Genomic DNA, 144,179 nt, shown 5'->3' with positions numbered 1-144,179 from the left:
CCACAATACTCAGTTCCAGGATTTATTACCATCTTCTTGTTTCCTAGGTTAGGTCGAGAATGAGAGCTTTGAAAACTAGGGACTGTTTGTTGTTTTACTCTGATTGGAAGTACCTTGGATTCTATTTAAGAGTATCCTCCCCCTAACGTGGCATCTGGGCATTAGGAGAAGCTGGGATTGAATGCCATCACCGACTCACTACCAGCACTGCCCCTACTCCCTGCCAAGCCCAACACTTATTTCCTAGAATCAGCAGATGGAAGTCCTTACAGGTCTCATCTGGACAAGATGCAATTTAGGGACCCTCTTCAATTTTGTTGCCAGAGTGGTGCCAGCCCCATCATCCCCAGAGGTAGCACATCCATGCCCTCAGTGGCTGCTGTGATCTAAATATGAAGGAAGAAGAGAAGATGGCCCCCGAGGTCACACCAGCTCCACACATCTTCTAATAAACAGCTGCAACCATGTTAAAATGCCTGCTGGTAACATGGCTCTGAAGGATCCTGTCCACAAGGTGAGGGATCTGAGAAGCAGGGCGGTCATTTCTAACACTGTGTAATAATGTTCACAATACTGAGCCCCCATTCCACATCCTATGTGGAGGCCCAAATTACTCAGAGTCCGAGAATCTGACCTTGCTTTACCCAGCAGGGCTGCATAAGGGGATGATTTGACCACAGGCGTGGTTACCAGGTGTTTGGAAGGGTCTACACTTGGCTGTGCAGTGTGCTTTGATCTAGCAAGGGGAAAGTCTTTTGCCCCACACCTTGGCGTGTTAGAAAAAGCCTTTTGAATAAACCTTCAAGACTGGTGGGTGTTGATCCAGGCCCTCCCGAAGCTATCCTGTGTTTCTGTCTTTCTTCTCGTCAGCTAGGTCTTTCTACCTAGTATTTCTTATCCTTCTCTCCTCCTCCTAAGAACCCTAGAAAAGGTGGGAAGGGTGGGAGCTGGACTCCCACAGTCTCCCACAATCCTATTCCCTGACCACTTGTTCCTTAACTTCCTGCCGGACCAGTCTGCTATAGAGAATGCCACACAGCCCCGAGGGAGCTGCCCCGTGCCCACTATTACAAACTGTGTTCCCGGTGAGTCACCACTATCACAGTCAACCCTCCATCCTCATCTGTCTCTAGAATAGCCACTGTTGACCCTTCCCAGCGTTCCCTAGGGAGATGTTCCCTCCTCTGCCTTTCATCACTGATTTTATTCCTTCTCCACGCCCACGGGTGTTTAACCATTCTGTGGGACCCCTTATCTTCTCCAGGGAGCACGCTGAGCCTGGGGTTTCTTCTGCCCCTGTCAATCAGTCACTGTTTGGCCATACACGACCCATGATTCTCTCTGAGCCTCCTTCACTCAAACCCTTGTGAGCTGAAGTGCTGCGCTAGTTCATCCTAACCTGTTAGTGCGATGCCAACCCATCCTAGCCCCATCCCTAGATTCCCTCGGTATATGGTACAGGTTAAAGGCCAGCGTGACTCTGGAGCTGGCAGCTGGAGCGGCCAGAAAACCAGATTCTAATACGGGAAGGAACCTGAAGCATCAATTGGTCTGAACCCTCCATTTTAGTGCCAGAGAGGTGCATGATTATCTCCTAGCAGATGTGGGAATCATCAGGTCTCCCAGGTATTCACTTGTCCTAAAACTAGAATTTCAGTGTCTTCCAAACCTGGCTGGAATGCGAGATATCAGAGCAAACTGTGATACAGAGAGGAAAAAAATCTGGCTAGAATATATTAAAGCTGTTTTCTCCCTCTTAAAAAAAAAATAAAGTCCCTATTGTAATAAGAATAATTTTGAAGAGATACTGTGTACACCATGTAACGGTGCTTTACACAAGCAGTACCATCTAGTCACAGAAAACATCTGAGACGGCATTTGTAAACAGGCAACCGAAACACCAAGTCACAGAGCACATGTATTTACACTGATTTAAATGTCTCAAGCACAGCACACATTTGGGTCCACTTGGTGGTTCATATAACTTAAGATTTTACAGATAGACAAGCAAAGGGACAAACGAGTCTGCGACAACAAAGGCTTGGAGAGTTGCTCAGACATTTTGGTATCGACACATACTCTTGGCAACAAATAATGACACCTTTAAATTTTTTTTCAGTGAGAGCTTCTGTACCCGGATACAGCGTAAAGAACACGGAGAAGGGAGAGAACCCACAAGTACACCTCCCACTCCCCACTCCACAAGACGTGGCACAATCCCGTGGATGTTATCAGTTCATCCACTCTGGTCTGAAATGATGATTTTGGGCTGAAAAACCTCTAAACTAACATTATGCTTTATACATAACCGATTCTTCCTGTGACATCTTTTAAAAATGAAAGAAGTGGCTAATCTTTTTTCTTAGAGAGAGAGAGAGAGAGAGAGAGAGAGAGAGAGGAAGAAAAGCTCAACTTTGGTTCTAGTAAGTGAACAGTCTATTTAAAGAATGCTGATGCATTTTATTCCTTTTTTTAACTCCTTTTTCCTTTAAGATAGCCAAATAGAAGGAGAGTGGCCAGTCACACTGCCTTCAGACCAGCTTTGCAACCATCCATGCTGCTGAAGGCTAAGACGCTGTCATCCAGAACTTAAACTCTCAAAACCGACCTCCTCTTTCCCCAGCACAGCGAGCAAACAGTGTGCTCGGCCTCACTTCCTAGCAACCATCTTAAGACACCATTTGGTTCTATCTCAAAAGACAAAACAATCTCTGCCCTGCTATTGATTTTTGTGGACCACACAAGGTTAAATAGGGAGAGATTAAATCACGACAGCAGACAAACACAGGCACACAGCTAAGCGGATGCCACAAAGGGTGTGTCCGAGAACACGGAGTTGACGGAATCTGAGTCAGACTTCACCCTCGTGGACTTTAAGATGCCCTCGGCTATAACGGTCTCACTGGGGAAAAGCTTGACTTTCCCGTTCTGTCCCGCCGCCGCAGCGTCCTTCAGGGGCTCCAAGAACACCACTCTTTTACCTGCCCTCCGATCATCAGCGGAGGCGTCACCAGAGGGGCCGGGGCTGAGAATGGAAGAGTGGGCACTGCTTTGGTTCAGCACATCTTTCTGTCTCTTGGGCTTACATTTGCATGGGCACGGCGTCAGGTACAGATAGAGCAGTACCAGGACTATGCTGGCCACGCAGGCGGCCAGAGTGGTAAAAGCCGTGTTAAATGCTTCATGAGCATGGGATCTGTTTATAGTGAAATTGCTCACATTTATCATGATATCCACAGTTTCATTTAACAGACGTTGCCTATTCATTGCAATACAAGAATAAACTCCGGCATCCTCAAAGCCAGGGTTCTCTATCACCAGACTGCCGTTGTAGAACACACGGAAGTTTCCCATGTCTTTATCGGGCTCCAGCAGTCTGTTATCGGGACCAACCCAGATGAAATCAGTATTTCCATTACCCGTCTTGCTGTCACAGTGGACCACCAGCCTTTCCCCGACCTGTGCCTGGTGAATAAAGCCAAGTGCGTGGAAAGAGCTGTTGATGACACTCTCGGAACAGTTCAGAAAGCTATCCTGCAGCAGGGACAGCGGATGGGAGCGCCTGGAGTCCGACCGCAGGCGACAGGTGTAGTCGTTCTTAAAATCCATCACCGAGCTAAAGTGCCTACGATACCAAAAGATCAGCAATGAGTACAAGGAACAGTCACAGACAAACGGATTGCCATGAAGGTAGATGCCTCTCAGCTGTTTTCCGGGCACTAAATTTATATGGTGCATTGGTATGGAAGGGATTCGGTTATAAGACACATCTAAAAATGTCAGATCGGCCAGCCTGAACCTCCCGACATACAAATCCATAGGAAACTGTGTGAGGAGGTTCCCACTCAAGTAGAGTTTCTGCAGGTGGGAGAGTCCCCCGAAAGCTGCCGGGTCCAGATAGGAAATGTGGTTGTTGTAAAGTAAGAGGACCTCCAGAACCTTCAGCTCCTGGAACGTGGCACTCTTCACCGACTTCAGCCTATTGGATGATAAGTCAAGACACTTTAAATTGGGAGTTGTGGAGAAACTGCCCGTGGAGACGCTGGTGATGTTGTTGTGACGAACAATCAGAGTGCTCAGCTTGACAAGCGACAGGGGAATCCAGTCGGCATCCAGAAGTCCAATTCTGTTGTAGCTCAGATCCAGTCTTTTAATCAGTCTGAAAAAGTTCCCAGGCACCCTCGACAGGTTCTTGTTGGTGCAGCTGACAATGTCAGTGGCGCAGATGCAAGCTGTGGGGCACACTCCTGAGGCTCCGGGGCTCACCATCACCGTGAGGACCAACACACACAGCAGCTCTCTGCAACCCGGTTTGACAGCTCCAGGCAGGGTGGGCAGTGTGTGGAGCCTTAACGACATTATGGTCGCCTCTCAGTCTCTTCCAGGCGCTTCTCACCAGCTCAGCCTCCCACCAATCTGGTAACAATATTTAAAAAGGAAGGAAAGTACAAGTTAACTGCCACTAGTTAACCCCTCAGTTATCCCGTGTTTACTTTCGTTCCAATTAACTTTGGAAATGGCTTTCATTTCCAACAGGGGAAAGAGGAAAAAAAAAAACCTGTTAAACATATTTTTCCTGGCTTCCTCCAACTCAGTAAGATTTCCAGGTACCTTCTCTCAATGCAACCGTCTCACTATCAGAAACTCAGTTTCTAAAAAGGACGCATTCTGCCTTAACTCCCTCCACCGACACAAAAATACACAATCGCATCCCATAAACAATTGAACGGAAATACTTAGCCAGCCGTCGGTCTAGCCGACCACTCACAGCGCTGGGAAGCCGCAGCGGCTCGGGAGAGGCCGCCGACGGCCGTGCGCTCGGAAGGTCTGCGCGTCGCTCGCTCGGCTCGGGCCCCGCGCGCTCGCACCTTCCCTCCTGCTCCCGGTGGGCGGCAGCCTCTCAACTTTGGCGACTTTGGAGGCGGCGGCGGTGGCGCGGTGTCCCCGAGCTCTTCCTCGGCTGCAGGTACCGCCCGGGGCTCGGCCGTGCCGGGAGCGGGGGTGGGGTGGGCGGCGGGTGAACCCGGCCCGCCGGTGGCGCTCGCAGGCTGCAGGGCCCGGGCTCCCGCGCCCGCCGCCCGCCTTTTATCCCGCGCGCCCGGGGTCGGGAGCGGGCGGGAGGCGGGTCCCCGCGTCCTCGCTCCTCGGGCGCCGCGGCGGGCGGAGCGGGGGGGGGAGGCGCAGCCAATCGCCGAGGCGGCCCCGTGCGGGCTCCGCGCCGCCTCTCGGCCGGGTGGGACCGCAGCGCGGCCTGCGACTCTGCACCCCCAGGCCCCGCGCCCCTCGCCCCGCACCCGCGGGGGAGCCGCCCAGCCCGGTAGGGAGCCGCCCAGTCTGCTCGGGAGCCGCGCACCGGAGCCCGCGCGTGGCGGCCCGCAGGTGGCACCCCACCCCGACCTCCGAGCCCGGCTTAGGGGCTGGGGCGAGCGAGGGGCCTGGCGGGCGCTGTGCACCGGGTGCTTGCTGGGGTCCCCGCCCGGGTTTGGAGGAGGAGGAGGAGGAGGACAGGAGCGAGGGCCGCAGCGCATTCCCTCCGGCGCCACCGGGGCTTTGCGGGGAGGGAGGAGGGGGGGGATGCTAAGGCGCTGCGGGGACGCCCCTCGGTTCCCTGGGAAAGTTCGAGCCCTTTTCCTAACTCGGAGAAGGCGGCCCGAGGCACCGGGCCCAATTTTAGAAGCCAAGGGGCAGGAAAGAAGGCTCAACAGACCTTCCGGCTGGAGTGCAAAGATAAGGGCATTAGCCTTTAAAAAAAAAATAATAATAAACAAACAAAAATCCAGAGTCTTGCTGGCGGCTCCGAGACTAGGATTAATCCGGGAGGGGTGGCTACGCAGAAGGACTTGTCCCCTAGAGGCCATGCTGCCACCAGGCTCCAGTAGACTGAGCTAGCGTGCCGGGAAGGCGTAAGCTGTAAGCTGGACAAGGCCATGTGAAAATGAGGTAGAGCTTGAGGCTGGTGAGCTTTTCGATTCAAAATCCATTTTTGTTTAAGGCTTAAACGATGAGATTTTTGACTGAGCCAAATGATCCATTTGGCCGTTGTACACGGATTAAAAGGAATAAATTACTGTCCCTGCAAAACATGCTAACTGCGGTAGAAGGGATAGGGAGCCAATGAAAGGCCGACAAAATTAGGGAGACAGTGGGGGGCAGAGCATGTGGCTGGTAATACTACTTAAAAACTAAAATGATTACCTCACCCCCTATCTCCACCCCCCAGCCGCCACCCCATTCCAGGCAACCTTAAATTTAGTGAAAACTCCCCGAGTGAGTTTTTGGCATGGCTCTGGTGGACCCGTACAAGTGTGCTGTGTTAACCTGTTGGTGGACTGGCTCCGAAGTAGCATTGTGTATCCAAGTGTTTTCAAGGGAGAGCAACCTGATTGGTGGTGTTTTCACTTTCACCGAGGGTCGCCTGTAAACCGTCAGTACCCAGCCCCAGGGCACTCCAAGCGCATTCGTTCTTCCCTTCCCCAGAGACTTAGGTGAAGCTTTTCTGTTAGACCTCACCCCTGGCTTCTCAGAAAGCTTGGGTTTGAGCCCTTCGTGGTCACAAAGTTGAATAGAGCCTAGAAGTGGAACCAGGTCATTGAAGGCGTAGATGACCAGTATGTGGCAGGGCTTTGCAGGATTTTACTAGCATCCTATTGGAAGGAAACCAGGAAGGCTGTTAGCCCGTGCTTAGCACAACATGATCTAAAATGGGTGTTTTTAAGAAATGGAGAGCAGAAGTTATGTTAGAGTTGGAGGCCACTGGCAGAAGTATCATGCCGTCCATCTGCAGCATAAACTAGCTGTACCCAAACTCATAGGCAAATCTATGTGAGACCCGATCTTTGCTGCCCTCCCCCGCCCCACATATGTCAAAGGCAAGAGAAATGTGACAGGGGTGTGTGTCCTAGCATGGAGACGAGAAAGCTGATTTTAGTGACAGCAGAAGGCATGGCCTTGTTTTGTGGAAGATGGACATTTTTTATTTTTCAGCCTTCCTTTAGCCTTTATCTTCTAATGGGTCCCCGGATTAGTCCATTTTCTGTTGCTCTGACAGTACCAAAAACAGGGCGCTTCTTCCGAAGCATGTGATTGAGCTCACAGTTACAGAGACCGGACGGCCCAGGTCATCCCTCAGTTCTGCCTGTGTGTGGGCCCCCAATGGTCCTCACCGCATGGTAGATGGAATGGTAATGAGGTGAGAGGAGAAGTGGAACAGCATTCCGTTCCGGAGAGGCTCAGGAGCCAAGATGTTCTTTTTCTAACACCTTCAGCACCTGTGGTCCCTTGAGACTGGCATGAATCCCTTCCAAGGGTGAGCCTCCAGGAATGAATGACTTGGCATGAGGCTCCACCCCCTAAAAGTCCCAGCACCCTAACACTGCCACACATGGTCAGGCTTCTATTGCATGAATTTGGGCGGGGACATATTCAAATTGTATTCAAACCATAGCACCCCCTCTCCGATGTAAGGAAAACTCTGTGGAGGCCACAGTTTTCCCTGTCACGGTCACTGTTGGTTGGTCACTGTTGGTCACACTTGGTTGGCATTAGGTAAGATCCGGATGAACTGACTAACGAGGAGCCCATCTAGATGGTGGATGGTGGTCTCGGTCTCCCGGTGTCTGAAAGCAGAGGGAGAAACGAAGAGGAGCCTGACAAACATTTGAATCCTGGATCCAGCCACACCTGAAAGCCACCGAATATTTTCATGTCTTGTTTAACTATATTCTCTACCGGCCCCTCTTTGTTTTGCGTGAACGATTGATTCTGCCTTGTGCTTGTTTCCCTTGTGGCTGACCTAGTCCTAAGGCACCCAGTGAAGGTGTACGCCTGCGCTTATGTGCCAGACTGAGCGGCGTTTGCATACGTTGTTTCACTCACTGTTCACCTCCACCCCACAGCATGATAATACCGTCCCATAACCCAGATGATAAATAGCGGTACTCCAAATTGTTTGAAAATGGAATGTGTTGAAATGGTCTTGAGGCTCCACTTGAAGAGTTTAAATTGAACAGAACAGAGAAGTTTCTTCCTCCAGCTTGGAATGAGTACCAAGACAGATGGCTGAGTGCCGTCTCGGGGCTTTAAAATGGGACAGACGGATATTCCTCTGGTCTCGTCCACTCGGTATCGTCTACTGGTGGTTTTTGGCTGTTTGATAATGACTCCAGTGAATAGTAGGAAGTGTCTTTGACACGTGGCTTGATTTTTGAACCTAGTGTGCCGAGATGGGTGTGATGGTGGAGCGTCTTCCTGGCTTTGGAAGCCGATCCTAGATGGAAGCGGTGATTGAGAGGAGGTCTGTGGTTTCCAATTTCTCAGGTTATATTAAAAAACTTAAAGAATCAGAGATCAAAGGCAAGAAATTAGTATAGCAGGAATATATTAGTCAGACTTCCCTGGGGGACCAGAACAGATACAATGAATACATATATTAAGAGGGGATTCACTGCCATGCCTTACACCGCTGTCGGGGTAGTTCATCATTGGCCGTCTTCACACTGGGGAGGCTGAGAACCTGGTAGCCATGCAGCAGTCTGTGAGGCTGGGCCTGAGGTTTAGAGGATCCCCTGTTCCACTCTTGGATGGATTCTTCAGTCCGCATTGGAAGCCTGAAGAAGTTGCGTTCTGGTATTAGCAACGGAATAGGAGAGTAGCGGTGGCAGCCGTGGAGTAGATGACCTTGCCAGCAGGAGCAAGCACCAGCAGGCAAAAAGCCATGCAGGCCTTTTGGCCTCTAGACCTCCTTCATCTGAGCCGCCGTGAGGAGGTACTGTCCACGGTTAGGCTGCGTCTTCTCACCTCAGAAACCTAACTGAGAAAATCCCTCCAGGTTTCCCCATCCAGCTTGCCTTTTAGTTGAGTCCAGATCTAGTGAAGTTGACAAGCAAGATTAACTGTCACAACTGGTCATTTTCACTAATAACTAACATTCAGTAGGGCTTTCTCTCCTGTTCGAGGGTTTCCCCATCCTTTATTTCCTTTGGATTCTAGCAAGTTTTCTGTGATCCAGTGAAATCCCTCTTTCTCTCCCTCTCTCCCCCTCCCTCCTGTCTCTGTCTCTCTCTCATTCTCTCGTGTGTCTGTTTCTCTCTCTCTCTCTCTCTCTCTCTCTCTCTCTCTCTCTCTCTCTCTCTCTCGTGTGTGTGTGTGTGCATGTGTGTGTGTGTACACATGTGTGCTCGCTAACTCCCGCCCCTGTGGCACTCTGTTCTTTAGAAAGTCTGCTCATGGAGTCCTCCCTACCAGGTAGTACTCATAATAGCGGAACAGGAGAGGGCGTGTCCTTGAGAGCGAGGGTTTTCATATTAGGTGAGCGCACCGGACAGTAGGGTCACCCAGAACTTCACGTGAGTCAGCGGTTGTCCTTTGGGTCCTTGTCTCACAAACTGGGGAGAGAAATTTACAGACAAGAAGGGTGTGTGTGTGGAAGGGAGCTTTTTATTATAGAGCTTAAAGAGAAGATTAAAGATCGTTGCAGAAAGCAGAGCTCGGGAGAGGATCCAAGAGAGGGAGAAACCCACTGAACTGTTTGTCTAGGGGCTTTTTATAGGATGGCAGAAACTAAAGAAAGACGGAGACATTTCTGTTCTGATTGGTTCATTCACTGAGCATATCGCAAGTTGAGCCAATGGCGCCGGCCCACACTCTGTGCTTGTCCCTTGGCGTGTCCCCTGGCCCAGTGAGGGAGATGGCCACAGGCTGCTCACCTGATGCTGTCTCAGGGGGAGTGGTCAAGCTTTGAAGCCTCTTGTGTATCTTCGGCTTGTTTGTTCACTGTTGACCTTGACTGTTGGCGGCTCGCCCTGGCCATGGTTGCTGGTGGAGACCTTGCCCGTGTGGCTGGCCTTGGACCCTGGTGGTGTCTGCTTGCCTTTACTTTGTTCTCACGCTTACATGATCGGCTTGCAGCTTTGCCGTGGTGGGAGCTGACTGCTCTCATGGCTACAGAGATGCAACTGCTGTTTTCCTTGGTTACTTCTCTAGCTCCCTGTCTTCGGGTGGGCCCTTTTCTGGAACAGGGGGAGGCTTTTTAGAAATCATTTTTACCCATAGTGAAGCCTGTTGTAATTGGCTGCATTAGAAATAGGAATATGTGAACGCAACAGTGCCTCTCACACATTCCTCCAGGAAAAGGGTCTTTGGGAGAGCCGGCTGGTCCTGCCTCAACTTCCTCTCATCTGCTCAGCTTGCTTCTCTAATACTCTAGTATCCCTTTATCTCCCTAACCTCTATTTCGCCGCTACGAAAGGAGTTTTACTCAAGTGTTGACCCGTAGGAAATACATGGTTTTGCCTACCAACTCCAGAAGTACACCCACCCTTAGCCTTTCCTGGTTTTGGCTGGTCCCTGCTGGTTTGTGTAAGTTGCCCAACATCTGCAAGAGAGGCAGCGCCCTGCCCCGATCGCTATTGGAGATGTATATTCAGGGCAGACTCAGACTCCAGCTCAGATGCTGTATGGATTCCAGGAGGCATGTGTCAACCTACAGCTTGCTTTTCTGGAAGCACCTCTAGTTGACTGGAAATGGTTCAGAGACCACATCCCCTCCCCAGGGAGAGCCTGGGGTGGACAGCTCTGAAGCAGTATCCACTCACTGGGCTTCATCTTCGTTCCACGTTGTTGTTACTAATCAATGGAGGGAAGAGTCACCCTTTTAAACATTTTAACTATACAATTTAGCCTATCCTAAATCGTAAGTCCCCTTTTCAGTATGCTTACAGTTATATGCATAGAGCATCACCATCTAAGCCAATACCCATTAAGAAGTCATACCTGGTCTTCTCTGTTGAAGTTTAAATGTGAAATATCCCCCAAAGGCTCACATGTTTGAACAGCTGATCCCCTGCTGGGTGCAGGCCTGGAAGTGGGGCTTAGCTGGAGGAAGTGGTTTACTGGAGGCAGACCTGATGCTTTCACAGCTCGGCCTCCTGTCTGCCTGCTGTCTGCTTCCTGTCTGTGTGTCTGTACTATGACTAGACACCTCACACTCCTGCTGTGGTGCCTCCCCAACACAATGGACTGTGCAGCCTTGTACTGTAAGCCAAGGAACCCTCCCTTAAGTTACTTCCTGTGAGGGATTTTTCATAACAATAGGAAAAGTAGCTGCTATACCCTTCCCAGCCCTTTCAAGCACTGTCCTCCTTTCCATCTCTGGGGATTGGCCTGTTCTGGCTAAGTGCATAAATGGGATGCTGCAGAAGGTAGCCTTCCGTGTATGACATCACTCATTGACCCCTTTCAAGGTTTGAGTGGCATTGGAACCAGCCTGTTGGAATCCCTGCATAATTGGTTTAGCTCTACTTGAACATAAAAAGGGGAGGGGGCACAGTCCCATTTGTTCAGAGTCTTGAACTCTAAAAGTATTAGAGCACTGTGTGATGACAGAACTCTCCTAGTGCTATGAGGTTGAGGACTCCATCAAGTCTTCAGCAAAGTTCCCATAACTTACCCTAAATCCCAAGGATTGATTAATTAATATGACAAATACTGTTCTCTAAAGGTGCTTCCAACTTCCAAACTTTATCCTGAGTTTTGGGCAACAGTTTGACCTCTATTGTTCAAGTCGGGGGCATTGACTAGCAAACAGCAGCTCCTGACTAACTGGGACAGGTCCAGGCATAATTTGTCATATGGGTCAGCGACTATTTATTGTACTGAGCACACAGCCTTCTCAGGCTCTGAAGAAGTTGGTGTCTGTCTCTTGCTTCTTCTGTAAAAGCCACATAAGGACCATCCTTTACAGATGACAGCTTGCTTTATCAAGTATTTGATTTTTTAATTATTTATTTGGTGAGTTAGTTGAGGGTTTTTGGTTTTTCTTTCTTTCTTTTTTTTTTTTTTTTTTTTTTAAATAAGGTCTAGGCATGTAGCTCATGCTGGTGGGATCTCACTATGTAACCCACACAGGCTTCAAACTCTAGATCCTCCTGCCTCAGCCTTCTGAGTGTTGGGATTACAGGTGTGTCACCAGATTTGACTTAGGTATTCAGTTATGGTTGCATATCACATGTTCATTACAGCATCTTTTCTAGCAGAAGAAAAAGGGGGGCACATTCTTAATGTGGCAGGCGTGTGGGTAAACAAATTAGTATGCATACATCTGGTGTCACACTATATTTATTGCCTCTTCTGCTGTGGGTTGTGACTGAGGGTGAGTAACTGAATGTCAGGCTTGGGGAAAAGAAATTGGCAACAGCAAGAGTTTCTGAACACTTAACAACCAAAAATTAATTCAGCGTTAACTACACAGCGCATCTAAGGGATCCCTGACAATGCCTACCTGTGTTGCATTATGTGATGTCACTGCAGCCTTGGTTCTGAATATACGCCACGCACACCTTGTGCCGTCATGCCGTGCAGCGCTGACGAATGCTGCCTGAAACACCCCAGCTCGGGTTCAGTGCTGCTGTACGCTATGAGTTGCAGTGTTTTTACTGCATATACAAGGGTTTCTGCTCCTAGAGAAACTTAACAGTCTAACTCTGGAAAATGAAAAGTTAATATTCTTCCACCATCGCTCCTCAGCTTACAAATACTGAATTAGTATGTTTGGATTATGTTGTGTTAGTTTGTCCTTAAATATTACTGTTTGAACTGCTGACTAGTGTTTCATTAAAAAAAAATCATTAAGCAAAAAACTGACTTAGGATTAGGATAGAATTTCTGAAATAGCCTAAACATACATCTGCTATTTTGTGTGTTACGTATTTATGCAAAGTAGTTTATCATCATTGATGATTATAAAAACCAAACTATCAATCCACTCAGGAAAAAAAAAAAAAAACATTGACAATGCTGTGTCCTTCAGCATCAACTACTTGCCATGATTTGAAGATTCAATTTTTCTTTCTTTCTTTCTCTCTTTCTTTCTTTCTTTCTTTATTTATTTTATTTTATTTTATTTTATTTTATTTTATTTTATTTTTTGGTTTTTCGAGACAGGGTTTCTCTGTGTAGCTTTGCGCCTTTCCCGGAACTCACTTGGTAGCCCGGGCTAGCCTCGAACTCACAGAGATCCACCTGGCTCTGCCTCCCGAGTGCTGGGATTAAAGGTGTGTGCCACCACTGCCCGGCTCAATTATTTTTTTAAAGTGTGTGTGTGTGTGTGTGTGCGCGCGCTCCAGGAAGAGCATTTGTATATGTGAGAGCAAGTACCCTTGGTGGCCAGAAGAGGGCATTGAATCCCTGTTGATAGAGTTACAGGCAGTTGTGAGCCATCCAGCCTGGGTACTGAGAACTGATCACTGGTCTGGTCCCTCTGCAAGAGCATCACATCCTGTTTACCAATGAGCCATCCCTCCAGCCCCAAGATTTAATGCTTTCTGTGAAAATGAACCATGTTCATCTTATTGCAATGAATGTTTGCTTTCATCTCCAACATTTAGTAAAATTATATACCAAAAATTGTTTTAAAATAAAAATTTTATTCCAGCACATTTTCAGTTAGTTTGCATACCTATCTTACACACACACACACACACACACACACACACACACACCCCTGTCATCTTGTAAAAATGTATAGGGCAAAAATGGGTCACTAGTGGGAAAGTTTAAGCCCTGCTTTATTGCTATTTAAGATCCTGTGGAAGGGTAATATTTGATGACATCAAAACTACAAGATGGAAAAATTCTGATTCTTGTTAAAAGAAATATATGTAGGCATATTTATGAATTGTAGATTATGTGAACAAGTTATATTCCTATATCACCAGTGGTTTTTAAAATACACCTTTTCTTTCCTTATCTGTATGTTTTATTATTGTATAAAATACTTTTTTAAAAAGATTTATTTATTTATTATGTACACAGAAGAAGGAACCAGATCTTATTACAGATGGTTGTGAGCCACCATGTGGGTGCTGGGAATTGAACTCAGGACCTCTGGAAGAATAGTTGGTGCTCTTAACCTCTGAGCCATCTCTCCAGCCCTGTATAATACTTTTATGACAAGGAAAATACCGAGTTCTAGCTGGCTGGAGTTTCTGGTTAGTGGTGATTTGCGACTAATCACGAATTAGTCACCTCTTCGGTTTCTGGGCTCCAGACCCTTCTGTACTTCTCAAGCGGGCAGTGAAGTAGCCCGTCTTGGGGGAGGGCAACGCTGTCACCTATGTTGGCACTACAGTTGTTTCTTTGGCAGATATACGCTAAGCACCTACAGTGTGAGGGACCGTGGGTGTGAGGATTCTAGTGAGGTATGAATGGCCTGACGCCACACCAGTGTGACGGAAGGGAGGCACACCAAAACTGGTTCCTTACTGATCATTAGTCTGCATTCTCAGGTCCAGGTCAGGACTCCACATCCTTCGCTGAATTTCACTGCAAAAAGCTGTGAGTCCCCTCCCAAGGCACGACTGTCATCCAGCCTTTGGGAAGGTCACATGCTCCCCTGCCCCACACCACCCTTGGCTTTTCAATGAAAAATGAAAATAATAATAAAGACCTTTTCCCTAATCATGAAAATACTGTGTGCTTACTGTGGAAAGATTGGAAGGCAGAGGAGAATCAGGGAATGCCATTCATAATCTCCCTCATAAATTAAAGTTTCTGCTCAAAGAATAAATTTGCTGGAGTGAGGAACCTGAAGTCTGTAAAATGATTTTCTTCTTGGTCACAGTTCTGCATTGATAGAAAGAGACCTCCTGCTCCCCTTCCTCTTCCTCCTCCTGCTCCCCTTCCTCTTCCTCCACTTGCTCCTCTTCCTCTTCCTCCTCCTCCTCCTTCCTCTTCCTCCTCTTGCTCCTTCTTCCTCTTCCTCCTCCTGCTCCCCTTCCTCTTCCTCCTCCTGCTCCCCTTCCTCTTCCTCCTGCTCCCCTTCCTCTTCCTCCTGCTCCCCTTCCTCTTCCTCCTGCTCCCCTTCCTCTTCCTCCTGCTCCCCTTCCTCTTCCTCCTGCTCCCCTTCCTCTTCCTCCTGCTCCCCTTCCTCCTCCTCCTGCTCCCCTTCCTCTTCCTCCTGCTCCCCTTCCTCCTCCTCCTGCTCCCCTTCCTCCTCCTCCTGCTCCCCTTCCTCTTCCTCCTGCTCCCCTTCCTCTTCCTCCTGCTCCCCTTCCTCCTCCTCCTGCTCCCCTTCCTCTTCCTCCTGCTCCCCTTCCTCCTCCTCCTGCTCCCCTTCCTCTTCCTCCTGCTCCCCTTCCTCTTCCTCCTGCTCCCCTTCCTCTTCCTCCTGCTCCCCTTCCTCTTCCTCCTGCTCCCCTTCCTCCTCCTCCTGCTCCCCTTCCTCTTCCTCCTGCTCCCCTTCCTCTTCCTCCTGCTCCCCTTCCTCTTCCTCCTGCTCCCCTTCCTCCTCCTCCTGCTCCCCTTCCTCCTCCTCCTGCTCCCCTTCCTCTTCCTCCTGCTCCCCTTCCTCTTCCTCCTGCTCCCCTTCCTCTTCCTCCTGCTCCCCTTCCTCCTCCTCCTGCTCCCCTTCCTCTTCCTCCTCCTGCTCCCCTTCCTCTTCCTCCACTTGCTCCTCTTCCTCTTCCTCCTCCTGCTCCTCCTCCCCTTCCTCCTCCTGCTCCCCTTCCTCTTCCTCCTCCTGCTCCCCTTCCTCTTCTTCCTCCTGCTCCCCTTCCTCCTCCTCCTGCTCCCCTTCCTCCTCCTGCTCCCCTTCCTCTTCCTCCTGCTCCCCTTCCTCTTCCTCCTGCTCCCCTTCCTCCTCCTCCTGCTCCCCTTCCTCCTCCTCCTGCTCCCCTTCCTCTTCCTCCTGCTCCCCTTCCTCTTCCTCCTGCTCCCCTTCCTCTTCCTCCTGCTCCCCTTCCTCTTCCTCCTGCTCCCCTTCCTCCTCCTCCTGCTCCCCTTCCTCCTCCTCCTGCTCCTCTCCCCTCTTCTCCCTGTGTTGCTATGGAACCAAGGCTGGCCTCCAACTGTCCAATCGCTGAGTTTCTAGGAGTGCATCACCATGCCCTTTCTCTTTCGTTTTCCAAATTCAGCCTTAGGGATGAAATACACAGGTAAGAATTTGCTTCTAAAAACTTGTGGGGCTGGGGAGACGGCTCAGTGGAGGAAGTGTTCACTGCTCAGGCATGAGGACATGAATTCAAATGTGCACAACCCACCTACAAAACCAGAGCCATATGCCTGTAACCCCAGCACTCCCCAGACATAGGTGGATCCCAGGGGTCTCACTGACCAGCCAGTCTAGGTGAAACTGCAAGCTCTGGGCTCAGTCTCAAAGAATAATGCGGAGAGCTTTTGAGAAGACATTCAGTATCCACCTCTGGTCCCCACAAGTGTATGCATGGGTAAACACACTGCAAGCATATGCACACACACAAACACAGCATGCACACACCAAAAATTCACATTTTTGGAAATCTCGGTGTGCTAAAACGGTGTTCGGAAGTATTTTGATTATCTAGGGTCTGGGGCATAAATGGCAGGGGTCTAATTTTCATTTTGCTCATCACTACCCTGAAGGGATCATCTCATTGAATTCCTAAATGATATTATATCCTCAAAACTGGAGTCCTCATTCTCATTCCGATACATACTGGTAACATTTAAAGCTCCCAGTTTTGAGAATTTCCTGTAGCATTAATTGTCATCGCTTTATAAAGGCTGGTGTGATTATACAAAGTACCATCTAATTTGAAGCAAACATCATTCACCAGCTCACATTACCACAAATGAAATAAGATAGCACTGAGAGAGGAAAAGGGACCTCACTGTTCCACAGCCAGCATGACCACAATGCTCCATCAGTTATTTGCAGCAAACAGGCTTTTGTGGTCGATGCTCCGTGGATAATTTGCCGTGGAACTCTGACCTTTCAATTTGTAGTGGTGAAATGTAGCATCACATTCCCTGGGAGAAGGGGGCTTCTGGAAAGATCACAGGAAGTGGTCATAGCAAGCGCACGCCGTCTGGACAACACTTCATTCACACTCTGTACTATGCTTCTCATTGAACTGCTACAAGGACCCTAGGAAGTGGCTATTAAAACCCCCATTTTCTAACAAGAGTTGTGGGGCTTAAGTTGGTGAACTGAACCAAGATCACAGGTAGAGCCCTGCTCTCTTACCCTGGTATTTCTTACTCGAGTTTCAAGCTTAACCATTAATGCTAATGTTTCCCATTTAGGGAGTAGCAGGGCCAACCATGATTTAAATTCCATTCAGCAAATATTGTTAGTCTTGGCCACACTCCCAGAACTATAATGTGGTTGCTCTCTTCTAGGAATCTGTAGTGTGATTGGAAGTAAATATCGGCAGTGACGCAGTATAGAGAATGCATCTCTAAGCTGGAGGTGACCAAGAGCCGAAATGCTTGCCCCAGAAAAAATGCAGAACTTCGATTCTTACTCATTTTGTTGACAAAATATCTGATTCGACAAAATGAACTGTATGTAAGTAAAAATATAATGCGGGAGAAGCTATTAAGTAATCAGGAGTGAAAAACTATTTCAGAATTAAGAGACCGATGATGCAGGGCATAGTGGTAAGTGCTTGTAATCCCAGTTCTCGGGAGATGGACAGAAGAGGATCTGTTGTTCAGGACTAGCCTCAGCTATGTGGCAAGTTTGAGGTTAGCCTGGGCTACGTGAGATCCTGTCTCAGAAACAAATGACAAGAAAAGGAATTAAGCAACCTCTGTGACGTTAACAAAGAATTATAAGCAAGGTCAGAAAACACCCCGTAATTAATGCCAAAAAAGCAGTGTAGAAAAATAGGGTGATGTGGTAAAATGGACCGTTAAATAATCAGATCCCTGGATTTTGCTCCCAAATGCTCTGTTTCTTGACTGTGTGGTCTTTAGCCAGTAACTCAGCCTTTCAGAGTCCAGCCTTCCAGGTGATATATTGGAGATGCAGTTTGATTCTGCAAGGCTGCCTCAGGTGAGACAGGTGAATAGCGCTTTGGAAATTATAAAGCTGTGAAAAGAGTGTTTTGTCTTAGTGCCCTTGGCCTCAGCTATGGTTTGGTATAGCACAGATGTTCAATAAACGCTTGTTGAACCTCATGGCCAGGTGTATGTACAGAATAAACAGAGCTGGAGAGGTGGTTGCCACCGTACGTTTGTGCCAGGGATGTGGCTCCCCCAACCCTGCTCTGCCACCGTGTAGTGGGTCCCGTTTGCTCAGCTGGCTTCGCTTTCTCTCTGCAGCTGCAGGTGACAGCTGGTGTACCCACCTGGGCTTCTCAGAGCCCCCGGGGAATGATGAAGGCGACTTCTTTGGTGGAGGCCTTTAGTTAGGAGTGAAGATGAGCTGTCTCAGTGTTGAATGGAAAATGCCCAAAGGGTCCTATAGAAAAAGCAGAATAAAAGCAAACAAACAAAAAAGGGTCACTTCAGAGAACAGTTTTGACCTGTCGCCCTTTGCCCTCTGCGCTGTGGTAGACAGCCGTGGTGGAAGGTGCGGCTTTCCTTGGCCCCTATTGCGCAGAAGCGAACAGAAAACGAGAGCGTGATGAGAGCCCGCTTATCTGCGGGAGTTGCCCATATTTGCCTCAAAATAAAATTCTCCACGTACTCAGTTATAGGTATTAAAACGACTGGACGGCTATTTGCTGGGGGAAACTTGGCTTCTTGGCTGTTGAATCAGTGTTAAAATGTTGGCCGGCTTTTCAGGGTGGTCCAGGTGGGGCCAAAGCAGGCGCGGCCCCGTCGCTCCTACCTGCAAATCTAGAAGCTTGATATTTTTGGCATCTTTCATACATGGAGAATGATGTGAAATAGAAACCGAAAGAATGTCTCCCTATCAATTTAAAGTAAGGGTTTGGTGGATCAGAACTCCATGGGGGCCCCTCTATGCCTGAAAGAAATCCTGGAGAAGCCAAAGCTGTAGACATGAATATGTTTGGTGAGTATGAAATAAGAGTAAACGAGAGTATTTGATAAGCTTAATATTTAGTGGTGTATCAAGCTATTATAGGCTGATGGCACACGAGAGATCCCAAGTCATCATTGAAATCTTTTGTGTTCGTTTTTGAGACAGAGTCTGGTTTTAAACTTGCGATCCTCCAGCTCAATCCTCCCATGTGCTAGGGATTACAAGCATACACCAACTCCTATTTCTCAGTGAATTAGGGTTTTTGTTTGTTTGAGGCGGGGGTCTTGTGTATTCCTAGCCTGGCCTCGAACTCAGTATGTCAGCAAAGATGATGTTGAACTTCTGACCTCCTGCTCATACTTCTCAAGTGTTGAGATGACAGGAGTAAACCACCACGCCCCGTTTATTCGGGGCTTCATGCATGCATGCATACATGCTGGGCAAGGACTCTACCAATGGAGCTCCATCCTCAGCTCCAGCGAACCTTGTTATGCCAGAAATACAATGGCCTCTGATTCTGCCCCAGTGGGAAGAAAAATGCTGGTCCTATTTGGACTGATCCTTCCTCTTTCCCTTTATCTGGACGTTAGCAGGGTAGAGAGAGGCAGCACATCGCTGTAAATAAGGTAGAATATTGATGAGGAGAGAGGCATGTGGATAAAGAGCACAGAATTTGTGCCAGGAAAACTTATCAGAAAGCTAGGGAGCTACCTGGAGAGATAAAGGCTCCGAAGTCGGTCAGCAGAAGCAGGTATTTGCAGAGCCTCAGTAAAATACAGCTGTAAATACGCGTATTGAAAGGAAAGAGGACCATTACATAGGCAGAAATTGCATTCTGTCCAGCTAATTTGATGAGGAAGAATGCCAGCGAGGATAGGCAGGAGACCAGACTCAGAGAAGGGGGTGAGCAGAACTGCGTGCCCTGGAAGGCAACGGACATACAGGACTCCTGCCAGCACAAATGTCCACCAGCCTCCCAGTGGCAGAGACTTACAACAACACAGATCGTTTTTATACTTTATATTAACAGAGTCTGTTCACTTTGGGCTAAACTTATTTTGAGAGATTCAGCAGTAGTTTTGGCTTTGGGGTTAGCTGTAGATCTGTATGATATTCCGCTGTGTGTCAATATTGAAATTTCTTTAGCCATTTCATTAAGAGAGTCATTTGGGTAGCTTCTAACCCTCTTAGTCCGTCCCCCTCACCCGTGTGTGTGTGTGTGTGTGTGTGTGTGTGTGTGTGTGTGTGTGTGTGTGTGTGTGTATATACCTGTATATGGAGCCCAAAGAGCAATGCAATGCCAGGTGTCTTTCTCAGTTCCTCCCCACTTTAGTTTTAGGGACAGAATTGCTTGCTGAGCCTAGAGCTAGCCAGTCTGCCAGCAAGCCCCAGAGATGTTCCTGTCTCCACTTCGGCAGTGCTGGCATGATGGGCGCTCACCATAGTGCCCAGCTTTTCATAGGTGCTGAGGATGGAACTCAGTCTTCGTGCTTGTGTGGCAAGCACGTTACCAACTGAACCATATTCCAAGCCAGCTTTTGTCTTTTGTCTATGGCAAGTACTGTGCCTGTGCATGTTGTAACACTTGAATTTGGTAAACATGCATGTTTCTTTTTTTGTTTGGTGGGGTGTTTGTTTATTTGTTTGAGACTGTCTCTTACAGCCCAGGCTGGACTTAATACGTAGCAGGGGATGACCCTGAAGTCATGGGACTACAGACAGGCACCACAACACCAGATACCATAGTTTCGTTTGCGTGTGTACCTGGGATGGATTTGCTGCGTCAGAGGTTGTATTCATGTTCGGGAGTAGTAGTAACTACCGGCTTCCCTCAGTGGTTCTGTGGGTTTAATCCTCTCTCCAGGAATGTGTGGAAACTCATGTTCTCAACAATCTCTGCCAATAGTTAGTAGCATTTTTCATCATTTCATCTTCGTATGGTTTCACTGTGGCTTTAATGTTTGCTTTACAGATTTAACGACTCCCATGGCCTCACTCACTTTTGGGAAGAAGAAGTTCTTAGCGCGTTAATAAAGTCGATTTTATTCTATTGTTTCTTTGTTTATACTTTTTTATATTAGTTTGTTAGTGGTTAGTTTGTTTTTCTATCTTGTCTTTAAGGACGGTTTGCCCCAAGGTCCTGGGAGGGGCGTGCAGATTTGCTTCTAAAGACAAGCCACCAGGAGCTGGCTTTTGTATGTAGCCTCAAGCAGTGCTTTTTTCTCCATTCACCTTTCCTGCTGAGTCACGGGATCATTTTCTTGTAAGTCACGTGATGGTAGATACGCTGGGCTACTTTTGACCCCCCCTCTTCCATCGGACACACTGTCCCGGGACCCACAGCACTCATTCTTGATGACCAGGAGCTTTAGAATGATAGCTTTTCCTCCCCTGCTCTCCTTCTCCAACCCCTTGACTCTTCTAGCTCTTCATAGTTCCCTGTTAATCTGAGAAAGTTTTGTCAGTGTCTGGAAAGAAATGAACCAAAGGCATCTTGGGTTTGCTTAGGGCTGCCTGGAAGCATGCGCTCATACGGAAGTGCCAGCCAGACACTCCTCACATAACAGTGTGTGGTCTTTATTTGAACTCTCTCTTTTTCTCAGTAAGATCATATACTTCTCTGACTTCTAATAATTGTTTTGCTTTGTTTTTCAAGACAGGGTTTCTCTGTGTAGCCCTAACTGTCCTGGAACTCACTCTGTAGACCAGGCTGGCCTCGAACTCACAGTGATCCACCTGCTTCTGACTCCCGAGTGCTGGGATTAAAGGCGTGCGCTACCATCGCTAGGCTCTAATACATTTCCAAGTATTTGAGTCTCAATTCCGTTGTATGTTTTATTTTCTGTGTATTTCTTGCCAGTTTATACAAATGTGCCAAACTTGTGGAAATTTTGTGTAGAGATATGATCTTATTGTCTCCAAATGACAATATTTTTTCTTGCTTTCTACTCACCGCTTTGTTTTTTCTCCTCTATTCCCCCAACCCCTGTAGACCTCAAGGTTAGTGTTATATAAAAGTAGTAATGGGCTGGAAAGATGGCTTAGCGGTTAAGAGCACTGGCTGCTCTTCCATAGGACCCGGGTTCAATTCCCAGTACTGACATAGTAGCTCACAACTGTCTGTAATTTCAGTTTCAGGGGATCTCACACCAAGGCACATAAAATAAAATAATAAATAATTAAAAAAAAAAAACGGTAACAGGTTAATCTAGACCCCATCCCCCAAGCTGAAGGAGAGTTTTCCTTGTTCTGCCTTTGACATTGTGTGTATTTTGTAGCTGTCCTTTACCACGTTAAGGATAAACGTCTGGTCTGGGAGCTAACAGGAAAGTGTTCTTATCAGGAGCCAAAGTTGGATTTCTCACGTGCTTCTCTGTTGGGGATGCCTGCAAGATTTTCTTCCTCTTCTTATTCCTGAGATGAATGGTTGGATTTCTGAATTGCAGACCGTCCTGGCATACAGAGGCTGAATCACACTCTCTTTGCTTTCCTAATACTTTGTTAGGACATTTCAGAAGTGTCTCTGAGAGAAGAGAGAAGTGGAGTTTTCTTTCTTATAATGCTTATTCCAGTTTTTAAATTGCATTGGATTATTTTAATATTTTGAAAATGTCTAAGAGACTTTAATCTTCTTGACAAATTCTAGAATACAGGTACTTATTCTTTTCAAAATGTTTGGAAGAACTCACTAGTAAGCTATCTGGGCCTAGATTTTCCCTAGGGCAAAGAATTTCTCTTCAATTACAAGCTGTATTTAAATGTATTATTTATTATTAATTGTCCACGTGTGCATGCACAGCACTTAGGTAGCGTCTGAGGACGACTTGGAAGAGTCCGTTCTGGCCTTCTGTGTCTACCGTATCGCCTGAACTCTAAGCTCTTCAAGATTGGTGGCCAGCTCCTTCACCCACACAGCCATCTCATTGGTCCCAGGACTCACTTATAGTACATTATTGAAATAGTCGTATTTCCGGTCTGCTTCTGTCAGCCTTGGTAAATTTTAGTGTTTGAACTGGCCATTTTGTCCACATTATCAAATTCCTGCCATAAAGTTATTTTTATCCGTTCATCATCCTTTTTGTATTCATGTGATCCACAGTGAAACTCCTTCTCATTGCTTTTTACCTGTATTAGTCAGAATTGATAGAATGACTATATATGTGTGTGTGTATATATATATGTATATATATATATATATATATATATATGAATATACATCTGAATGAATATGTATGGAATTTATTGGAGTGGCTTACAAGTCCAACAATGATTGTCTCCTGACAAAAATGACAAGCATCTAGTGTAAAACGAATTGCTAAATGGTCTTATGAATAAAAAACCCAGAGCCAGATATTGGGATGAAAAACTGAGAGATCAGAGGAATAGGACAAGCCACAGCCAACCTCGCCTCATCAACTCCTCAGCTTCCAAAGAGACCTACTTCTGGTACACTCGTGCCTCTATGCCTTTCTGCTCTGCCATCTCACTTCCTCTCTCCACCCAGCTACATCACTTCCTGTCTGTCTGTACAAACCTCCAGACCTCTATGGTTAGTGCTGGGATTAAAGGCGTGTGCCACCACACTTGGCTTTGTTCCCAATGTGGCCTTGAACTCACAGAGATCTAGATAGATCTCTGCCTCCCGAATGCTAGGATAAAAGGCGTGTGCTACCACTGCCTGACCTCTACATTTAGTATAGTGGCTCACTTTTTCCTCTGATCCTCAGATAAGCTTTATTAGGGTATACAATATAATGGGGGACACAATATATCACCACAATCTAGTAGTTGTTCAGCAGACTGTCTTAGCAAATCTGGTGCTGGAGTCCCAGGGAATCCCTAGAGAGCTGCTGGTCTTTGGTCTGCATCATGAAGGAGGTTCAAATACCAGCAAAGGAATGTATCAGCAATAAGACAGATGAAATTGCCAGCAACAATGAGCACAAGCAGGTGAAAAGCCAAAGATCCCTTCTTCCATGTCCCTTCATGGGAACTGCTACCTGAAGGAATGGGGCCCAGATCTAGGGTGGGTCTTCCCACTTTGCACAATTCAATCAAGAAAATCCCTCACAGACATGCCCAGCTGCTTGGGTTTTAGTCAATTCTAAATGTAGTCACATTGACAGCCAAGGTTAGCCATCACAGGTCCCCCCCCCCCCTTTGTCAATTTGACACACAATGACGTCTCCTTAAAAACATGCTTAATTTCCAAATGAAAACAATAACCAGGTCATAACTGCCTAACGTAACTATCCACATAACAATTGCAAACACTTTATATGTTGTAGAATATGGCTGCTAAGTCCTTGACAGACTTCCTTGACAGGGCTTCCAGGTATCTGGCCTGGCTAGGAGCTATGAGGGAAAAGACAGACAAATGGACAGGAAAAAAAAAAATCTGGGGTCAGATGGAACAGGCTCTCTGATGGAGACGCCTCAGCACCCTGAAAGCACATGTGCTTATTATATACAACTGGGGAGTCAGGGTTATTGCATACAGCTGAACGAGGAGGCGGGGCTATTGCATACAGCTGAGCAAGGAGGCGGGGCTATTGCATACAGCTGAGCAAGGAGGCGGGGCTATTGCATACAGCTGAGCAAGGAGGCGGGGCTATTGCATACTGATAAGGAGGAGGCGGGTTATTACAGGTAAACAAGGAGGCAGAGTTTATACCATACAGCTGGGTTAAGGAGCCAGGTTTCTCTAATCTAGGTAGGACTGGTACAAGAAGATATTCTCAAATTATAATATTTTGAAATTGTTGAGACTTTGTTATAAGATATGGATTTTAATATGTTCATACGCATGTGATATGAATGTGAACTGGTCACCAGTCGCTACAACTTTTAATAAGATCAGGTTTTTTAATTGTGCTGTTCCTATCGTCTATATGCTTGATAATTTTTTTGTTTCGGCTTTGTCCACCAGTTACTGAAGACGTGTTCATTCTTCTCAATGTGATTGTCATTTTATACATTTTAAAAGATTCTTTCCTCTGTGCTACTAGGGGCATCGATATTTAGGTCTGTGATATCAGTTGCTTATGGTCCACACTGCTAATCATGGCATTCCTACTTTCTTTTCTTTTTGATTTGGCCCGGTATGTTTCTCTTTCCTTTCACATCAAACATTTATTATATTTATAGCGTATAATTGGATTTTTAAAAATGGTCTGACAGTCTTCATCTTTTATTTCAAATTGGATCTGTTATATTCTGTGTAATTGCTGATATATTGAGTTTGTAGCTAACCTCTTTTCATTTTCTTTCATATTCTTTTCTTCTTTTCATTTTTGGTTTCTTCTGTCTTCTTTTCTTGCCTTGTTTGGAACACCTGCTAGTAACCTGCAGGTTATATATGATTTTGTTATTTTGAAGTAATTATTCTAGAAGCTGGAGTGTACATCCTTGACTTGTCGCTGAATGTCTTAGTCTGTTGGGGATGCTATAACAAAATGCCCTAGACTGCATGAGTTACCAAGAACAGAGACAGTGTTTCACAGTTAAGAGGTTGGGGAGTTCCAGGTCACAGGGTAGCAGATCCAGCCCCTTCCTCACAGTGGTGCCTTTTAGCTGAGCAAAAGATGCTTCTCTGGTCACTTTTACAAAGACCCTGTTGCCATCAGTGAGAGGGCTAGCCTCATAACATACTGCCGTCCATGAGAGGTCTAGCCTCATAACCTAACATCCTAGTTTTATTTCATATGGCTGTGATAAAATACCCTGACATAAGCAACCCAGAGCAGAACGTGTTTATTTTAGCCCACAACTCCAGGTTGTTGTCCGTATCAGGGAAGTCACAGGTGACAGGGCTGTGAAGCAGCTAATCATGGCCACAGTCACAACAGAGAGAGAGCATGCGTGCTTGTCAATGCTCAGCTCCCACACCACTCTTCATTCAGTCCAGCCCATGAAGTGGCGCCACCCACATTCAGGATGGGTCTTCCACCACAGTTAGCACAACTAAGAAAACCTCTCACAGGCATGCACACAGGCCAACCTAATCTAGATAATTCCTCGAGTCTCTCTTCCCAGGTGATTCTAGATTGTGTCACATTGACAATTAAAACCATCACACCGTCACCTATTGAAGATGCCAGCTCTTATTACCATCACCACAGGGGTCAGAATTTCTACAGATGAATTGTGGGAAAGCTTAAACATTCAGACCATGACACAGAACTATGCAATTCATTTGTACCACTGATCTAATATGAGACCTTCTAAACCATTCACCTTCATAAGCACTGTCTTCTCGGAGTGCTGCTTGCTTCTACATATACTGTAGACTTCCAGGTACATTACAGTTACCATTTTGTTTGGACAGCAGTAAGATTTAAGTATCTGTTTATTTATCTATGTGCTTTCCCATGCTTTTCTGTTTCTTCCTGCATTTCCCTTTGAGATGATTTTTCTTCTACTTTGAACATCTTTCAATTTCTCCAAAAATATTTTTATTCCTTTCATTTATGAAAGATGTTTTTTGAAGATACTATCTAGGTCAGCAACTACTTTCTTTGAGCCATTAAAGTGGACAACATGGTCTTCTGGGATTCATTAGTTCTGTTCATGACTGTAAATCCTAATGTTGCTTCTTTGAAGACAATGTGGTTTTTTATTCTTTTGGCTAACTTTAGGACTTTTACAAATCTTTGGTGCCCATTATTCTGACTGCAACGTAGTTGCTTGTGTTTTTCTGAGTGTTTATCTTACTTTTTGGATCTATGCACCGATGTCCTTGTCTTGTTCATTGGCTCTGGTGTTTGGAACTCCAGTCACATGTGAAATGTTCCACGTGGGTCACCTCTTGCTGTTTTTCCTGCTCTCTCATTTCTCTCCGCTTCCCCGGGCTTTCTGCTGACGGAATCCCAGCTTTCCGATACAGGATTATCCACTGGTTGTTTTGTGTTCCACCTGCCGTCTAACTGGTCCAGGTCTTCATTTCAGACATTTTTCAGATGCGTAGAGCACTTGGATGACCATTTAAATTTTCTTTCTTTCTTTCTTTCTTTTTTTTTTTTTTTTTTTTTTAATTTTTTTGTTTTGTTTTGTTTTGTTCCGAGACAGGGTTTCTCTGTGTAGTTTTGGTGCCTGTCCTGGATCTCGCTCTGTAGACCAGGCTGGCCTCGAACTCACAGAGATCCACCTGGCTCTGCCTCCCAAGTGCTGGGATTAAAGGTGTGCACCACCACCACTGCCCAGCCCATTTAATTTTTCAAAACACCCCCTCTATGGAAAGTCCCCCTTTTGTTAACTGTTTATATCCTTTGTCAAATTTAGCATAAGTATTTAACCTTCCTTTTCTGGAAACTAATTTTTGGCTCATCTGTGAGTTAGACAGCTTAGAAGCTTGTTTGGTGTTGATGTTGTTGTTGTTTTGTTTGTCATTTAGCTTAGTTGGGGGGTGTGAATACAGGCATGAGCATACCATGGCAGCCATGTGGAGGTCAGACAATAGCTCTGTGGAGTCACTTCTCTGTCTTTACCTAAGTTTCAGGGATCAAACTCCAGTGCTTTACCCAGTAAGCCATCTCACCAGCCCAAAGATACTCTTCTTTCTTCTTTTCTTACAGAGAGGCCGTCTTTTAAATTTATTTGTTTTATTTATATGTATCTGGTTTTGCCTGCTTGTCTATATATGCATTGTGTGTGTACAGGTGCCTGAGGAGGCCCAAAGGAGTTGGATCCTCGGGAGCTGGAGTTGGTGGTGGTCATGAACCAGCTGATATGGGTGCTGGGGAATGAACTCAGGTCCTCTGCGAGAGGAGACCGTGTTGGGCCATCTCTCGGTCTCTCAAAGCTTAGTTTCCTGCTGTGTCCGACAGATGTTCACAGAGGCAGCTCTCCTGTGCTGGATGTTATTTCAGCAAGACCATAGCTCATGTTGGGGATGAGAAGCCAAGAGAGTCATTGCAGAGGCAGCCCTGAGCAGCTGGGCCATGCTCTCTTACTCCAGCCCACTGAAAACCCGTTTCTGTGTGACTTTGTGTCTCATCACTAGCAGGGCTTTAGGGATATCTCACTGTCATTGTTGATTAGAGACTGTATCCTGTATTGGGCACTGGATAAGCGTGACATGGAAATATAAACGAACATTACTTAATTAGGCTAATTCATTTCAATAATCTACTTATCTTTAAGGCTGCTGTTGTTTTTATCTTTATAGCGGAAGGATTATCTTCTGTTGGTATATGTCTATATTAATAGATCATAGCTTAAATAAGTACATAGCGACTCAGAGAAATTAATTCACCTGTATTTATGTAACCTGCCCTTTATCTTGTTCTCTTCTCAATCATTGAAAATAGAGCCAGTCTTCTTGTGTCTTGTCATTCTCTGAAGTTCTTTGTACTACACCTGACACACTCTGGGCTTCGTCTGTGGGTTAAGTTGAATTGCAAAGCCTGTTCTTGCTTTAAGAACAATGAGTATTTTAAATCAGACTTTGGGGGCTGGTGTTCATAACTTGGGAATAGACCACTTGCCTAGCATGCAAGAGGCCCTGGATTTAATCCCTAAAATTGAACAACAACAGCAACAACAAAAATCCAGATTTTTTTTTTAAATAAATGGATATTGTAACCATTTCTAGTTTTATTGAATAGTCATCTGCTCTGGATGTATTTGCTTCTTAATGACTAATTTAATTTCATCCTACTGTATATTTTAGAAAATAAACTTGGAGTCCGCCTACTGTGTGACTGAGCTTGTTTAAATTTTGCGATGGGGCTGGAGAGGTGGCTCATTGGTTAAGAGTATGGGCTGCACTTGCACTGACCCCAAGCTCTGTTCCCAGCACCCACATCAGGTGACCCCCAACCACCTGGAACTCCAGCTCCAGTGGATCTAACACCTCTGGCCTCCAAGGGCACCTGAACACAGATACACATCCATACCCAGGACTTAACATGAAACTTTAAAAAACTTACTTGAGGTAGAATTTGACTAAATACTACTAAAACTAGATATGTACATTTGTGCAAAGTGGTTCTAGTAGTACGGATAGGCAACACTAGTCATTCTTTGATAAAGTAGTGAGTTTCCTCAATCAGCCACGACACTTGCTAAGTGGCTGTTGTAGTCTCCTTTCTGTTGCTGTGAAAAGGGCACCAGGCCTTGGTGAGGAAAGGGTTGATTTGGCTTACACATCCCCATCACAGTCCATCATTCAGGGAAGCCAGGACAGGAATTCAGACACAGCGGGAACCTGGGGACAGGACCTGAAGTAGAGGCCGGGAGGGGTGATGCTTACCAGCTTGCTCTCCATGAAAACCACCTGCCCAGGGATCGGCACCACCCACAGTAAGCTGGGCCTTCCTACCTCAATCATCAATCAAGAATATGGTTCAGAGGCTTGCCCACAGGCCATTCTGATGGTATTTTCTCAGCTGAAGTTCCCTAGCTGGTGTCAAGTTGGGGGGAAAAAAAAGTCTAATCAGGACAGTGGTATTTTGCAGTTTCTGAAGAAATGTTAATTTTCATTCCCTTGGTTAATTCCCCTAATAACTCAATGATGGGTAAAAAGAAGTACAGAGCAATGGAAGATCATGAAAGGCAAGGAGCCAGCTCACATTGGCACACCTTTGGTTATCAAAGTCAAAACTTGAACTTAAGTCCTGTGCTGCCTGGTTCAATGGCCTATTTGTATCCGCTACAAATACCTAAAATAACTTGTGTGTCTCTCAAGATGAATGTACTTATCGAAAGCACATCCTTCGAAGCGCACAGCTTAATCACAGTCCCCTAACTAACTACTCTCTTCCTTTTCCTGTCCAGTTTCAAATCTCCAGATTTTAAAGAACCGCGCAGGTAACCATCTGCCATGGGCAAACAGTGAGCTTCCTGCAGCTCGCCTGAAAGCCGTTCAGTGTAGGGAAGCAAAGGCGAGGCGGGTGTTACTGTTTATTTTAGCCATCTTGCTCAGCGTTTGTGCTGAACTGAACTCGATGTCTAGGGCCAGGAGTTATCTCTGTTTATCTGAATTTATTAAGACTCTGCTTTTAGAATGTTTAGGTACACCAGATTTCAGGAATATTTGGGGAACTTCTAAGTAGCAACGTTTAAAATGTGGTTGGGTGGAAAGCTACCGAACACCACACCAGACCGTGATTGGTAGAGGAGAGTTTGAGGGGTACAGCATTGTTCTTGCACAAGGTTGTGATTGGAGGTGTTGGCACAGTACTCTCACTACATCAGTTGATGGATGGACGCAGACAACCTCAGTTCCCAGCTCTGCCTCCTCAGTGTTCCCATAACTTCTCATAACTCCATTTGTAGAGGTGGCTGTTGCCCCCGTGACAGGAGCTCTGTGTGTGTGTGTGTGTGTGTGTGTGTGTGTGTGTGTGTGTGTGTGTGTGTGAGAGAGAGAGAGAGAGAGAGAGAGAGAGAGAGATTTGTAGTAAAAGGAAAGGGTGGAGAACCAGACACCAAATATTTATGTATATTCCTAACATCATTCTACATTACACAGCATAGCAAGCACAGTGCAGCTCTCTCCAAGCCTGGTGCCATGCCACACAGTGCGGAGGGGGTCCTTGGTCTGGGATAGTGGATGATGGGTACTGAGACATTTATGTCACTTTCTCAGCTTCCTTCTACGAGGATTCCTGCCTTTCAGAGTCCCTGCTAGAAAGGACAGGTTCACCAGCCCTGACCCACCCTATTACACTGGACACCCAGCCCTCAGATTCTCTCATGATTGGGGGGTAAGATAGAAAGGGAAGGCCAGGCCGCCAGGCCGTGGCCTGCAGCAACAGCCCCGGGCTCAGGAAGGGCTAAGGCAAGCATCAGAGTAAGGCAGAGTCAGCTACAACCAACATTACTTCGTAGAATTTCTTAGTTATAGCCAGAAGAAGGCCGAGTTTTTGGAGAGAAGAAATTAGACGTGCTTTTAAAGAACAAAGCGGATCTGGTCAAGAAACAAAGACGAAAATGAGTGAATGGGAATGCAGTTGTAGTGGAGAGAGAGCCTTCGTTCCCAGCTCTGGTGGCTGGGAAGCCCAGCCGGACTCCACTTCTTGCTTCGCGAGGTCTGCGAACTCGCTGGCCTTATCTTTACAGTCGGCTCATCGTTTTCATTTCAGTTACTTACAACTAGGTTTGATTCCTAGCAACCAACTGCCTCTGGTTAAGGGGTAGTCCCTTGTCCCGGCCACCCAGTGCGTTTGGCTCAGCACTGCTGTCTCTGGTCAGGAGAGAGACATCCTGCTCTCAGGGGCTGTTTGCTGGCCTTCCAGGAGCATTGTAGAGAGGCAGAATGGCGTGAAGGGCCACATGCAGCACTTGGAACTGACAGGTCACTGTGTGCTTTTGACATGCAGGGTCACAGGCTCACCTGCTTACTGTTTCAGCAGCCAGCCCCTCCCCCCACACACACTGCCACACACACACTGCCACACACACACTGCCACACATATACACACACTACCACACACACACACACTGCCACACACATACACACACACACACACACATACACACACACTGCCCCCCCACGGCCACACACACACACACACACACACTGCCACACACACACTGCCCACCTGCCCCCCCACTGCCAGACACAGACACACACACACACACACTGCCACACACAGACACAGACACACACACACTGCCACACACACACAGACACACACTGCCACACACTGCCACACACACACACACTGCCACACACACACACACACACACACACACACACACACACACACACTGCCAGAAAGGGCTGCTTATGGTCCCACCTGAACCCTCCCGTTCTCCACTCTGCACACTGTGCATATCATACAGACTCCTCTAGCGATGTGAATACTGTGGAAACACTAATGAGGGCCACTGTCCATCAGGGACTTTGCACCTTCATATGGCGCCTACAAGTCCCCTTTACTACCCTTTCTGTGCTTCCATCTGCCCTTAGGTCCCACTAGAATTGTTTGAAGTGCATCAGGGAGACAGCAAATCATTAGTTTTCTCTTGAACAACAGAAATGAAGGAAGGAAGGGAGGGGAGGAGGGAGGGGAGGAGGGAGGGAGGCAATGAAAGGAAAAGCCCTAACTTGGCTCAACCTCATTCACAAAGCAGTGACTGAAGGAGCCAGCAGCAGTGACTGGGAAGGGCTTCCTGAGCTAACGTGACCTGCCATGCCATCTGGTTACCCCTAACTGCCGTGCCTCAGGCCAGAATCCACCCCGAGACAGTCACCAAGAAGCTTTCCAGTGAAAACCCAGCAGCACAGCTCATTCAAATTGGTGCACATTTAAGTGCATTAGCACAGCAGTGGTCCTAAGGGCCCGTCCTGAGCAGCGGATAACATTCACTGGGAAAGGGCCAGTCTCACAAATTCCACCTAAGACTAGCAAGGGGAAGTAAATTTTATGAGGCCCATGCAGAGAACATCGCTAGAAACCGAGGACTGTCCAGACACGCTGTTTTAAGGGCAAGATGGCTCAGTGGTTGAGTCACTTGCCTTCAGGCCTGACAACCTCAATACTAACCCTAAGTTGACACGGGGTGGGGCGGGGGGGGGGGGGGGAGAGGACTGATATGCGTGCTATGGGCATGGACACATGTGTGCACACATGTAAATATAATAAAAAATGTTTAAAATACTGTTTAGAAATACTTGCATTCATTAAAAAAAAAAAAAAAACCTGCTTCTCCTGACAGACCTATCATTACCATTTTAGTCCTCTTTTCGGTATCATTAGAAGCAAGAGTAATATTCTGAACACCGGGAAGTCATGCAGAAGTGAAAGAAAATGATGTTTTGGGCATGCTTTGTTCTCTACCAGATTATGTCCTTGTCTTTTCTGGTACAACAGTAGGATTTATTTTCTAAACATCCCTGCTTTGCCAAATGAATGACTGTGGATGTTGGGGACCAGATGAGTCATCCATCCATCATCCGTCCTTCCTTCCATCACTGTCCTTGTTTGTGTTTTTCTTTTGTACACCGATGATTATATCAAAGAGGACACTCGGTGTTCTTCTGTTTAAAGCACCTTCCCTTCAGGTAGGTTATTTGGATCAGAAGTAATAAGGCGCCCTAGCTATCAGCCTTGTCATGGCTCAGATCCTGTGAAAATTACTTACCGGCAGACTTGAGTCCTGTGAAGCCTACCACTGCCTCAACCAGGTGCCTTCCAAATGGGAGGTCAGTTTAGGAAGGAAGGGTACGAGCAGACACATGATGGTTGTGCCGATGAATCTGTTTCTTCTTTGCTTGGTACTGAAGGAGACACCGACTTAAGATGCTGTTTGCCCGTCTCATTCAAATATGGAGACTCTTAAATATAACTAAGATCTTTTATTTATTATATTCATTTGGGGGCACAATTGTTTATCTTCATATTCATGTCAAGGGGAATAAATATAGGTAGTAGAGGGAAAAAATATTACTTGGAACTGAACTACGATTGGATGGAGGGGGTTGGTTGGCGCCGAGGCAGGGAGGGACATTGACCCTAGACTCAAGAACTGGCACTGGCCACTGTGATGGCGCTGGTGTGTTGAGTGGCTGTCGCCGATGAGGCTCTCTTGTGATGCAGCTTGCCTTTCAGTAGAAGGTTCCTCCAGGGCTTCCTGGCTCACTTTAATTCTCATTGACGGACCCTATGGCGCTTAGTATTTGATGCAAGACATGCAGCAGAAACATCCCAATCATTATTTAACAGCCCATTGCTCAGAAACTATTGGATATCCAATACGGTCGTCATGAATCCCCTTAATTTCTCCCATCCTGACTATGTCAATAGAGGGAACTCTGGGTTGAATAGGAATTTGAGTTAATTACTCGCTATTCCCCAAAGGAAAACTCATAGAAATAATTTGTCTCCTCCATCTAAAGTGCCCTGGTATTGACTCCCACGTAGTTCTGGGGCGGTAAGAAAGGTAAGGTAGACCCGTCTTTCTAAGTTATCACTTGACTGTCCCCCTGCTCACACACCACTAGCTAGCTCAGTGGCCTACCAAAATAATGTTTCTGCATCATTAGCGTTGAATACTTGAAATCAATTCAGTGCTTGGAAAACTCCAATGAGCACGATTCCATGTGGAGGTTTTCAGATAGAATGCATCAAAAGGAGTTTTAGATGTGCTTTGCCATTTTTTTGGTGCAGAGATGGTGGATTTCACTACATTCCCACCACCCTACCCCAATACTGTATTAGATGGTTCTCCAGTCAGCACACTGCCAGTGTGGAAAGACTGTGATATCATCTCCTTAAGGCCAACACACTACAGTATTAGGCTGAACTAGAAAATTGTCAGTTTGGGTAAGAAAAAATTGACTTCTGGCAGTTTCCCATGGCTCAATCTGAAGAGCTCTGGGGTTGAATTCGAGCCTGAATTCCACAACCATGGATTGTAGAGTTAAGGAATTGTAGGCCAATTCCTTAACAGCCAAGTCTCGGTTTGTGAAATCAGAGTAATACATGCTGTGTGGAATTGATGTGATGGTTAGCAATTACATATAGAAATACTAGGTCTGGCCTGGTGGTGGTGGTGCCTGCCTTTAATCCCAGCACTTGGGAGGCAGAGGCAGGCGAATCTCTAAATTCAAGGCCAGCCTGGTCTAGGATACCCAGGGCTACACAGAGAAACTCTGTGTCCAAACAAAATGATAACCAAAAAAAAAAGAAAAGAAAGAAAGAAAGAAATACTAGGTTTGGAAGTATTAAACATTCAAGAAATAGTTAATAATAGAATACTGTTACCAACCTAAAATAACGTAGAGAGTTCCTTGGCTTTTCCCCTAGCAATTTCTGCATATATGGTAAAGACACGGTTGCTATGGTAGAGAGAAATGGGAAATGTTTGTTTGGCAAGCATGATTTTAAAAACCCAAAGCTTTAAAGGCCTGCAAATCCTGTATGCTCTGGTATGTCCTAGTAAGGTCACAGATAAAGTTTGATATACTCAGTAAAGGATCTAAATAGGAAATGTCTGAAGCAAACCAGAAATGGAGTTTAAAAAAAAAAAATCAAAACACTGAGCAAACATTCTGAGCTTTTGGCAGAAGTATGGGACTGACTGGATCCCCATGATTCTTTGAGTTATTAATAGTGACTCATTTTGCCATCGTTTGAGTAGATGTATATTTGTATGTTGCTGTGCATGCAGTATTGTTGTGCGGAGACTTCCAAAGCTTGATGGTCCTTGGAAAGCTGTGTTGTCCTGGGAGAGAACAGGGTGAGGAGGTGTCACTCTGTCACCTGTGGAGTGCCTCCCAGGATGTGCTCAGTAAATGCTCTGAGGAAGACGAGTCCTGCTGCAATGCCTGGAACATGGCTCCATCTGCTTGGCCAGAAGCCGTGATGAAGTCACAAGTTGGGTAACAGTAGTAATTCGAAGCTATTTATGACCGTTGTGACAGTGGAGGTCTGTATTGGAAGGCTGTGTTTACATGCCGTGCAGCAGAGTGTGTCCATGACTCATTCCCACAGTCATGTTTGGTCAAACTGGTTGACCAAGCAGTTAGTGTCGATGCTGTGATGAACACATCTCCAAGTTAGTGCTACCTTACTGGTGTTGTACTCCTGAGAGCAAACTGACCCCTACACCCCTGCCATGCAGCCACCCTTCCCTGTCCAGCATGCAAGCTACATTATATCTCCTCCACACAAAACCGTCCAGGCCCGAGCACCGGCGTGCATCATGAGGAAAGCGTATTTTTAGCACGTGTTTATTGTCTCCGTTATGTGGCTTCAATTAGTGACCCTGACGAGTCGTGGGTATCACGATCAGTAAAACCCTTTCATTTCTCCATTTAGAGGGACTTGAGGTTTTAGTTAATTAACACTTCCTGGGAGCCTGAAGGTCAGACTGTTTCCTTTTGTTTCACTCTGAAGTTAATCCCCTCATTAAGGGTGATAGAAAATGAATAATTAAATATGTGTGCCATTTTCATATTTCAGGTAATGAGAGGCCCTCAGATCCCAGAGGACACCGCAGGAGGAGAAGTCAGGACAGTGTTGAAGGCTCTGTCGCCAGCAAACACGTGAGTTTCAGTTTAGCCTTATGGTGGAAAAGCTTCCCCTAACGTACTTCCCCCTACACTGAAACCAGATGAAAATACTCCTTCCGGGGCTGGGCTCTGGCCCTCATAGACTGCTGGGATCAGAGCACCCATTAAAAACAACTCAGGATGGAGGGTTGGCTTGCATTCCTAGTTTCAGAGAGACCTCAGTCTGTCTTGGCAGAGAAGGGTCGGTGGCAGGAGTGATGGGGGACGTTCACATCGTGATAGATGAGGAGGCAGAGAGAGCTAGACCAGGACCGGAGGTGAATATAGCCTTCACAGGCCTGTCCTGGAGGACTGACAGACTCTAGCCATCTAGGCCCCATCTCCTAAAGCAGTGGTTCTCAACATATGTGTCATGATCCCCTTGGGGGTCAGCCGACCTTTTCACAGGGGCTGCATATCAGATCTCCTGCATATCAGACACTTACATTATGATTCATAACAGTAGCAAAATGACAGTTATGAAGTAGCAATGAAATAATTTTTAATGGTTGGGGGGTCACCACCATGAGGAACTGTATTAAAGGGCCATGGCGTCAGGAAGGTTGAGGATGACTGTCCTAAAGGCTCAAATAGTACCAAAATCTGGGTACCAAGTACTGAAAATAGGAGCCTTGGGTAGGGGGCATTCTGTATTCAAACCATAACAACAGTGAACCTTTGACATACAGGTTCTCTCAGCGAGGGGGTATGGTCATGGTGATTGTATACAGAGGCCTCTCAGGCATTAAGTGCAGAATGAATGACGAGCGCCCAACACAGTCCCCGGTCGGCACATGCTAGCTAGCCACAGAAGAGCGTCGTGGTGACCCAGGCGACGAGCTGAGTGATGTCAGCGGCAGGCCTCATCCAAGCATCCACTTGCAGAGTGTTCAAGTTTCTTTTGATTCACTGGGCTGAAGATTAAGGGTAAATTGTATTAGGCCCCGGATAAAAACCCACATCTCTAGGGTGTGAGGAAATCCACCTTCGACCAAACCTTTCAATTATGATCAAAGGATCTTTTGGAAGGCTGAAGCCACAGGAAATAGAAAAGTGATAGATGTGACCCACAAGGCCACAGCCGTGGAGGGGAGGCAAAGCCACCCCCAACAGCCCCCAGGGTACAATCTGAATTCCTGCCACCCTGCCAGACACCATCCTTCATGGCAGTCCTTCCTTTACGGGTCATAGTTACAGGAAGCCCAATCGGCATAGACCACCCCTGTGCTGCTCTGTGGGGACCAGTTGGGCCAGGCCCTGCCTCTGCCTCCTGTCTCAGCTCGCTGTTTCTTTGAGGGACCTTACGCTCATCCCAACGAAGAGTGTACTCAGCCCTGCTGAGGAAGCCCTGCTCTTATTAGGAATCATCAGGGTGTCTTATTGGTTCCCTTCATTTCTTTAGTCAAGACACAGAAAGTCTCCTAAAGGAAGGGCAAGTCTGGGCTGAGTCTAAACGAGTCAAGATTTGACCAAGACAACAAAGGGTGCTTTAAGGAAGGAAGCGATGTCGCCGAGTCTGGCACCTGGCACGGAAACTAGCTCCAGAGGGGAGTGATGATGGCCAGGATGGCTCAGATTGGCGAGGGGGAAACGGTCTAGGGGTTGGACCTTGATGAAGAATCTTGGGATTCATCCCGATGTCAGTGTGGAGGCCCACTGAGGTTTCCTAGTGAGATCGGAGCTTGCTTCACCCAGCAGGGCCGCATTAGAGGATGGCTTGACTGTGTGTGTGTGCTTATCAGGTGATTGGAAGGGTCTGCACTTGGCTGTGCTGTGGGGAGGTCTTTTGCTGTACCCCTTGGCATTTTTATAAATATCCCTTTAGAAGAGACAGAAGAGGCCGGTGGATTAGGACCCAGGCCCTCCCGAGGCTATCCTGTGTTTCTATCTGTTTCTTTCCCCTCTATATTTCTATCTAAATCTCTTATCCCTCACTCCTCAAGAGTACCCTGGGGTAAAATAAGTGTCCACTGCTATGGTTACAGGAGTGGTTAGATAATTTGACAGGAAGAGGAGGACGGGAGCAAGGCCTGTGGTAATGCCACCTCGGAGTGAAAAGGAAAATAAAAGGTATTCGAATAGATCATTGATTATATGTAAAAAGCTGGCAATTACCGCTCAGAGATGAATCTTAAAATTTGCTGTATCACTCATTATTTTACTCAAAATGGTCAGCCTTAGTCAGACTTTCGTAGGGAAAATATGCTGCTCCTTTCCAAGAGGGCCAGGGAAGCAGTGTCTCTAAACTGCTCCTGCGAGGAGTGTCGGGGGAAAGACGTGGGAGTGAGAGAGAGAGGGGCCGATGTGCCGGCGCGTGGACGGGGGCTGGGTGACAGGGCACACTCAGAGCAGCCCCATTCCATCCTCGACGGGAAGACCTCCTAGTCTTTGAAAAGCATTGGATGGTGGAGTTGGAAAGTTGTGTGATTTTTTTTTTTTCAATTGAACAGTGTGTATCACTGTTAGAAAACTAAGCCTGGACAACTTCTATTTCACTGTTTCATGTTCCAGGGGAATGAACAGGACAGAAGAATAAAGCCTCTCCCCAGAACCAAACGTGTTTGATTGACTGCTGGAAGGTAAGGGCTGGGACTCACCAGAGTCCACTGGCTAAAATAGGAGCCGTGGTGTCAGCAACTGTTTAATTGCATGCATGCATTGCATTGTTCTTTATTGCAAGTGTTGCATGTCTCTGTCGAGTCAACTAGCTGTGAAGTAGGCCTTGTATTGATGACATCTTCACTCAGAGGTGTGAGTTGCCCAGTGGGAAGGAAAAGAGGTTCCTATGGCGAAGGACAGACTTCAGAGAGCCCCAGCCCCCTCTTAGTGGTGTTAAGGTTGGGTGAATCCCATGCAGAAGAATCAGCAAATGTTCTCTGGTCTCATGTAGAGACAGTCAGCCTACATCCAGAGAGTCAGTACCCACTGCCCCCCAAGGAATCCCTTCTCCATCTTTGAGGGACCCTCCTCCCTGCCATGGCACCCCTGAGTCTCAATTCTGTTCTCCCTGTTACCATAGTTTCATGTATTGAAGGCCTAGCTTTTTGGCTAGGGATGCTATTTGGGCAGGTTCCGGAAGCTTACGAGGTGGGGCCTAGCTGTAGGAAATAGGTCACTGGGGTTATATTCTGCTTTGCTGCCTTGCCTGTCCCTCTGTCTGTCTCTGTCGCTCTGTCTGTCTCTTCCTCCCACACCCTCCTCCTTGGCCACCCTTAGGTGAGCAGCTCTGACTTAGCACACCCTTCTCCTGTGACTTCCTGCCCCAGACTGAGGCCATGGACCCAAATAAATACTTTCTCCTTTGAAACAGTTTCTCTTGGGTGTTTGCGCAGCAGCAGAAGGCTACGGAACGTACCCTTCCTTACAGTTCTCCATCTCTGTCCATGTTAAAGCTGTGAGAGAAAAGAATCCATCCTGTCAAGACGTGGTCCTTTCCTTCTCTCCATGCTTGTCCTTTCTCAGTCTCTGCCTCTCACCCAGGAGCAATTGCTTATCTCCGCCTCAGGCAAACCCATGCTAGGCCCTGCTTTGTGTCCCCAGGCTGCAGCCTTCTCTATGGCATCTCTTCCCCAGACACATTACTTCTCCGCATACTGGGAAGGGATGTCCCCAGACCCACCCTTCTCTTGCAGATCCCCCCCCTCCCGGGCCCTTTCCCCCCCATACACCTCCCCCCCCCCAAACACACACACTTCAGCAGCCTGGCCTGGTGAGGACACAGGAAGTCATTAGGAGACACAATGGGGCTTAATTTGGAGACACTGACAGATGCCCTGTAAACTGTGAGTAGAGCAAGGGCATGTGCCACTGAGGGGCTCTGACAGGCTGTAAAGTCATAGCTGAAGCCAATAAAGTCCTCAAGCCAGGTGATTTTCATTGGACCCTTGTTTCATTAAGCACAGACCACTTAAGAGATCTGTCTGGATGTTCGTCTTGATGGTGTTTCCATTTTGAAATTGGATCAAGCAAATCCACCGTTGGCTAGTAAGTTCCCCAAGCTCAGCCCTTCATGTATTATTCATATCAACTCTTTCTGCAAACTTTTAGCATCTTAGAAGGAGTCAGACCCATTTCATTTTATGACATCTTCAGTGTTTAATGCTTTTGGCCATTGAAATCACCATGTCTCTACTGGGTATTCCCTGGACGGCCGTTAGCAATGGCCTGGCTGGTTGGAGCTTCTAATTTGCTGATTTCATTTTTCTTTCTCACGGTGTTTGCTAATTTATGATTCTAACTTCACAGTATTCCAGGGCTGACTTTTATTGAATTTCGCATCAAGACTAAAGGTGGTTCTTTTTTTTAAGTTACTTGTGCTAACATTGTGCTAGATGCTGAACAAGTCACAGGAAGTAAAGTTATAATATATGTTTTTCATGTTCTGCTCATATTCTGCTCCCTTTCCTCACCCACCTTCTTTTGAGACCGGGTCTCATGTATACAGTTGAGTATGGCCTTGAACTTCTAACCCTCCTGCCTCCACCTCTTGAGTATGAGAATTACAGGCAGAGCCATCCACCCGTTTCATGCAATGCTGAGGAGAGAAATCATAGCTGTGTGCATGCCAGGCTAGCCCTCCAACAGCGAGCTCCCTCCCTAGCTCCAGTGCTCCCCGGTTTCCATGGTAACGAAGCCCACTTCCGTTATCCGAGAAGGTCCCATGGTCCAAAAGGGGCTGGTTCGAATCCTTCTCCAGAATTTTCCTGCCAGGTCTGCTGAGAGGCTGTCAACTGTGGGATAGAGGAGTTTGAAATCCAGCCTGCTGTTGTTAGAATAATCCTTTTCCCCCAACTCCTCACTGGTGGTACTCCTGAATTCAGACCGAACAAAGCAATAGGAAGCAGAGAAGCAGGAATGGGAGACCAGTAAAGAGAGTCCCAAAGGAGGAGCTCCATCCTCAGGCATCCCCTGGACCTCCGGGGCTTTTTCCATGGATGGGGTATAGGAGACTTTCAATTCTTATACCCACTTAAGTGACTTTGAGTCATTAATTACTGTTCTTTGCTAATAACAACTCCACATTGACACAGAAGTCAAGCACGTGAATATAAATGTTTCTCATGATAGAGTACTTACCTGTGGTGGGGCTGCCTGGAAAATCCTTAAACCGAGTCCACTGGGGCTTTTGTTTTCCTGGTTGATTTCCTTGGGGCAGTTCTTAGTTATACCTGGTGCCCTGATTCCTTGTTTGAAGTTAGGGACAGGAAGTGGCCGCCTTCGTAGCCTTCATTATCAATTCATGTGAATGAAAAGCTCTGAAATTCTGATTGGTGAATGCCCGGGTCCTGTATCATCTGTCAAGACACAACTGTGGTTGGATCAAGAGCCTGGGATTTGTCGGGGGGTCAGTCTTACCCATCTCTGTGGACTACTGTGTTGCTTTTCCGGGCTGGCCTCTGGGACAGGGTTACGATACACTCTGCCAGGAGTGAGGGGAGGCTCTTCTCCCTGCTTCTCCAGGTCCTCTGATAGAAGGCAGCCCGGAGGGCCCAAATTTAAGAGGGCAAACTGAGGTGAACTTATTCATGATTTTCTCAATTTCTCAGAAGAATCAAAAGACGCTGAGCCAAATTCAGAGTGTGAGGGAAGACAAAAACACCCAACAAAAAGCAACTCAAAGGAGTTAATTTTGGTCCACAGCTGGCGGGAAAGTCACGAGAGGAGCATGAGGCCGCTGGTCACATCGCCTCCACACTCAGGAAGTGGGCGTGGTGGCGGTTGGCGTGGAGGGGCTCAGCTGGCTTCCCCCTTTTGATTCAGTCTAGGACCCCAGCCTGTGAATGGTGCTGCCCATATTAACCTAATCAATCAACTCTTCCCTTGACATGGCCAGAGGCTCATCTCTTTTTTTTTTTTTTTTTTTTTTTTTTTTTTTGGCTCCTTTTTAAACAGTTCAAATTTTTCTTTTCTTTTTTATTTTTTTCATTTCTCACTTTTTCAAATTAATCATTTTATCCACCTTTCTATTACCAGCTTGATACAGTATGTATTCCCATCTTAATTGTGAAATGTTTCATTGAGGCTTGCTCAGTAATTGGAGGCTCATCTCTTATGTGATTCTAGATTCTGTCAAGTTGACATTCAGTATTCACTATTACAGAGGACTTGGACACAAGCCCAAGATCTGCAGGATCCTAGTAGAAGGTGTAATAGTTTATAATTGTCCCCATAAGCTCATCGGGAGTGACGCTATTAGGAGATGTGGCTTTGTTGGAGTAGATATGGCCTTGTTGGAGGAAGCGTGTGACTGTGGAGGCTGGCTTTGAGGTCTCATATATACTCAAGCCATACCCAGTGTCTCAGACCACTTCCTGTTGCCTGTGAGATCAAGATGTAGAACTCTCAGCTACCTCTCCAACACCATGTCTGCCTGCATGCCACCATGTTCCACCATGGTGATAATGGACTGAACCTCTGCACTGTAAACCACCCCATTCAATGTCTTTCCTTTACAGAAACTGCCATGGTCGTGGTGTCTCGTCTAAGACAGAAAGTATCAGTGGGAGCGGGGCCTTCTTCCTCCACTGATGTACACCATGGGTAGCTCAGGGTCCAACATGCAGACAGGCAGACAGTGACCCTGGCAGGGCAGGATGCAATGCCTAGAAAGGAAAGGGGCAAGGCCTTGAGACTGAGCCCAGGTGCTGGTGTCCCCTGACCTGGTCTAGCCTCCAGCTCTTTACCAGTTCCTCAGACATCTCTTTAGAGTCAGCCTTCTGGGAGAGGCAACTGCTGGAAAATGGTGTTTTCACTCCGAAGACCTTTAAATACAGATGATACTCCCAAACCAGAAAAACCAGGACCCTTTTCTGCCACTTACAGGTTGAGTGGCCTCAGGAAAGCCATTTAACCTCCCCAGATCGCAGTTGCTCGTTTATGTAAAATTAAAACAAAAATAATAATTATCTTCTAGGGTTGTTGGAGGACAAAATCATTATGAGAAAGGGAAGAGCTGTTTAGACAGTGGGCACTCAGAATATAACAATGTCTGGCCACCAAGCAGCCAGGACCTTGGTACCGGGGTGAAGACCCAGTCAGTTTGTGTGGTGGTGGGTGAGGTCGAAGCTTTCTGTTGTCCAGTTTGAGAACCGTGGGCTTCTGTTGGAGTGGGGGGAGGGCAAGGACAAATAACACGGAGAGCAGCTTCAGGAGTGCCGAGTTCCCCACAGCTGGTGCGCATGCGCAGTTCGCATGCTCTAAACCAGGACCTACCTCTGCTGACTCAGCAGTCTCGAGGGAAAGTCCATTGTAGGACAGTGAAGGAGAGGAGTGTTTGTTAATCAACTTCCTCTCCCAGAATCCTTTGTACCTACACATTCCCGATACTCAGATCATAAAACAACACAATTCCCAAATACACCCCAGATCGCCGTCTTCCACACGCCTTCGTTCATGATCAGTTTTTTGCTTCCTATTGATCCAATAAAGGAAATTGAAGTTTACTTCCCATTTCCCTGATCTCTGATGAGATTAAGCCTTTTTTCATGCGTTTATCAACCATTTGCATGTTCTCTTAGGCTTCTGTTACTTAACAACACGGAGTTGTTTTAGGATTTGGTTCGAGGCCCGGTGTACATTGTGGTCCTTCTACCATTTCCTTTAACCTTCCTGATGTCCGTTCGTCTGTTTAGTTTGACAGCTGCGCGATGTTTCAGAGCATACAGATGTTTCTCTGTCTTCTTTTGGAAGAGTCCTTCCATTAGATGGAATTCTTCCATCGTTTGGACTCACCGTGATTCAAATCTAGAACTGAAAATCAGGAAAGTAAACTTGGTAGTTCGCCGTCCACCTCAGCTTGAGCTTACTCAGACTTGAGCGAAATCACCCACTTGAGAGTACTTAACATATTTTTGCTCTTCCTAAAGAACAGCACGGGTGATAGGCTTTTGAAGAAGGAACTTTCATGACGTGGAAAATGTTCAGTTTAGGATTTTAGAATCTCTGCTGCTGCGTGCTTACACAGACCTTCCTGCCACTGCCGGACAGTTTTCTGTCTTCTATTCTTTGTGAATGGGTACAGAGAAGGGACTGGGTCTTCTCAGCGACGTCCTAGCGACACATTGGACGTACTTGAAAAACTTTTTAAAAATGGTTTTAAGTTTTCTTTAGACAAAAAGAAAACCCAAATCTTCAAAGTCAAAGTCTCTGAGTAGGATCTATGCATTGATACTTAAAAAAAAAAAAAAAAAAAAAAAAAAAAAAAAAAGACTTCCAACAGTCTTTATATGTGCAGCAGAAATGGGCCTTGCAGAGTTTGATGGTCTTTGTAATTCCTTCTAGCAGTCCTTGCTAAGATTCTAAACTATGTTAAATTGGGGCAGCATACCAACATTCTTCAGTGATCTTTAACCTGTAAAACAGAGTTGATGTTTTACCACATGGTGTAATGGAATTTATAACCGGGCTCAATGCTTGGCCTGGCAATGCTTGGTAGAGGCTGAAATCGTTTATAGACCTTCTACTTTTTCTACTCTTGTGATGGTCTCTAGATGAAGCATTATTAGGAGCGTTTTGTTAAAACAAAAAGTAGATCAGATCAGAGTGGATTAATCATGGACAGCTGGTCACGTGAATCACCAATCCCAAAGTCAGCCAGCAGCCACTTCTCCCAGCTCCACTTGAGGGTTAAAATTAAAATATATTTAGGGTGTAAAGTGAGCTTTGCAGAGTTTATTGTCAATGAAGAAACAAGTACAATAGGGTTATAGTAAGACCCACTTTGGTAGATAACTGTTTACTCAGTTTACACAGTTAGCAACTGTGCAATCAGTTGATTGAAAATATATTTCTTGGCTGGTTGAGATGGCTCTGTGAGTAAAAATGTTGCTGTCAAGCCCAATAACCCAAGTTCGGTTCCCTGAATTTGATTCCTGGGCCCACATGGTGCAAGTTACAAGTTACCCTCACATATATGCCAAGAAACATACACTCCTCTACCCTCAACATAAATAAACGTTAAACAAACAAACAAACTAGGAGCTGTAGAAATGGCTCCTGTTAAGGGCAGTTGTTCTTACAGAGTACCTGGATTTGATTCCCATCACCCATGTGACAGCTCAGAGCTATCCATATAGCTCCAGTTCCAGGTGGTCCAATACCCTCTTCATATCCACACATGCAGGCCTCATAGCATAAAATAAATACATCTTTAAAAAAGTGAAAAACAAACGTATTTCCCCGGGAGATGTTCATTAAGAGTTTGTGGTTGGCAAGCACAATGTATCCAGCATAAGGTGTGTCCTAAGTTTATTAATAACCTATAGTATTTCTGCTGAAGAAGGGACTTATTACTGGGTAGGCAAAACTCCCAAAGGATGAAGATGCTTCATATTTCCTTATGTGCAGGATGAAGATTGCAAATGCAAGGGACACAGCCTCATCTTGAGTTTCAGTGTGAACTGATGGAGACCCTTCTGGGTCTCTGTTCGGGGATCCCATCCCTGAGGTTCCCCAGTGAAGTTGCTTTGATCATGAGAGCGTGGGTTTTGTGGTAGAGAGCCAATCAGTCTGTTCTTACAGCAGGCATCCCCGCTTCCCACCAGGCCCTTCTCTGTTGAGTCAATAACAGAGATTGGTCCGTCGTGAAGTTTGATTTCCCAGGCCATAGGTACCAGAAAATATGAGGTCACAGCACCAAAGATTTGAGCTCTTCAGTTCAAAAGCCATATACAGCATGAGGGAATGTGCTGGGATTCTTTGAAGTTTGACTTATATAACTTCAAATTTCAAAGAGAAATACATTCCTCCTCCCACTGACTTCGGTTGCTTTAGAAGGCTGATTTTTTTTTTTTTAACTGATTTTCAGTAGAACTGAAAAGTCCACTTTACATTTCAAGTTGTGTTAATCATAGAGGTCCAGGCCCTGCCATGAGCCTCGTGTTTCAAAGGCCTTGACACAGACACAAAGATGCAAAGATGGTATCACAGGAGAACCTGCATCCTCATGAGAGATAGTTGTGGAAGGCAGTCTCTGGGGCAGCAAAGGTGTGACTGTGGCTTCTCGCAGCTCAGAGAAAATAAATGCTTGTTGAAGTTTTTTTTTCTTTTTATTTGTGTATTTTAAAATTGTAATCGAATAACAAAGGCAAAATATATACAGTGTGTTTGAGACAGGGTCTCATAGAGTCCAGGATGGCCTTGAACTCCCCCGGCCCTTCTACCCTGGACCCCAGCACACATCTTAATCTTAAGTGTAGGAATCTTAGCTGCTTTCCCATGGTCCTGTTACCATTGCTGCCATCCATCCACAGGACTCATTTCTTCTTGCCAAACTAAGACTCTACCCACACCAAATAGAAACTTCCTGTTCCCCTCCCCCCAACTCCTGACAACTCCATTCTACTTTCGGCCTCTGAATTGGCCTCTTTAGGGAAATGTAATCCTTCGATGCTTGTCTATCCACAACTGGTTTCATTCACTCAGCGAGCAAGCGAGCCTCAAAGGAGAGATTCTAAAGAGCTAATACTCCCAAGTCTCCTAGGTGGCCCGCTGCGCCTGGTCATCCCGCCATGTCTCCACAGTTCTGTATAGCTTCTTAGTTCTGGCTGGATGTCATCTTGCACATAGTGGTAAGGAAACATCATTCGCAGATGCTCTGAACCCAACCATGCGCACTGTGGGCCCTCAAGGGCACCTGTACTGTCATCCCAGGCTGAGTCAGGAGGCTGAGGCATAGGACTGTAAATTTATGACTAGCCTGGTCTACATAGTGAGACCCTATCCAGAAAGAGAAAGAAAAGGAAAGGAAAGAAAGGGGCAGGGGGAGCGCACGCATCCACAGGGCCCAAAAAACCATTTGTGGAGGTGGATCAGCTCCTCCTCCACAGAGGCCAGCAGAGAAGGAGCCAGCCTGACTCAGCTTTCGCCAGCCCCCAGCCCCCAGGGGCTCGGTGCTTGGTTATGGGTGTGTGCTGCCATCTGGTATGTGGGTACCCGTGGTAAGAACGGAGGCTCAGACTCCCCGTGTCACATGTTGCTCTGTTTTATTTAACACTCATCACGCAGCCGGAAGTGCACCAGGACACCACCAAACCTGGCATCACTTGATCTGCTCCCTGTCTGTGAGTCAAGTGGTGCCTCTAACACACCAGCTTCGGGGCATCCCTCCCTGGCCACCTGAGGGTGGCTTCCTTTCCTAATGCCTTTCGGAGACCTCTCGGTTGTTTAAAAGCTGTTCCGTGGGGTTTTCTCATTTTAAGTAAGTGCCATTTCCCGAGGAGTCTTTAGGCAAATTTCTGTATATTTCAATAAAGCTTTGTCTTGGAGGAAAATGCATATCTCCACATCCCACTCACTACCCTGGCTGTCTCTGTTCATGAGACAATAATTTCAGCTGAAGATTTGCTTGTGATTTCTGTCTGTGTACTGGACCTTAATATACTGAAATCGGGGTGTTTTTCACAGGAAGCCTCTAAGGTACAGTGTTTCACCAGAGTGCCTTTTTCTTAGTTTGGTTTCTATTACTGTGATAAAAAAACACCAGGACCAAAAGCAACTTGAGGAGGGAACAGTTTATTTGGCTGATGTATCCTGGATCGCAGTCCATTGAGAGGAGCCAAGGCAGGAACTCAGGGCAGGAACTAAAGCAGAGACCATGGAAGAACACTGCCTGCTGGCTTGCTCCCCATGGCTTGTCCAGTGTGTTTCTAATAAACCCCCAGGACCCTGAGCTGGCACCTCTCACAGTTGTCTGAACCCTCAGATATCAAACAGTGATCAAGAAAATGCTCTACAGGCATAGCTGCAGGCCAGTCTTATGGAGGCATTTTCTCAAACAAGATTCCTTCTTCCCAAATTGTCTAGGTTTGTGTCCAGCAGCGGCACAGATTTCTAATATTATGATCCTGCCATAGAGAGGTGTGGAGGTCATGTTAATTGACGGTTATGATAAACGGCGCCTGTGGTGGTGCTGGTTACCGGTGGAAAAGTCACGGGCCACGGCCACGACTACCAGAGTTACAGAGAGCTTTATTAGAAAGAAGGAGGGGATAGGAGGGAGGAGAGCCAGGCCTGGAGAAAAGGAAAGATGGCAGGAGCAGAGCAGAGAGCAGGGATCAGAAAGGGAAGAGAGAGAGAGAGAGAGAGAGAGAGAGAGAGAGAGAGAGAAAGAGCAGGGAGCAGAAAGGGAACAGAGAGACGGAGAGAGAGAGCAGAGAGAGAGAGGGTCAGGGTCCGCATCCGGCTTTTTAAGGCGGGTACATAGCCGCCCGTGCCCCCCGATGACGTAAGATGCAAGACCCTGAGCTGCGCATGTGCTGGAGTAAGGGCAGGCTCCTAACATCCGTTGTCATTGTAATACTTGCATTAGCATTGCGTCCTCTGGAAGGCTTCTTACCCCCTTCTCTGCGGGGCTCTGGGAAGTACTGTATTCTTTAGGTTCTTCTCCCTTCAGCTAGAGACCAAGGTGTCCTTCAACAGCAAAGATACTCTCAACCTGTCGTGCACAGGAAGAGCTTTGTGTGGGAGAGGCTGGTGGCCTCTCACAGAGGCCGCTTCGCGGCTGCCTGCAGAAGCAGATGTGATCATGTGTTAATTGGTATGCCTGCACTCTCAGTCTGTGGGAAGTCTCAGGGTGGACAGAACTCTGGATTTAGAAATCACAGATGAATCAAAGTGTCCAGCTTTTCTTGCACACACACACACTAAGTATGGGCACTGTGCTAGCAGCTCACAAGCAGGGTCTAGTTCACACTAGGCATGGGCACTATGTTAGCAGCTCACAGACAGGGTCTAGTTCACACTAGGCATGGCCACTGTGTTAGCAACTCACAGACAGGGTCTAGTTCAACACTCAGAGGCATCGTTCAGTGTTTTTTGTCCTCGAGTGGAAATGAGAAGGGGGCTTTTCTAGGTCTCTTTGTCCAACATTCATACTTTTCACGACTCTATTCCATAAGGCTGGTCTCTGCTGCTTTATATCTCTTCCCTTGTTCTACCCCACACCCACTTCCCCAAAGAAAGACAGATGGGAAGGTTCCAGACAGCCCACTGTCACCGGATTTGAGCTGCCTTTAAGTATATACTCAGAGTTTATGTGTATAGAGAAATATTATTCTCAGTTTGTATTTTTAAAGGCCGTGTTTTTGAGAATCACATAATATATACAGAGGTGTACACTGGGAAGGCCGTTTGTATGTTTTTGTAAATTTTTTCCCTTCTGAGATTCCCATTGGGAAAGAAAAAATAAACACCGGAGTTTGAGTCTTTGGAGATGTGTTAAAGATTTCTGGGGCTAGGGAGAGATGGAGAGCCGAGAGGTACACTGTGTGTGCAAAGAGAGCAGCTGTCAGAATCCAGACCCTGTGTACACATTGTACGCACCACAGCTGAAACTCACCTTCTACGGTCCAGCCTGCTGAAGGAGCTGGGTGCTGACATTTCCCATTTGATAAGAAAGTTGGGGCCCAGAAAGATTGTAAATGCAGGAGTTTATATTTAATCCCAGGCCCCCTGCCTCCAAGTCTACTTCACTTGTCAGCCGAGAAAAGGCATGTCAGCTTAGTAAGATGCGGCTTTCCCTCCTGGAAGTCCTGCTTTCTCACACTCTTGGTCTGTCACTTTGGCATCTTGGGAAGTAACCAGAGAACACTGCCCTGGGAACAGGCCTGTGGCTGCCCCATCAACTTGTAGCACACTTCAGTTCTAGCTCAGAAGTCCTTTGCCTGGGCTTATTCAAGGCCACCTCCCTGCCATTCTTGCTGTCACATGCCTGGATATAGCACTTTCTTTAGAATAAGCACGTGCTCCCACCCCAGGAGCTGAAGGCTGCCGACACCACACCCTCCAGCTGCAGAGGGAATAGAGATCGCTGCCACCCACACTGCCACCGACACACAGACCTTGGGGAAAGCCTCACAGAGTGAGCCGGTGCCAGCATCTGGCTCTCATCACACTGTCTGACTCCTCGACACAGCACGTTCTCGGGAAGTTCTGCTTTCGTGCTTCCTGCTAAGCAAGGCTCGATGATGGGCGTAGAGGTGGGAAGATGGCCTAGGAAGTTAAACTGTGTGCATGTCAGTGGGGCTTCTTCAAAGCTGTCAGTGAGAAAGTGCAGCGGCATAAGGAAGCTCCATTCGACTTCACTGTGGTCTGATTGAACACAGTGTTATCGAAATGCATTGGAAGGTTTTCATCAAAGGATGACACATAGGTTCTGAACAAATGCTTTAGAATGGGTAAGTAAATAAATGGTCTTTCGGCCGTGCTTAAGTCAAGAGTTGCCTGCTTCTCAGCTTCTTTGCCCTGATTTCCAACCATCGCAATAGTGTTGGGACGTTTCAGGCATAAGAACACACCAGTGGTCACAGTCGTTCTTGCTGGGTTCCTCCAGGTGGGTGCTTTCCAGCCTTCCTGCCCCTCCCACGGTGTTTCCAGACTCTCCCAGCCTTCCACTTTTGGTGTTTTCAAAGACAAGCATAGGATGTTCATGGGGACATAAAGTTACAGGCATGCTTGTGGGGACACGATACTTTCTCACTGATAGTTTTGAAGAAGCCCCACTGACATGCACACAGTTTAACTTCCTAGGCCATCTTCCCACCTCTTTGACTATCATCAAGCCTGGCTTAGCAGGAAGCATGAAACCAGAAAGCTACAGCCATGCTCATGGGGACAAAAAGCTATGTCCCCAGTCTTCCTTCCTCTCCTTCTGGAAACATTTTCAATTAGAAGAAAATTGGTTTCTTTGCCTTTAAAAATGTGGCCTAGATTGGCTCCCCTTGTCCCATCAGAGAGGCGAAGCCTCGTTTACCTGATGGCCAGCCGTGCGTTTTCTACAGGATGTGACGTCCGATGGCTGCTGGACCATCCTTGAGAGTGTTCTCGCTTAGAACCTCGGGCCATCCTTTTCTGTGCAGGTCCTCTGGTGCACATGTACAGAGCACGTGTGTGCAACAGTGTGAGCCTCTGTGCGAGGCTCCGACCCTGTGAAGTTGTGTGGATTGGCTTTTGGCCTCTGAGAGCAGAAGAGCTTTTCACTTCACATCCGTTAGCTTTGTTCCTTTAGGTCAGTGTACTAAAAGTCCATGTTCCTAAGAATAATAAAAATAAAATATACAAAGAATGCACAAAGAAGAAAATATCCCAGAAACAGTCATTATGTTTTTGAGAAAGGGTCTCATGTAGCCCAGGCTGGCCTCAAACTCATTATGTAGCCAAGAATGACCTTGAACTTCTGATCCTCCCACACCTTCCAAGTGCTGGGGTTATATGTTTGGCCACTGTACCCAGTCTCTGGGGGTAGGTCTGGGGCCTCATACATGCCAGACAGGCTCTCAGCAACTGGGGAACACCCCCAATTGTTATGACTTCTGTCCATCCATTTCTATATATTTTGTTTCAGAATATCAGTCATTTTCTCATGTTTCCCTTGAAAATGACCTTTATTACTAAGTTGCTCTCTTGCCTCTAGCCAGTGCCAAGTGTCCAGCACACAAGCTCTGCATCTTAGGATGTGAATATTCGCAGACACACCCTCAGTGCGAGGACTGCAGAGGAGGTGTTGGCTGCCTCCGTCCACACCAGTTGTCATCTGTCCCTTCAGGGAGTGTCAAAACACATCCTTCTTTTTAGTCTCCAAATGTCAGCCTAGTGGTGCCAATGCTTTGTGGGTCACAGTTTGACAAAAAGGGACGTCTTTATTATTAAAAGAGCAAAAGACTATTTTTGATTTGTGTAAACAAAAAAGAATAGATTGGCTTATAGTAAATATTTTTCTGGTTCCTAAATTGTAAGTTCTATGCTTCACTTAGGAGGTTGCCCACCCCTTTAAATGGTTTGCTACTGGGATCGTGCAAGATATTAATGGGTAACCAGATTGTTTGAGTCAAATTGTTTGAGCATCTAAATGCTAATATTCATTTTCTGACAATATCAGAGTAGGAGATCTTGGACCATATCTACCATGAGTATGTGTAAAAGCTGTTTGTTTGATTTTTGAGGCAGTGTTTTACTCGGTAGCCCAGGCTAGCCTCAAACTCATGCTCTTCTTCACTCGGGCTCCCAAATGCTGGAATTATAGGTGTGCAGCACCACACATGGCTTATTCTTAAAGGATAGCATCTGTGTGTGTGTGTGTGTGTGTGTGTGTGTGTGTGTGTGTGCATGTGCATGCATGTGTGTGTACTTCTTCTTACCTATGCTTTATATGTATGGTGTACATATGTGTATGGATGTCCATATGTGTATGTGCCTGTTCATGTGTGTGTATAATTCTTCTTAACTATGCTTTGTGTGTGTGATGTACATATGTAAATAAATGTTCACATGTGTCTGAGCATGTGTGTGTGTGTGTAGACCCAAGAGTGACGTCAGAAGTTTTCTTCAATTAATCTTCACCTTATTCTTTGAGGCGGAGTCTCTCAGTTGGGTTTACCAATGTGTATAGTCTAGGTGACCACTTTGTTCTGGGGATCCCCTGTGTCCGTTTGAAGCTCAGGAATCATAGGCAGGCTGCCACACCCAGCCAGCATGTATGTGGGTGCCGGGGCACATGTAGGTGCTGGGAAGCTGAACCCTAGTCCTCATGCTTTCACAGCAAGATCTTTATCTACTGAGACGTTTTCCCAGCCCCAGTAGCTTTTTATTATAAAAAAAAAGAAATCTTGACAGTTTTTCTCTGGGGTGTATGAACAAGGATGCCTGTTTAATATGTTCTTTTATTTTTTTATTAAGATAAAAAATCTCACGCAGTGTCAAGCATACTTTTATATATGTTCTGAAGTTAGAGAGCTTCCTTCGGGACACTGGTGGACACAGGTGGTGGAGAAGTGGGTAAGGCCACTGGAGACTTTGCCTTCCATCCTGGCTGTCAAGATGAGCAGTCAATTGCTGGTTCCTGTTCTTCACCTGTTGGATGGACACACTCACAGTTCTGTGCTGCTGCTTGTTTCTGCTCTTTTGGGGGCCCACCACCCAGCTCCCAAATAAATCACACACAGAGGCTTATTCTATAAATGCCCAGCCTTAGCTTAGCTTGTTTCTTGCCAGCTTTTCTTAACTTTAAATTATCCCTTCTAGCTTTTGCCTCTGGACTTTTTTCTTTTCTCACTTCTGTAAATCTTATTCTTACTCCGTGGCTGGCTGGGTGGCTGGGTAGCTGGGTGGTAGGCCCCTAGAATCCTCTTCTCCTTATTCTCTTCCTCTTTCTTCTTTTCCTCCCAAATTTCTCTTTCTATTTATTCTCTGCCTGCCAGCCCCGCCTGTCCTTTCTCCTGCCTCACTATTGGCCATTCAGCTCTTTATTAGACTTTCAGGTGTTTTAGGCAGGCACAGTAACACAGCTTCACAGAGTTAAACAAACACAACATAAAAGAATGCAACACATCTTTTCATCATCAAACAAACGTTCCACAGCATAAACAAATGTAACACATCTTAAAATAATGTTCTACAACAGTTCTGTCCTTAGGAAGCCGTTAAAGAGCATGAGCAGGGATAACACATTTAGTGAGCAATCACTCAAGTGCTTAGTATCATCATTGCTTTGGGCATTCATCACATGGCCAAATGAGCGCACTCCCATAATGCCCAGTCAGGGACTTCCTCTGGTGTCCCCTTTTCAGTTAAGTGCTGTGAGAGATTTGCTGTTGACTTACGTGTTCACACTACAGAAAGGCGCTTTAGTAAAATTGCACACAGCATCATATGTCTCCATAGCTCGGTAGAAACCAGTGTGTCCACACATACCCTTTAAAGTCTGGCATTTCACATCGCCTTGGTGTTTCTGATGCCATAATTTTTATGTATGAAAAGTAATAAAAAAAATCAAGCATTTTACGGTGGCTTCCTCTTTTAGCCAAGAGATGTAGCGGGGAAGCTGGAGTGATGGAGCCCATCTCTCCATAGCCTCTGCTCAGCACCTACCGTTCCTCTCTGGAGGATAAACGTTTCTCCCATGGCATCGACAGGCTTCTCCCCAGAGTCTTTCAGACCTGGAATGTTGGAATTTAGAGAGGGATATAATGCCTGGACCTTGACTAAGGGATTTGCAGACTTGCAGTTCTGTTTTACGTTTAGAGCATTGGCAGACAGAGGTAAGAGGATCAGAGTTCAGGCTAGTTCGGGCTACATGGCAAGACCTTGTCTCAAAAAGTGTAGTTATAAACCGTGATCCGTTTTGTGTTAATATTTTTGGCTTTCTTTGAAGTCTAGATTAGTTCCTCTTTGGGCTTTTTCCTTGCACATGAGTGAGATTGTGCCAGCACTATTTACAAGAAGAACTTTCCTTGCTAGTGGTCTGCCTTTCTACTAGTTGACAATATAGACACACACACACACACACACACACACACACACACACACACACACACACGGATCTGGACTTGGGGAATTTGCTGTTTTGATCATTGATCTACTTTTTTCTCTCTTGATGGCAATACCACAGTGTTTTGATCACTCCAGCCTTTTGTGCCTCTCTCTCTCTCTCTCTCTCTCTCTCTCTCTCTCTCTCTCTCTCTCTCTCTCTCTCTCTCCCTTTTATTGTAGTACATGTAACAGATGAAGAGTATTTTAAATGTCTTAAAGTGTTTAAGGCACAAAGATTGAGGCAAAGCAATCTTTACCTGGGCTCTGCCTGTCCGGCCTCAGGTTGAGCCTCATTTTCCTCCCAAATGTCTGTCACATCTCAGCCAAAGACGTACTATACCTTGCAGGGCACCGAAAACCCTGGATTCACCGAAATAGTCTGCTAAGTGCAAAGAGAAAGATGATCCAGCTCCAAATACTTACTGGAGCAGACTAGTCGATCAATCGATTGCAACCCTGCGTCAACAATATGGATTGGCAAACCGCCTAGAGAACAGCTTGATAATCTTTTCCTGAAGTAGACTCTTGTCTTATTAGCAGAATAAAAGAGGATGTTCTGTTACTGATGTCTGCCTGGTCTTAAGATAATAGAACAATCCAATCTTCAAACCTGGTTTCATGTGGTAACTGTATGTGGTAGCTGAGCTGCATGTTTAGAAATCAGGCGAACCGTGCGGTGGAGTTTGTGAGGCTTGTCCAGAGTGAAATCGACGGAGGAGGCTGGGTTAACTGTGTCAGCAGAGAGGCTTGTAGAAGGACACAGAGACTGAGGGAGCACAGGATGCCATCTTGGAGTTTCCTCCAAGGCTGGTCAGTAATCCGTGTTCTAGGCGGGGAGTGCTGGAGCAGCCCATCTCTGCTCCTTTGGCGGGTACCTGGCTGACACTCTGACTCTGTGGCTCTTAGCTTTCTTCACCGCTTTGGCCGTGACAGATCCTAATCTCTTTACCCAAGGCTTCTGCTCGCTGCCTTCTTTCCGTCCATCTCCCTGTTTCTTTTCTCTCTGTGTGTTTCAAGTCCGCATTTCCCACAGAGGAACTCAACCCTTCAGTATGTACCCCTCTGTGAGGAATCTGCATGCCGTATTTGCAGAACCCTGATTGATCATTTATAGAAAGCTCCAGCAGATCAGATGCCCATCCTGGTCCAATCAGTCTGTCAGTGTGGGGCAGTATGCCTGGCAGGCATGGAACGTGATCCATCTCCACAGATATCTTCAATGGTGTCACAGTGCCCTAGTCAGGGTTTCCATTGCTATGATGAAACACCATGATCAAAAGCAAATTGGGGAAGAAAGGGTTTATTTGGCTTATACTTCCACATCATTGTTCATGATTGGAAGAAGTCAAGACTAGAACACAAGCAGGATAGGAACCTGGAGGCAGGAACTGATGAGAGGTCATAGAGGGGTACTGCTCACTGGCTTGCTCCCCAAGGCTTGCTCAGCCTGCTTTCTTATAGAACCCAGGGCCACCAGCCCAGGGATGGCACCACCCACCATGGGCTGGGCCCTCTCCCATTGATCACAAATAAAAAAAATACCCTACAGGCTTGCCTACAGCCTGATCATATGGAGGCATTTTCTCAATAAAGGTTCCCTCCTCTCAGATGACTCCGGCTTGTGTCAAGTTGACATAAAACTAGCCAGCACTAGTGGTATCGCCCACATTTGTTGGACTTGCTCAGTGCCACATAGAAAGCCTCTTTACTGTGTGCGACACCGTACCTGGCATAAGGAAGAGACCCGGAGGCTGACTCTGCACTCTGTGTGGCCTTTACAGGCAAAGCAATTTCATATTATTCACTTTTGTGTATTATTAGATTTTCAAATGAAATTTGACTTGAAGATAGCATTATACTACTCACAAGGAGTCTGTAAGGCACTGAGCTGAAGGAACAGAAGATCTTTTGCTTAGAAAACTTTTTAAAGTAGGGTGGTTGTCGGGCTGGGTCATAGCCCAGAAGTACTACACTCGCCAGTTACATGTAGAGTCCTGGGTTCCATGCCCAGCACCACAAACAAAAGAGTATTGCTTGTTTCTTGAAAGAGTAGTTCTGTTTATTCTCAAGTACTGAGTTAACAAAACATATGTCACTTAAATATGTCTTACTCATTTTTCTGTTAAGAAGAAGCCTCAGGGAAAGGTAAAAAGGAAAATGAGTAGACTCTTCCATATTAGCATCTTTATCACAATTGTTTTTGATATCTGAAATATTATGGAAGACTGTGTGGCTGATTGTTGATATGTGCCTGATTGATGGTATGATTGATGATTTTAAAATTACGATTCTATTGTCAATTCATGAAAGTTAAAATAACATCAGGACAGCTGTGGGATACTGCCACATCGGGGTGGCATAACCCCATAAAAGCACCATTAGAAACAAATTATATGAGGGGCTGGAGAGATGGTTCACATGTTAGGGGCACTGGCTGTTCTTACAAAGACCCAGGCTCAGGTCTCGGCACCCACATAGCAGCTCACAGCTGTCTGTAACTAATTTCAGGAGTCCCCAGGTCTTCCTTCCAGCCTCCATGGGCACTACACATGTGTGGGTGCACAGATATACATGCAGACAAAACACTCATACACATAACAGAAAAATGAATCTTTAAAAAAAAACTAAACTGCCATATTAACTAGCTCTTTATAGGTAGCTGTGATAAATTGAGATATATCACAGAACTGCTCTTTAGATCGGTGCATAATTGTGCTTTACGATAAGAATTGTATTCTGTTTGTGCAGTCAGCTTTAAACTGAAGCGCTCTGCTGGTCCTCACAAGTGTGAGCTGCTTTTCCAAAAGTACAGGAGACAAGGAACACAACTTCACGCTATGAATCAGAACATCCTGATGGCTACCACTTACTTAAAAGCAGATCCATCTGATTCATCTCCAGGCCCTGACTCCTGCCGGCAAATGAGACTCTCTGGAACTCCACAGGCGTGCTGCTCCTCAGAGTGAGCGACCTGGCCTTCCCTCAGAACACCACAGAATGGCAACCTCACCAGTACAGGAGCATTTACAGCTTCTCAGAATCTCAGTGTCCCTAGGATGTGAGCCAGAAATTATTATCGATGAATCCTCTAGAAAACATCTCTGATGAAAGGCCTAAAACTTGTAGTTCCTCATCTGGCAGGACACCCAGATGTGCGCCCTGTTGTCCTTAAGTCTGAGATTGTTCTCCCTGTTAGCGCCGCTGAGCATGAAAGGGAAGGAAAGGAAGGCTGAAGGGAGCAGGGTGGGCATGGGAGAATTTCTCCGAGGGTTCTTTCCACAATTGTCCTGTTGGAGTTCATATTTAAATGGTGACACATGCCTGTGACCCAGAAACTGGCGTGGTTTCACATGCCTGAAATCTAGTACTTGGGAAGTGGAGACAAAAGGATCAGAAGTTTTATGTGTGTGTGTGTGTGTGTGTGTGTGTGTGTGTGTGTAGTGAGTATGTATGTATGTGTATATGTGTGTGTGTTGTGTGTATGTATGTGTGTGTATATTGTGTGTGTGTATATATATAGTGTGTGTGTATGGATGTGTATATGTGTGTATATGTGTGTGTATATAGTGTGTATATGTATATATGTATGTATACATATATAGTGTGTGTGTATAGTGGGTATGTATGTGTATATGTGTGTGTGTAGTGTGTATATTGTGTGTGTGTATATATATATATAGTGTGTATGTATGTATGTGTATATGTGTGTGTATATGCGTGTGTGTATATATAGTGTGTGTATGTATATATGTGTGTATACATATATATAGTGTGTGTATAGTGTATACATATGTATGTGTATATGTGTGTGTAGTGTGTGTATGTATGTATGTGTATATTGTGTGTATGTGTATGTATATATATAGTGTGTGTATGTCTATGTATATGCATGTGTATATATAGTGTGTGTGTGTGTGTATATATATATAGTGTGTGTGTGGCGAGCGTAAGGGCAGGGCTACAGTAAGACCTTATCTTGGGGAAATGGTGGTGACGGGCTTGAGTGAAAGCAGATGACCTGGGAAGCAGTGCACTCCCCAGAAAGCCGTGGGCATCCAGTCAGCCAACAGTGGAGACGCTGCACGCTCCCCGTCGCCTTTCAAAGTCCACCTGGAAAGCAGCTCCCTGAGAGGTCACCATGGTCAGCCTGAACACATGTACAGAGAGGCGACACTAAGTGGACTCAGTGGCTTTCACACACACACACACACACACACATATACACACACACACACACACACACGCACACTCACACTCACACACCACACACACACTCCCACATACCACACACACACACACAAAAAAAAAAAAAAAAAAAAACAGGTCATGACTTTGAGAGGGAGTTGGGGTTCATGGGAAAAGGTGAACGGGGAAGGGGAGTCTAGAAAAATGTAAATAAAGCACCTATGTCTTAAATTCTCAAAAAAATGTGAAACAAAATAAAACATGCCTGGCTATCAGGACTCACATTAATATGTGGTAAATCCCCTCTTCCCTTTTTCTGAACTCATGTATTTGCATGTGAACATCTAAACAAGCTGCTTGAGATAGGACCTTGATTTATTAAAGTAGGTGCACATACTCACAATTATAAGGGAAACAGCCCCCATAAAACATTATTAATTTTTATTCATATTCACTTAACAGTCTGGAGCTTTTATCTTATCTATTCAAACTAAGAATGAGGTCCCAATAAATATCATCTTAATAGGAATTGTTCCTCTAAAATAAGTAAGTGTGCCGAGACCGAGGAAGAGTAAAATGGCTTGAAAGTGAGAGTTATCATTCAGAGTTGGAACGCAGTCTTTAGTTCGTCAGAAGGCGATGACAAATAAGTGTGTGTTAGTGAATTTGGTGTCCACATCCATAGATCTGGGTGAACACTACTTACCGTGCCCACATAGTAAGTTCCAGACAATGAGCCGGCTTCTTCAAGGGATACGCACATTTATGATTTTTATAGACAGTGACAGATTGGTCCCCACGTCCACCCCTAGGGTATAAGAGCCCATCCCTCATACCTTCACCAACACTAACTACCATTCATCCACATCTTCTCCTCCGACCCTCCTCCTCCTCCTCCTCCTCCTCCTCCTCCTCCTCCTCCTCTTCTTCCTCATTCTTCTTGCCAGGCTGACAGGTGCCTCATTTTCTTGTCCACTTTTTTCTCCTACAGGCATCTTTCATCTACTTATTTGCTGTTTTTACTTGGTACAATAAGCCGCTGATCATATCTCTTGCCCGTTTTTCTATTGATTTGCTCCCTTTTAAGTGATTTGAATGAGTTTTTTTTTTTTAATTTGAGAAGAAAAATGAGGTGTCCATCTGTCAAAGGTTTGTGATGGTTGAAATCAATTCTTTCCTTCCCTTCATCTCAACAGATGGAATTCTTAAGACCTTTTGTACAAAGAATTTCAGACAGATTCTATTTAAAAGTGAGATGCAGGAGATAGAAAGAGCCAAACTATCCCCTGCTTTAGAAGGCAAGTGAATCGAAAGAAGACAACATGATGTACCCAAGCAAAATGTGAGTGAGCACAATTGGGAGAGAAACCAAGTATTCCTGCCTTTCTAATCTAATGAGCGTGCGCATCAGAACTCCAAAGGGCTGGCCCTTTTATGTAACTCTCTTACATCTTTCAAAACTTCTGAATCTTCCCAATGTGAACTATTACTGCTGACAGATTTTTAGTTCGTTTTGAGCATCTCACATCACTGTGAAATAATAGTAATGGAGTCTTTAAAGGATACCAGTGTATGTAAGGAAGTCGTGGCCAGCAAGAGAAGCATGCTACAGAAAGGCCATTGCAGTTAGGGCTACTGGATTACTCTTAAGGCTACTGATTATGCTTAGGGCTACTGGATTACTCTTAAGGCCACTGATTATGCTTAGGGCTACTGGATTATTCTTAAGGCTACTGATTATGCTTAGGGCTACTGGATTCTAGGTGTGTCTATGACATTTTCTTAACACAGGTGACTTTCAAATTCTGTGCAACTCAATTTTTTGTCAATAAAATGAAAATATGGTAACTTTCTACCCACTAAATGGATTGCTTTTCTCATTAAAAGAAGTCACAATACAGCATTTTGCAAACTGTCCACTCTCTCACTTACTTTAGTACCTGAGAACCAAGATGTCTATCGATTACTCTCAGCGATGGCTTGATGGCTCTATGTTCTCCAACTTGTGGAAAGATTTTAGTGATGATAACAAAATTGAATGTAAAACTTTCCATGAGGTGGCTATATAATAGTTTTGAGTTCACTTTATTCCTTGAATATTTAAATAATTAATAACCTATTTTAATTAAATATGCACATTTATCTTTTTTGACTGTGTTCAGTGTGCATTTTCAAATATAACAATGACCAAAATTGGACTCATCCACAGATCCAAAGTAATCCTTGACAAAAATGGTTTGTGTTACAGGAATTAAAATATGGAAATACTATAGAGTAACGTCTTTGGGCTGAGGAGATGGCTGAGTAGGTAAGAGAGCTTGCTGTGAGAACAGGGCACCTGAATTTAAATCCCCAGCACCCACATAAAAGCCAGGCATGGCCACAGGTACCTGTAACCCCACCATTGCGGAAGGGTGCAGAGACAGAGGGGTCCTTGGAGCTCACTGATCAACCCGCCTAGCTGAGATGATGAGTTCCAGTTTTCAGTGAGAGAATCTTTCTCAACAGATGAGGTGGAGAGGGATGGAGGTCTCCAAATGCATGTGCACTTGTACACACGCATGTTCATTCAACACACACACACACACACACACACACACACACACACTCAGAAAACTGTATTTTAAAAAAATTAAGTAAGATCTAGAAGGTCCATTAGATTCCTTACATGAATGTTTGTAATGTGTCCCTAAACATTTAGAAACAGCCTGTGTGTGTGTGTGTGTGTGTGTGTGTGTGTGTGTGTGTGTGTGTGTGTCTTTCCCTACAAAACGAACAGTTTGAAGGCTCACAATCTATAGAGGCTGTGGGATCTCCAAGCCCAGTGCCTCAGAGGTGTTCACACTGACTCTGGAGGGTCCTGAAGCTCTTAAAAGGGTTGGAACTTGATTTAAAGACATTCCCCCTTGACACAGAAGAGGGCATTATGGTCTAAGTGCAGATGGTCCCTTTTGGTGGAGTTGCCTGTGAATTAGTTCAATGATTTAAGAAAGTGCCCTCATTCTGGAGTTTTACATAATGTAGAAGCCCAAGACTCTACAATATGCCTGTTAAAAGAGCAAGAGACAGACAGATGGACTTCAGCTTCCTAGACAGAATGTCAAACAAAAAGATTCTAGGGCCTTTTCTCATGGGCCTGGTGGGCTGTTTCCTCAGGAGATGGTTCTATGGCAGCTCTTTTTCCTTCTGAGTGTGTCTGCTTCTTTTGGCCATTACTGTTGGCCTTCATCTCGCCATGTGTCCAAAGATTGTTACGTTTGGAGACTGAGTAGAACTGGCCAAAGTCAGATCCCCTGCCTTGTGCTCAACTTCTCACTTCCAACAACTTTCAGTAGCCTGGCTCCCAGTTTTAGATCACTTATTAGTTTCTCAGAGAACTTGGTGTTCCAAGATTTTAAGATCACTCCAGATGGCAGCGGGGACTGACTTTTATGGAGGGGCTCTAAACTCTAAGCTGGTTCCTTGTGCACAGTGCTCTGAGTGGATTCGGTAAGTGAGTGATCGAAAACTCTAGGTTGGGGAAAAAGGGGGAAAGGAAAAGAAATGCTCAATTTGTGAGAGTTTTCTTCAGAACAGTCTTCTCAGATTTAAAGACCACCTTGTGTATGTTGCTGCGCTCCAACAAGGGGTTTGCTGTGGCTGATCCAGGTTTTTAATAATAGATTGATACTCTCCAAAAAAAACCAGCATTGCTCCACTTCTGCCCCTTATCATCACCATGGCATCTAGTGTCTTTCGTCATTGTTCAATATATGCAACCAAGGTTAGATGCTGAAACAAATCTAAAACACATTTGTAAAGAAGTACAGTTTAAAATCCATGTGATTTTGGAAGCCTGAGGATTCTTGACCTATTTTTTTTTTTTTTCCGAAGTCTCATATGCCTCTGGCCCATGAGGCTGCCAAGAAAATGTATATCAAAGTGTCAGGGATGGAAAAATACATTGTCACTTTCACCGTTATGTTATGCCTTAATATCTCTACATAAGCCCTCTGTCTTGATTCAGTCAGTGACATGAGATGGCACACCATCTCCACGTTGACCCACACAGGAAAGCATTCAAGGTTGAAATATGTAGCTTTGCTTTACTACTGAGGTTTCATTATCTCACAAGGAAGGAAAGGACATAACAGATTTTTTTCTCTAGACATGCTGAGTATGTTGCAATAGAAAAAGGAAATCTCTAAAATGCAGAAACAGAGCAACCTGGCAAGGGGGTGAACCTCCCTCTTTTTAGTATTGTTGACTGGTTTTGCCCCTAAATATCCCGAAGAAAAACAAAACAGACCCTTAGGTAAGACGTGTATTTCCTGAAGGGCCTCAGGCTGAGGTCAGTTACGAAGACACCCTTGGTACTTTTAGATGGCGGAACACCCATCTCAGAGGCTTCACATTGAAGATATCAGATTCACCAAAATACATAAAAAGAGATGGTAGTGGCTGACCGCGGGAGCTCTGATACTGGAAGAGTACACTTTACTCCTTAGTGGCTGTGGAGCCGACAGAGTGTCGCTTAGTTCCCCTTCACTGGGTGTCCATTTAAGATACAGAAAACAAGACAGTAAAGGGAGAAGCTCCCACTCTTGTTCTACAACTTGCAAGAATTTGTAGGCCAGGCGCGGCGATGCACACCTTTAATCCCAGTGCTCAGAAGGCAGAGGCAGACAGATCTCTGTAGTTCAAGGCCAGCCCTGACAACACTGAATTCCAGGCTGGCCAGGGCTGTAGCGTAAGACCCTGTCTCAAAAAAAAAGAGTATAATAATATTGTAACATATATTCACATTGTACAACCTAGATAGGTATAGCAAATATTCACAGAATTGAAGAAAAAACTCAAGTAAAAGATTTGCAGATAAAGCAGCAGCTGTCCCTGAGCCAGTAATGAAAGAATCAGGATAAAAACAGTAAACTCTGTTCGTATGAGAGAAGGAGCTGAAGAGGAAGGAAATAAAGGAGGGGGGAATCTCTGCAGAGAAGAAGCCAAGATAACTGGTACTGGAGCCCAACCTGTAATGCACCAGCACTTTACCAGCACTCAGGATGTAACGGCAGGAGGCCAGGAGTCCATGGTTTGAACGTGAGGCCACATGAGACCTGTGAAAAAGAAGGAAGAGGAGGAGGAGGAGGAGGAGCCAATACTGTCAGAAGTGGTTGTCACAGGCGCCCTGGTGCACCATGACCAGGGTCTGCACCAGTACCAGGGTCCACACCAGAATTAGGGTCCACACCTGGACCAGAGTCTGTACCAGGACCAGGGTCCACACCTGGACCAGAGTCTGTACCAGGACCAGGGTCTGCACCAGGACCAGGGTCTGCACTAGGACCAGGGTCCACACCGGGACCAATGTCTGCACCAGGACCAGGGTCTGCATCAGAACTAGGGTCCGCACAAGAACCGGGGTCTGCACCAGGACCAGGCTCCGCATCAGAACCAGGGTCTGCACCAGGACCAAAGTCTGCACCAGTACCAGGGTCCACACCAGAACCGGGGTCTGCACCAGCACCAGGGTCCACACCAGGACCAGAGTCTGCACCAGTACTGGGGTCCACACCAGGACCAGAGTCTGCACCAGTACCAGGGTCTGCACCAGGACCAAGGTCTGCACCAGGACCAGGATTTGCATCAGGACTGGGCACCAGGACTTGGGGCTGCACTAGTACTAGGGTCTGCATCAGGACCGGGGTGCACACCAGGACCAGAGTCTGTACCAGGACCAGGGTCTGCAGCGGTGTCAAAGCGGTGCTTTCCCCTCCTGGACATGGGTTCTGCAGGAGTAGTGAGCTGGAGCAAGACTCATCGGGCTGCAGTGATGTAACCTGGGGTCTGGAAATGGTAGAGAGACATGGAAGGAGTACGGGCTGTGGAGACCCAGGTAGATGTGTGGCCAGGGTGACGGAAGCTGAGATGAAGGAACCATTCCTGTCATTGTCATCTCTGTCATTACCATGTGAATGACAAGATCAAAATTGGCTGTTATCTGTCTGTCTATCTGTCTGTCTATCTATCATCTATCTATCATCTATCTATCTATCTATCTATCTATCATCTATCATCTATCTATTTGAGACAGGGTCTCACTATGTAGACCAGGCTGGCCTCAAACTCACAGATGACCTCGAACTCACAGAGCTCTGCCTGATTCTGCTTCCAGAGTGCTGGGATTAGAGGCTTGTACCACCATGCCTGACTTGCTGCTATTCATGGTGCAGCCTCCCTACTGGGACAGTGTAGAGAAGAACACTCCATAGACAAAGGAAAACACAAGCAAGCAGGCCCTTCTCGTCCTCTCAGAGGCTCAGTCAAGTCATACAGGGAAAGAACATCCTCCAAAAACCAGAGACGAAGTTGTAACTGGCAGGCAGCAAAACAGACTGGGGGATCCTGGCAGGAAGCGGAGTTCCCACTCAGAAATCCCTCAGTGGAGGCCAGAAGAGGGCATCAGATCTTCTGGAACTAGAGTTGCATACATTTGTGAACTGCTATGTGGGTGCTGGGAATTGAACCTGGGTCCTCTGGAAGAGCAGCCAGTGCTCTTAATCACTGAGCCATCTCTCCAGGCCCTTGTACTGTCTTTTTAATATATACAGCTGAAAGCATAGGCAGCAAAAATAGACAGAACTGTTATCAAACCAACATCTTCTGTACAGCAAAGGAAACACAAAACGAGAAGGCAGCCTACGGCAGAGAAAAGACTGACAAACTGCATCTCTAGTGAAGGGCCAATATCCAAACATGCGTGAAACTCAACAGGCTTCCAAGTAGGAGCCATGTTTGGGCCCCCAAGACCACTGCCACCTTCTGTGATTCCAAAAGGACTCACCAAATGCAGAAAATCTGAAACACACGATAATAATAATAATAATAATAATAATAATAATAATAATAACTGGCTTATTACAGTGATGGGAGTCAGGTTCAAACTGGCGAAGGTGCACAGGGCAGAGTCTAGGAGAATCTAGGCGCGAGGTTCCACCTGTCCGCTGGGAACAGAGTACTGTCACCAACGAGGGTGCTTCGATGTCTAGAGCTATTTCTGAGGGTCAGTAGCTACAGCTACCTGGCTGGCTAACTGCTCACTCTCTGGGCCTCTTTAGAACAAAACGCTATGGCCTCACTCAGGGTGTAGGCAATTAAATAGTATGCACTATGAATCACGTTGTTAGCTACTTTATCTGCTGTGGTCCGGGGTGTCAGTACATTCAGAGTTGTCTTCTGGGATCCATGCATGTGCCAGAAACTCCTGTGGAATGTGCAAGGTTTAAGCACCTGGGTCTTCTAACTCTTTCCTGCACAAGCAAGCATAGTCCTTGGGCATCCTCAAGAGCTCTAGAGACATCTGAGCCCAAGAACTAAATTCTAGATTCTAGTATCCTGTGTTACTCCTCTGAGACCATGAGCCTTTTCCGTGACGGCCTGTTAGCAGAGCCTTCCATTCTGCTTATGTTCAGAGGGCCCACGCTCTACCCTGGACCTTGAGAGCTTGTTTGGGGGTTCTCACCAGAAAGCACATGGACTCTTACATCTTTCACCCCAAGACTGGCACTCCTCTATTTGGGGAAGGTTGTCCTCTACCACTGTGCACACAGCTTCAAGAGGGACACACAGGAAACAATGAGGAGGAAGAGAATGCCTGTCTAGCCGGCCGGGTCAGCCAGATCAACCCTGGCCACCAGTGGGGTGACAGATATCACAGCCCCTCTTCCAGTCCCTGTCTCTACTTTGGACGTGTTAGTATTCTGAGAGTATTACAGTCTGTCCACTCTGAGAGATGGCCACAGACTGAAAAGGCTGAGAGCCTTTATTATCGTCATTAATCCACACCGAGGTGTTTTATCGCTGTTGTGTTGAAATTGTCATTTTAAGTGCAAGAAAATGAAGGACGTAGGATTCGAGCAACAGAAGGACCCAGAATAGCTGGACCGAAACTAGATTCATTCGCTCAACATAACAAGTAGGTCCAAGGTAGGGTGGCCACAGGCTTGTTCAGCTGGGCATCCTGACACCAAGAACTAAAATCCATTTTGCTCTTCCCTGTTGACTGCCGTAGTCTGTTGCGGCCACTGTAACAGAACACCACAAACACCTTGGCTTATATATGACTAGTAGAAATGGATTTCTCACGGTTCCGGAAGCAATGGATTTCTCACAGTTCCAGAAGCTGGGAGGTCCAGGACAGGGCACTGGCTCATTCAGCCCTATCTGCTTCACAAGCAAGGTGGGGCCTTCCTGCTCTGTCCTCACAAGGTTGACATGGTGAAGATCTCTGTGACAGTAATCACATCCAGGAGGTCCGTGACCTCGTGACCTAAGCACACCCCAGATGACCCATCTGTTATCACCATCTCAGAGGGCGGTATTTCAACTGTGAGACCCGGGATCGAGAGGCAGGAACACCACCATTCTGATCAAGGCTCCCGAGGTCAGCAGCTTTCCCTGTGACTAAAACCTGGCTGCAGCGGGTCCAGGAGTCTTCAGTGTCTCCTATACACAGAACAACGACAGACAAAAAAGGGTTATTTTTCCCCTCTTCTTCTATTTCTTTTAAGTAGCAAGGACATCTTTCCCAGAAGCCTCCCCTGGGAGTGTCCTTCCTGTCCTGCTGGCTGGAACTGTTCTTGTCAAGATGGTCACTAGGAAGGAAAGTTCATCACTGGGTCATAGAGCCATGGACCAACACCAGAAATGGCAGTGGGACGGGGTTCCTGAAGGTCTGTGGTTTCTTAGAAAACCTTGGAACAGATACAGAAAACAATGTCCAATTCTTCAGAAGAGACTAAAAAATGCCAAGTGCTCCGCATCCATGAGAATTCACCACCATTCCGGGAAACTTCCGGTCCTCAGGGGTGTCCAGGGCTTTAATGCCTGGGTGTCCTGGAGTAAATGAATCCTGGGACAGAAACACAAAGGCCCAGAGAGTGGTGTTTGATCTTCACAGAAGTTTGATTCCTCCACATTTTGTCTAGCTGTTCTTCACAGACGAAAGCCCTCTGTTCTGGGACAGAAGCACACCTTTTACTTCACAGATGCATCCGCCTTGAGTGCAGAGATGTCTACTGCTTGGTCCAGATTTTGATGCTCCTAAGCCGAGGCCCTTTAGTCTCAGACAAACCTCTGTTTGCAGAGGAGCTGCAGCTGTTCCGACATGTCACCCTAAGTCTGTCCTGTGTTCCGTGGGACTTACAAAGTCCCACCTGCTCCACACTCTCCTCGTCTCTGCCCAGGTCCATTTCCGTCCTCCAGTTCTGTGGGACTGCCCAGGCTTCTCCCCAGTGGACTCAGTGGGATAGTCCAGTAATCTAAAAAACCCTTTGGCTATTCTGTCTTTTCTATTTGCAGAAATAATAATACCGCACTCTAGCAGAAACAACTTTCTAGCTATTCTCTCTCAGGTTAGACATCACTCAGTTGTTCTCGTGGTTTCCGTCTTTGGCGTCTATCCTCCATTTCTAACCTGTAGCCGGTGCTTTTCACGTATTTTAAGTACTTCCTTTCTGTCCTTGGCTCCCTCCTCGTGTTTGAATACAAGATGAGCTTTGCCATCCTCACCCCTGTTGGAATGGCTTCCTCTTCTCTTTTTTCTTTCTTTTTGTCAAAGTCTATCAAGAACCAACACTTTTGGCTGTTATCATTTCCATCACCTGCCTTTCCCCGTTAAGTGACTTGGGATAACTACCTTTTTAGGCTGGCTTACATAATAACACATGGCCTATTTGTGGGCCTAAATGTGCTTTGAATTATTTTTCAAGTAGATGCTTTAAAAACTGATTCTGGAGCCTGTTGATTTGGAAACTCCCTCAAGAGGGCAAGGTATGGGATCAGTATCCTAGTAACTCACAGTGGGTGCCAAGTTTTATTGTAGCATATGAACTTGTTGCTTAACCGTTTTGCTTTTTCTCTGATTATAAAAATAATACTCATTGTAGAGATGCAGGAGGAATGAGACATGTGTCCTACAGAGAAGGGCTTGCAGCCGTTCGAAAGGGTGTGGGGGAGTGTGTTGAGGGCAAACACTCTAATGAATAGACTGAGTCACACTCCGTGCTTGCAGTCACTGTTGTATGGAAGGAAGCAAGGCGCAGTCCAGATTGTCAGTCCACATGCCTGCAGTTTATCAGCCGACACCTTCCATTGACGTCTAAAACATCTAAGATATTTCTTAAAGAAATATGAAGCAGGTTAATTCAACCAGATGCTCAGTATTAGTCACAAGAAAATAACAAACCAACCCACGTAAAAGGATTTTTCCAAAATCAAGGTTGTAAAAAACAAAAGACCAAGGAATTGTTCTAATGGAGGAGTGTAAGAAGTCATGAAATTGCATGTGGCATGAGACCCTGGGCTGAACCAGATAGAGGACAGGTCATGAAATATGAATGACATCTACCCACCGGTTAGTAGTATTATGTTAATGTTACTTTCTAAATTAAAAGCAGCATGCCAATGAATACAACTGTGAAGTTTAGTGTAACATTGTAAAAAAGCGAAAAGGAGACTATTTTGAATCTAGAGATTCTAGAGATTCAAAATTCAAGTTAGCTGAATTACACACTTTAAAATTATGCAAAATGCTCCAATCGGTTTCAGTTCAAAATGACTCAAGTTCCATTCATATGAAATCCGGTAACCATGTTGATGTCTTTGACGTATAAAGAGAAGGAAGTGTGAGATGTTGGATAATAGCCAAAAGAAAATAGAGGGTCTCAGTGCAGAAACAGGAGTGGGTGGGGCTGGGAATAGCTCTCCATAACTATATCTTGAACTCTTGGAATGCCTTTAGGGAAAGATTTTTCCAACTCCATTTAAACATCCAATTTTATTCTCGCCTCTGAATTACAAAATACCTAATATTTATCTCACTGAACAGAGGAGAAGGAGCTACTCCTTGTTTCTTTACCTCATCTCTTTCTCTGGAATCGAGCTTTCCCTTCAAGCCATGCCTGGGAGAGGGATAAGCACGCAATGCTGTGGACCAGGACCATGTGTACTGTGTCCCTTCTGCATGTGTTCCAGTGTGTGCCGCTCTAGTCCAGTGGGGACTAAACCACTTTCACTCTTAACATAGGACCGCATCGTTGGGAGACCGGTCTCTAGGCTCTCGCACGTTTCTGAAGATCTTGTAACCAAAGTACTGATGGTGCCCTGTTCCAGACCATCTAACAGGGACTTACTTCTTCTACCAGTATCCATGCTTCAGCTGGAAACCCTGTTAGCTTGACAGCAAGGTAAAGCTTAGGGCCTGGGCAGATGCTGGCAGCTCCTTTCTGACCGTGACTGGTGGTTTCAGGTACAGGCTTTAGGACCTGCGGTCTGTCCCCTAAGTGCACTATGCGATGCTTACAAGCACCCCAGAAAGCTCGCTTGAAATAGGCTCAGGGAATTGGAGGTTTATTTTGTTTAGTTTTAAAGTATTTTTCAAAAAGGTCAATGTCTCCTTTAATGGGAACAAGACCAACCTGTATCTACAGAGAAGTGCTTTCAGAAACCCGTTGGCTGGCATCATATTTCTGATTTATGGATTTGATATTTTAGTGTTCTTATAGATTGAATCCCCAGGCGAGTGCCTCCTAGCCTGCTCTGTAATCAGATTCTGCTGTCTGTGGGATTAAATGTGTTTGTGGATGTGTGTGTGCCTCCTGTTTCCAAACAACTGATACCAGCAACTCTGAGGTCACAGCTCCCTCCATTCCCTCCGTATCTTCCTCCTCCTCCTTCCTACAGTAAGACTGCTGTGATCAGCATGCTTCTACAAGCCTGGAAAATCACATTCATTAAATTCTTTCCTGTTTCTCTTTTAGAAATAACTTTGAAAATCTCAAGTATTTTTTGTTTTGTTTTGCCTTGTTTTAGAAGGAGCCCATGTAGCAAGGAGAAGTTGAGGAATCGTGGAATGATGGGACCAGGTTGGATGGATGTACAGGCCTGAGTGGATAGATGCTTCTGACCTGCTGGCTCTTAGGAACAGGTGTGCTGCCGGGTTCTGACAGTTCGGAAAGATGAGATGGGGACCTGCCATGAGCCTTATCTTTTCTGTCAGATTTATTGACTAAGGAATAGAATTTTGGCTCTTTCTTTTATACACCAGCTTGCAGCCAAAGCCCAGTGTTCGATGTGATAGAAGGAACTACTTCTTCAGGTTCTCTGCTCAGTGAGTCCCTCTGTTGTAAGATGCTCTATCACCTTAGGGTTGATGAAGAGTGAAAAGATGCTGCCTAGTCAATGACGGAAAAGCATATGTTGCAAGATAGACCCCCAGTTTCAGAGATATCAAAACATGGCACCGAGTCTTAGAATTGCTGAGAGACGGTGTGTTTGCTAGTTGCTTTTCTAGTGCTCTGACAAAATACCGTGACCACGGCAACGGTGGACCAAAGAGTTTATTTGGGCTCATGGTTGCAAAGGGAGAGAGTCCATGACACCGGGAACAGCCTGGCTGCAGGCTGCGTACGTGGCAGCTGGAGCAGCAGCTGCCAGCTCATGTCTTGCACCACAAGCACAAAGCAGAGAGGACACACCTGAAGTGGCTTGCCCCAGGGACACACTTCCTCCAGCAAAGCCACACTCCTCCCCAAACTGTGCCCCCAACCGAGGACCCAGTGTTCAAGGCCTGAGACTATGGGGACATTTCTCACTCACGCCACCGCATTGCCTGAACCGTTCAGTAGTTTTGTGATCTTAGTTATCCTTTGGGTCTGTGACCGTGAGTTAACAATGGCGGTTGTTACCAGCTGTTGAACACACAACGGGTACCTGGCGTGTTCACCTTTATTACCTCCAGTCTCGTCTGGTGGGCTGGAAGAAGTGGGTATAAATCCCACTTTACAGAGCAGAGTAGAGCTCCTGGAGGTTGGTGGGGAGGGGAAGATGCAAGGCTTGGGGGGGGAGGGGGAGGGTGGGCCAGAGCAGAGATCCAAACGCAGCTGGATCTCCCTTCAGAGCGACTCTAGGAATAGCTTTCTTTGAAGGAGTTGCCTGGGTTGAGCGTGGTTTTGAGAGTGGTACTAAATCTAAATATTTGTGGATTGTTTTAGAAACGAGTTTTCCCACCCATCACCCACCTGTCACACAGCAATGATTGGGAGACTCTGCTCATCTCTTCTAGCTGGCACGCAAGAAGGGAGCTGTGAGGGGGCGGCTGCTCTCTACAGAAATCATTGCAGCCGCCATGGGGCTAATGCTCTGTGCGGCTGTGGCAGCGGCTGCGAGCTGCAGAGTCATCCCTCCCTTTTGCCAGCCCTTACCCTTCTGAGGGAAGAAGCACTTTGCTTTTTCTTGTAAGTCTTCACCAGAGCTAAGAGTAGGATTTTAACTGATGGCAAAAATATAAAGCCCTGAGGTAATGTTTTATCACTGTTTATTACTGTGCTCAAAGAAGAGGCCTTGATGAGTGAAGCTGCTGCTGGGTTACCATGGCAGTAATCAGTCAAACTGGAATGGGCTGTTTAAAGCCGGCTTAACCCTTTTCTCCCCACACAGTGGCAAAGAGATCGGGAAGGTTTTGATTTGCACAATACTGCTGGGTAAGGCAAATGTCTTTTTGATGAGAACCCAACTTTGGGTCACCCAGCCTCCAACCATACTGATGTGTGCCCCCAGTCTCGTGATTCTCTAGACATGGTCGCTTGTGCCTCAATTTTAGCAGCTCTCCATGTTCCGTTCTGTAGAGACTCCATCTTCTCCAGGAAGCCTTCCACAGCCTTCCACAGAGCTGGTCACGGTGTGTTGAAGCATGCCTCAGCATCCTGTGTTCACCTCTCTCTTGGCAAATGTCACTTTGATTATAGTTGTCTGAGGCATTCTTGGTGAAGGACAGGAAGGACCAGCCTGCTTGCATGTCCTGTTTATGTTTCTGATGAAGTATCATCTTAGAGAAGTCCCTGACTTCTGTTAGCATCAGCTTGCCCTGTGTAGAATGATGACATCTACCACACAGTGGTTGTTGGATTAAAGGCATAGCTCAGGTTCAAATGCACCCCATTGTGTGCTCAGCAAACAGAACCAAAACTCCCTCAGGATAAGGACCTTGTCTTTTATTTTGGATATTCAGATCCTGACAAACATTGGGCATACAGAGGACATTCCCTGAGTATCTAACACACTGTGGTTGAGAAGTAGATTTCTATAGACAAGTGAATTCTCCAATAGGTAAATGCTTATCCTTAACACACACACACAGAAGATCTTTTCTTGTTTTTCATTATAAATTAATTCATATCCTTTGATTAAAATTTTCACAAGTTACAGAAACAAAAACTACTTGTGATATTGAAGATGAATTGCTAAATGGTCTAATTAAATAAAAAACCTGTGAGCCAGGTATTGGGGTGAACGCTGAAAGATCAGAGAAACAGAACAAGCCACAGCTAACCTCACCTTGCCAACTTCTCAGCTGATCCTGTTTTCTCAAACTGGAAGCCTCTGAGTCCTCACCCGAATGGATCTCAGCTCAACTGCTGCTAAAAGCCTAAAAGCTTAAAAGCTTCTAGTTCCTGGTCCTCACTCTGTATATACCTTTCTGCTTCCTGCCATTACTTCCTGGGATTAAAGGCCTGTGTCTTTCCCAAGCAAGACATGAGATCTCAAGTGCTGGGATTAAAGGCATGAGTCACCATGCCTGGTTGTTTCCAGTGTGGCCTTGAACTCACAGAGATCCAGATGGATCTCTGCCTCCAGAATGCTAGGATTAAAGGTGTGTGCTACCACTGCCTAAAGTCTAAGTTAAATATAGTGGCTGTTCTGTTCTCTGACCCCCAGATAAGTTTATTGGGGTGCATAATATATCAACCACATGATGTCATTTGTGTATCCCCTCATTCATACCTATGTTGATGTTTATGTATATATTTATATCATCTCAAGATATTCTAATTTAAGTCTTCGAATTTTACTGTAATACAATGTACCTGGGGTCAGATTGAGCACATTAACCATCTGGGGATTTGCAGCTCAGTGATAATAGATAAATCCACAGTGTAAACCACCACCACCGCCCATCTCCACAACTCTTTTCATTTCTGTGAGTGGGATTATAAGATGTCTATCTTTTGGTGATGGGCCTCTTTTATGTAGCACAGTGTCCTCACACATAGGGTATACCATCCTGTTCTCCCTTAGAAGCTGAATAGTTTTGCACTGTATACATGCCACATTTTGTCTGTCCATAGACACCTGAGTTTCTTCCCTACAGTAGCTGTTGGAAATAACACTGCTGTGAACCTGGGTGTACAGACATGTTTTTTTTATTTTATTTAATTTTATTTATTTATTTATTTATTTATTTATTTATTTATTTATTTATTTATTTTGGAGCTGAGGATCAAACCCAGGGCCTTGTACTTGCTAGGCAAGCGCTCTACCACTGAGCTAAATCCCCAACCCCAGACATGTTTTTTGATGTCCTGGTTTAAATTCCTTTGAGTGTCTACCCAGAAATTGAATTGTTGAATGACATGGTAACTCTAAGTATTCCACAGTATACTGTTTTCCATGGCAGCTGTACAGTTTTATATTCTGAGTGTGCAACGGAATGAAATTCTCACCGTTTTGCATGTCCTTGCCCACACTCACTGTTTGGTTTGGTTTGGTTTGGTGGTACTAGGGATTGAACATTTTTGATCTATTAATGCTATATTTTTTTATGTTTTATGTGTGTTTTCCCTACACATATGTCTATTCATCACATGCCTGCCTAGTGCCCGCAGAGGCCAGAAGACAGTGTTAGCTCTCTTGGAACTGGAGTTAGAGACAGTTGTGAGCCTCTATGTGGGTGCCAGATGAACCTAGGTCATCTGCAAGAGCATCAAGTGCTATTAACCACTGAGCTCTGAGTCCTCTCTCCAGCTCCTGATACTGTGTTTTAATGCACATCATCTACTGTCTTCTATGATTTCTTTCTCTGGTAATTTATGCATAGTTTTCAATGCATAGGTCTTTAACACAGCTTTGGTTAAGCCATGCAGAGAGTTCTTGGTTTTTGTGGGGGGCTGTTGTTTTGAGACTATTTTGAATGACATTGTTTCCTTGGCTTCCTTTTTATCAAATTGATGATGTTGACTTTTTTGTGGGTTTTTGTTTTTGTTTTTTTGGTTTTTTTTTTTTTTTTTTGGTTTCATGTTCTGCTACTTGACTTAACATGCTTATCAGATCTAAGAGTGTTCTGATAAAATTTTAAGGCTTTTAGGTATAATATCGAGTCATCTATAAATAGGGGTAGTTTGCCTTCTTCTGTTGCTGTTTGTGTCTCTTTAATTTCTTCGTCTTGTCTTATTGCACTGGCCAGCATTTCAAGCACGGTATTGAATGAGAATGGTGAGAGTGGATACTCATCTCCTTCTTGATTTTAGGGAAAATGCTTTTAACTTTTCCCCCATTTAGTGTAATGCTAGTGACTAGTTTGTTGTATACAATTTATATTATTTTGAGGTATCATCCCTCTGTTCTTAGTTTCTCTAGAGCTTTGTTATTGTTGTTGTATTTTGCCAAAGGGTTTTTACTGCATCTGTTAAAATGATCAAGTGATTGTTTTTGTCTTTAATTCTCTCATATGTGTTATTATAGGTCTACTGATTGCCATGTGTTGAACCATTCTTACATTTTTTTAGTATGAAACCAAGCTATTCCTGGTGTATGTTATTGAATTCTATTTTCAAGGGCTTTAGTGAGGATTTTTACGTCTTTGTTTAGCAAGGAAATTGATCAGCTGAGTTCTGTTGTCGGTGACGGTTGGCAGCAGTGGCAGCAGTGGAGTAGATGCACTCACGGGCAAGTAGTGAAGGGAGAGATCCAACCAATGCTGCTTCTCCACCGGACCGCTTTGATTCTGCACTGCTGCTGGAAGGTACAAGCCAATCTGGAGGAGCGTCTTCTCCCATCCTTCCAGGGATTTCCCCATAGACCTGCTGCTGAGGTGTATTTCAAGGTTGATTTCAGGTCCAATCAAGTTGACAGCCAAGACTGACCATCATAACTTGCCTTTCTAATACCTTGTGGTACACAAATTATGTCATTTATTTGAACTCTGAGTTTTTAATGTAGGCCCTCATTACAAGCTCTCCTTAGAATTGTCTTTGCTGTGACCTATGGATCCTGGTAGGTGCTGTTTCCAATTTTACTTGATTTTGGGAATTTTTACACTTCACCCCTGCCTTTTTCAGTGACTCACTGGTCATTCAAAATATGCTGCTGAATCTTTCCATCTTTTTGTATATTTTCTGTAGTTTTTCTTGCTTTTGAGTTTCAGTTTCATTCTATTATGATCTTATACAACACAAACAATTGGGTTTTGTTTTTGTTGTTGTTAAAACTTTAGAATGGGACTGTGGGTGTAATTTAGTTGATAGAGTGACTTCCTAGCACATGTGAAACCCTGGGTGTATTCCCAGCACTACAAAAAATCAGATGTTGTAGAATATGTCTGTCATTCCACGTAAAAGAAGACAACAGGATCAGAAGTTCAAAGTCATTCTCAGCTATGTAGCAGGTTCAAAGCAAGTCTAAAATATATGAGACTGTGTCTCAATTAAATAAAATAAAAGGCCTGTATTATGGTCTAAAATGTAAGGATTTGAAGGAAGGTTCATGGTCCACAGAGAAATGAACTCCACAGTTGTCTGGAGCATCCTATTGTTTGTTAAATGCTTTTGATTTTCAATAGAGTTTAACTACGAAGTTTCTTTATTAATTTTGTGTGCTTCTGTATGAATGATGTATCTGTTGATGAGTATGGGGCATTAACATCTCCCATTGTTAAAGTATCTGAACCTCTAGCTCTGTCTGTTTTATGAAGTTGGACCTTAACTTTTCCAATGTTTGATGAGCCTATATTTATGACTGTCTTAGTTAAGGTTTCTATTGCTCTGAAGAGGCACCATAACCATAGCAACAAGGAAAACATATAATTGGGGTGGCTTACAGTATCAGAGGTTCAGTCCATTATCATCATGGTGGGACATGGAGGCTTGGGGGCAGACATGGTGCTGAAGAAGGAGCTGAGAGCCCTACATCTTGCAGGCAACAGGAAGTGGTCTGTATCACTGGGCAGTATCTGGAGCATATATGAGACCTCAAAGCCCACCTCCACAGTGACACACTTCCTCCAACAAGACCACACCTACTCCAACATGGCCACACCTCCTAACAGTGCCACTTTGGGGACCATTTTCTTTCAAACCTTCACAGAGACGACAATGACTTCTTGATGGATCTCTCTTTTTGTTAGGACACAGAAGCCATCTTTTTCCCTGTGACTAATCCTGACTTGCGTTCTGCTCTGTCACATATGATTACAACTTCTGCCGCTTGCTATTGGGATACCGTTTGCCCAGAGGTGAAATCTCCTTTCATGTTCAGTCTGTGTTAAGGCTTTGCTGGCCAGATGTTTTCGTTGCTGACAGCAAACAGTTGGGTCTCATATTTTAATCCAACCTGCCAGCCTGTGTCTTTTAACTCATTTGCATTTTTAATTCATTTACACTTAGAGTTATTATATGTCACTTGAATTGTTTTTCTGTTGATTCATTCTCCATTCCAATCTTCCTTCCTTAGTCATTTCAAAGATGAGTTGCTGAGTTGGATGGGTTTCTTTCCTGATGGACACTTGTTTGTCTGTCCCTCCTAGGAGGCTTTTCCCTTCCCTGGCTATCATGATTGTGGTTGTCTTTTTCCTCGTCTATGCATAGCATTCCTCCTAAGTATCTTCTGCGATGCTGGGTTGGTAGACCTGAGTTGCTTTAATTTGTACTAATCTCATTTTTCCATCATTTAAAAAGACAGCTTTGTTGAATTTAGTAGCCCTGGTATTTACTCCAACATTGTGTGCATCCCCAGGTCTTCTTGTTGGTGTCTAAGTCTGTTTCATCGTGGTTGGAGAAGACACTTTTCGTAACTGCTGTCTTTTTAAAAATCGGCTGAAACTCAGTTGGGGATGGTGGTACACACCTTTAACCCCACCTTGGAGGCAGAGATAAACAGATCTCTATGAGTTTGAGGCCAGCTTGGTCTACATATTGAGTTCCAGACCAGCCAGGGGGCTACATAGTGAGGACTTGTTTAAAAAAAAAATTACTGAAACTTAATTTATAGCCTAACATATATGGTTTATCCTTAAAAAAAAAAAAAAACAAAGGTGGCGGGGTGGGGTGGGGGCTCTGTGTTCTAGAAGAATCTGTGTGGTACTGTCAGGTAGTGTTCTGTGTGCTTGTTGCTCTGGTTGGATATCCCACTATTGAGAGTGGGATATCCACATGGAAATATTTGTTGCTCTCTTCCATCCTATGAAGTCCTCCTATATTATTTTGGTGGTCTTCCATTAAGTAAGCAAATGTTTATAATTACATTTTTGCCAGGTTCAACCTTTTATTACTGTATACTGTCTTTATTGTGTGGTAACTTTAAAAGTTTACAATCTATTTACAGAACCAACCTTCTGCTCTCTTCCTGTGACTGTTTGCATAGATCACCTTTTCCATCCTTTCGTTTCCTATATGTTAGTGTTTTTGAAGCAAACGTGACTCTTTTGTGGCTAGTATATAGTTGGGACATTTGAGTGTGTTTGTTTGGTTTGGTTTGTTGGTTTTTTGAGAGAGACTCACTGTGTGGCCCTGGTTCACCTTAAATTCATTCTGTAGAACAGGATGACTTTGAACTCACAGGGATCCTCCTGAGTGCTGGGATTAAAGGTGTGCATCACCAAGCTCCCCACTTTTTTTAAACCATTCTGCCAATCTCTATGTTTTAATTGGGTGGCTTAATTCACTTGCATTAAAGGTAATTGTCACTAAAAAGTGACTTAGTCCTGTCATTCTTCCCTACGTTCTGTGTGTTGATGAGCTCTCTGGTCTGATTTCCTACATAGCTGTCTTCTTTGCGACTGGTTGATGTTGAGTAATAAACCACTTGAATTTTACATTAGTTACATTTCTCATTGCTGTGATGAAAGATCTGCCCCCCCAAAAAAGGCAAATTAAAAGGGTCCAGTCCATCATGGTGGGTAAGCCATGGAGGCAGGGGCATGAGGCAGCAGATACATTGCAGACGAGTGGGTCGGGTAATACATTCCAACTCCAATGGCATAGCAGTCCACCTTATGCTTGCTCTCACAAATTATGTTTTAGCTGTTCCAGAAACAATGGTCATCTACCTGGCATGGGGTAGAGGTGGCGGATGGGAGCTGTGTGTGTAGTAAGAACTGAAATGGATGGATTTTCATCTCGTTTTACTCTCCAATTCTTCCTCCTGGGAGTTGCAAGCTCCAGAATTGGCAAACACTTCAGGCAGGTTCTGCCAGCGAACTTGGTTTCTAGGCAAAGGTTGACATTCCTGGTGCTTCCTGTTCTGCCTTCTTTCCAGAATCCTCTATTTTCATCTTTAAAACTATTTGTTGGGGGGCTGGAGAGACGGCTCGTCGGTTAAGAGCACATACTGCTGTTGCAAAGGGTAAGAGTTCGATTCCCTAGAACCCATGTCAAGCAACTCACAACCTCCAGTAACTGCAGCTCCAGGGGGACTGATGTCCTCTTCCGGTCACCGTTGGCCCCTGCACGCCAGTGTTCACACCCACACACAGATCCACATGCAAACGCACAATTAAAAAATAAGTATTCTACAAACATGTTCGTTGGAGCCAGATGTAATGCCGGAAGCCTGTCAGAGCAACACTCAGGAAACTGAGGCAAGACCATTTCCAATTGTTTGGCATTTTCATCATGTATAGTAACATCCTTGTGGCTCTTTCAGTCAGCCGCCTTTGGTTGAGCATTAATTCTGAGTCAGGTCATGAGAGAACTTGGCCATAGTGGGAACTGGGTGAGGTGGCCGTAGCCAGGAGCTCCGCGTGCTTTCTGTTCGGACATGGCTTTAATGGTGCTTGTGTTGCTGCTCCAGTTTGAGTTCCTTGTGAGAAGGTGGTGACTGGAAAACATGCACGATTCCATTCCTGGATTAGCCTGTGAGATACCTCCTTTCTTCATGTTGATATGTTTATTGTAACACCAGCCAGTGACCTCCCTGAAACACTCTGGCCGTGCCTTCAAAGATAAACCCCTGCCTTGGTCCCCAGCCTGCTGGCCCCTGAAGCTTGGCGTCTGTGAGGTTCTTCTTCTTTTCTGGTGTGACTGATGCCATCTTAGAGGGTTGGTCCTAGGTGTCTGGCATCGTTCACACAGCTTCCAAGGCTTCTGAGCACACCCCTTTGAAAACATCCTTGTCTATCTATAGATGAATCGTTTTCCCCCTCCCTCTGTAAGCCAATCGTACACCACCTCATTTAAGCCTCTCTGGTGATTCCGTGTGGTCCTTCTGAGGTGGACCTCTTTGTCCTTGCACTGAGTGGCACCAAGAGATAAGGGTTTTCTCTGTACTGAGGCTTTGATGTCCATCTCTTCCCACACCATCAGCCTCCATATTGCTTCCACGGAACATTTACTCTTATGTTTGATTCATTGTGCTTTTCAAGTGTTCCTCTGTGCCGAGACATCAAAGATTTGCGAAGGATTTTGAAGTAAGGAGACAAATAAATATTCATAAGACGTGGTAAGCACCTACCCCCAAAAGGGAGAGACGTGTAAACAACCGTCCAAACAAACGTTTTCCACTCGGGAGCCGGGGAGAAGAGCAGAGAGAGGCATGGGGTGAAAAGGACACACCCTCGGGGTGCCAATATGGGATATAGCATTTCTAAAGCCTGGTTGTTTCAAGATTCTACCCCAGGGAAGTAGCGTTGTATGGAGTCCTGCTAGCTGGTTGGCATAGAAACCAAATAAACAAAATTAAGTCCTGTGCTAAATGAGATTTAAATAAGTGTTGACTTCGAGGGCTGTGAACCTGTGGCACTGGCGTAGGAGTCATCCTACTGATCTGCTTGCTTCTGTCTTCAACTCAGCTCTGTTTTTACGGGGCAGGTTTGGTGTTGGGAGCTTCCTATTCAGTTTAGTGCTTCTGTCTGAGTGGGAGAGAGGAAGGCATTATAGTGGCTTCCTTGTAACTAAGCAATCTAAATGCCCTTCAGTTTGCCATCCCTTTGAAAAAAAATACTGGTGCAAGGGCGCCCTGACCAGTCGAAAGGTAAGCATTGCTCCGTATCTCAAATACTTTATTTGCACCCGACTAAAATACACATTTTAAAACTCCAACTACATACATTACCCAAGTGTTTCCTGTGTGCCAGTGACCAAAAAATTGGGTTTTGTGTCTGCAAGTCTCCAACTAGGATTACAGTCTGTTTTTTAATCATGATCTACTGGCATCTTCCAAGCACAAATGTGATTTGTAATGAGATAATTTTTTCCCCTCTTGGTCCTTCAACATATAGGACTGAACCAACCTCACCAGAGGAGTATCTGATGTAGAAAAACATCCATTTCCCCACAGAGTGTTGTTCCACGTGGTACTGCTCGTGATCACAGGGATGAGAACATGGTAGTCAGTAATGCGTGAGCAATGGGCACTTTACCAAAATTCCTTTTCATCTTTGTTAGCTTCGTGGAGGTTTTTTACATGTTCACACACGTTTCCAAGGGTGTGAGTGTATCAGGAAGATGTTCCGCAACTAACTTGACACACAGACTTTCAGCAGCCCCAGAGGGAACAAAGATTATCTGTTGGCGGGTGTTTCAATACTTCTTCTAAAAGGGGGGGGGGGGACGCATAGGGCTGAGCAGTCTTTGTGTCTCCAAGTTTGATTTACACAGGCCTTTATGACTAACTTCTTGATTTTGTGTCAATACATGAAGTTGGACAAAAGTTAATTATTTGAGTTACACACTCACAAAACATTGCTTCTTCATGTTAAAAAAAAAAAATTGCTCCAGGGCTGGAGAGATGGCTGAGAGGTTAAGAGCACTGACTGCTCTTCCAGAGGTCCTGAGTTCAATTCCCAGCAACCACATGGTGGCTCACAACCATCTATAATGAGATCTGGTGCCATCTTCTGGCCTTCAGGGACACATGCAAGCAGAATACTGTATACATAATAAATAAATAAATCTTTAAAAAAAAAATTGCTCCAGATAGTTCACTCAGAGCAACTCAGGGCTAGTTATGTGCATGTGTACATGTGCTGTGACTTAGAAGTGTCTTTAGGGTGGGGGTGGGGTAACTCGGTGGTAGCATGCATGCTTTTCTAGCATGCATGAGGCCCTGGGTTCAATCCTCAGTAATGAAAAAAAAAAAAAAAAAAAAAAAAGGAAGCAAGGGAAGGGAAGGGGAAGGGGAGGAGACAGGAGAGGAGGAGAGAAGTATTCAGGGGTTCCTATGGGCCTTGAATCAATTTAAAAGGTCAATGTGTGGTATGAATTTGACAGTATGTTAGCCAACAGAATTCTAAGATTATCAGCAAAGCGGAATCGCAGGGACCGGATGCCCACATTGAGATCAGTGTTGTGTCGATCTCCTTGGGTTACATCTAGGACTTGCCCTCCCTCTCAGCACACATGCTTCCACATCATGGTCTCTAACGGAAGTGACAGGGTACGGCTGGATTCCTGAAGGTGGCAGCAGTTCAGCTCGGAGGACAGCCCTGTCCAACACCGTCTAACTCACTCCTGCCGCGAAATTAAGGAGCCAAACAAGTCACTAGCCAGCTGGGCTCAAAGTAAAAGCACCCCTTATGGAAAGGAGTAATTGTTCTACTGGTCTAGGGAAGAAAAAGCAACTGATGTCCCACCTACCCCTCATCAACACAGAAACCCAGCTGTCACTTCAAAGGACTGAGACAGGGTTTATTCTGGAGCCAAATGTGAGTGACCATGGCCAGGAAATACAGCTGCAGTTTACCTGAATACTGTGGTCCAGTGTCATAACAAAGCAGAGTCATAAATCAAGGCACTTTTCAAATACGGGATGGAAACATCTGATAAGTGGATTACAGGAAATCTCTGTTAATGGCCTCATACGCTGTCTAGTGACACTTTTAGCCTTTGGGATGGTGGAAGCTAGGTTTACCAAGTAGTCACAAGGATGTTGGATCACACATGGTGGGGCATAAATGGTTATTTAGAGGTTAAGGCAGCCCAAGATAATTTGGCTCTAGACCAGAAACATTCCAGTCTCCACTTTAAAAAAACAGACAAACAAGCAAAACCCCCTGTTTAAAGATGTATTTATTTTATTGATGTATGAATAGTTTGCCTGTGTGTATGTCTGTGCACCATGTGCATGTCTGGAGCCCCCGCAGGCCAGAAGAGGGCGCCGTGAGCCACCGTGTTGTGCTAGGAACCAAATCTGCAAGAGCAATGCACACTCACAACCATGGAGCCATCTCTCCAGGACCAATCTCTGAAATTTTAATCGACCAACCTTGTAGGATGTCTAAGGGAGGTGTGAATTCTTCTGGATACTCCAGTTCACACCACCTTAACTTCATTACTGGGGCCCACAGATCAAACAGATAAAAGATTAACAAAAGGAAAAAGAAATGGTCTAAATTATACATACACCTGCGTGCTGACATACAAATTCAAGAAGAAAATGTGGCCTATGGATGCAGCCATGCGATAGAGCCCAGTGTGCCATCTCAGGCTAAACAGTCAAGGAAGAGTGGTTTGGGCCTTTGGGTAGGGAAGGGCAAGTTCTCGGATGGTGAGAAAGGAAGCCGGTCAGACTGATGAGAGTCCTCCTTTAAGGGACCACTGGACACCAGAGACATGGCTCAGTAGTTAAGAGCACTGGCTGTTCTCCAGAGGACCGGGGTTCAATTCCCAGCCCTCACAGGGCAGCTCACAACTGTCTGTAACTCCAGTTCCAGGGGATCTGACACCCCCACTCAGACACACATGAAGGCAAACCACCAATGCACATAAAAGTAAATGAAATCTCTTGCTATAACAAAAAACCTAAAGCCATTTTTAAAAAAAAGTTTCTGGGGCTAGAAAAATAGCCCGGTGGTTAAGAGGGTTTTCTGCTGCTGTTACAGAGGACCCAAGTTCTGTTTCCAGGACCCATGTTAGATGCCTCATGACCGCCTGTAACTCAGCTACAAAGGAATATGATGCCCTTTTCTGGCCTCCGTGGGTGCTGTACACATGTGGCACGCGCGCGCGCGAACACACACACACACACAAATAAATAAACAAACAAACAAATAATTAAAGAAAGTTAATTTAGTTTGGCACTTCGGAGGCTGAATTCAGAGATTGGGCACTCACTTGAAGACCTCTGGCTGTATCACAGCATGGCAGATGGCGTTGCGGTAGAGGAAGTTGAGAGAGCAAAAATCCAGAGAGCAGTCTTTCTCTTGGTATGGCAAACCCCACCCCCCCCCCACCCCACACACACAAGAACTGCACAAACAGCAGGAAACCCCCAATAATCCTTCACAAGCCTGACCCCTTAGCGGCCCCACCACTTGTCACGTGACCTCGCTGGGGCTGAGCTTCCAACACTGAACTCTGGAAGGCAAACTGCGTGGAAACGTTGACCACTACAGCCGTGGGCAGGGGCGCTCTTTCCTCCAGACCAGATCACTCCTTTCTTGTGATTCTTGCTGAGAAAGCGCCCTCTGGAAGGCTTTGCTGCACCCGTCTCCTGTGTTCCTTTAAGATCCCTCTACTCTGGAGTAAGATACGTCTCACTGGCAGGCGTCTTGGTTCTGCTGATGCGCAGTTTCATCTCCGTGTGTTGGTTCCGGACTCTGATGGGCTTTTCCAGCGGTAAACTTCCTGTTGCTGAAGAACTGCCTGATTAGCCATGCATGTGACACTCTGGCCCGTGAGCATCCATGTCTCACACTGAACAGCGCACGACCTTTGAGTGCGGTTATCGCCCGTTCTCCCGGTCTGATTTTCCTAAGACAGTGGAAGATGAGTTAATATTTTCGCGCCAGTCTTGGTGGGGCACGCCTGGGTCATGGGTCCTGGCGGCCCCAGCAAGCTAGGCTGGGCCACCCCTTCTCAGTAATCCAACTGAAGAGAACAGTAAAAGCAGACTGGGCAGAGGAACAAACAGTCCTGCTACCCCGCTCCAAGCCCATCTTCGGGGTACTGATAGGGTTAGCTTTAAGTGGAGACGAGGAGGTAATGCAGAACTAGGTGGTCCTGGTCAAGGTGTGGTCTTGCTCCTCCCTGACCCATGATTGTCTCAGCTCCAGGCCCTCCTGCAATGTGGTCTGACAAGTTGTTAGAACTGTGTGAAGTCCTTTCCTGGGACACAAGATTTTCCAGTGGCTCACACCCACACCTGGTCTTATTCCTCTCTCAGCATGAGATTCTGGGGGAAAATTCCAATTTCTTGGGAACCATTGTCTCAATAGTCTGAGAGCCAAAGGGAGGGTCATTAATGTCTCTCTCTAGATCAGTGCTTCTCAACTTTCCTAATGCTGTGACCCTTTAATACAGTTCCTCATGCTGTGGTGACCCCCCCAACCATAAAATTATTTTCATTGCTACTTCATACTATAATTTTGCCACTGTTAGGAATTGTAAGTATTTGATACACAGGATATCTGACATACGACTCCTGTGAAACAATCATTCTACCTCACAGGCCTCGAAAACCACAGGTTGAGAACCACTGCCTGAGAGGGAGACACGAGCCAACACAGGGCCACAGTCGGCTCTGTGAGGAAGGTGGGTTGTGTCCAATACGGTCAGTAGATTGCAGCTCCCGATAGAGCATCTGTAGGAACATTCTTCCTGTCCTGATTATCCTCTTGGCCACAGTGGCCAAGGCTAACTTGGCCAGTCTTCTGTAAAAAGGAGAACAAGATGCTCTCCTAGGACACCCACAGACATGGGTACCGTTTGTTTCCTCCAGAAATCTGCAAATCTAATAGTCAGCCATGATTCAGATGGGAGGGCAAAATCCCCATACCAGTTGCCAGATTTCTGGATCCAACCAACTCAGCCCAAGGCCATGCTGCAGTCCTCCAGGTTGGCCTGCCAGGGAGCACCCAGCTTAGAAGAAGGGAGCACAGATGGCTTACTAGAAGAGGGGCAAGGAGCACTCTTCCAAATTCAGATACCTAGGGGGACAGTGGGAACTGGCCTCAGCAAGGCCCTGTGGAAAGAAGATAAACATGGTGAGCTTTGAAGACTGGTCAGACCTGGGCTCAGTGGGTAAAGGCACTTGCCACCACCTGATTCAGCCCTTCATTCCTACAGGGTAGGTGGAGAGAACTGACTCCTGTAAGTTGTCCTCTGACCTCCATAGGACCACCACACACACACACACACACACACACACACACACACACACACACACACAAATTAATTAATTTAAAAAGAATGGGTAGACCAGGACAGGAAAAGTTTAGGGTCTCCCAAGCAGGTAGGGGTAACTTTGGTAAAGACACAGAAAGACAGGAAAGCCGTGGACGACCATCCTGGAAAGGGATCTGTGGGGTCGTGGGACCTCAAGCTGGCTGAACATGACTTGGTCCCGATGGAGGACATCTATAAGCACTGGTCACAGAAATATCAAGACTGACCCTGTTTATGCTAGAGAGCATGATATCACAGTGAACCAGCAGGGGCGGACTGCTTAATGTCATCGACTGTTAACTTCACCTGTGAGCATTAAACTATTAACTATATTTAATCAACATAATATACGTAATGATTTGTCAAAGTGTCTGGTGCATGATAAACCCCCAAAATGACAGTTATTGATGCTTCTAGCACTCACAACTATAACCGTGTACAATACACATTTCACTTGATGCTGTGGCACTTATATTTTTATTTTTTAGTTTCGTATGCATTGTGTGGTGTGCAGACAGGAGTAGTATGTGAGTTCCCATGTGTGCAGCACACGTGTGTATAGATAAGTGTGTGCATGTATGTGTGGGGACCAGAGGTTGACATTTAGTGTCCTTTGATCTCTGTCCACTTTATTTACCGAGACATGATCTCTCACTGAGCTGAGAGCTTGCCAGTTCAGACAGTCTGGCTAGCCAGTTTGCTAGCACCAGAGATCCCCTGTTTCTGCCTCTTGAACACTGGGTTTACAGGAGGACCACCACATAGGACAGATTTTTACATGGGTTCCGGGGATCTCAACTCTTTTACTTTTTTTTTTTTTTTTTAATTTTCCAGAGCTGAGGACCAAACCCAGGGCCTTGTGCTTGCTAGGCAAGCACTCTACCACTGAGCTAAATCCCCAACCCCACATCTCAACTCTTAACCCTCAGGCCTGTGATGTGTTCATCAATTGAACCATCTCTCTAACCCATTATAATTATTTTAAATACCCTTAGAGAAGCCAAGCCTGGTCCTGTGTGCCTGTAATCCAACATACTCAGAGGGTGGAGGCAGGAGACTGAGTCTTCTTTAGCTACATAGTAAATGCAAGGCCAACCTGGGCTATACAAGACCCTGTCTCAAAAAAAAAAAAAAAAAAAAAGACACAGTTTTAATGTCCATTCTACTTTTAAATGCGCTCTGAAATCCATCCTCAAATTTCTGTAATTCTACACTTTTGGTGTTTAGTATATGGAAATTGAATTGTAGAAAACTGAATTTCTGGCTGAGTAGAATATTTGCAGTTAAGATATGGCATGAGCTTTATATTAGAAATACACAGATTTTTTTTTAAATATCATATTATCCTAGACACAGAATGCCCAAGTGTCATTATATCCAGGCGATAAAAACAAGTTCTGTCTTGGGCTCTCATGTTTATTCAGGTTGGAAAATCAGCACCAATTTGTGTAGCATTTTCATATTCATGAGTTAAATTTGTTCAAATCTCTTTCCAAAGGAGCCAAACCTCATCATTAATTTTATTATGTTATTACCTAGGTTGTTATATTTTTAAAAATTTACAGCACAGAAATTTCTAAAATATTTTTTGTCATATTTATAGAGTTCACTGTGATATTTCAACACATATAAGGCATACACCAGCTGGGCGGTGGTGGTGGACGCCTTTAATCCCAGCACTCGGGAGGCAGAGGCAGGCGGATCTCTGTGAGTTCGAGGCCAGCCTGGTCTACAAAGTGAGTTCCAGGAAAGGCGCAAAACTACAGAGAAACCCTGTCTCTAAAAACCAAAAAAAAAAAAAAAAAAAAAAAAAGGCATGCACCAATTAAATTAGGGTACTTAGTACTGGGGCTGTGGGCTGTTGGTAGAGAACTTGTCTGGTATACCCTAGGCTCTGGGGATCTAATCATAAGCACTACAAAAAATAATAAACAAGAAAAAGTTAGCGTACGTTTGCATTAATTTCTTCATCGTTTCTTTCTCTTTGGTGCCTTTGGTCCTCTCTCTTCTAGTTTGTCCTAAAATGTGTAGTGGCTAGTTGTGACCAGTACTCCTCCGCCGCCTGGGGACTAGGTTGTGACCAGTACTCCTCCGCCGCCTGGGGAACTAGGTTGTGACCAGTACTCCTCCGCCGCCTGGGGACTAGGTTGTGACCAGTATTCCTCCGCCGCCTGGGGACTAGGTTGTGACCAGTACTCCTCCGCCGCCTGGGGACTAGGTTGTGACCAGTACTCCTCCGCCGCCTGGGGACTAGGTTGTGACCAGTACCCCTCCGCCGCCTGGGGACTAGGTTGTGACCAGTACTCCTCCTCCGCCTGGGGACTAGGTTGTGACCAGTACTCCTCCTCCGCCTGGGGAACTAGGTTGTGACCAGTACTCCTCCGCCGCCTGGGGACTAGGTTGTGACCAGTACCCCTCCGCCGCCTGGGGAACTAGGTTGTGACCTAGTGAACTACTCCTCCACCGCCTGGGGAACTAGGTTGTGACCAGTACTCCTCCGCCGCCTGGGGAACTAGGTTGTGACCAGTACTCCTCCGCCGCCTGGGGACTAGGTTGTGACCAGTACTTCTCTGCCGCCTGGGGACTAGGTTGTGACCAGTACTCCTCCGCCGCCTGGGGACTAGGTTGTGACCAGTACCCCTCCGCCGCCTGGGGACTAGGTTGTGACCAGTACTCCTCCTCCGCCTGGGGAACTAGGTTGTGACCAGTACTCCTCCGCCGCCTGGGGAACTAGGTTGTGACCTAGTGAACTACTCCTCCACCGCCTGGGGAACTAGGTTGTGACCAGTACTCCTCCGCCGCCTGGGGAACTAGGTTGTGACCAGTACTCCTCCGCCGTCTGGGGACTAGGTTGTGACCAGTACTTCTCTGCCGCCTGGGAAACTAGGTTGTGACCTAGTGAACTACTCTTCCACCGCCTGGGGAACTAGGTTGTGACATAGTGATCTACTCCCCCACTGCCTAGAGAACTAGGTTGTGACCAGTATTCCTCCGCCGCCGCCTGGGGAACCAGAATGTGATCTCTGTTCTGTAAAGAATCCCGTTCTGGAATTCAGAAACTTTCCTGTTTGTTCCTCTCAATAATGTTATAGATAGATAGATAGATAGATAGATAGATAGATAGATAGATAGATAGATAGATAGATAGATATCTCTATATCTATATATATCCTCGCCAATATCTTTTTCAGTATTACTAATTTAGTTCCTTCATTAAAAAGAGTGATGGGGCTGGAGCGATAGCTCAGTGATTAAGAGCACTTCCAGAGAACCCAAGTTCAGTTTCTAGCACCCACATCAGGTGGCTCTGGTCTCCATGGGCACCTGCACTCTCATGCAGTACCCACATGCATGCATGCACACACACATACACACACACACACACACACACACACACACACAAATCAAAAATAATAAAAATAAATCTCTTAAAAGTGGCTGGATTGCTGGGTAGTGGTGGTGCACACACCTTTAATCCAGCACTCGGGAGGCAGAGGCAAGAGGATCTCTGTGAGCTCAAGGCCAGCTTGGTCTACAGAGTAAGTTCCAGAATAGGCTCCAAAGCTACACAGAGAAACCCTGTTTTGAAAAACCAAAAAAAAAAAAAAAAAAAAAAAAAAGACTGGATTTCAGACTAGCTAATTTTTCTTAAAGAAAAATATATAAGATAGCAGTGGAGTATAGTGTTGCATAGACAGGAAATGTGTGTATTCATCTCCTTTCGGGTTCCCGGCACACCACTACTAAATGCCCCGGCCAGCGGGGTCTTCAACGGGGACCTAAAGGAAGGGCTGGCGAATGAGAGGGACAAGAGACACAAAGAATGAGAGCAAGACAGGACGTCTGATCAAGCTCCAAAATTTTATTTTCCTCTCAAGGCATATGTAGGTAGGCAAGGGGGGTTGCAAGCAGGAAGGGACTTAATTATGGGCTGTTCGGCCAGCAGGAAATGTTGCTCTGAGGGTTATCTATCTGTTCTTGTCTAACTGCCTAATTGCCTAACTGCAGCTCGTTCACCTGATATCTGAGAAGAGGTTCTGGTATCTGTGAGAAGAGGTTCTGGTGTTATGGAGACTTAAGCAAGGCCTAGATCTAAGAAAAGAGGAGAGAAGCCCAGATATGGCAGCATGTGTGTCAAGGGTCGCTTAGGCTTATGGCTCCCGTCACCTAAATCCCTCACAGACTGTCTCACTGAGCACTAGGTGCTAGATGCTTCTTTGAGTCTACTATTTAGCCTTTGGTTGTGGATCCTGACACAGATTTCCTAATCCGTTGGAGTCTCCTGGGTGATGGGAGTGCCTCGTTCTCATGAGGCAATCTTGGGTGGGCTCCTCAGTGGGACCGGTCACCAGAAAGACTACGCCATGGTTAGAAGCTGGAGCCTCTCACCGTACCCTGTCCTCTGCATGGGAGAAGTGACAGGCGCTGACTTAGTAATCATGTTTACATGATGAAGCCTCCGTAAACATCCCTGAATTTAGAAAATGTCTTGATGTCACTTTGCTGTCTGTTGAGGTGACACAATACGAAAGAAACATGGGCAGGAAAGGGTTGTTTGGCTTCCACACCCCGGGTCACAGTCCACCACTAAGGGACGTCAAGGCAGGAAGTACGGGCCAATCTGATGGAAACACTTTCCTAACCTAGGTTCCCTCTTCCCTGACGATCGTAGCTTGCGTCCAGCTGACAGAGAGCTAACCAGACACATGAAGACGTTTGAGGGCAGCTGTCCAGAAAGGAGATGGACGGTGCATGCCCCATCCCATACCTCGCTATGTGCCTCTCTTCTATTTGCCTTGCAGGCTGCTCTTCCAGAGGACCTGGGTTCAATTCCCAGCACCCTCATCAAGCAGCTCACAGGAGATCTGACACTTTCTTCTGATCTCTGTAGCTCTTGCACTGACATGCGTGTATCCATACGCATATGTGTATAATTAAAAAATTTTTAAAAGACCTTTGTAATAAATTGGCGACCGAGGGCTGGCGAGGTGACTCGGCAGGTAGCCGCTTTCTGACGACTGAATTCAATCCTCAGGACCCACATGGTGAGAGGCAACTGACCCCCAAAAGCTGTCCTCTGACCTCTACACATGCACTGTGACATGTGCACACACACTAACCTCCCCCCACACATACACACCTGCACACACAATACTCAAAAAACACAAAATAAATGTAGAAAAATAAGAAATTTGCAGCTGAAAACCAACTCCTGTGAGCCGCTCTGGGAAACTACTGAACCCAAGGAGGGAGTTGTGGGATCTCAGAGTTAGAGCCAAGTTGGACAGAAGCTATGGGCAATCTGAGACCCCTCTCCGTGTGATTGACATCTCAAGTGGCCCTGACACCTGTCCCTGTGTGGCCAGCCACCTGGCAGTGGGAAACCCACACATCTGTTCACAGAAGCCGGAGGGCAAGGAGCACAGGTGAAAACCAGATTGGTTTGTTCCTTAAGCAAGAATCAACACTCTGCCCTGGCGACAGCAAGAAGACAAAATCGTGGCTGGGTCAAGGAAGAAGTGGACGTGGCTGTCCCTTTGGTGTTCCAATGTCAAAGGGGATTCTGGGATATCACGTGGTTGTGGGATGCCCAACCAACACGCTCCTCTAGGGGCATGAGAGGGAGTGCTAAGGAGGGCCAACTCACTACAGGCACAGGCTGGCAGGCAGGGCCTGCCTGGATAACAGATGCACCGAAGGACTGGCATGCGGTCCCCACAATGGGTGTGGGGTCTGATTGGTGTATTTCCTTATCAGTTATTTAGCTTTCTGGTGATGTGATGTTGACACCAATTCGGGAGAAACCACACTCTGTCCTCCTCCCAGGTTAGTGATAGGAGGTATACTCCTGTTTGGGGACCCTGAAAAGCAAGTGACAGATAGCTGCAGCCTCTATAAGTGGCCTCTGTGAATGTAAAGGACTAGCACACATATGGTGCAGTAGACCAGTGTGCTAGATAGGTGTGCTAGGCTGGTGTGTTGATGCACTAGGCTTCTGTGCTAGATGTGCTAGGCTGGTGTGTTGGTGCACTAGGCTTCTGTGCTAGATGTGCTAGGCTGGTGTGTTGGTGCACAGGCCACTGTGTAGGTGTGCTAGGCTGGTGTGTTGGTGCACAGGCCACTGTGTAGGTGTGCTAGGCTGGTGTGTTGGTGCACAGGCCACTGTGTAGGTGTGCTAGGCTGGTGTGTTGGTCTACATTTCCACTTGACTGCACTTCAGTTCACTGCAGGTTTACCTGGATAGAACCCTTTTGTATGTTGAGGATCACCCAGGCTTTGTGTGGGGACCAGGCTGGGAAGGGAATGGGTTTCATCCCTGGAGAAAATAGAAGGATGAGTGTCTGAACTGAGGCTCAGGCCCGCTAACTCACCATGCTCCCATTAGCCTAACACCAAACATTATCTACCCATGAAGGTGCGCACAACCTTCTGCTTCCTGACGGAGACTGATGGAACTGGGGAGCGGGCACAGGGTTGTTGGCACTGTGCCCCACCGATGTCTAAGTCCAGCCCAAGGTAGGGTGGGAAGGAGAAAGATGGGCTGAGGGAAAGTTTTTAAACAAGTGGCGGAGGGTCTGGCTGGGGAATAATGCTGATAGGTACTGACAGGTTTAGTTGTGGGCCTCAGATCCTAGGACAGAGTAAAGGCCAGCTGGAGAGAAAGGGCTCCAGAAAAGAACCCAGTTGCTTGATGGCCCACGTGACCAGGGGATGGAGAAAGGACCTTGCTCCGCCCAGAATCTGTAGTGCCTGCACCAGCCTCAGTATAAATGTTTAAGGGGCGGCAAGTCCCTAAATTCCTACTTCAGAAGACGGGGTGCTGCCACAGGAAATCCCACCAGATAACATCAGGCTTACATCTTCAAACTAGGATGGCCACAGTTAGATGGTTTAGAGGTCTCTTGCCACTGCCTCGGAAGCTAAAGGAGCAAAGAGCATACAGTAGGGAAACCACCCCCAGTGTTCAACAAACTGAGCATTGTCCTGACTGAAGGCTGACAGAAGACTGCATCCACCTGGTGACCCTTGTCCTGACTGAACCATGACAGAAGAATGCATCTACGTGGTGACTGTGGTCCTGACTGACAGAAGGATGCATCCACGTGGTGACCGTGGTCCTGACTGAAACATGACAGAAGAATGCATCTACGTGGTGACTGTGGTCCTGACTGACAGAGGGATGCATCCACGTGGTGACCCTTGTCCTGACTGAAACATGACAGAAGAATGCATCTACGTGGTGACTGTGGTCCTGACTGACAGAGGAATGCATCCACTTGGTGACCGTGGTCCTGACTGAAACATAACAGAAGAATGCATCTACGTGATGACCCTTGTCCTGACTGAAACATGACAGAAGAATGCATCTACGTGGTGACTGTGGTCCTGACTGACAGAGGAATGCATCCACTTGGTGACCGTGGTCCTGACTGAAACATAACAGAAGAATGCATCTACGTGATGACCCTTGTCCTGACTGAAACATGACAGAAGAATGCATCTACGTGGTGACTGTGGTCCTGACTGACAGAAGGATATATCCACGTGGTGACCGTGGTCCTGACTGAAACATGACAGAAGAATGCATCTACGTGGTGACTGTGGTCCTGACTGACAGAAGGATGCATCCACGTGGTGACCGTGGTCCTGACTGAAACATGACAGAAGAATGTATCTACGTGGTGACTGTGGTCCTGACTGACAGAAGGATGCATCCACGTGGTGACCGTGGTCCTGACTGAAACATGACAGAAGAATGCATCTACGTGGTGACTGTGGTCCTGACTGACAGAGGGATGCATCCACGTGGTGACCCTTGTCCTGACTGAAACATGACAGAAGAATGCATCTACGTGGTGACTGTGGTCCTGACTGACAGAGGAATGCATCCACTTGGTGACCGTGGTCCTGACTGAAACATAACAGAAGAATGCATCTACGTGATGACCCTTGTCCTGACTGAAACATGACAGAAGAATGCATCTACGTGGTGACTGTGGTCCTGACTGACAGAAGGATATATCCACGTGGTGACCGTGGTCCTGACTGAACCATGACAGAAGAATGCATCTACGTGGTGACTGTGGTCCTGACTGACAGAAGGATGCATCCACGTGGTGACCGTGGTCCTGACTGAAACATGACAGAAGAATGCATCTACGTGGTGACTGTGGTCCTGACTGACAGAGGGATGCATCCACGTGGTGACCCTTGTCCTGACTGAAACATGACAGAAGAATGCATCTACGTGGTGACTGTGGTCCTGACTGACAGAGGAATGCATCCACTTGGTGACCGTGGTCCTGACTGAAACATAACAGAAGAATGCATCTACGTGATGACCCTTGTCCTGACTGAAACATGACAGAAGAATGCATCTACGTGGTGACTGTGGTCCTGACTGACAGAAGGATATATCCACGTGGTGACCGTGGTCCTGACTGAAACATGACAGAAGAATGCATCTACGTGGTGACTGTGGTCCTGACTGACAGAAGGATGTATCCACGTGGTGACCGTGGTCCTGACTGAAACATGACAGAAGAATGCATCTACATGGTGACTGTAGTCCTGATTGACAGAAGGATGTATCCACATGGTGACCGTGGTCCTGACTGAAACATGACAGAAGAATGCATCTATGTGGTGACCGTGGTCCTGACTGACAGAAGACTGCATCCATGTGGTGACCCTTGTCCTGACTGAAACATGACAGAAGAATGCATCTACGTGGTGACTGTGGTCCTGACTGATAAAAGGATATATCCACGTGGTAACCGTGGTCCTGACGGAAGAATGCATCCACATGGTGTACAAGAACCTGGAGTGACCGTGATATGAATTTGAAAAAGTAAAGAATTGTTTATGATTTTGTACTTAGACATATGGCAGAAAGAGAAGCACTGCTGTAATTGCCTCACAGAGTAGCATTCTGATATCTACCATGACTACAACTTATCTCCTCTCCTCCTTATAATGTATATACGTTATAGATATGAGAGACTAAATACGTATTGCCGGGAGCCATCCCCGGCGGCGGTGGTGGATGGGTCCTGCAGAGGATGTAAGGAGTCTGAGGAAGAAGAAGTGAGCCAGGCCATGGTGGTCGGGAGAATCTTGCAGCCTGACTGACTAGCACCCAGAGTGTGTGTTTATTTATACAGAATTTAGTTAGCAGGGATATATTCATGATGTTCCAAAACGTAGATCATATCATTTTTGGTTTTGGACATGTATTTTGCTTCCTTTTGTTCATCTTTTAGTCATCATTAATAAACTATGACAGAACAGAGTTATCATTTCCAATCTTTTCCCCTCAAGTTTTGACATCATTAATAAACAGAGTTATCATTCTTACTCATTAACCCCATGACCCAATTTTTGAGAATCTAGAGGCATATGGCAACCTGTGCTCAGGCTGGTTGCTTTGGTTGTTTCAAGGACACTAGACCAAAACAAAATCTTCAAGCCACCCTGGGCATTTTGCCATGTCTCAAGCAATGTATTATTAACTCTTAGTAGTCAGAGTGCCCAGGAAAAATCCTCAGGCTAAAGCTGCTATAGTTATTATTCAAATTCTGGCATAATATAATCAATGTCTACATTTATATCTTTATAGAATTTGTCTATATGTCTAATCCTGGCATTCTGTTGTTCCTTGGTCATATGACATTGTAGTGGCTCCATATGAGTTAACTTATAAGAGAGGGAGGTCCTAACATCTCATACTTTCATCATCTTTCCACTCCATATTTTGCTCATCAATATATTTCTATGTAGGACAGAGTTGTATGCCATGTAATTGTCTGAGTGTACCGTGGGAAGAGCCTTGTAATCTGAACCGTGGCCAACTCCTCTAGCCCACCAGATCTTGTTGACCTTTTTGAATTTACTTTGTTTTGAATACTTTGTTCCAGTATAAGTACAGGGAGAGATGTTTCAAGAATGTCTCATAGCCCCATGAAGAGATCTCTGGCTTCTTTATGTGTCACAACCTCCAAGGCATAAGGAAGACCTTCAAGTAGATAAGGATATCTCCTTCAGAGTGGCGGGGGTTGAGGGGGAATAGTATGTTCAGGACTGTCCTGGGGAAGCTTAGGAACAGCATTCCTGGGAGAAGGCATAAATGATTCATAAGGAATTTTCCATCTATCCAATATCCTCAAATTGTACAAATATTAAAAGTACCCCAAGTATGTAACAGGTGGAGATGAAAACCAAAGGTGGCATGGCAGCCATCATGTGGCTCAGCTCTGCTGGATCTTTGTCAAGCAGCTGGGCTGGCTTTATGATTTCTGCCACTCCATTCCGATGTGGCTGTCCCAGTGTATATGTCCATGTTATCTACAGTCTATAGAAGCATGTCTTTCTAGACTCACCAGTGCTTCCAGGGACTTGGGTCTTGATTAGTGAGGTATTTCCAGCTGTGTTTTCTTGACGGAATATGATGATCTAGAAACCACATGTTTGGGAAGGAACGCTAGATCTTTACAGTTTTGCAAATCCAGAGTTTGTGTGTTCCTCACTCTAATTCACCTCTTCTCCTGAAGAAGAAGAAGAAGAAGAAGAAGAAGAAGAAGAAGAAGAAGAAGAAGAAGAAGAAGAAGAAGAAGAAAAAGAAGAAATGAAAACCCCTCAGTTCTGTCAATTCTAAGCAAGGACAGCACATCGTCACGACAGCCCTTCTGTCCCAGGAAACATCCTGTAATTTCCCCCCTTCCGCATCAGAACTGAACGCAATGAGATGGGTGTAGAACCAGACACTAATAATAGTCACTCCCACTGATAACGAAAAGGTTGAAGGCTTCACCAACCTTTTCAAAGAACAGATGGATGCAATTCTGAAGTCACAAATAGTTCCGCTCCTCCAGGCAGGAATTTTCAGAGAAGTGAACCCAGTTAAAAATCCGTAAGTGAAGAGAGCCAGTGAAACATGAAAACACTTGGAGAAGACCAGTGGAAGGGACAGAAAGCTTAGTGGTCCTTTGCGTTTGCCAGTTTCTCTGTTGCTGTGATGGGACCAAGGAGGAAGGGTGCATGCAGTTCCCAGATTCTGAGGCCTTGGTCTGTCAGAGCGGGGAGGGCCGTTCACATTGCGGGAGTTAGGAAGGGAAGCGGGAGGCGAGGGAGAGGGAAAGGGGGGGCCTGGAGGATAGGAAGAGAATGGAGTTGGCTCAGGACCCCCAAGACCAAGTTCTCAGCACGAAGGAGATTTATTTGCCCCAGAGGTCAAAGGGTGGAAATAAGAGACAAAGACAGGAGCAGAGGATGGGGGAGAGAGAACAGACAGACACAAGGGAGAAGGGGAGGGATATTTGCCCCTGGAGGGACAAAGGACCGCCTCTGGATAGAGAGAAGACAGACGTGGCCCATAGGAAAGTGACGGTTTATAAAGGTAAAGGGGGAACCCCGTGTTAGGATGAGGGGTTTAATTTTAGCTGGGCATGTTAATTAGGTGAGTCAAAGGGGACTCTTGATTGCTGGACTTCAATACTTTGATAGGTGGACCTTGGGAGGAGGAAGTGGCCAAATAAGGGACTAGACTGTGGTGGCTAGCTTCAGGAACTTAATCTAACGGTTTTTAGCAAGGCAGAAGGGATGGGGAGAAGGGTAAACCTGTGGTCGGTGCCGTGTTTGCCGTGTTCAGGCCTGCTAGAACCCTTCAGACAGCAATAGCTAGCTCTCGCCTCCTTTTGTGCCTTTATTCCCTCCAGGTGTCACAGCCCCATGGGGCCACCTGCTCTCAGGCCACCCTTCCTTATCCAGGCCTCTCTGGAAAGTGCCTTCACCGGCAGCAAACCCAGAAGTGCGCTTTAATCCCCTACGCGCTTCTCAGCATCAACCGTCACACCCTTCAGCCAGGACAGGCTGAATGAAGGAACCTGATTTGTTCATTGGAATTAGTTGGAAAGAAGGTTCTTAGCTGAATCTAAGTGTGCAAGGCAGTAAGTGTGCAAGGCAGTAAGTGTGCAAGGCAGTAAGTGTGCAAGGCAGTAAGTGTGCGAGGCAGTAAGTGTGCGAGGCAGTGCTGCAACAGCCCCACAGCACTGAGAGACCTGAAGATGTGATAACACTACAGGACAGGCTGTGTGGGGTGTGTGCGCGTGAGTGTGTGCGTGTGCGTGTGCGTGTGCGTGTGCGTGTGTGTGTGTGTGTGTGTGTGTGTGTGCACTCACACCCATCCCAGGGACTGAACCTAGTGTCTCACATATGCTAATCAGGCCCACTACCACTACCCCAGCCCCAGATCTACACTTTAAAAAAAAAAAAAAAAAAAGTTGTGGTATTATGTTTGTTTGTTCACTTGGGGGTTGTTGTACGTGTCTGTGTGAATTTTGTTTGTCTGTTTTTGCTTTTGTTTGGGGCAGAGTCTCACTATGTAGGCCAGGCTAGCCTGGAGCTCAGTATGTAGACCAGGCTGGCCTGGACCTCACAGAAATCAACCTGCCTCTGCCTCTGCAATGCTAGTATTAAAGGTGTGTACCACCATGCTGGGCTTTCAGGATACTCAGATACTACTGTTTATTGCATGGTTCCTCGTCCAAAGTCTCTTGGCTAGTAATGGCAAAGCTGGAACTGGAGCCCCTCACCTCGTCACCACACACATAGCTTGAGAACAGAACACCAGCTGCTCCTATCGAATGAAGATGCGAACAAACAAGATGTTGACACTCACCACCCCGGAGATGGAAAATTCACATGAGCGCCAGGATCCCCAAAGCTAATCCAGAATGGCTTGGGGGTCTCCCTCTCTCTGGTGATGATTGAAAAGAGAAGTTTCACACTCCGGCCGTCTGAGAAACAGATGTCACAAAGGAAACTAGCAGCACGGGTGAAAAGCACATTAGATAACTCGGAAGTCCTGACTACCAGCAGGATGTGAACTGGTGCCAATCAGGGTCGCATAACATACCTACAATTCAAGTTCTCCAAAAATGTAAGTAAGTGTGCTCGTGGGTTGTGGCACCAAATACCCGAGGGAAACAGCTGAGGAGAAAGGTTTGTTTGCACTCATGGTTTCGGACGTTTCAGTGTGTGGTTGGCTGGCGTGAGGGCTGATCTTGGTTGTTAGCTGGGAAGAGACCTTCATTGAGGACTTGTCTCCATCTGATTGGCCTGTAGGCATATCTATGGGGTGGTTTTCACTTTGAGTTTTTTGTTGTTTTGTTTTGTTTTTTTTTTGTTGTTGTTGTTGTTGTTTCGAGACAGGGTTTCTCTGTGTAGCTTTGTGCCTTTCCTGGATCTCATTCTGTAGCCCAGACTGGCCTCGAACTCACAGAGATCCGCCTGGCTCTGCCTCCTGAGTGCTGGGATTAAAGGTGTGTACCATCACTGACCGGCTACTTTGAGTTTTTATTACCAATTAATGTAGGACGGCCCAGCCCACTGTGGGTGAAGGGCCCAGCCCACTGTGGGTGAAGGGCCCAGCCCACTGTAGGCTGTACCTGCCCTGGCAGGTGGGCTTGAGCTGCATTAGAAAGGTATCTATCTGAGCGTGAGCTGTAGAGGAAGCCAGTGAGCAGTCTTCCTCCATGGTTCCTTGTGGTGGTATTGTGTTCCCCAAAATATTGTATACCTTAATAAACTTATCTGGGGTCAGAGAACAGAAAAGCCACAAGATACTTAGGCTAGAAAATGTTAGCATACGCCTTTAATCCTAGCATTCCAGAGACAGAAATCCCTCTGATCTCTGTGAGTTCAAGGCTGCATTGGAAACAGCCAGGCATGGTGACTCATGCCTTTAATCCCAGAAAGCAGCCTTTAATCCCAGGGAGTGGTGGTAGAAAGCAGAAACGTTTATAAGGCGTGAGGACCAGAAACTAGGAGCATTTTGGCTGGTTAAGCGTTCAGGCTTTGGAGCAAAGCAGTTCAGCTGAGAGCCATTGGGATAAAGACACAGAAGCTTCCAGTCTGAGGAAACAGGATCAGCTGAGAAGTTGGCCAGGTGAGGTTAGCTGTGGCTTGTTCTGTCTCTCTGACCTTCCAGTGTTCACCCCATTACCTGGCTCAGGTTTGATTTTATTAATAAGACTCTTTAACATTCGTGCTACATCGTTCCTGCCTCTGCTCCTGCTTGAGTTCCTCCTCATTCTGGCTTCCCTCAAGGCGGACAGCAGAGATCAGGCTGCATACGCCATTGAAACACTCCTCTCCCTCAAGCTGCTGTTGGTGACAGTGTTCATCATCAATGACAAGCAGGTTGGAACGTGTGGTTCCGTGGCAGTGGAGAGATGGGTCAGAGCCGCTCACCTCATTGAAGCTGGAAGCAGAGACGGGAAGAAACCCGGGACAGGATACACCCATCAGAGGGGTTACCGGTGGTCGGAAGACCATGTGCTCCCGGGTTCTTGGCATCTTTTACAAGGAGTCTGAAAAGATGTGCACACAAGAGGCAAGACAATGTTACTAAGTTCAAAGAGAAGGCAGGAATTTTGAATGCACAGCCCAGAGAAGCAGAGGGCCACCTGAGTGAGGGAGCAGCCAAGGGCCCTGGTTATTGTTTGGGGCTTCGTTTTATGAGGTTCAAGAGAAGGGGGAGTTTGGTAGCTAAGGGGTGGAGTGAGGGTGATTTCCCATTTTGATGGGCAGGTGTGAGTTATATGACCTTTTCCCTCTCCCTAATAGTCCATTTACTTATGAATCATGGATGAACTTCTGCCCTCATAATCTAATTACCTCTCAATAATGCTACCTGCTGGGGAATCAAACCTTACACACATGGATTTGGGAGAGAGGACATGTCATATTCAGACTTTAACGTCTGATAAGATTCATGTCCTGAGCCCAGCAAGATGGCTCAGCATGTAAAGCTATTCACTAAGTTTGATAAGCTGAGTTTAATCCCGGGGACCCATATGGCGGAAAGAAGAAAACTGAGTCCTTCAAAACAGCTCACATTCTGGTGGTTTTTACTTCTGAAATTACAGTGTTTTTAATTAATCACATTTGGGTTTTGGTTTTGGTTTTGTTTTGTTTTTTGAGATAGGATCTCATGTAGCCCAGGCTAGCTTCAGACTTGCTGTGTAGGAGATGACTCTCCTACCTCTGCCTCCCAAGTGCTGGGATTACACGCACAAGCCACCAAAGCCCACTCACTATGTTATACATTCTCTTGCCCAGGCACGTTAGAACACTCGAGAGGATGTGGTCTTGGCTCTCTATTGGCTTACTTCCCTGAGGAATGATTCCATATTCTCACAGCTTTCCCTTCCCTGAGTCTGATGACTATGAAATCTCTCCGGGAGTGACTCCTAGGAGAATAAAGGGACCCTGCCCCCACTCAGTGCTGCCCTGGATGGTAGACATACGTCGCTAGGCAAGCATGGTTCCTGTTGAGACAGAGCAGACGTTTTCCCTGATGGAAATGTACCATCCAGTGGTTAAACAGCAGTGAGAGAATATTTTAGAGTACGTTTATAAGTCGGTGAATGAAGTCCACACTAGTCTCGTGTGGGCTCTGAGTGGTGGGAACCGCCTGCATGCCTCCCCACTGAACGTGCAGATGCAGGTTCAAGGCAGCAGCGGTCCGTGACCGACCGGCTGGAGGAGGGGCTATTTATTTTTAACATGTGTGGATTTTGTGATGCAAATACCCCCTCCACATCAGATTTCAAGCCACCTCAGTCACTTCCTGGAAATGGAACGGTCTGTTGTTGGGAGCAGCTGCCAGCAGCCCACACCGTTGTCCTAGGCCTCCAAGGTGAGTCCAGCCAGCGTCCTTCCCAATGCAGAGTTTCCAATGGCAAAGGCTGAGAAGAGGAACATTCAAAAATTAGAGAAAGACTCATTTCTAGGATGTTCCCCCTTTGCCCCCTTCCCTCTATAAAACAAATCCCAACCTACAACCAGCATCATTTTATAAAAGAAAGGATATTGTAGCGGATATGGTGGTGTATACTACAATCCTAACAGTCCAGGGACTAAGGCAGGAGGACTTGGAGTTGGTGGCCAACCTGAGCAGGACTGTGTCGTTTAGTTTTTGTTACCTTCACATTAGCTAGAGTCATCTGGAACCTCAATAGAAAGCATACCTCCTTCAGACTGGCCGGGAGGCAAGTCTGGGGGGGGGGGGTATTTTCTTGATGAATGATTGCTGTGGGAGGCCCTCAAACCCCATGGGTGTTGCCACCCTGGGCAGGTGGCCCTGCCTGTGTGAAGGCAATACAGACCCCATCTCAGACCACCTGCTGTACTCAGTTCCAGGAAGGACCTCAGGAATGTGCCAGGACAACTCGAATGGACACAGAGCAGTATCCTCCGTAAACATTCTGTCTATGGTTTATGGCCCTTGAAGATATCTAGATAATCCTGCTGAGCAATCTAGATAATCCTGTTCAGCAGGTTGTGGTTCCCCGTCAAAAGTCTAACCCAATGGTTTCAAATGTGGTTTCTCACCCAAAGTCTAGACCAGTAGTTTAAAAAAAATCACCTTGCCCCATATCCCTTTACCCAATCCCAAGTTGCCAATTCCAGGCTTGTGGTTTTTCCCTATAAAAACTCTCTCTCTACACCTGGGCTCATGGCCACCACCACATTTCCTTCCATCTGCCATGCTGTGGCCCAGGTTGAACCTGACTAAAAGGACCCTTATGTGCTTGCATTGGAAACTGGCTCCTGGGTGGTCTCTGGGGGTTTCACGAAATGGGTACGACACCTGAGCTGTATAAGAAAGCAGGCTGACTGAGCGGCGGCAGCACCAGGAAAGGAGCTGGAACTTTCTCAGCTCTGGACTAGATATATATGGACCGGGTGGCATTTGCATCATCTGAGGTGGTTTTGACTTCCTGGGGTCAAAAGGTCATCCCTTTGGGCACCTTCCCAAGCCCAACGGAAGAGTTTGGTAGCTTCAAGAAAAATGGCTTTCAAGACCCTGAGCCAGGCACCTGTTGTCACTGTGACCTCCGTTGCCTCCATCTACTGCAAAGTCATCAGGGGACTGATGGCCGTTCTGTGTGTCCAAAGTCAGTGACTTCTCAAGGCAGCTGAGAACCGGGGCTCTAGGAGCAGAGTCTTAGGACCTCTTCAGACTCCCCCTGGCTTTCAGTCTCTCCCTCACAAAATTTTGCCTTCACTGGGGTCTTAAGATGATTTCTCTTGATGTTCCATTGGCAAGAACTGGGTCAGTCACCTGAGAACAGCCAATGACGGAGAGATCAAGATCTCCGTAGCTGCTTAGATCCCTCCCCTGGTCACTGGCCTTGTGATTAGGATCTCAGTGGCCGCCCAGCACAGGGGCAGAAGCACTTGAGGGACAGGACCCCCAGGCACATCGCCATACTCAAACAGTTCACTCCGAAGGTCGGGTTGGGTAGATGGCTGCCAGCTGGGAAGGTAGAAGGGCAGAGGGTATCTGAGGTGGCATCGGAAAGCAGAAGCCCGTGGGTTTCATCCGGGACTCAGAAACTGACAGCAGAGTGAGTGGAACTGGCTGGCAAACAGGAAGGAGGCGGGCAGGGGAAACGCTCTTGTGCTGATGACAACCCCCCTTGACTCCAAAGGAAGGGCTCACCCAGTAGTTCAAAAGAGGTAACTCATGAGAAAGAGACAGGGAAGCTTTAACCACGGGCATCAGTGTGTACACCGATACATGTTCCTAACCTCCAGTCTGTGAATTTAAAACCCATAGACAATTTTTAAGGTGCATCATACTTTTCTAAATTGTATTGCTATTATTTTGTGTGCACGGGTGTTTTGCCTGCTAAAAGAGCAGCTAGCGTCCAGTGTTCTGAGGCCCTCTCTCCAGCCCCATCTTTTTTTTTTTTTTTTTTTTTTTTTTTTTTTTTTTTTTTGAGGGGCGGGGATACAGTTTCACACTGTAGCTCACTCAGGCTGGCTTTGAACTCACAAACTTCTATCTCAGCCTCCTGCCACACTAGTGTACGTTAATGTTTTAAATGCATTTTAATTCACAGCTAAGATGAGGACTAAACCTGATAATGAACTCGGCATGGAGGGCAGCAGACAATGTGGAAAGCATTCAGTGTTCACTTCTGGATGTTTGTTTGTGTGCTTGTTAGTTTGTTTTCTGAGACAGGATCTTACTATGTAGTCCAGGCTGGCCTCAGACTCAAGGCAGCAGTCCTCCTGCCTCAGCCGCCTGAGTAGCTGAGACATGAGCTGCTTCCTAGGTTGTTTTAGACCTAAGATGCTGGAGTCGAGGACATCTGAGTGTGCCTCTGGGAGCAGAAAGGGACAAATGAGAGTGGAGGCGGGGCCTGTCAGGTGCAGACAAATGGAAGAGCCTCTCATGGGGTGGGTGGGATGGTAAAGCCGCCATGCCTCGGTTCCATGGAGGCCCAGGAGCTCGCAGAAAACAAGAAGGATGGGACGGTCAGGGAAAGAAATCCAGAGGTCGGTCCACCGTCGGCTCTTTTACTTGCACTGCCTGAGAACACTGCGCTGCTGGTTGTACCCCACCTTTCCCACCCCTGGTTATGTGACAGCTGTATGTGCGTGCCAGGCTCCCGATGCCCTTGATCACGACATACCTTTCTGGGCTGCGTTTCCTCCATTTTCATTGCTGCTGCAGATTAGGCCACTGTCAATTTCTCTCCAAATTTACTGGGAGTGGGGGAGGGCAGGGAGAGACAGACAGATTTATTATTAATTATGTTCTATGTACACATGAGTGTGGGAGCCCAACGAGTCCTGAAGAGAACATTAGATCCCCTGCAGCTGGAGTTGCGGGTGACTGAGACCCACCCACAGTGGGTGCTGGGAACCAGCCCGGGGTCCCTGCACAGACGCAGCACTCTGCCTCAGCAGCCATCTCTCCAGCCCCATAGATGAGCGGCAGCTTCCACGTCTCTCGGCCTCCTTCGTGATCTGTCTCATGTTGCTGTTCATTTTGCGGTTCCTCCATGGCCTCTGTCTGTTATTTTTTTTCATTGATTGTTTTCCCACCCCAGAGTCTGGAAATCTCCCCAAGAAGTAAGCAAAAGAGCAGGGACTATGTTAGGAGAGCATCAGAAACGGGGCTGCCACTGACCTGTGCAGGGGCTGGTTTGTGTGAGCTGGACGGAGCACGTCCCTCTGGACAGGTACAACCCCACACCACCACACCAGCACGTCAGGCTTGGGAAACAGAGAAGGCCGACTGCAGCGTCACTCCTGTGCCCTTGTGCCGTGAATAACCCGTCCGTCCAGAAGGTGCCCTCTTTAGAAAAGAGCCTATGGCCTTGCTTAAGCAATCCTCCCCAAAAACATTATTGTCACATTGAAAAAAAAAAAAAAAAGAGTTCTTTAATAGTCAGAGTGATCTTGAACACACATTTATTTGCTCAATCTTCAAATGAAAATTAAAGACTACACACTGCTACACGGGGGTTTCTGCTGCCAGGAGCTTCCAGTCCCACACGCCATGGATTTATCTTCAAAGCCATCCCTTTGTTATGCTCTATCATTGCCTCACATTTGTATTTCAGCAAACAATTATTGAAAAATGGATTAGGAGCCAGACTCTTGAATCCTGTTTTGTTTCTCTCCAGCTGGGCATTTGTACTTCATCTAGCCCTTCAGTGTGCATCCTTGACAGTGACAGGGAAAATGTCGCAGGGGTAGTCAGCCATCCCCTGGGGGCACAGCTTCCTACAGCTCCAAGCTGAGCTCAGCTGTGGAGCGCAGCTCAGGTCAGCTCCATAGCCTGCCCAGGACTTCCCTGGACCACCATCACCCTCCTCAGCAAACCCCACACTCATTCAGTCAATTCATTGTGCTCAGAGGCGTCCTTCGAGTGGGGGAAATGAGCCCAGTGTGATCTGAGGAAGTGTCTATTTATTAAACTCTACGGAGAAAATAAAACAATATTTTATTCATACACATTCTCACAGTTTAGAAAATGCGTCTGAATGTATTAGCTCATGTAATTCTGAGTCGTAACTTCCGTCTAAAAAAAAAAAACAAATTACGGGGTGTAACTCAGTGATGGAGTTCTTGACTGACACACAGACGGCCTTGAGTTCAGTCCCCGGTGGCAGCAAAAAATTAAAAATGAATAAATAGCAAAAGGGAATTAATTCAAACTAGTAAAATTCAGTTATCCCTGAGGCTGCCAATCCTACCGTGTTCTTTACCTGAGTAATAATTGGTTTGTAAAACGAAACAAGTTATAGGGCTGGAAAGATGGCCCAGTGGTTCAGTGCTCACTGCTCCTCCAGAGGGCAGCTCCCATGGGGCGGAGCCTGGAGGGGCGGGGCCTGGAGAGGGGCGGGGCCGACTCCATCTCCAAAGATTTAGCGCTCCCTTCTGGTCCCTGAGGGCACCTGAACATATGCGGTGCATGCATGCTTTCTCACGAACACACATACACATACACATACAAACACACATAATTCTTTTTTCAAGGGAACAAGTAAACGATCCCCATCTCTGGGGTGGGACGGACCCACTTCCTCCTCGGCTGGTCTCCAGCCTTTGGCTTCCACGCTTCAACTCCTGTCTTTTATGAGGCGGTTCCTCCTTTCAGCTCCCTGCACACTACGGATAAAATGAATGTTCTAGACTCTCCCTGTGTACTAGATACACAGGCCCATTGTGCCTATGTTGGTTTCTGGAAGAATCCCCCTTGAGAGGCAGCCACCCAAGCCCTTAGTCTGAGATACCTAGACTCTAGTCATGCAGAACTCCTTAGACTCAGTTTTCACCAAAATCTCTCGATTGCTTTTTAGTTCTGAATGCAAGCATTTTCATTCAGCAGCTCCGCTATGGGATCTTAGAGGGCTCGATCTCTCATGCTTATCTCAACCCTCCCCAGGCATGTCCCACACCAACAACTGAGTACACCCATACTCCTCCTGAGGCAAGCTAGGCAGAGCCACTGATTTCTTTACAATCAAGCTGCACTTTCCCCCAGGCCCGCCGCTCTTAGTTTACAGGACTTTCTCAGAGTTCCCATCTGATCTTCACCCCAAAGCTGAGGTTCTCAGCTGGGGTGCACATTAGATCGAGCTCGGAACTTCCGGCAAGTTACATCCCTTGACTTCGACCCCAGGAACTGGACTGGAGCAGAATTCCTGAGGCGCAAGCCTGAGCATCGGTGTTTTGAGTTTTAGGATGTGTGTTTGTTTTCGGTTCTGGGGATAACTAACAAGAACATTACCTGCCTTTCTCTTTGCCAATTCCCACCATTGCGGTTCACACCATTGGCATTTATTTCCTGAAGCTGCCTCTCAAAAGACTGTAGGGAGCACTTCACACAAAGCCGAACAGAAAAATGCCTGTCTCCCCGCATCCCAGCTCATCCCTGGAGAACTCCATGTAACCTTTGTGAGGAAGGTCCCCTCACTCCAGCTCACTGTGAATGGCTGTCATCTCATGTCTAGCCTGCAGTAGACAGTGATGATTTGTGGATTACAAAAAGAACTTAGAATTTTCCTTTTTTTTTCTCAAATTTTTAAGTGTGTGTGTGTGTGTGTGTGTGTGTGTGTGTGTGTGTGTGTATGCCATACACACAAGTATAGTAACTGAGGAAGCCAGAGATGTTGAACCCTCTGGAGCTGGAGTTCCAGGCAGTTGTGAGCTGCATGATGTGGGTCATGGGAATTGAACTTGGGGTCTCTGGAAGAGCAGCGTGGTGTCCTTCAGGGCTGAGCCATCTCTGTGTCCTAGAACTTAGATTTTTTTTTTTTTTTTTTTTTTTTTGCTTTCACTTTCCTCTGATATGAAACTTAACTAAACACACTGTTAAAAACAGAGTACTTGCAGAGGTGAAATGGGAGAGACATTCGCTTAGCTGGGGCGAAGAGACAGAGCTACCCAGTGAGCAACACTGAAGCTACTTTATATGCAGACTACTTGGCTCTGTGGCTCCGGGTCTCTCGGATCTGAACTCATTTTCACTCAAAACTTCCTTTGGTGAAAATCGCCGGCGTCTACTTCACACAGAAAGCGCCCAGTGGAAGTTCCAGCGGGGTTGGATGAACACAAAGTTCAATTTTGATCTTGCCACAGCAGCACAAGATTGCCATCCTTGACCCATCTAGACTCCATGACTACCTAGCTGCCACCCTGATTTGTCATTGAATCCTGCAGAGCTGCCTGACCCCAGGGTTCTTTCTCCACAGGGACACCGTGTGCCCCGTGTTGTGCTGGACACGTCATGAAGGATTCCATTGAATCCTCAGATCCATTCCTTGAGGTGAAACTACCGTCATCCCCAGCTGAGAAAACTGAGTCTCAGAGACATGAGTGTTCACAACAGAACCAGATGTGGTCCAGTTCAGCTAGCTCCAGCCTCTGTTCCTCTTCTTCTCCAGCCTCCATTCTCTTCTCCAGCCTCCGTTCCTCTTCTCCAGCATCCATTCCTCTTCTCCAGCATCCGTTCCTCTTGTTCTCCAGCATCCGTTCCTCTTCTCCAGCCTCCATTCCTCTTCTTCTCCAGCATCCATTCCTCTTCTCCAGCCTCCATTCCTCTTCTTCTCCAGCATCCATTCCTCTTCTCCAGCATCCATTCCTCTTCTCCAGCCTCCATTCCTCCTCTCCACGTCTACATCACACCTCTCTCAGCTCCACCTTTGCAAGTAGCTTACACACTCTGGGGTTTGTTCCTCTGGCACCTGAGACATACAGACCCTTCAGTGTTTCTTCATTGTCTCTTGGTTTTTGCGAGCCTCTCCTGGCTTACAGACTGTCCCAGGGCTGTTTGATTTCCTGTATTATTTTCAGCGCTTACTCCAGGGGTTGGCGGTGGGTCGGTAGATAATATGTCTGTGTCAAGGTGTGACCCCTTAAACTTGTCCTCATTCAGTCTTCACAACAACTTGGTAAAGTAGAACTCCTCTCGGTTTTATAGATAAAAGCTCAGAAAGGTTAAGCAATTGGCTCAGTTCCCAGAGAAAGCCCAGAGAGAGCCATATTTTATACCTAGGCATCCACCTCTCACCATCCCTGCCGCAGTGCCCGCAATAGGACACCAGGGAACTCGGGGTGTGTTTCCCTGGGCCTCTCTTCTCCAGCCCCCTCGCCCCCCAACCCCTTCCCACACACACACACACAGTCACCAGCCCAGATCACGTTATTGCCTCCATTCAGGCGTCTTCTTATTAAGATAGTTAGAAAATCTGCAATATTGGCAGACCCTCCAAACCAAAGATTAAATATAAGGATGGCTTTTATGTCTAAGTATTTCTGGCCTCCCTTAAAGATACAGACTTCACACACCTGGCCCATAGTAGCTTAATGTGCTCTCTTTAGGAAGTTAGATTTCTGCCCTGTAACATAAATTGCAGTTTGAGGAACACACACTGCTACAGCCCCATCAACCGCATGAGGCAGCCAGAGACTCTCCCGGTGTCTAGCCTGGTTGTGGCTCTTGGTTTTTTGTTTGTTTGTTTGTTTGTTTGTTTTTGTTTTCTTCCTTCCTTCCTTCCTTCCTTCCTTCCTTCCTTCCTTCCTTTCTTTCTTCCTTCCTTCCTTCCTTTCTGTCTTTCTTCATTTTACCTGTTTATTTCAGAATGTCTACCAAGCTGGCCCCAGTTCTGATAAGTCTGCCCTCCCCTGTGTTCTTGCTGTTTTGAACCTGCTCATTGCTCGGTCTTCCCTATGCTCGGACCCTGCCTTCCTCTTTTGGCTTTGAGTAAGTGTCCTGTGCTCTTGGTACACATGGCTGCGCCCTGCCTCTTGTAGGGCCACAGAACCGTGTTGTGTTAAAACTTCCTTACAAGCCAGGCCCGGTGGTGCCAGCCTGTAAGGGAAGCCAGGACAGGAGGGTACCAAGTTCAAAGTCAGCTTTAGCTGCTCAAAGAGACCTTTTCTCAAAACTCAGATGTAAAAGGGGGGAAGGGCCGAGAATGCAGCTCAGTCGTAGAGAGCTTGCCTGGCAGGTGTGAGACTCTGGGTTCAGTCCCCAGTCAGGGGGGAGCTGAGGGTCCTCCTTGCATACCAAGCTGCTTGCATTAAGCTGCCACCGTCCCCTCTATCACCTCCACCCCTCATGCTAACATAGGTGTGTCTCTCCTGGGCTTGTGTAGGTGTGTGAGGGTCTCTCCACAGGTCCTAGAACTGGTGTAGAGCCACAAGTGGCTTTTGGATGCCTACTGACACAAGACAGACTTCTTCAAAGCAAATAAAAGCAATTATTTTTGGCAGGGTGCTTAGGCTCACCAATGAGGCTTCTCAGAATATTAAGATTTCCTGCTCTTCTGGGAACCCTGGAACAAAGTACTGTGCTGGAGATTCTCAGATGTGCTGCCAAGAAGACGGTCTCCCTGGCAGGGGAGTTCTTCGTACTATTTAAAGAATGGACCTTACACAAGAGAAGCAGCACCATAGGGCCAGGGTTTTCATTGAGGACAAGGAAGGTGGCCATGTGGCAGAGTCAGACAGGAAGTGAAGCTGTGTTCAGAAACAACGCTGGCCATTTGCCCTGTTTGAAAATTCCGTTTAAAGTTATTGAATTCATTTCGAGTGCTGTGAATTATTTATTAACGCGCTATATTTAACTTGTTAAATGAAGAATGTGTTCCTGTACGGGAAAGCCTGCTTCAGTCTATTGCAGAGAGTCTTGAGGAATATTTCTAGAAGTTGCAGCTTTGTCCCAAGGGACCCAGGGAGGATCGTAAGGGAATGAAATTTTTCTACTCTTGTCTTTGCCATCGTTCGGTCTAATGGTGGCTGTGCGTTTGCGTCTCTTCCCTCGGCATCCCTCGTCTCTCTTCCCGTCATCTTTCTAACTTCATCCCGAGGCAGTGACTCCCTCTGAGCCTGCTAATGTAGTGGAGACAGATATTACTGGAAGTGTGATTACCATGGGTGACAGGCTACAGGGACAGCCCAGTACAAGTTTGTAGCAGTCTGTCTCTCATCTAGGATCAGATACCGAGGCAAGGCAGGGGGGTCTAAGAAAATAGACCTTGGTCCACTACAGACAACTGAGATGTTTTGTTCTCTTTGAAGCAGAGTCTCCTGTAGCCTAGGCTGGCCTCAAATCTGCTATGTAGCTGAAGATGACTTTGAAGGTCTGAATCTCCTGTCTCTACCTCCCAAGTGCAGGTATTATACACGAGCATCACCACACCAGGTTATCTGTTCTTATTTTTCCACTCTCAGCTTTTCTTTCCATTCTGTGTGTGTGTGTGTGTGTGTGTGTGTGTGTGTGAGAGAGAGAGAGAGAGAGAGAGAGAGAGAGAGAGAGAGAGAGAGAGAGAGTCTAAATAGTCACAATTCACTTTACTATGCCTATGTGTATATAGTAACAACCGATAAACGTGAACGTTTCCTTATAGTTCAATCCCTGAACGGACTGGGCCTGGTACTTTCTGTTTGGAAAGGTTGCCAGTGATGAATGCAGTTTATTTCCTAGATGATGGCTGATTCCAACTACTATTTCTGCTTGTATACAGCAGATCTATCTTTCAAAGTAAGCAATCTCGTGTGCAGAGATCTTACATCGCTTTCTTACTCTTTCAGTGTGCACCGCATAGGTAGGTACTAATGCCTCTCTGTCTGATGTTAGTAATTCATAACTTTTCTCTTTCTGATATACCATTACGTTTATTACATGTTTTATTATGAATGAGGGCAGACATGTTCTCACATGACCTATTGATTTCTTTTATAAACTGTCAATTTGTGTACTTTTGTTTGTTTTTTGGAGACAGGGTTTCTCTGTGTAGTTTTGGTGCCTGTCCTGGGTCTCGCTCTGTAGACCAGGCTGGCCTTGAACTCACAGAGATCCGCCTGGCTCTGCCTCCTGAGTGCTGGGATTAAAGGCGTGCACCACCACCGCCCGGCTAATTTGTGTACTTTTTTATTTTTCTATTTCATATGAGACTTAAAAATGTTAAACAGATTAACCAGTTGGCCTGTTGTACATGCTGAAAATATTTTGTTTGGTTTGAGGAGATGGCTCAGAGGTTAAGAGCACTGACTGCTCTTCCAGAGGTCCTGAGTTCAATTCCCAGCAACCACATGGTGGCTCACAACCATCTGTAATGAGATCTGGTGCCCTCTTCTGGCCTGCAGGCATACATGCAGACAGAACACTGTATACATAAGAAATAAATAAATCTTTAAAAAAAAAAATTTTTTGTTTATCCAGCTCTTTTTCTTTCTAATCTCATGTTTGCATTGTTTTCACTAATAAGTTATAAAGTGTTCCACTGTTTTATTTTCTTCCTTTGCTATTATATTAAATAATAGTTATTGAGCACTAACTGTGTATCAGGTAATATTTGTAGTGACTTACTTGTATCATATGGATTACATCTCAAGACACTTCTATCTGTATTTTATGGATCAGAAAAATAATGCACAAGTAAGTTGAGGATCTTGTTTCAGGTACATCTGAGGAATGGCCAGGATTAGAAGTGAGTCCTTCTGGTGCTGGGGACCCAGTCTCTTGAACGCCACTGTTTCCTGGCAAAGTGCTCTTTTGAGCACTGTGTTAATCCCCCGCCTTACACACACACATAGCTGGGCATGAATATGCTCGTAATCACTCTGCTTGTTTTGTTCTTGTTGTTCTGAGACAGGGTTTCTCTATGTAGCCCTGGCTGTCCTGGAACTCACTCTGTAGATCAGGCTGGCCTCGAACTCACAGAGAGTTCTTTCTCTCTCACTGGTGTCATGTTTCTGGTAACAGGGCAATGCTGGTCTCAGCGTAAGTTAGGGTGTGTCCTCTAGGCTTCCATTTTCTGGAAAAGATGAGAGAATTGGCATGATCCCCCTAAATGCACAGCAGATTTGACCCCTAAGCACACGAGCTCAAGATGCATAGACCTTTCTAGCGCAAAGCATGGATTCCAGTGTCAACTATGATCTGCAGTCAATAAAATATCAGTAGCAGTTTGTCCTATAAGCTTGGGGGTGTCAGGGTCACCTGGTAGCAAAGTGGCAGTTGTGTTGAACACAACTATAGTAATGTCAACCTAGATCTAAAGCTATAGGCAGTGTGGGTTATTGATACTATCTTAACAGTGTTCTGTTGTTATTATTCCTTAACAAAGGATATAAACCTTGTTGTTAAGGAGGGCCCAAGGGGTGGGGGACACATGGTTCTCCCTAGGGAGTGGGGGGGGGGGAATAGAAGAGATCTCCCGGTAGACTGGGGACATGTGGGGATGGGTACATGAGGAATCAGGTTTGGGGTGGATGTTGGGGGAGAGTACTGAAAGAGACGACTGGAAAGGGGTGCATTTCAGGGTCAGGTTGACACCTGATGCGGGGGAAACTCCCACAAATCTACAAGGATGACCCTAGCTAAGACCCCTATCAATAGTAGATGTATAGCCTGAACTGGCCATCTCCTGTGATCAGATTGGTGGCTACCTCAATTGTCATCACAGAGTCTTCATCCAGTAACTGATGGAAACAGATGCAGAGACCTACAGACAAACATTGGGCTGAGCTTGGGGAATCCTGTTGAAGAAAGGAAGCTAAGATTGTAGGAGCCAAAGGGGTAGAGGACATCCCAAGAAAACCCACAGAAACAACTAACCTGGGCTCATAGGAAGTCTGAACCAACAACCAGGGAGCCTGAATGGGACTGATCTGTATATATGTGACAGTTGTGTAGCTTGGTCCTCTTGTGTGACTCCTAACAGTGAGAACAGGGGCTGTCTCTGACTCTTTTACTGGCCACTGGGACCCTACTCTTCCTATTGGGTCACCTTGCCCAGCTTTAATACAAGGGGGTGCTTAGTCTTACTGCAACTTGATATGCCATGCTTAATTGATACCCATGGGAGGCCTGCCCCTTTCTGAACAGAAACCGAGGAGGAGTGGATTAAGGGGGGCATGGCAGAAGAGAGGTATGGTGAGGGAATGAGAGGAGAGAAAGGAGGGGAAACTGGAGTAAAGATAAATAAAGTAAAAAAAAAAGATGTGAAAAAACAACAACAACAACAAAAAAACCTTGTTGTTTTGTTTTATTGAGACAAGGTCACAGTACATTATCCAACGTAGCCAGGACATCTTTTGTTTGTTTAATTTTTATTTACTTTGGGGGGATGAAGAGATGGCTGCTCTTCTAGAGGACCTGGGTTTAATTCCCAGCAACCACATGGTGGCTTACAACCATCTATAATAGGGTCTGATGCCCTCTTCTGGCATGCAGGCATATGTGCAGACAGAGCACTTGTACCTAATATATATATATATATATATATATATATATATATATATATATATATATATATATATATATATAAATTTTTATATGTTTGAGTGTTTTGCCTGCATGTATGTCTGTATATCTTGTGTTTACGTGGTGGCCATGGAGTCCAGAAGAAGTAGTCATATCACCTAGAACTGGAGTTATAGCTGGTTGTGGGTTGTCATAGGGGTGCTGGGAATCAAACCCTGGTTTTCCGCAAGAGCAGAAAGTGCTTTTATCCACTAGGCCATTTCTTCTTCAGCCCCCCTAGCCAAGAACTCTTGAATTCAAATGGTCCTCTGCCTCAGCCCACTGAGCCGTCAGGAAGCAAAAATTTTCAAGTTTGTCTTCAAAAAGTAATATGTGTAAACACAAGCCTGGACCTGAAACTAAACCATGAAGCTTGGCCCAGCTGTGAAAATTAAAAGGCACAGGATCAGTGACCAGATCACTATACTGGTATTCCAAGTACTCAATTATCTGTAGTCACCAAAATCACCCACATAAATTTGATTAACACAGAGATAGAAAAGTATACTTAGGAGGCACTTGGATGTAGAGGAACCTGCTTTCAGCATGTTACAAAGACAAATGAGAATTTACCAAGGACTGAGTATTGGATAGAAATGTAAATTTTGCCACGATTTGGGAGGTAACACCATGTCAGCATCCATCCCTGCACTGGTAAGACTCTGAGAAACCGTGCTCAACCTCACCTGACAAAGTGATGCTCTATTGCACAAGTCCAGGGGATTCCAGCCAGTCTGGACCACTCTGCATGTTACCTAGGAAACCATTCTTTGTTTTTGCTCTAGCTAGAAGAAAGACGGTGAGTGGAGAACTGCCTCCGAATCCTCTAGTAATGCCTGTTCTGTAGCTCCACAGGCCTCACTGCTTGCCTGTCTTCTAACCCCTGCTCCAGTTTGATCTGGATCTGCACTGTCTGACCACTGCCCAGACACACACAAAGCATTATGGGTAAAGCCTCCGAGTGTTTGGTTTTCCTCTGTGCTTGCTGCATTGTGCTTGGGGTGTGTGTGTGTGTGTGTGTGTGTGTGTGTGTGTGTGTGTGCTTCGAGCCAACGTTTAAAAATCAGGTTGTCGCTCATAAAACCTTTATCTGCTGCCGTTTCCTCTGAAAACCTGAAGTACCTGGTCGTACTGAAGCTGTATCTCCCCATGAGGTAATCTGCCAGAGTGGAGCGGCTATAGACTTCCCCGGGGCACAGGATTCCATTAGGAGACTGCCAGGGACCGTGCCCTTCCCAACACTGAGCATTCGTTTCCATCCACCAGCATGGCACGCCCATTCCTGTGTCGTCCCATGACAAAGGAAGTGTTCTCTTTTCCCGCGTCTGGATGACAAGTGGGAAAACAAGGCAGATGATGAGAAGGTTAAGGAGACCCAGGCTCGGTAGCACAGGGCTATAATCTCCTCCGCCACTCAGAGGAGCATGAGTTCAAGGCCAGCTTGGACAACTTCCTGAGAACCTGTCTCAAAAAGTAGAAAAGCAGGTTAGGGACACAGCTCAGTGACAGAATGCCTGCCTGGCATGTGCAAAGCCCTGGGTTCAATCCATAGCACTGAAATAAACAGGATAGGTAGGTGGGTGGGTGGGCAGGTGGGTTGGTGGGTGGACGGATGGACGGACAGACAGACAGACAGATGAATGTCATATAAAGCCAGGCATGGGAATCTCAGCATTTAGGAGGCCAAGGAAAGAAATTTGTAATGGGTTTGAGGCTAACCTGATCTACATAGTGAATACCAGGCCAGCAGGGCTATGTAGTGAGACTCTGTTTAAAGGGAAAAAGAGGTAATCCTCGGAGTGAGGATGCAGCGGAAGCTAACTGCTGAGAAGCGACCCTGCTCATTCCCTCCTTGACATTTCCCCATTTCTGCTCCCTACAGCTTTGCAACCCCGAGTCTGGCCTCTAGGTATCTGTGTTCTTGGAGTGTGTGCTGCACTCCGGCTTCCCTCCCAGACCTAGCTTGCTGCCTCCTTAATCGACCTGTCATGCCTCTGGAAGTTAAGGTTCTGGGTGGCTCTTAACTGCTTCTCCCAATGGGCCTGCCTCATTCTCTCCATCAATCCTGATTTCTGACTTCTACACATCATGTCTGTGTCTAATTCAATAGCAAGTGCTGTCTGTACACTCTGTGATTCTTCACAGAAAGGCTTCAGAACACCCTGGCTCAGTTACTCCCTATCCATTCTGTATTCCTTAGAGCTAGTAGAACCGTGAACTAATTTAGCCAATTACCTTTAGGAAAAAAGAAGGCATGCCGTGGTCATCGGCCAGTGATGCTGAAAGCCTGTTCGGTCAGCGCCCCGCACCAGGCCCACCATGCTTTGCTCACCTCGGCTGCAGTTTCTCTACCTTGTCTGGATGAGGGAAAAGCTGCCCTCCACTCTCTCCAGCCTCCTTTACCAGAATCGATCACTTACAAATCAGAGATTTGGGCTGGGTGAGCTGGTGCATGACTATAATCCCAATGCACAGCAGCAGGAGGTTCCGGAGTTCTAGGCCAACACCAGCTACCTAAGTCCTTGTCTCTAAAGAGAGCAGAGGCAGGAGGGTCTGGAGTTCAAGGCTTGGCTGTGGAGGGACTTCTGCACGGGGCCATATGAGACAGAAGGGGAAGAAAATGGCAGGCTTTGGTTTGGTGATGTTTTAAGGCAGCAGCTCATCATATGTACTAGCCTTGAACCCATGGTCCTCTTTCTTCATCTCCACAGTGCTTGGAAACAGATGCGAACCAAGCATGCTCCAGTAGAATAAATAGTACGCTTTGGGGGTCATTGAGATGGCTCAGTGGGGAAGGACTCTTGCTACCAAACCTGATTTGACCTGTTTGATCCTCAGAACTTACATGAGAAAACTAACTCCAGCCGGGTGGTGGTGGCGCACACCTTTAATCCCAGCACTTGGGAGGCAGAGGCAGGAGGATCTCTGTGAGTTCAAGGACAGCCTGGGCTACAGAGTGAGTTCCAGGAAAGGTGCAAAGCTACACAGAGAAACCCTGTCTCAAGAAAAAAAAAAAGAGAGAGAGAGAAAAAAAAAGTTTCCTCTGACCACCATGAATGCACTGTGGTACACACACACACACACACACACACACACACACACACACAGACACACAGAGTAAACAGATCTTTGTTTTAAATGTATTTTATGTATCTGAGTGTTTTGTTCACCTGTATGCCTGTGTACCGCGTGTGTGCCTGGTACCAGTGGGGGTGAGGAGAGGACGTTCGATCCTCTGGAACTGGAGTTATGGATGGTTGAGAGCTGTCATGTGAGTGCTGGGACTCGAACCTGGGCCCTCGGCAGGAGCAAAATATGTTCCCAACCACTGAGCCACCTCACCAGCTCCTGACACCCCTTTTTAACAAAAGGAAAGAGATTAGGCACAATAGCACAAGCCTTTAATTCTCAGGAGGCAGAGGCATGCAGATCTCGGAGTTTGAGGCCAGTTTGGTCTACATAGAAAGTTCCAGGGGTTGGGGATTTAGCTCAGTGGTAGAGTGCTTGCCTAGCAAGCACAAGGCCCTGGGTTCGGTCCTCAGCTCCGGGGGGGGGGGAAAAAGGTTCCAGACCAACCAGGGCTACATAGTGAGACCCTGTCTCAAAAATCAAACAAAACAAAGGAAAAAAAAAATGTAGGTATTTAAAGCACTGACCTACTACACTGGAGAAGAAATGGAGGAAACAGACCTGATGTGGACAGGGTGCCACTCCACTTCCCCTCCACTCTGTGCCTCCAAACCCTAGTGTCCCCAAACTACAGAAAGGGATACTAGATATCACCCAGAGCCTGATCACCCCAGAAGTAGCTTCATAATGCTACTTGGGCCCTGGGGCCCTGGGACCAACTTCACTGGCATCAGCACCAGAGGTCTCTGCCAGGCTATGGGACTGCTGTCAAGAGACAGGTGGGCAGCTCTGGCCTCTCATTAGGGCAGGAGTGTGGGAAAGCCTGCTGAAGCCCATGGCCAGGGCCCCTAGAAAAGAAAGGCCTTGCCTGAGGGTGATTGGCGGGCCTGGGTTAGTTTAGGCCCCTGGCCCAGATGTGTAGGACAGATGGGTTCTGATTTGTATTGGCATGGCTAGCTTCTTGGCTTGGCTGAGATGAACCGGGGAGCTGGCATCTGGGTTCGTCCTGGGGCCCAGAGAAGGGCCAAGTTTGCACCTTATGAACTCCACCAAAGAGGAAGAAGGCCCAGCCAGTGCGCGGGAGCAACCCCAGCGCCTGCGCCACCTACCCGCACTGAAGGAAGTGCTGACTCTCCCCACAGGGCCAGGATGACCGGGCGATGAGAACCAAGTGGAGCTCCTCACCACCACCTCTCCTCCGGCCTCCTCCCTTCCTCTTCCCGTCTCTGCGCCCAGCGATGGAGGGACTGGATCACAGGATCTTCCCTGTGCAGACATGTAAGTATGCCTCCCTCCCCCAACACGCACACACCGGGCACAGCCCCCACCTACCTCGCAGGGCTCAGGCCTGTGATATCCGCTTAGCAAACTCACAGAACCTGCCTCGGCGCCTCTTCCCATTCAGGGCGATAATCAGCGCCTGCTCTCATTTTCGTTAACACACATCATCATAGCGGGCCAGGGTTGCAGGGTTTTCTGAGCCTACTTCCTCCTAAAACATCAGTCTGTGGTCAATCAAACTCTGCAGATGACAGTTTCTCCTTCCGACTTGGCTGGCTAACAAGGCTCTCTAAGCCCCCAGGGTTTGGTAGGGTTCCTCCAGGAATGTGATCATAAGAAAGCCTTAAATAAATGAAGTGTAAGTTTCCCCAAGATCCCGATTCTGTGAGTCCACCATTCCCTCACGGATTTCTAAACCCGCTGTCCCTAGATGTGCTGGTGGTGACAATACCGGAAACCAGCACACTCACGGGCGGCAGCCTCTTCCCCTCCGAATCAAAAGTCAAAACAGCCTCTGGTCTTTGCTGCAGTGTTCCAGTGTTTGTAGAAGTCACCCTGTGAGCATGGCATAGGTGTGGGTTCTAGTTTCCTGCTAAGTGCCAGGGTAGGCCAGGCGGGAGGTGGATTCACCTGGCCTTGCAGTTTGAGGCAAACAGTGACCCTGTGAGACATCTTTTCCTCCATGGACACTCTTCCTAGTCTGTAGGTGGCACTAAAGGTGACGTGGCTGGAAGATGTCTGTGTGTAAAAGAAGCTCTCAGGAAATGGCAGCTGCCCTTGTTGATGCTGTAAACCAGAATTGGGCCTAGAGTATTCGGAAGTACTATTGTGGCCTAAAAGAATAGGAAGGTCCTGTGGGCTGAGACCTGCGGGCTCCTCGGAGGGGCGGCTCCCTGGTTGCTAATAAGCCCGATGAAGGCAGGAAGGCTGATGTCTTCAGATACTCACTCGGCCTGTGAAGGACAGTGAAATGGTAAGATCTGCGTCTCAGAACACAGGCTGGAGCTTAAGGACTGAGGAGGAGCGAAAGTCAGGTGGAAAGTGATGCCTGGTGTGAACTGAGGTAGAGGCTGTGGCCCGCAGAGTGGACTGGCCAGGGGAGCTTGTCACAGGTCTCCTCTGCTTGTGCTGGGTGACAGGATTTCTGATCGGAGACAGTCTAGGGGCTGTGACCTCAGAACCGGAAAATAAGATCATTCATTCAGAGTGTATTTTAAATCAGATCCTTGTAGAGTCACAGAGTTTACAAGAACCATTTCTTTGTCCTTTGCTGTTCTTGTCATGTGTTTTAAAACGCTAGTGCCAAGCACTGTGCCAGGAGAGAGGCCCCGGAGGGACATTTACCTGGTAGAAGAAAGGAAGAATGGCATGCACCAAAGAACACCGAGCTATCTCCTTCCTGAATAAATCAGCTCCTTGTCCCAGAATTTAGCTGTGACTAGCATTTGAAAATGCTGGAGCCTTCCCTAAAGAAAGGAAGCATTTCCAGACTCCACTGATTCTGGCAATGGCTGTATCAGAGATCCCACTGTGTAGCATTAGTAAGTTAAGACTTAGCATTTTGGTTTTGGGAAAAACAAGGTTGCCACTGTTAGAGTTTATTAAGAATGCCACTTAAAAGCACTATTTTTTTTTATAACCAGACCTTTTTTTTTTTTTTTTTTTTGGTTTCTCGAGACAGGGTTTCTCTGTGTAGCTTTGGAACCTTTCCTGGAACTCACTCTGTAGCCCAGGCTGGCCTCGAACTCACAGAGATCCTCCTGCCTCTGCCTTCCAAGTGCTGGGATTAAAGGCATGCACCACCACCGACCGGCTGGCCATTGTTTTTGTTTTTGATTTTGATTTTTGAGACAGGGTTTCTCTCTGTAGCTTTGGAACCTGTCCTGGAACTCACAGAGATTTGCCTGCCTCTGCCTCCCAAGTGCTGGGATTAAAGGTGTGCACCACCACTGCCCGACAATATCCAGACTTTTTTTTTTTTTCTTTTTTTGAGACTGGGTTTCTCTGTGTAGCTTTGGAGCCTTTCCTGGAACTCACTCTGTAGCCCAGGCTGGCCTCGAACTCACAGAGATCCTCCTGCCTCTGCCTTCCAAGTGCTGGGATTAAAGGCATACGCCACCACCGACCGGCCGGCCATTGTTTTTGTTTTTGATTTTGATTTTTGAGACAGGGTTTCTCTCTGTAGCTTTGGAGCCTGTCCTGGAACTCACAGAGATTTGCCTGCCTCTGCCTCCCAAGTGCTGGGATTAAAGGTGTGCACCACCACTGCCCGACAATATCCAGACTTTTTTTTTTTTTTTTTTTTTTTGAGACTGGGTTTCTCTGTGTAGCTTTGTGCCTTCCCTGGAACTCACTCTGTAGCCCAGGCTGGCCTCCAACTCACAGAGATCCGCTGGCCTCCCGAGTGTTGGGATGAAAGAAGGCGTGCGCCACCACCATCCAGCTGTTTTTGAGTTTTAGACAGTGTCTCAATATGTAGCTCTAGATTACCTGGGACTCACTATGTAGATTACCTGGGACCAGGCTGGCCTTGATCTCCTGCCTGCCTCTATCTCCTGGGTGCTGGGATCAAAGGCATACACCCCACCTCGGCCCTACCCCCACCCCTGACTAGGATAAAGCTTCAAAATTGGTGCTAGTGTGGGCTGAATGAGAGAGGTCATGGTAACCAAGGAACGGCTAAGTTACTTGGGAACAGAAAGCATGTCACAGGTAGTGTGTGAGAGCTATTAGCACAGGGTGTACGGAGAACAACGTGCGTGTGGCTGTGCGGTGAGGCTCGGGGGAAGAGGGAATGGGGTGTGTAGATTCAGATTTGCAGAATGGAAGAAGGGTATGGCACCACATATGAATGGACCTCTCTCCACTGTGCATCTGGAAATGGTCAAGTTGAGGAAGGAGTGGGGATGAACACAGAAACTGGAATCAGAACACACTGAGTGGCTTGGAGCCTCCTAACATTATTGACAGGTGAGGGACACATTTCTAATATAATATAAGGCCTCTGCTCTCATACAGTGTTTAATTATCCTTTGTAAAAAGACTTACAAGCTTTAAAAAAAAAAAAAAATGACCCGTGACTGAGGGACCATGCAGCCAGCCCCAGGAAACCTACTGCATGGTCCAGGGTCATTGCTGAGCCTGACTGCGACGGGAAAGGCTGTTCGGTATCCCAAGCTTCAAGACAGCCTATGTCCACCTGCAGCCGAGTCCGTTCCTGCAGGATGCTCTCAGGACAGCCCAGAGCTGTGTTCATCACACAGGGTGCCTGCTAGCATTTGCGTTTTACCTGCGGCTAACTATTTAAAGTATTATTTTCTACCCGATTAAGGCATAGATATACATACATTGTTTGGATACTACACTCTGTGTGTACTAGAGCCAGACACCAGAGGGAGAAGGGTCCTGAGACACCAAGGAAAGAGACTGCTAGGTCCAGACTGCACAAATGGCATTTTATTAGAGACTTAGGGGCAGAGGATGTTTTGGGTAGCACCAAGGCAAAAGGATCCTGCCCTCTAAAACAGGAGGAAGGTACCTCCTCCCGTGCTGAGCCGGACAAAGGTGGGCGTGGTCAACAGGAATGTACTACCCTTTCTCAAAATATCAGTTAAAAAACAATCTGAGCATCAGTGGCTGGTACGCCATGCTTGACTGACTGTCCTAATAACTTTGTTTGTTATAGAGCTTGGAATATCTGCCAGGACTTCCCAGTAGGCAAACTGAGCCAAGATGGCTGTCGTCACGTTGAGCTGCACCACCCTGCACGCCCACACACGCCCCACCCCCCCACCACGCACATACCATTTTCCTAGAGTAAACTGAGAACCCTGCTGCTCAATCCACACATTGAATATTTGACACTGGAAATGGGTCCACAGGAGTCAAGCATCCAGAGTCACATGACTCATGAGGTAAGGACTTGAGACCTTTCTCACTTCCCCAGCCTGCAAAAGCCCATGCTCTGAACCAGGAAGCCATGCTGGAGCAGAATGGAGACTTTGCATAAAACCGAGATTCCAAGACCGCATGTAGAGAGATTCAGGGCATATCTAAGCAGTAGGATCTTGGGTCTCTCAGTTCATCAACTTCCTAAGTCCCTACTTAGCAACAACCAAAGAAAAGTTGACATACACTGATTTAGCACAGAATTTAGTTGTTGCTAAGCTGAACTCATGAGATATTTTAACTCAGATCTCAAATTTGGTTTATTTATGTATAGACAAGGTTCTTGCTTACTGTGTAGTCATGACCAGGTCAGAACTCATGATCTTTTGGTCTCAGTCTCCAAGTACTAGGATTATAGGTGTTGAACACCACATCTGGCTTCAGAAGTCTTGTTTTCCAAGAAAGATTTATTTGCTGGGTGGTGAGTGGTGCACGCCTTTAATCCCAGCACCCAGGAGGCAGAGGCAGGCAGATCCCTGTGAGTTCAAGGCCAACCTGGTCTACAGTTCCAGGACAGCCAGGGCTACACTGTGAAACACTGTCTCAAAAAACAAAGAATTTTATTATTAGTGCATGCATGCATTTGTGCGTGTGTGTGCGTGTGTGTGTGTGTGTGTGTGTGTGAGAGAGAGAGAGAGAGAGAGAGAGAGAGAGAGAGAGAGAGAGAGAGAGAGCGCATGTGCATGAGGCAGCCAAGACATAGGATTCCCTTGAAGCTGGAGTTGTGACCTACCCGGTGAGTGCTGGGAACCAGACTCTGATCCTCTCTAAGAGCAGTGCACAAGCTTAACCACTGAGCCATCATCTTGCCAGTCCTCTCAAAATTCTTTTATTATTATTTTGGTTTTCCCCAGGTAGCCCAGGCTAGCCTCAAACTCATGGTGATCCTCCTTCCTCAGCCCTCGATTCTGGCATTGCAGACCTAGTGTGCTACCAGGTTAGGTCTAAATGGAGAGGAAGGTTTGTTTTGCAGTATGAGGATTGAACCCAGGACCCCATGCATGCTAGGCAAACATTCTACGCCTGAGCCCCAGCCCCAGCCCCTCACAAGTCTTCATATACTACTAGAGGACACAAATTACTCACTATTCAGATGTACTTTTGTTTTGTGAGGCACAGTCTAAACATGTAGGTTTGGCTGGCCTGAAACTCATTATATAGACCAGGCTGGCCAAACTTTCAGTAATCCTCCTGCCTCTGCTTCTCAGTGCTGAGGTTGTTACAGACATTTGAGTATTCGTATGTACTTAAAAGTACAAATTGCAAATTCTTTGCAGAGACATAACTAAAACCACGTGGGTTAGTATATTCACACAAGCAAAGAAAAAACACGGCTTTTGATTTGCTAAATTTGGCCATCACTTAAAGGTAGCCAAGCATAGGTCTGAATGCAAACACCTGTTAGCGGAAGTAAATGCATCTGTATGTAAACATTGAATGGGCTGATTTCTGGTCCACTCACAGCACTCCATACCTCAAAGAGAAGAAAAACGCCTGTTCCTTCCAATAGAGAAGGGGGGTGAAGTAGATAAGCTTCAATTATTCTGTGGCTGGAACTAATAAAGGGTTGTTGATGCTGAAGAAACACTATTGGGCTGGGTGCAGAATGATTGCCAAACGTGTGAGGCTGTAGGTTCCATATCCAACACCACCAAAAAGGAGGGAGAAAAGCACATTATTTTTGCTCTTACATTAAAATATGCCCCACTATGTGATTAAAGTAATTAATTAATTAATTAATTAATTATTGTTTTTCTGTACTTGGATTCAGGTTAACCATGACTTTAAGTAAAGTATGAATTTATAACAGAATTCTACATTAATGGAACCCAAAAAGCAGAGCCCCTCAGCTGGAAAGGTGGCTCAGAAGTTAAGAGTGCATACTGCTGTGGCAGAAAACCTGAGTTGGGTTCCCAGCACCCATGCCATTCCACTTACAACCACCTATAACTCCAGCTCCAGTGGATCCAATGCCCTCTTCTGGCCTCCATAAGCACTGAACTCATGTGCAAAAACCCATACCCATACACACATGCATACACATTAATAATAATAATAATAATAATCCTTTAAAATCCCTGCAGAGGCAGGTGAATCTCCAAAAGTCTGATCCCAGCCTGATCTACATATGGAATATGGCAAGCTAGAGCTACATAGTGAGACTTTGTCTCAAAACAAACAAAAAATAATAAAAAATAAAAAAAACTCACAAATGGCTGGGTGTGGGAATGCACTCTAATCCCAACACTCAAGAGGCAGAGGCAGGTGAATACAGTGAGTTCAAGGCCTGCTCTATACCTGCACCTACCTTGCTGAGGCAGACCAGAGAAAAACCAAAGAACTCAGCCAGCAGACTTAGTGAATGGTCCCGTCTTGTTGCTTGGCAGGTACAGCCAGTCTCCCCACCCAGGAGGAGCAATTCCCGTTTACTGGGTTGTTCTCACAAGCATACAAACCCGTGGGAGTAACTTACCAACTCAAAGAAAGAGAGAATGAAGAGATGGTCCATGGGGAACAGCATGGAGATCTTTTATTGTACCCCTATGGACATGCTGTCTGGGTTCACTTTCTCATTCAATCCTTGCATTCACATAGCAGTTATTGATGCCACCGTTTTACAAATGAAATAGTAGATGCAGAAGGATTCAGTGACCCCCAAGGTCATGGAACCATATGTGACTCCATGAGGTTTAACAGTCTGTTGGCCCCAAAGCCAGATGATCTCAAGTTCACATATTCCACAACATCCTAGCTTTGCCCTCCATCCACACCACCGGTGCATGTGAAGTCAGCCAATCACTGTGAGCATATGTTTCAGTGCTCTCCACACGGAAGAACACAGGCCCTAGACCAACGAGAGTCCCTGGACTGGGTTTCCACAGGTAGCTGCTTCTGCACCTTGCTCCAGGATGTCAATTGTCTGAATGGCTCTACCACTGAACAGTATTGTCAGCCCAGTAATAGGTTGGGTTTTTTTATGTTTGGTTGCTTGGTTTTTTCAATAGCATTTCAATTATTTGAACATTTGGAACAATCTGAATGATTAGTTTTACCAAAGGAATTTTGCAGTTTAACATCTGTTCAGTTTGGCCTTCATCTATCAGGGAGAGGGGGCAGTGGAACCAGGACAGTCATGTGCTACACCCTGAAGAGTTCCTTTGACCCTTAGGGACCTACACTTAGGCAAACCCAGGATTTTTTCACTTTGCCATAGAAAAGAATTTCAAGACAAGATGGTGTGAAGTAGAGTTGAAATTTACTAAGAGACTTTTTGTTAGTTTTCTTTGAGACAGGGTTTCTCTGTGGAGCCCTGGCTGCCCTGGAACTCACTCTGTAGACCAGGCTGGCCTTGAACTCACAGAGATCCGCCTGCCTCTGCCTCCTGAGTGCTGAGATTAAGGTTGTGTACCACCACTGCCTGGCAAAAGACATTTTTAATGTGGATCTTTAGCATGGGGGTAATACAAAGAGATGCTCAGGGGCAGAATAAGATACACCCAAGTGTGGGTATAGACTTCTCAAGAGAGTCATTCTCGATTTTTGCTAGTCTTATTTTACTGTTTTATGTATATGCGTGGTTTTGCTTGCATATATGTGTATGTACCATGTGCATGCCTGGTGCCCTTGAAGGTCAGAAGAGTGTGTCAGATCCTCTGGAACTGGAGTTACAGATGGTTGTGAGCCAACATGTGGGTGCTGGGAATCAAACCCAGTCCTCTGCAAGAGCAACAAGTGCCCTCAACTGCTGAGCCACCTCTCAGCCCACCCCTGATTGTTTGATTGTATTCATCTCTGTGTGTTCATGTGGGTTCGTGCCTGAACGTGCGTGCGTGTGTGTGTGTGTGTGTGTGTGTGTGTGTGTATGTGTGTGAAGTGTGTGTGTATGTGTGTGTGTGTATGTGTGTGTGTATGTGTGTATGTGTGTGTGCGTGTGTGTGTGCGCGCGCGCGCGTGTGTGTGTGTGTGTGTGTGTGTGTGTGTATGTGTATATGTGTGTATGTGTGTGTATGTGTGTGTATGTGTGTGTGCGTGCGTGTGTGCGTATGTGTGTGTATGTGTATGTGCGTGGGTGTGTGCGTGCGTGTGTGTGCGCGTGTGTGTATGTGTATATGTGTGTGTGTGTATGTGTGTGTGTGTATGTGTATATGTGTGTGTGTGTATGTGTGTGTGTGTGTGTGTGTGTGTGTGTGTGTGTGGAATCTGAGGGTCAGTGTGTTGGGTATTTTCTTTCCCTCACTCTCTGCCCATCTAGATCTTCTTTCACTGACCCTGAGCTGGCTGTTTGGCTGGCTGACCAGAGATCCCCACACCACCCCCATCTCTGCCTCCCGGCACAGCCAGGCCCGGTGCTGAGAGCTGAACTCGGGTCCTCGTATCTGTGCAGCAGGCACTTTACCAACCCAGCCACGTGCCCGGCACCTTCATTGTCTTTACAGTGACTGTGTATATGGTCCGTGGTTTTCTATGTCGCATTGCTCAGACAGTATAAGTTCAAAGGCTTCAAGGGTAGAGAGTTTCCTTTCGTAAACAGAATCGTAAGGTATATGATATTGTTCAGATTTAGGATTGAGAGTGAGGTTTTACATACATTAACTCGAGGTCATAGATCCTTTTAGCTGTATATAAGCACGGTCTGTTTATCGTCTTCGACATACCTGTCTGTGATGTCTCAGGAAAACACATATTGTCTCAGCACACAACTTTGGCTTTATTGGTGGCCTGGAGTTTCCAGATTGTCAGCAGGATAATTGTTGCTATACGGAATCCCTTCAGCTATGGAATATCTGTGTAGAATGTTTCCGATAGAATAAGTAGTCGTGGGATTGGGGAACACTGAGACTCACTGCAGAGTCTTATGTAGCCTCACTTCAGACTCCTTAGGGAGTCAAGGATGACCCTGGATTTCCGATCCTCTTACCTGCAGCTCCCTATTGCTGGGATTCCACGCATGTCGTACAGTTTCTTGGGGGGGTGGGGTGGGGGGCTGGGAGGGGAGGGGGGAACAGAACCTAGGGCTTCATGCACGGTAGACAAGCGCTCTGCCAAGTGAGCCACACCCCAGCCCTCTTGTACCCTTTGGAGAACTAAACAACGTAATTGAAATATGGTTAACACGGGCAGTGCACCCACCTGGCAGCAGAGATGACCACTGTGCAGTGGGAAGGACTCCATCAGGTGACAAGGCATTGAAGGTCTGCAGAGTTTCAGTTTCACCACCTGCCAAGTGCGGATGACAGGAGCCGCTCTAGCCAGGAAAGGAGAGGCATGGGAGGAAGTGCGTTTTAGGTTGACGAGGCTGTGAGGCTGAAGCATTCGATAGAGCCAGAGCAGCTGTTGACATGGGTCAACATGGTTGACATGGAGGCCGAAAGCAAGAAAATCAGTGGCTCTCAGGGACCCACCCGCCTCTTAAATAGAAAGCGTGTAAACATGACGACCATTTGCATCTACTCCTGTTCTCTGGGCTCTGATTACAGAAAACCTGGAACCCTCCCCAGTTTCTTCTCACAGTGCACGGATGTGCTGACACTCAGGTCTTGGAAACATTTGAAACTCATGTACGGAACCCAGGTCAGGGCAGAGAGGCCTTCTGGTTACATAATACACTGTTCTGAATCTTAGAACACTCAGGTTATGAGTTGGGTTCCAGACCGAAGTCCTGTGTGGAGACACGGTAATGATTGCATTACAGTTCATTAGAACCTAGAAAGCAATTTGGCCAAGATGAAAAAAAAAATTTAGGCAAGATAAGAACAATGCAGAATGTTTAATTAAATGTATGTGTAATTAAATTTCAAGGTACATGTGGGGCAGTTGACATAAAATATTTTCCAGGAAACAACAAAGAAGTCACTTTGTAGAGCAACTTACCTATTACATAGTAGTGAGAAAATAAAACCCAAAGCAAAGCATAGAGGGTGTGGGCCGAGGGACTGTCCTGGGATCTTCAGTTGTTTGGGCTTGAGACAGGTTCTCCCTCTGTAGCCCAAGCTGGCCCGGGCTTTTGGAACAATTCTCCTGCCTCTGCCCTCCTGAGTGCTAGGATTGTAAGCATGTGCCCCCACACTTGGCTCATTGCGGAATCTGCTTTGTTCCTTACTTGATACTGTTTATCCTAATAGAAGCTGGAAACTGGGGCCGTAGCTCAGAGGTAGAGGGCAGGGCCTGAGTTACACACACACACACACACACACACACACACACACACACATTCTAATGCTCTACTTCGAAGTGTTTAAAGCGCCTACTAAAAGTTCACTATTTTCAGAAAAAAAAAAAAAAGCTTTTTTTTTTTTTTTTTTTTAAGAGTTTCTCCTCCTAGTCTTTTCTGATTCATTTCCTCCTTCTTTCATCTCGGTATTTGGTAGGGGAGGTGAGAGCCCCTCCCCCAAATGAGATCATTCCAACCAGAACCCAAGGCCAGCCAGCGGCTTATCAGTTGAATCACAGGCCCTTGTCTTTCTAAAGAGTTGACAGTTTCCAGTGGGAGTCTGGGAGAGGAGGTAGCCGGGACTCGTGCTGGCTCTGACCTTTACCTCATTTACCTGGAGCTGCAGTCACAGGGCTGTCTTCTTCCGGGCAGCCTGGGGCCCATATTCCTGCTCCTCACTGTGGAGGGTCTGTCCTCCCACCACAGCACTGTACGCAGGCAGATCAGGACGGAAGCTGGGAGGCTGGGTTGTAAACAGAGCCCCCCTACACACACACACACACACACACACACACACACACACACACACACACACACACACGATCCTTGGCTACTAAACAAGAGAAAGGAAAGGGAGAAATCTCTCTTATAGCCCCCCCCATCTCTTTCTCCAGTCCCTCCCCCCTACTTCTAATACTTTCCGAATTGTATCCACTACACCTGAATAATAAAAGTCGAGGAACTGAACCGTTAAAAAACAGGAAGGGTCAAGATATAGTTACATTCAAATTCCTGAGAAAGGCAAAGATGCAAACAAATTCAGAGCCACATTTCCACTTCAGGTTTCGTCTACACTGATGGCACAGGCTTAAACCTCGGCCATTACTCCTCCTAAAGCAAGAAAGCAAATGCTGTATCCTGTCATTTGCCCCAGAGGCCACCGGAAATGGCATCACCTCCCCAGACACTGGCTTGTGAAAGTTCCAGCACCCAGCGTTGAACTTCTTTCCCTTGAAGACAGAGTCTGGGCCATTCTGATCTTCAGCCAGGAAAGGACTCTATCTAGGGAAGAGATCTGGAATCAACAGAGAGACATATACAAAAAATCACCGGGGGTTTCAATGAGTAAGTACCTCCCAGCTTTCTTGTTTTCTTTTGCTAATGGGTCTCTTGTAGCCCAGGATGTCTTCCTACTCCCTATGTAGCTGAGAAGGACCCTGAGAGATTACAGGGCTCTGCTTCCCATTTTCTTTTAAATATAGATTTAAATTTTCTGACTGTCTTTTCTCAGATCCCTACTGTTACAAGTCACTGGGCAGATGGGGGATGGGACTCCAGCCACCGGACTCGGTGGCACCAAAGGACGAGCTGCTAGTGGTCTAGACTGGTAAACACTTAAATTTCTTTTTCTTTTAAAAAAGGTGCAAGGAAACAGCCAATTCAGTGTTGAAGGAAAGAGGATGTACAGAGTCTATTTATTGTCTGTGCAATCTTGTCTGTGGTGGTTGACCACAAAGGCTTGGCATTCCAGCCCTGCTTTTCATAAGCGTGTGATGGCAGGAGGCTCAGTCCATCTTTCAACCTTGATTTTTGAATAATGTGTAAATGAATAAAATGAAAAATACCTGTTTCATAAGTTTCTTAAGAGGAGCACATGGATAAGCAAGTAAAACACTTAACTAGCACCCCAAGAGTCTAAATAAGGTTACCCAATTGGTGTTGTAAAACAGCTGGTTAAATACTCCATTTCACTGCAAATAATAATAATAATAATAAAGCTAGCTAACATCTGAGTGGTGGAAATGGAACCAGATAAACTCCAACCGTGTTTTGTTTCCTCGTGGAAAATGTAAAGTTGTGTACAAAATAGTTTTTCCAGCGGAGAATAACAAGGAGGAAACGGCATGCAAATTTTTCTTTCTAGATAATTTTACTTCCCTTCTTTTCATTTCAGCAAATATTTATAGCTGGAGTTAAAAGCTTTGGGTTCTGAAACCCTGTTTCTACCCCAAGAAAGGAAACCTACCTATGCCTCAAGCATATCTAACCCCTCAGAAGTTGCCCTCAATACCAGGCCGGTTCTGGCTTTGGTAGCTGAGCAACCTTGGGCGATTTTGCGTAACCTCTGCGTGCCTCTGTTGGTTTCTGTCAGCAGAGGTAACTAAAGGCTGGGCTGTGAGAATCCAACAGGCCGGCCAGCAGAGTGAGTGGCTCTTGAATGTCCCCTGGAAAGAGGCAGAAGTGAGGGTGCACCATGGAAGACACTAAGACCAGAGGACTGCAGGAATGGTTGGGACGCAGAGGCAGGAGGCGCTTGTGTCTGAGGAGAGCCTGGGTGACAGGGCCTGTTAGCAGCTATAGCAGACCAAGCGTTTAGGAGCAGGGCCCTTGGAGGAAGGCGAGGCCTGTCCAAAGGCCAAGCAGGAATTTCTGACAAAATTGACTTCCGGTCAATGAGTAGATCTTAAGGAACAGATCCCAGCAGGGGGCGGGGCGCACGTCTTTCGTCCCAGTACTCAAGAGGCAGAGGCAGGCAGATCTCTGTGACTTTGAGGCTACAAAGTGAGTTCAAGGCTGCCCAGAGAAACCCTGTTTCGAAAAAGAAAAAGAAAAAAGAAAAAAGAAAAAAAAAAAAAAGAAACAGATCCCATGATCTCACACCCACACCCACAAATGGGGAGGGGGGGTGTGGATAATGAAGAAAAAAAAATTAACCATGCAAACTAAGCTAAAACAGAAGTAAAAGTGAACAGTGCTCAACTTCTGAAAACGTTGCGAAATCCTAAAGTATACTTTCAATATACATGTGTATCTACCTTACATATATAACAGTGGAATGTATAACCAATCTGTTATAATCTATATGATATATGATTAACATTAAAATACAACTTGCCTGCCTCTGCCTCCCGAGTGCTGGGATTAAAGGCGTGGGCCACCACCGCCCGGCTGGGCTACAGAGTGAGTTCCAGGAAAGATGCAAAGCTACACAGAGAAACCCTGTCTTGAAAAACAAAACAAAACAAAACAAATTCAATTTGCTATATAAATGTAAGGTAGATGCACACATCTTGCCTACCATGCACCAGACTCTGGGTTGGATCTTCCACGACCCCCCCCCACGACCACCTTCCCCAAATCATGCCCCCCCCAAAAAAAGTAGGAATAAATGGTAATAGTTGAGTTGAGCTACATTCAGGTTATCATTTTACGGATTTTTCATGTTTCAAGAATGGTGACAACAGCCATTTATGAAAAATAAAAACAAGTTGACGCAGCTTTTTGGATGGGATGTATTTCCACCCAGTCATATGTCCACCCAATTTCCATCCAGAATTGAAGCTCTGGACACACGGTAGAGCAGGTTGCCTTCATCAATATTTACCTTGAGGAAGACTGTCCAAAGGTCGGGAGGGAATGGTCTTAGGAATTGTCACAATTTGGTGTGAGGATAAAGAACCCTGGAGAATTTGGAAGGCTATTGTTATTCCTCCCTTCCCCCCACTAAAGAACTTTACCCACCTGAATGCCTGGAGCTGAGGAGACGCTGGGGGTGGGGTGGGGTGGAGAAGGGGTTATTTATAATGTGGCAGCATTTTGCTAGCCATCAACTATTTACGAAATCACTAGTCACTCACTAGGCTCCCCGCCCCTCCAGGCCACAATGCCCGAGGCTGGGAGAGTGCAGATCTGGCCGGGATCTCCAGCTGATCTTACCCCAGGGCCGAATCCCGGGCCCTCCCACTCAGCCTGGTGGCTTTATTGCCTCAATTCTGAGTCATCTGCATACAAATAGTATTGATAAGGTGATGGGTGGTCCTTCGTCTTCCTCCTCCTCCTCCTCCTCCTCCTCCTGGGTCTAGGGAAGAGAAGCCATTTACAATCTGGCTCGGACCACGGGCAAAAGCCAGAACCAGATTATCTAGAGCAGAGCAGGGGCTTGCTCCAAGGCTTGGGGGTGACTGAAGCCAAGGTGGAAGGGAGTCTGGAGAACTGCTGAGGGGGCCTTGAGAGAGACGGTCTTTGGAGGGAACCCCTGGGAGAGGACAGGACCCAGCAGGGCCTGGGGCTCCGATGGGCGCTGCAGAAGTGCGGTCAGCAGCCGCTGCGAAGGTCAAGAATCGGCCTTTGAAAGGAAGCCAAGAAGCCAGTGGTGATTTACTGACAAATGTCTTCGGGTTTGATGCGATTGGAAGCCAAGTTAAAGCCCGAGGAGGAGTGAGTGGGAGGAGAGGACCGGACACAGGCTGTGCAAAGAGCGCTTTAAAAAATGTGGCCTTGAAGGCCAGGCAGTAGGACCGACAGGCCGGGAGGTGGAGCCAACAAAGTTACCTTTTTTTTTTTTTTTTAAGCAGGGAGAAATTAGGAGGGTGGGAGCTCACCTTAGGACGAGTGACTGACAGGCAGAAGGCAGAGTTAGTCCACTCAGGGGAGGAGATAGCTTGAGGATGTAGAAAGCTCCCGGCGCGACTTGGCTGTTGGCCTTCTTCCCCAGAAGGAGGTAGGTGGTGTCTGCCTTTGCACTCGGTGGGAAGGGGGACCTCGGGGTCAGGGGATGGGGGCTTCGGGTCCTTGGGTTGTTTGCTCTGGAGTGGGGCTTAAAGGGGGCCCGCTGTCCTGCAGGCGGGACTAGGCCTTTGAGAGGCCGGGTCTTCTCTTACTCTCGCAGGGGGGAAACCGAGGCACGGAGAGATGGGCCTCCAGCCTGAGACCAGTACGGCACTGTTTCTTGGAGGTGAAAACCAGGTTGCCAACTCAGGACATTTTTCCTAACCCTGTTAGACAGATTATAGGTGCAGTTGAAATAATGACTCGAGATGGTAATGCTAAAAATGTGCAAAGCTGTATGCGATTGAAATCAAACTTTTATGAATTGTTTAAAAAGATCCAAATGGGAACCTGGTGGTGGTGATGGCCGCGGCGGCGCACGCCTTTAATCCCAGAGGCAGGCAGATCTCTGAGTTCGAGGCCAGCCTGATCTACAGAGTGAGTTCCAGGACAGCCAGGGCTACGCAGAGAAACCCTGTCTCTAAAAGAAAAAAAAAAATGGCCCAAAGGTTATCTTTTTCTCTAAAAAGTGTCTGCATAGAAAGTATTAAGGACCTCTACTTTGTTCTTTTTTTTTTTTTTTTTTTTTTTTTTTTTTTTTTTTTTTGGTTTTTTTGGTTTTTCGAGACAGGGTTTCTCTGTGTAGCTTTGCACCTTTCCTGGAACTCGCTTTGTAGACCAGGCTGGCCTCGAACTCACAGAGATCCGCCTGGCTCTGCCTCCCGAGTGCTGGGATTAAAGGCCTGCGCCACCACTGCCCGGCTCCACTTCGTCCTTAAAATTTCCCCTTGCGTTTCTTTCAGTAGCCCATCAGATTTATATTAAGACTATTCATGTGGGGAAATATGGTGCTTTAAGAGTTTTTTAAGCGTGTAACTTTTCAGACTCACGGTCTTTGGAATTCTTCCATTGATGTTTGTGCCGTTGAATGCTCTGGGGAGGGATGATACAGGCCCGCTCCCAGTGTGTCCACCTCAACTCATGCCTAAGCCGGATTGGTCAGCACCGCCACCGGGAACCCCCTTAGAAGGCTGGCCAGGCATCACTGCGGTATGTCACAAGTGTCAACCAAGTTAACTATGCTGAGTGACAGCTGTCAAGACCCTGACACACCCTAGAAACGACCTTTTTCCTCATTAGGCTGCAGGGCTGAGGCCTATGAAGCCAGGTGATGCATCACCTGGCCCGGGAGGGTGAGATGGGTTTCCTTCCCTGTGGCTACCTGGCCGCGGTGTCTTTATGTTGCCACTTACCACAGTATTTCACAATAATTTTATATATCTAGTTTGGCCCTAAAGCCATCTTTAAAATATTGCTCCTCCCACTTTTGGTGTTGTGGATAGTAGATACTTCGCTTACTTGCCCCAAATCAAAAGTCCGTGGCAAGTTCTCAGTCCTTAGTCCAGAATGCAGTGGCAGGCCCTCCTCCGGAGCCGGTAGTTGGTAGGCCCCGTCCAGTCTAGTGTGGGCCCATTGCAGGCCATATGATTTTTGACAAATTTAGTTCAACTTAGAAAACTAAACAGTTACCAAAAACATAAAGTCAAAAGGTGAATAAGAAAGTCAAAAGGTGAGTTCCTGAGAAATAATTTTCTTGTCTGTATATGCATTGTCTTAAAATTGAAGGGGAGCTTGGAAAAGTCAAAAATAATGGTTTGCACTGGGCATGTTTAATCTCAGCACTCGGGATGCAGAGGCAGGCAGGTCTTCATGTTCAAGGCCAGCATGGTCTATATTATCAAGTTCTAAACCAACCAGGCTACGTAGTTTGACCCTGTCTCAAAACAAAATAGAGCTGGGTGGTGGTGGTGCACGCCTTTGATCTCAGCATTTGGGAGGCAGAGCCAGGTGGGTCTCTGTGAGTTCGAGGCCAGCCTGGTCTACAGAGTGAGTTCCAGGACAGACTCCAAAGCTACACAGAGAAACCCTGTCTTGGAACACCCCCCCCCAAAAAAAAAAGATAGATAGATAGATAGATAGATAGATAGATAGATAGATAGAGATAGATGGATGGATGGATAGATGGATAGATAGATAGATAGATAGATAGATGGATGGATAGATAGATGGATGGATGGATGGATAGAATCCCTTATTGCCTTTAAAGGGAAAGGAACTGTTTATCGTCCTAGTGCAATGTTACGTGGGTATTTAGTCAGATACATGAAACTATTAAACTAGTTACAAGTTTTACCTGCTAGAAATCGAAGCAGCATCCTAATTGTCAGGCCTGTCTTTATGTTCTAAGACATCTCTGTCGCATCTCAGAGCCACTGGCCTAATTCCTTGTCATTCTTCCAAAAACTAACCTAATTACTACACAACACTGATTAATGAAAAAAAAAGGTCTGGGTTTGTTTGGGGATGGCTATAAAGTAACAGTCTTAAGATTTATAATTCATGCCTCGTGGAGCTACTGAAAAATTAATTGTCCCCAAATGGAGAAATACAAGCAAATTGCTTGAAAGTCATTTTTTAAAAATAGCGGTCGCCATTATTAATGCATATTTCTCCCACAACTTTAGAGGCCCAGATCTTGCAGCGAAGCAGATTTGGGGAATCAGGGGAACTTTTTAAGCGTGGAATTGTAGGCCTTGTACCCCTCCGCCTCCACCCTGACCTTCAACAGCCTTGGGCGCTTCTGCGCACATCCCCCTTGCAGGGTCAGCCCCTCTTATCTGTCCTTGGCAGCCTTTGCTTATCTCTGTCCTGGAGGGAAGAGACCGACTCATTTTAAGTTTTTGAGCGATCCGGCATTGGCGCCTTGTGCCGGGATTACAGGTGTTTACCGCCACGCCAGCTGAGACGGCTCTTTTTTGTCCCTGTTTTTGGAGCACAACAGTTCACTCACTGTGTCCCCTCCTAATGAAATGGGTCCATCAGATAGCTTCCAAAACTAATAAGGGAGCTTATTGCTCTAGCCTGGCTGTATTCCAGTCCCTTTTTGTTTCAGTTTTATAAATAAGAACCCGGAACTGGAAGTTGCTGGCCTTTAGTGTCTGAGAGGATTCAGTCTTTCTACCTTGGTGTTCTCTCAGTCCACTAAACATGTCATTTAGGTCTGGGCATGTCTTGGGTGGCCTCCTAGCACAGTCAACCCTTTCCCATGGGGACCAGGCAGAGGGTGTCTGACTTTGTCCATCTGGTTGTTGAGCGCCCCCCCCCCCCCCCAACTCCTTGTCTTGGCTTCAGCTGCCTACTGGAATGCTCTTCCCCTCCCTTTCTCCTAGATGCTATCAGCACCTTCCCCTGGAGGACAATGGCCAATTCTTGCAGGCAGTTTTGCTTGACTTGGGGCCAGGTGGTGGGTGGGTGGGGGCAGCATGTGGTCCAAGGTTCCCTGGTTGAAATGCTGGGAACCACACCTTCCCATGGGGAAGTCACAGTCTGCAGCATTTGGATTTTTTTTACTGGGTTATGCTAATACCTGGTTTAATATTTGTGTCTTTTGGCTTGAGATTAAAATGATGAGATGTGGTACATTCATTCTCTCCACCCCTACCCACAAGTACACACAACCCCGGTAGCAGAGCAGATAGTTGCCTATGAATAAAGCGAGTAAATCTTAGCTCCATCGTTTCTATAACCTTTTCTATAAGATAGGAATGGGGAGAAAGATCTCTTAAGTAGGCCACCTTAAAGTAGCATCCGAGAGTTGTTCCGTAAACATTGGCATTATATTGAAAACCCTCCCCTTTCATCTTCTCCTTTGGTTTTGTGGAACCCCGATGACAGATGAACAGTTTTCTCCCCCTTTTCGGATGGCTACACTGGTATTCTGTAGCTTGCTCACTGAGAATCACCAACTCATACTGGTACTTAAGAACAATGCTTGGCAGGCATTGTTCTAAGTTCTTTACATTTGGGCTGGAGAGTTGGCCCAGGTGGAGAGCACTGCTGCTCAGACCCCAGCAGCAGCCACATCTGGCTGCTCGAAACTGCCCTGAGCTCCAGCTGCAGGGACTCCGACACTCTCTACTGGACCCCGGGAGTGCCTGCCTACATACGAGCATAAACAGTATCTGAGCACACTACACTCAATCCCCGCGTCAAATTGACGTGAGTACTGTAGTCCTGTTTCACAGAGAGGCTAAGTAACTTAGCTGCAAAGAGCTGGCAAGCAGCGCCAGGGTCCCCCTCCCCCCCCACTGTGGCTCCAAAGCAGTGTTTTCTAGCACGTTTTTCTTGTTTTGTCCCAGGCTGGCCTTGAACTCCTGGTCCTCCTTGTCTGCCATGCTGTATGGTATTACAGGCTTGCACCACCACACCTGGGACTTATATCATGACAGTTATCAGTGAGGTTCTCCCTTCCCTCTCCTTTTATTTATTTTTTTCTTTTAATATTTTGAGACAGGGTCTTACTATGTAGACCAGGCTGGCCTAGAACTTAATGGCGATTCTCCTGCCTCTGCCTCCCAAGTGTTAGCATTATAGTCCTGTACTACCAAGCCTAGTTTATCAGTGTTTCTAAGATCAGAGGACAAATACTGTTTACCTCATGTTCTCTCTCTTCCTCTCTCCCCACTCCCTTTTTGAGACAATGTCTCACATATACCAGACTGGCCTCGAACTCACTAAGTAATCATAGATGACCTTCCTACCTCTGCCTCCCAAGTGCTGAGGTTACCCTTTGTGCCCCCACTCCAGGTTCTGCCGTGATGGGGATGCCGCTGCTGGCTCTCCGTTTGCTAGGTGAGCTCTCTAAGCACCTGAACCTCATCTCCAGCCCTGCGCATTCTTTACTTAATGTGTTATCTTGTCGCGCCACGGTGATGAGCTATTACTGTTAAGCTTTTTTTTTCCTTTTGGTTTTGTTGAGACTGAGTTTCACTGTGTGTAGCCTTGGCTGTCCCCAGAACTCACTAAGTAGACCAGGCTGGCCTCTAACTCATAGATACCCACCTGCCTCTCCCTAGTGATGGGATTAAAGGTGTGCTGCCTCTCCCTGTGAAACCTCTCTTTTGATAGCGATACTTTGCCTGTTCTGTAGTACAGCCTTAACATTTTAATTTGTTACCTGGGCCTGGTCCAGCACTCTGGCAAGCAGAGGCAGACTGATCTCTGAGTTCTTCAAGATCAGCTTGAGCTACATCGTGAATTCTAGGACAATCAGGGCTACATAGTGAGACCCTGTTTCCAAAAAAAGTTCCAGATGTAGTGGTGCACGCTTTTAACACCAGCACTCAGAGGCTAAGATGAAATGGGCAGGAGTTTGAGGCTAGCACAGAATATACCTTTTCTCAAAAAATAACGATTTACCAGTCAGTAGTGGCGCACGCCTTTGATTTTTTAATCCCAGCACTTATGAGGCAGAGGCAGGTGGATCTCTGGGAGTTCAAGGCCAGCCTGGTCTACAGAGCAAGTTCCAGGACAGCCAGGACTATACAGAGAAATACTGTTCAAAAAAAAAACCAAAGAAAAAATGATAATTATTTACAATTTAGTGCCAGTTATCCACCCATGCCTATAATGTTTACAGTGTACATTACCTTAGAGCTCTTAGAGTCATGGTGGATTTCACTGGCTTTCCCATGGCTAACGTGGCTTCTATGCCCCTGGCTGGTTATAGTTTGAAGTAGTATTGAAATGTGGTTCTACCTGCTGATGGTCCCAGGAGATGCATCCTAAGTGGCAGGATCCCACAACATAGCCATGACTGACCTGGAACGGGTCATGTAGACCAGACTGGCCTTTAACTCACAGAGATCCTCCTGCCTCTGCCTCTGTAACCCTGGGATTAAAAGGCGTGTGCAACCACCGCCTGGCTTTAATTTGAGATTTTGAAGATAAGTTCCACACCTGTCAGCATTTCATCCAAAGTGTTTGGAAAGGCAAAGCCTTTTCTCTACTTCTTAGCCCCTGGGGACATGCAAACTAACCAAGAGACAGATTGGCAGGAGAAGAGAAAAACAGTTTTGATATTTACATGCAAAGAAAGGCATGGAAGAAAAGTGAAACAATGTAAGTCATTAGAATATTTCCTATGGTTGTAAATGCAGAGGACAGAACCTAGAGCTTTCTGCAAGTGAGGACTCTATCCCCAGAACCCTTTTTTTTTTCTTTTTTTTCTTCCAGAGCTGAGGACTGAACCCAGGGCCTTGCGCTTGCTAGGCAAGCGCTCAACCACTGAGCTAAATCCCCAACCCCCCCCCCCCCCCCCCCGAACCCTTTTTATTCCATTTATTTATTTGTTTGTTTGTTTGTCTGTTGTTTTTGGAGACAGGGTTTCTCCGTGTAGTTTTGGTGCCTGTCCTGGATCTCACTCTGTAGACCAGGCTGGCCTCGAACTCACAGAGATCTGCCTGGCTCTGCCTCCTGAGTGCTGGGATCAAAGGCGTGTGCCACTGCCGGCGGCTTCTTTTATTTTTTTTAAGGATGTGGGTGGCATTTGGGGGTGGGGTATATACACACACACACACACACACACACACACACACACACACACACACACGCATGCACAAACACGCACATGCACTCTCAAGTGTGGAGACCGGAGATCAGTGATGTGTACCTTCCTCTTTTTTTTTTTTAAAGAAAACATGTAATATTTGTCTTTCTGGGTCTGAGGCATTTCTTCCTCTTGTTATTTATTCTCTGCCTCCCACCCCCACCCCCACCCCCACGCACATTTATTTCTTTATTGAGACAAGCTTTCCCTACGTAGCGTTGGCTGGTCTGGAACTTGCTAGGCCCAGCTAGCCTTTTGAATTCGCAGAGTTCTGCCTGCGCCGGCCTCCTAAATCCTGGTGTTAAAGGGAGCCACCCCCAGGCACAGCTGCCCACCTTATATTTTGAGAGGGGTTCTCTTACTGAACCGAAAGCCGTTTTGGCCTAGCCCGGTAAACCTGGGGGTCTGCTTGTCTGTGTTGGGGATTTAAGCCTAGATCCTCTGTTAGAACCTTCACCCTCTCAACCATCTCCCCAGCCCAGTGGTTGGGTTTTTAACAAATTAAAGATGGTTTGAGGTTCAAGAAATGGTAATTTCTTGTTGGAAGTAACAGGGAAATAGATGGACAGAGCAGAAAGAAGATAAGGCCCAATAGTTGAGATTGAATTGCAGGCCTGAACTTCAGCCAGATCAAGGAGGGTCTGCCCCTGCCCTCTTCCCTACCCAACCCCTCCTCTCAGACCTCCAGGGCAGCTCCCCAAACGACCTCCCCCATCTTTCTCAAGCTTGCTGCCCTGCCTAAGGGCGAGTGAGCGAGCCCCTCCCAGCGCTCTCTCTTCTGTTTTAGCAGTTCCCAGACCCAGCTTGTGCAAAAGAGGGAGCTAAGAGGCGCGACGCAGGGCATCATGGTTCGCCTGTTGGCCTCAGAAGTCCAGCAGCTTCTACACAACAAGTATGTGGTCGTCCTTGGGGACTCTGTGCATAGGGCGGTGTACAAGGACCTGGTGCTGCTGCTGCAGAAGGACTGCCTGCTCAGTTACAAGCAGCTCAGAATGAAGGGGGAGCTGACCTTTGAAAAGGACCAGCTGATGAAGGGAGGCGAGCTGGACACGCTGCACAACCGCACCGACTACCGCGAGGTGCGCGAGTTCTGCTCCGACCACCATCTGGTGCGCTTCTACTTCCTCACGCGCGTCTATTCAGAGTACATGGAGAGCGTCCTGGAGGAGCTGCAATCTGGCACACATGCCCCGGATGTGATCATTATGAACTCTTGCCTCTGGGACGTCTCCAGGTATGGGCGGAATTCCCTGAGTAGCTATAGGCAGAATCTGGAGAACCTGTTTGGGCGCATGGACCAGGTACTGCCCAAGTCATGCCTGCTAGTGTGGAACACTGCCATGCCCTTGGGTGACAAGATCAAGGCGGCCTTCCTCCCTCAGAAGTGTAAGGGCCAGGCCCGGATCTCGGTAGCCACCCTGAAAAAGAGAGTGAGGCAAGCCAACTTGTACAGCCATGCAGAAGCAACCAAGCGCTGCTTCGATGTGCTGGACTTAAATTTCCACTTCCGTCAAGCCAAGAAGCACCTGCAGGGAGATGGCGTGCACTGGAATGAACATGCACACCGCAGACTCACCTACATGCTGCTGGCCCACATGGCTGATGCCTGGGGTGTGGAGTTGCCCCAACGACACCCATGGGAAATTGATCCTGTGGACTGGGAAAGTGCAGGCCGGGTAGAGGAATGGCAGCCCCAGGCCAATAGAGGTCCTCAGGCCTTTGCCCTGCCTCCACCTGGGCCTTTTCCCAGGCCACGCCCCCTATTCCCGCCCCCTGGCTTGCCCGTAAGGCCCCCACCCCTACTAGCATGTCCGCTGCCCCCACCTCAGGTGACACCCCCGTTACCCCCATATCCCCAAGATTCCTATTTCTCCTCAGACCATGTTTTCCAGACGGATGAATTCTATATTCATTCGGAGGACCCCTCACCCACCCACACAGGATATACCTTTGAGGGTGACTTTAGTTTTCATCCCCAGCCACCCATGCCCAACTACCGCCCACCCTGTTACCAGCGCCCGGCCCCCGGGGCGCATAGGGGTTTCCAAAGGCGTTTAGCTCAGGGCCCCTATATGCCCTGGAGAGGCCGGCCCAGGCGACCACAAAGACATGGCCCAGGCTATGTAGAGTCCAGGCCTCAATAGTCTGACTTGAACCCCATTACCTCTGGATGGGGCTGTGTGATAACTGACCTTCCCTGTTCATTGTCCCAGTCTGTACACACTGACCTTGCTAACGTACGCCCAGCGAGTCCGTCTTGGACTTCTCTTTGTTCACTGCTGTTAGAAACAGGGGCAAGGAAGAGCAAACTGGCCCGCTCCAGTTGCCTGTGGAGGTCTCTTTCCCCCCGAGTGACCCAGCAAGCATTCTTACTACCTCCCCCCTCGCTATTCTTGTTGCCTTTTTGTAAAAATAAAATTGAAGTTCAGCGATTGTTTCCAAAAGTGGTTCTGCCTGCTATGTGTGCATGCGTGTGTGTCTGTGTTTTAATGGCGGCCTCTCCTTGCAGTTAAACCAGCAGCTCTTAGAGCAAAGACTGTATGTCCTTAATGAGTGGTTTTTTTGGACAGCCTTTTATTTAGTAAACTATTCAAAACAGCTTAAAGGAATTACGAGAGTTCCTATAAAAGGATCGGAGTCCTCAGAAGGAAGCAGCAGAAATGGAACTTTCTGTGTGATTCGATGTTCTCAAAGAATCCTTGGATTTTAGAACTAGAAGAACTAAAGACATAAATGTTAACATTTGCAAATGGGGAAACTGAGTCCAAAAAAAATGGCTTCACAAGTCTTTCCTACTTCTACTTGTTACTTGTTACTGTTTACATCAACGTGTGTGTGTGTGTGTGTGTGTGTGTGTGTGTGTGTGTGTGTGTGTGTAGGGAGAGGGTCTCAGGCATCCCAGATCAGCCTCAACTATGAACATGACTTCATGACTTTGAGCTTGCCCTCTTGCCTCTGCTTCCTAAGTGCTGAGATTACAGATATACACTACAATGTCTGGTTTATGGGGTACTGGGAATCAAACTCCAGGGCTTCATGGATGCTAAGCAAGCATTCTACCAAATAAGCTATGTCCCTAGCCTCCATTAACATTCTAAGCTCAGGACTGAGGTTTCAGCAGGTGAGTGTCATCTCCAGAAGGGAAGAGTAGGGGTGGGACACTGTCACTAGAAATTGTTTGAACAAAAAGCTATGTATGTTAGTTAGATGGGAGGCTTACCTTTGATTTGGTGATCCCATGACTAGTCCTGGTTTGTGGATGTGAGGAAATTGGAGAAAGGTAAGCAACACTTAATGGCAATGTGAATTATTGTAGAATTATTCTGCAAATTGGAAGGGACCACCTAGTCACAAGCCCTTTTGGGGTCAACTCTGAGAAATGGCCACAGATAGTATTCTGTAAGACTATTCTGTGAATCACTCAATGTGTTTAAACACTAGGCCCCTTCTCAGATAAAATACTCAACTAAGGTAACGTGTAAAATCTTCTGAGTGATTGGAATTTTGAACTGAGGGATTGGACTGGTTCATAGGTCCCTAGTCCCACCATCTCTAAAGGTGATAATGTTATTCTACAAGAGTGACATTCATGAAATCACAAGAAAAGAAATCCACAGCACTTGGTCATTGCCCCCCTGCCCACCACCACCAAAGAGAACTTTCCTGGAGAAAGGGGCCTAGAGAGATATCAGTGTTGAATATAAAGGTATGAGTATGGCTGCTCCCCAGGTTTCTAAAGAAACTGTGCAAATCACAGCATGGAGTAGCCATTTGATGAACAGTTGAAGCAGCTAGTGATAACCTTTGAGGAACCTAGAAGTGGGGGGGGGGGGGGGGCAGAATTTGCCAGAACGTCAACAGAATCAGGAGAGGGGCCAATGACTGGCAGTGGCTTGGCAGCAGCAATCATCGATGTCCAGTTACCTTAATTCTGAGTTCATTCCCCAAACAGCTTCTGGTCTGTCCTGTTGAGTTTTTATATTTTCAGGAGTAAGCCAATAAATGGGTATTCTGTTCTCTCATCTGTCTCATTGTGCCTGATGAGCCATGGTCTCAGATGAAGTGCCGAGGGCCAGACGGTGAACTGGTGAATTCCCTGGGTTATGGATTGAACAGTGGTAGCTATTCAATGATGGTTGTTTCCCAGGGGGTAGAGCAAAAGGATTTGGTCAGGGATAGTGTTTTCATATATAGAATAGGTATATCTTTATAGCTTGGAGAGTCACAAATCTGAAATCTATGTATGGTGGCTATTCTTACTTGTCAACTTGACTATGTCTGGAATTAAAACCCAGTCAGCTGGGTAGACAGCTATTGTTGGACTAACTGGATCACAGGCTGTAAACCATCTAATAAACCCCCTTTTCTCATAGTTAGATAGGTAGATACATACATACATATATATAAAGTATCTATTTATTTATTTATATATATATGAAGTATCTATTCATTCTATCAGTTCTGTTCCTCTAGAGGACCCTAACACAGATTTGTTACCAGAAGCGGTTCCAGACCAACACAAGCATAAGCCTGAATATTTTAAGGATCTGGCATAGACTTTCCAATTTGCCAACACCTACAGTTACCAAAGCCTCCCCAGTTACTGAACCTTCTAGAAGCTCAGAGAATACTGAAAGCCCATGAACTGTTTTACAAGCTTAAGAAGACAAATGCATTTGATTATCCTGATTGACCAATTGTGAGAGGCCGCGGATTTGGTCACTCTGTATATAAAACTTTTGTCAGTTTGTGGAGAAAAGAAGGGGAAGGATGATGCTAGCTGATTGCTCTTAGCTTCCCTGGGTAAATTGACAAAGGAAAGAAATGGGCTCTGTGATAAAATTAACCAACCTCTAGCATCTCAGAATAGGGTGAAGGACAGTGAACTCAGTGATAAAATTGCCTGGCTTCAGATGAACATAAACAGTCTACAGGTTTCTGATTGTGCCCTGGAGGAGACTCTTCTCTCCAGCAGCCACAGCTCAAGTTGTGGAAAATCAAACCGAAGCCATCATTAGAAAGTTGGCTGAATTACAGCACAAAGTCAGTCCCAGCCTCAAAGGATGTCTTGAGTTATGGTAAGGACAATAATTGGTGAAGAGTGGGATCCTGTAACTTGGGATGGGAA

The 144,179-nt window shown here is 46.5% G+C and overlaps 2 protein-coding genes across 7 annotated transcripts; one reads left to right on the top strand and one right to left on the bottom strand.

Moving 5' to 3' along the window:
- Window positions 1–1,905: 1,905 nt before the first annotated feature.
- Amigo2 (adhesion molecule with Ig like domain 2) lies at window positions 1,906–4,981 on the bottom strand. Its single transcript, XM_059247417.1, has one exon. The coding sequence runs from the start codon at window positions 4,357–4,359 to the stop codon at window positions 2,797–2,799; it is 1,563 nt and encodes a 520-aa protein (XP_059103400.1). The 5' UTR covers window positions 4,360–4,981; the 3' UTR covers window positions 1,906–2,796.
- Window positions 4,982–35,662: 30,681 nt separating this feature from the next.
- Pced1b (PC-esterase domain containing 1B) lies at window positions 35,663–141,480 on the top strand. Of its 6 annotated transcripts, none has more exons than XM_059247124.1 (5): window positions 35,663–35,741; window positions 38,259–38,326; window positions 117,818–117,953; window positions 128,990–129,180; window positions 139,842–141,480. In XM_059247124.1, exon 5 carries the CDS (start codon window positions 139,897–139,899, stop codon window positions 141,193–141,195), a length of 1,299 nt encoding a protein of 432 aa, XP_059103107.1. In that variant the 5' UTR covers window positions 35,663–35,741; window positions 38,259–38,326; window positions 117,818–117,953; window positions 128,990–129,180; window positions 139,842–139,896; the 3' UTR covers window positions 141,196–141,480. The 6 variants fall into 6 exon arrangements, with proteins under 6 accessions (XP_059103107.1, XP_059103105.1, XP_059103108.1 ...); XM_059247122.1 differs by having other exon boundaries at window positions 139,839–141,480; XM_059247125.1 differs by lacking the exons at window positions 35,663–35,741; window positions 38,259–38,326; window positions 117,818–117,953 and adding an exon at window positions 121,653–121,870 and having other exon boundaries at window positions 139,839–141,480.
- Window positions 141,481–144,179: the final 2,699 nt, after the last annotated feature.

Source organism: Peromyscus eremicus, chromosome 20 (assembly GCF_949786415.1).
Source record: "Peromyscus eremicus chromosome 20, PerEre_H2_v1, whole genome shotgun sequence".
Lineage (NCBI taxonomy): Eukaryota > Metazoa > Chordata > Mammalia > Rodentia > Cricetidae > Peromyscus > Peromyscus eremicus.
This window is presented reverse-complemented; position numbering and strand designations above follow the sequence as displayed.

Excerpts from the sequence above, each read along its gene's own strand:
- Amigo2 (XM_059247417.1), bottom strand. The coding sequence starts at position 4,359 with ATGTCGTTAAGGCTCCACACACTGCCCACCCTGCCTGGAGCTGTCAAA.
- Pced1b (XM_059247124.1), top strand. The coding sequence starts at position 139,897 with ATGGTTCGCCTGTTGGCCTCAGAAGTCCAGCAGCTTCTACACAACAAG.